The following is a 113,070-nucleotide window of genomic DNA, read 5'->3' on the forward strand; positions in this document are numbered from 1 at the left end:
CACAAACAAGGCATGAAACAAGTTGGGTCTATTGTTTTTAGGGATAGAGGAGATTTGGTGACTATGATCGGCACCATCAATACTCTTGAAATTGCTCGATTCGTTATTGCTGCACTTGATGCAACTCGTGCTGTCCTATGGTGGAAGTAGTAGTTCTACATGTTTCCAATGCAACAGTTGGGCACATTTGGCGTGCACCGACAACAGTGCTGTTTTTACATGTCCACTTGTGATTAATTTAGGGGTAGGGAACTTACGGCCGGCGGGCCAAATGTGGTTCGCAAAGCAATATAATGTGGCCTGTGGGAGCATGAAAAGTATTAGATTTCATGTCACTTTCGATAATACGTGTGAAATTTGGGTCTGGGCGATATGAAGACCTTTTTTTTAGAGAAATGGCATGAAGTCGGGCGAAATCGAGAGAAATTTGGGCCTGGTTGCTGTAAAAACTCTTTTTTATGAAAAGTTTGTGGAAACGGGCGAATTTGGAGGAGCCATGTGGCCCGCCTGGTATTTTTAATATTTCTTGTGGCCCATAGTACAAAGTATAGGTTATTCCCCACTTCTGAATACAATAAACATTCATTGATGGTTTAGATCAGAGGTGCCAGTCTGCCAGATGGGGACGGTGCCCAATAGCTCCAAAAAATTATGCATCTCATGAATGCCATTGCGCCTCAACTAACCCCACCCACTGACTCAACTAACCCTGCATGCGGGGTTGGTTGAGTCAAACGGTGCTCTGTGTTCAAGGTAATAAAAATGACAATTAAACGTGAGATAGCATTTTAATAAATGGGTAGTAGCAAGCATACTTCGTTACCTTTGTTTCACCTAGACTTTGATAGGTGTATCTACAATAGGTAAAAAATTATAAGGAAAAATCTGAAACATGACTCAACTAACCCCACCTTCCCCTACATGTTTGAAATATGCAATATACACAGTACAAAATTACACAAGTTCCCATACCGACAGGGAGACAACAAGACGACCATACGGTCTACTAGTCAATTGCCACCCTACGGAAATTACGATTTTGCCATTTAAAATAAGCTTACAAGAGAAAAATAATAATTGAAACGTTCCCGCGCTTCAACAACAGCATACGCACAAAAAAAAAAAAACATATTGATGATAACGTAGGCCAAAACACAAAATTCCATGAAGCAAGCAGAGAATAATAAAGTTTCCGAAGCAACTGACAAGTTGGTTTCCATAACATATCACTTACGATGCACTGTAGCTTTGTAAAATTAACGTTTTGATCTCTTTTTTGAAACAATGAAATGATAAGTTTTTTAGCCTGCTTGGAACCTCTGACCAGAGCATTGGTCCCAATACCTGCATGGACTTCTTGCCAAATTCTGTGTTTGATCTGTTTATAAAATAATTGTTGCCTGTTTGATATTAATTGATATTAGTTTGATATTATTGCAGAGGATTAAGCTCTGCAAGAAGCTTTCCCAGTCCGAGGATAAAAATTCAATCAATCAATCAATCATGTGGAACACTATGTGACATTGACAAACAATGCAATACAACCAATTGATACCAACTAGCACATAATCATGTAAATTGGCATAAAAAGGGAAAGGCTTACGCTCTGCAGTGGGCTCTCACAGGCTGAAAATGATGATGATGATGTGGTTCACAATAAGCATTTTGTCACAGGTTGTTCAGAAATTTTGTCTAAATTCTTAGATTTTGGCAATCGGCCTCGAAATGACTCATCGCTTCTACTATTGTATACACAGTGGCCGCAGACAACCGCGAGTCAAGTCACCAATCACACATCAAAACTAAGAATGAAACGCAATGGGACTCATAATACAATTTATCGTTTTATCTCAACCCATGCAGTTTTTGTTGCGTCATTGCACAATCTCGGCAAGTGAAGTTGACCAGTTTTTACGAAGATAAGACGTGTTCAAAACATGACAAGCAAACTTTGGCAATTAGGAATGATCCGTTACTTTAGTTTAGTATTAATTTTACACTTTGCTACTTCTGAAAAGAAAAACAGGGCTAATCACAACCGAATCATCAACCACAGCCATCCACAAAGCGTTGTGCCATGAGTGTAGACGACATCAGAGGAACGGGTTATTCCAAAAAAAATAATAATCTCGGCAAAGTTCCTCATCGTTGCTTCAAATGCAACATGCCTTTTTGCACAAAGCACATGTTGAAACTATGTATGTTATTGCCATTCATGACATGCACAGTTGAGAAGGAGCGATCTTTCTGGCGTCAGCACTACCTGACTGCTCACGACAGAACAGCGAGCATTGTGTTTTGTTAAATGCTTGTAAACTGAATTTTTCATAGCTCCACGATCATTCGATGTGTATTGATCCAGAATTGTGGTACATTTTATTTTGAATCTTGAAAAGTAAAATTAACTTTTCTTACATTGTCTCGACATTGCCAGACTCAAGACAACAACCCAGACAGAAAAACCCGTCATTTTTACATTGCTTCAACGTCTGAAAAATGATGGGTTTTGCTGTCTGGGAAATTTAGCAAAAAGCATCTCGAATTATTGAAGTCTTGTTGCCGGGGAATTATTCCACCTATTAACTGCCGTTGAATGGAGAGCAGCCCTTGGAATGCGTTGCTCAAGCGCACACCCCGAGAGTCCAAGTAGTGCCACTTGACCTTGAAGCTTCTTCGTCATATAGTCACGCGTTAACCAATTGAGCTACCGGGGCTAACATTGCTTACTCGAAGTAAAACCCACGAGGATTTTCAAACATAGAAGATAGTATATTCAGCTGAAGTGATGTTGTAGTGTCAGATAATGGAATGTTGTCAAACATCATGTTGCTTACATTAGCTCTGAACAAAGATGTGTCACGATCGCTAGTCGCTCATTGTTACCTGATTTAATAGAAAGCGCAAGCGTTTTTTTACGATTACTTTTTACTTCGACGAATTACTTCAAAGTGGTTCATTTCCAATCATTCAACAGTGAAAAAAACGTAATGTTACTGAGGGTCACTCGACCATCTTACAATTGGTTGGTTTGGTTTTGAATCTTTATCCTGGAACTGACAAAACCTTGATAGTTCCTGGTAATTTCGCATCTACTTGCAAAAAAGTGGTTTTCAACCGGGAGTCCGCGGACCTCAAGATGTTCGTGAAAGTTTTCGAGCTTTCAGCATAGTTTACAAAATTAAAAAATTGGTTGTGCTTTAATTGTGTATTGGCCTACAGTGATTCTCAAACTATATACATCCCAACGCACTGGTGCGTCGTTTGAAATTTCCAAGAACATCACACAAAGGTTTGGTTCCCCAACTAAAAAAATCATATAAATCTTTTAATAAGGCTATGTTGGCTATGCTCACTTTATTTTATTTTTTTGAGACAGCGAATTGTTGATCAATGCTTCTTAGAAATGCAAGCGTTAGTCAGCAGTCTATCAGCACTCACAGTTTTGCCATGACTGTGATTACACGAACTTTTGACTACAAATAAAAAAAACTGTAGAATTTTCTTCGCAAAAGTCGCAAAATTCTATTAATTTTTCGATGAAATTTGCAGAACAACATTAAATCAGCATAGGCTACTGTAGATTACTGATTTTTGATCATGTGTGCCAACATAGACTAGAGCTCATAACATGACTTCGTCAGTGTCATCAATCGTCATAAGTGCGTCGGGAGGTTAGCAAGTTCTTCTTAGTGTGTTACTTCGAAACTTAGATTATGAAACATTTGATTCCCTTAAGAGCCTCGACATACCAAAATTTCAGATAAACATTTTTAGGGGTGGTCGCTTCGAAAGCATCATAAGGCGTCGCCAAGACAAAAAGGTTGAGAACAACTGTTGTGGAGGCTCTTGACGCAGGACTGGTTTACCAAAATTAGCGGAGTGAAGATTTCCGATTGTTGCTACAAGAGAGTTATTCCATCCATTAGGTGTCACTGAATGGAGAGCAGGTTGAAATGCGTTGCTCAAGCGGACACCCCGAGAGCTGAATCAGCAGTGCCGCGTGATCTTGAGTCGGGCGCGTAACCACTAAGCTAAGCTAATTTAATGAAAGATTCTTGTGGTTAAAGACCATACCACAAAACTAAAGACTTCAAATTGGCAATGAAATTCAATTTTATTTATATTTATCTTGCTTAGAAATACGATAAAACCAGTTGAAAAGATCTGAACTTCAGTTAAAAACTTCCCAATAAGTTACTTAATTTTATTGTGGAAAATTTGCTGTGGAAAGCTATTTTTCTGTCATCTCACAACTCAAAAAAACAAGCTGCTGCAGTGTTTTTTCGCAAAAGTGTCGCATTCAGTTGAAGTTATTTTGTAGCATCATAATAGAATGACGTCGAGGAATTTCCTCCTCTTGAGAGGCGAGAAAGGCTTTCTGATTGATCAATTCTTCCTGATGGTGCCAATAACAGTAGGTTTTACAAATATGCGGATGGTTAACACTGGCCATTGTAGGCCTCAATGTACAAAAGGTTTGAGCTAATGCATATTGAACTTCTATTTGTTCTTTTCAAATAGCGGACAGGGGGCAGTTAACACGCTCATGTAATGTATATAGTAGGCTAACAATAATATTTGTTGGGCCTACAATACTGTATGTTTTTCATATAGCGCTTTCGTTTACCAATGTGAAAAGACATTTAAAAACTGGCTTAAAGATAGATAGATAGATGTTTATTGGCTGCTGCGAAAACGCTGCACAACAAATCAAAACACAATGTACATAGCAAAACTGTTGAAATGATTACAATTAAAAAAAAGAAAATGATGAAAACATCACAACAGCGGAGGCTGCGAAATGACCATTTGAGGTCTTCAAGTCAAGCAGCCACCCCTTAACTCATCAATGATAACTTAATTATAATTGGCTAATTGATAAAAAGAAATAATAATAAATAAATAACAGTGAAGCTGTCCAAAATGATAAGAAAATATAAAATTGCAAGTCTGATTAGTAATTTAGCATTTGCCTAAGATGTGTCAATAATTTTCTTTTTGTACATTTTTTTAAAAGTTGTGAAGGAGGATTCGCGAATTTCATCTGGTATATTATTCCAAATTTTTACGCCAGAGTATTCTATTGAGCGTTGTAGTTTTGTGGTTGTGTATCGATAATAATACTAAGCTAGGTTGGTCGAGTTTCGAGTGGTAAAGTTGTGAATTTTGTTGCATTTTTTAAAGTAGTTTTGAAAAGTGCCGGGTAATGAGTTAAAACTAAACTGGTACATAAATTTAGCAATATCAAAGTTGTATAGATCTTTTAACTTTAGGATATTGAGTTGTTTATAAAAGAGTGTGACATGGTCAGCCCATTCGCCTTTCGCAACAGCTTTGACTGCCTTATTTTGCAAAACACCAAGCTTTCCAATATGTGTTTTGTTTGACGACCCCCTAATTGTCAGTCCGTATATTAGGTAAGTTTGCACGAGAAAATAGTAAAGCTGAAGCATAGCTTTGGTTGATAAACAATGTTTCAATTTAGAGATGCCAACAGATTTGGAAAGTTTGGAAGATAAAGCTTCAATATGAGGAAGAAAATAAAGACAATAAGCTTCATCATAGTGTGAAAATGCCATAAGCCTCAGCCAGTGGCGTACGCAGGGGGGGCCATTGGGCCATGCCCCCCCCCCCTTAAAAATGTTTTACTAGTTAACGACGTAGATTAAGGCATTTAATATGTTTTGCATTGCTCTGTCAAAGCAATTACTGTAACAATGTTGTTTTATAGACTAAGCCAATACGAAATACATAGCCCAATCCACCTACCCCACCCCAGGTATGCCAATATAGCATAGTGTTCTGTAAGCCTATTATAGTGATTAGTGAGAGAGAAATGGATAAAGTCTAAACTAGGGATATCAATGGCCAGTGGCATAGCCAAGGGGGGTTTGGGCCTTGGGGGTTACAACCCCACTTTGGCACGCGTGTGACGTCACGATATTGAGAATGATGCTTTCAGTCTCTTTATGCTTGAGAATGATGGTTTCAGTCTACAAAAAACTTGCCTAATTTTAAACAAAACTGTATTAAAAGAGCGAGGTTTGCCAATACCAAACATCTCATCCAAGAATTAACAACAAGAAAACATAGAGACTTAGCTTTATTTCCGAAAAATGCCGAAGAAAACATGATCTTATCCTTTTGCTATGCCACCTGACAGCACCATTTTACAGGAATATTCATACCCACATTTTTGTTGAAAATGCTCTCAGAATGCACCAAATTCAAAGTAATTTTTCAAAATTTTCTGGGGGAGGCCCCCCAGACCCCCCTCCGCTGGGTGTCGTCTTAAGCGAAAAAGCCGTCGGGCTTCGCCCGCCGGTCGTCAAAACCCCCCCTTTCAAAATTCTTGGCTACGCTACTCTCAATAGCCCCCCCCCTTGAGAAAATCCTGCGTACGCCACTGGCCTCAGCGCAGCATTACAACGCGCAACTAACTACATTAAGGTAATGTCAGGAAATCTTTTACTTTCATATGCATACGACGAATTTAATTTAATCTTAGTAAACGAGTTCTCAACTATCCCACATTTTCTGGGAAGTTTCCATTGTGATAATATTTATTATAGATATAAGGATGGTTTTAGCGGTGGGAATGTTAGTTAGCTGTCTCATGAAATTCTGTCTGTCTAATTAACGGATATTCTAACTAATTTGTCTATCTGACTCCATTAACTATTTCCACACAATTATTACTCGAATTATAATTTTTACTTATCAGAATGTGTTCATATAATATTGTAGGTTTATAACAAAAATGAATCTAAACATTATAAATTAACGAAACAAAAGGTTACGAATTTTCACATTTCAACATTCGTCCAAATTGTTACTACACAATCTATTTTACGTTTTCTGAACTGAGCTCTCGTGTCGCTGTTCGTCTCGCTCTGCGTCAATGGGCGAATGTGAACAGTTTTATTTTCTATTTTCTTTTTTCTATTTAAAATAGCTTAGATGGAAAAAAACAAAATCTTTAAAAGATGACGTATGGGTTAAAATGGTTCACTTGTTAGGAAGGAAAACATATCTTACGCAATAATGGATCGCTACACTATCACCCGATGTTACGCCAATGACATAGCCTACTGCAGTGCCTACTGCAGTGCGAACTGTAGAAATGGAGAAACATCTTTGTTCTGCATGAATAAAGTATATGTGTAGTCATTATGTGGTGTGGAAATTTACCTTTTTTGAGAGTTTTTAACTGCCTCTCCAACAATTTGATTCTGTTACATTTGGATGAATAGGATTCCAAGTTTGGGAACCATTCCCATAAGTGAGGGCTTGACTTGGTTAATAAAATCATACAATGCCCATGTTTTTCTTTGGTGGGTGATTTATCTGTACTCCCTTGTCACCATAAAGACTGTTTTTATTTACAAAACATGCTGAATGACGAGACAAACTGCGTATAACCTGTATGTCATGACATCTGTAGTGTCTTTTTATTTATTTTCCTCTCTCGGTGAGCGCTTGTATGTGCGTTTGTACGCGTCAACAGAAACAAGATAGTATGTAGAAGGAAATAGGCATTCTGGAGTTGCGATTGGCTTGTAGTTGGCTAGTCCATGCACTTCTTCCATTCTCAAACGCGCTTTGGCAAAGTCTTTTGGATCTTTACATACTCGACTGTCCAACCTTGATTTCAGATCGTTCAATCCAGCTATAAAGCGATCTAGTGAAAAACTATCTTTAAGGTCATTTGCCAATGAGCTAGTAGATTGGTTTGGAGAACGTAGGAACATAGAAAACATTGTTGAAGCTGCTCCAGCACCATAAGAAAGCATCCCAATGCGTTTGCCAATTAATATATCTGTAGAAACGTTGACGAGTAAACTGGCTATACAACCATATAGTGTAGCTGTGTGCATTCCTCCTGTTCTTTCTAATAAAGTTACAGAAGGGTAGGTTTTCTTTTCATACAACTCCTGACAGAAACTTTCAAGTTATTTGTCTACTTTACCCAAAGTCACAGATTCACTCAAGGATGTATACTTGTAGCCTTCGATGTTGTGAAGCGGGTTGCTGACCTCATCGTCAATTGCTGGTTCACCACCGCTGAGCTCATTTTTCTGTTTTGTAAAGTCATTCATTGCCAAACAATCTATGGACTTTCGGCATAACTTGGTACATGAAGCGTGAAACAACATATAATCAAAGTTGTTTAGTGAAAAACTGATGTCTTGAGTATCCAATGTTTTTTCAGCTTTGGAACGATACAAGTTATAACAAAAATCCAGTACTGCAAAGTAATTGTTTAAGCCATGCTGTTTCTCCATTATAGGATAAGCAGATGACAAATTAGGTTTACAAAAGTCATGGAAATTATACATGCAACTTGCACGCAATCCTGGCTCGATGACGAGAGGAGCATTTGGTTCCACCAACATTGCTACAGAGCCAACTCCGTCAAGAGGAAAAAGATCAGTTTCATACAATGCAAAGTCACCACAAACAACTAGAGCATATCTTCCATCCCATGACCTACTTTCCACCCATGATACTGCATTGAATAAAGCATTTGTTCCACCGTAACAGGCATGGTGTGTGTCAACTCCTTCCACGTCATAATTCCCACTTTCATCAAATAAAGTCATTAAAACAGATTTTATGCTTTTGGACTTTTCGATAATAGTTTGTGTCCCGACTTCAAGTCTTCCGATGTCATTATAACTAATGCCATACCTTTCCATCAGTCGTGCAACCACTGTCAAACACAATGAATTGATATCTTCATTGTCATAACAAAATCCCATCTGTTGCTGACCATACCCTACAGTGCACTTTCCCTTGGGAATTTTATAATAGATTTCCAAGGCACTTTGATCAACATATGACTTTGGAAAATAAAGTTCAAGAGCTAATATTCCGACATTTGGAGGACGAGGTGTTTCCAAAAGTTTAATTTGCTTATACATCTTTATGCAGTTATAAAAATCTACATTTATTACAGAACTGAAAGTGGTTGAATATAAAAATTAATTAATTTGTGTACAACAAGTTTCATTTAACAGCTTGTCCTTGTTTAAAACATCAAACATCGTTTGCAATTGTAGCCTATGTCTATCACAATAATTAGACTCCATGAAGAACCTCTTATAAAGAATCTTTCACGGTGGCGCAATAGTTAGCCTACTAGTATCTCGTATGGGACTAAACGGCAATTGACCTGTCTCGTGGTTTTGCTACGTTTTAAAATTAACCTAGAGAGCTGTTTTTCAAAATTAGATTTGAAACGCTTAAGAAAGTAAGCTACCCGATCTAAAAAGACTCTTTTTTATATACGCGGCTTTCAATGTTTGTGAACAATGGTTAAAAATCAAGTAAAAATATATAATCTTCCAGCTCTTATTGGCAGTTTTTCAGATATTTTTTTACTAAGACAAACCTTTGATTTCGCATTCCCTTGTGGCCAGGCGCGGATTTATGGGGGGGGCCCAGGGGGCCTGGGCCCCCCCGAAATTTTGTGAAAAATTGTATGTTTACGCATCAAATAGTTTGATATGCTTCTAAACAGCTGATATTAGTCCCTCGGCATCACAATTGATGAAAATGGTTGTTTTAATGTCTATTTTTTAGCATATCGTATATGTCGTAGTATCATTGTTCATATCTGTTTAGCTTTTTCTTTCTTTTTAATTGATTTTCAAATTTTCTGCCCCCCTCCCCCCCCCCCCCCCCCGATTAAAACTCTTAGATTTGCGCCTGCTTGTGGTCCAAGGAGTCTATTTTTATCAAAAACAGCATTCAGATATCACAAAATCCTGATGTGATACAAAAAATCTGATGTGATTTTTTAATTCAGCACCCAAAACATACCCTAGAATGGCATTTACTATGCTGACACAAAATGTGTGTTGGTTTGTGTAATGCATCCTGATTTGATTGAGTTGTTGCCTCCCGTGACGCTTCCTTCATTTTGTCTGTAGATTTTTCTGATGTCGGGCGGTGATACTGGTGTAATTGACATAAACTTAGCTCCACGGCACTATTAGACCGAGAGCCTACGACAGAAGATTTCACCCCATAAGGTACAAAAGGTTTGACCCCTTGAAGTTACTGGGGTCAACCATGTCACTCACAGAAAGTATGGAAGATTGACCGCACCGGGTGGATCTGGACCCTAAAGCCCCCTAAAAAGCCCAAAAAGGGGGTTAATTTCACCCCATAAGGTACATGGACCAAACTTGGTGAAAACGAAGTTCTATGTCAGGACATCACAAAAATATCAAATCTAACAATATTTTCGGGTGGAAAGGTGATGTAAGACCCCCCCAAAGTGACCCCCCAGGGAGTTAATTTCACCCCATAAGGTACATGGACCAAAGTTGGTCAAAACGAAGTCTTATGTCAGGACATCACAAAAATATCAAATCTAACAATATTTTCGGGTGGAAAGATGATGTAAGATGACTTCAAAGTGACTTCCCTTAATGTGACCCCCTCGGAAGGTGTATTTCACCCCATAAAGTACATGAACCAAAGTTGGTCAAAACGAAGTCTTATGTCAGGACATCACAAAAATATCAAATCTAACAATATTTTCGGGTGGAAAGGTGATGTAAGATGTCATCAAAGTGACCCCCAGAGGGTTTATTTCACCATAGAGTACATGGACCAAACGTGGTCAAAACGAAGTCTTCTAGGGCATCACAAAATATCAAATCTAACAATACTCTCAGTTGGAAAGGTGATAAAAGACCTACCCAAAAGTGAATCTCCTCCTATAGTTTAATTTACTTCATCCCTTTCTCGAACCAACCTTGGTGTAACGGAAGTGCTATGCCAGGACAGTACGAATGGATTAAATCTAAAAATATTTTTATATAGATTTTGGTGAAATACATTCACAAGCTGTCCCATGATGCATGAAATGGAACTATAGCCTACTTTACAAAATATTTTTGTATAAATCATATTCAGTCAATCGAAAAAAGGCAACAGGACATGACAATACATGGCTTTGTAACACCAAAAACAGAAAGTTCATAAGAAGCATATAGGCTACAGTAACCAGAAAATTGATCCAAGATCTTGATACGACCACTAAATGTGGACTTAATCGAACAACTGACTATCCAAATCAAAACGTTTCGAAATGAATCATTTGGAACGTTAATTCAGGCAGTAATTAACATTTTCCAGCTGCTACAATAAATAACCCAATAAACCCAATGTAGTGAATTTTTGTTTAATGCCGTTTGCTTCATGTCTCCAATCAGTTATTGTAACTGTTCATTCATAAACAGAGATTGTTTGTGTAAATGTAAACGGTCGTTTCTTTATTCTTCATTGTCACTGCTGTCGCTTTCACTTTCTTCATCTTATTCTTCAGATTCATACATTTCTCCTGTTATATACAGAGAAATAAAGACTGTACGAAACATTTGCTATTATGCACTACAGATATGCGTAACATACAATAGTAATTTTATTATCTTTTACAGACGTCTATTTTTCTTCGAATAATGCAACATTGCAACTTACTATTAACTGGAAAAAGTTCAACATTTATTTGTTATTTAGTGCACCCAGGCATTTTTCTCAAGATTGCAGAAACTATTGGTTATAGGTTCCTAAAACAAAACTTTACAGCCAGTTATTGGCTAATGTTTAGAGTAAGAAAGTAAATGACGGATAGACCAGGAGAAAGTTTTATATTTATAAAGGGTAACCCAAGCGACATCCAATGCTGTTTATCTTCTTCTTGACTTTCCTGGATGAGATCAGATTCCACGCAGAGACATCTAAAGATGCTTTATACTTTTACCTTCAAACCACACCACTTTATAACAACCTCCTTCTTCATTCCAGCCATACTCTAGCAGCGACGTTGCTGCTTGTTCACTTCTAGTTGAAGATAACCACCATCTTGTGATGAGATGTGTGCGCCTTGTCTTCTGGAGAAGTAGCCTACTCGTAAACAAAGTGGTAGAGTACTACTATCTACAGTAGCTTCTGGTATGCATGATATCCTTTCATTTTCTTTTTTGGGTTTGTAGCCGTCTAAAAACATTTGTAAACGGACTTCGTTGACATAATTAATTTTCTTGTTTTTGTACATGTTACACACAAAGTTCTCTATTGCGATGATAGTGTCTTCACTAATTTCTTTGTCTTGTCCGAGTTGGCTAAAAGCTGCCTGCGCTTCGTGGTTTCCTTGGAGTAATTTCAGCGGCCGCACTTTCCCTTTCCTGCTAAATGACGAGGTGTAATCAGAATCTGTAAAGGCATGATATGCAGGTAAACACTTGCAAATCGTCACTCCAAGTGCGGTATGCAGCTGGTTGATGTTGATGTACCACTGCGTGTTATTGTTTTGCAAGCCAGCTTCTATCCACATCTTTAATGAAGGATCAAAAGTTTCATAGCAACCTAGGCCAATTACAAGACAGTCAGTGTCAGACGTGCGGATAACCACATTGCTTGGAGCTGGTACATCGCAGACAGCTTGCTTTATCTCTGTATATAACAGGAGAATTGTATGAATCTGAAGAATAAGATGAAGAAAGTGAAAGCGACAGCAGTGACAATGAAGAATAAAGAAACGACCGTTTACATTTACACAAACAATCTCTGTTTATGAATGAACAGTTACAATAACTGATTGGAGACATGAAGCAAATGGCATTAAACAAAAATTAATACATTGGGTTTATTGGGTTATTTATTGTAGCAGCTGGAAAATGTTCATTACTGCCTGAATTAACGTTCCAAATGATTTATTTCAAAACGTTTTGATTTGGATAGTCAGTTGTTCGATTAAGTCCACATTTAGTGGTCGTATCAAGATCTTGGATCAATTTTCTGGTTACTGTAGCCTACATGCTTCTTATGTACTTTCTGTTTTTGGTGTTACAAAGCCATGTATTGTCATGTCCTGTTGCCTTTTTTCGATTGACTGAATATGATTTATACAAAAAAATTTTGTAAAGTAGGCTATAGTTCCATTTCATGCATCATGGGACAGCTTGTGAATGTATTTCACCAAAACCTATATAAAAATATTTTTAGATTTAATCCATTCGTAGCCTACACTGTCCTGGCATAGCACTTCCGTTACACCAAGGTTGGTTCGAATAAGGGATGAAGTAAATTAAACTATAGGAGGAGATTCACTTTTGGGTAGGTCTTTTATCACCTTCCCAATTGAGAGTATTGTTAGATTTGATACTTTGTGATGTCCTATAAGACTTCGTTTTGACCACGTTTAGTCCATGTACTCTATGGTGAAATAAACCCTCTGGGGGTTACTTTGATGACATCTTACATCACCTTTCCACCCGAAAATATTGTTAGATTTGATATTTTTGTTATGCCGTGAAATAAGACTTCGATTTAATCTACTTTAGTCCATCTAGCCTACCTCATGGGGTGCAATTAATCCTCTGGGGGTCACTTTGGGGGAGTCTTACATCATCTTTCCAGCCAAAACTATTGTTAGATTTGATATTTTTGTGATGTCCTGACATAAGGCTTCGTTTTGACCAAGTTTGGTCCATGTACTTTATGGGGTGAAATACACCTTCCGAGGGGGTCACATTAAGGGAAGTCACTTTGAAGTCATCTTACATCACCTTTCCACCCGAAAATATTGTTAGATTTGATATTTTTGTGATGTCCTGACATAAGACTTCATTTTGACCAACTTTGGTCCATGTACTTTATGGGGTGAAATAAACCTTCCGAGGGGGTCACATTAAGGGAAGTCACTTTGAAGGCATCTTACATCACCTTTCCACCCGAAAATATTGTTAGATTTGATATTTTTGTGATGTCCTGACATAAGACTTCGTTTTGACCAACTTTGGTTCATGTACCTTATGGGGTGAAATTAACCCCCTGGAGGGCCACTTTGGGGGGGTCTTACATCACCTTTCCACCCGAAAATATTGTTAGATTTGATATTTTTGTGATGTCCTGACATAGAACTTCGTTTTCACCAAGTTTGGTCCATGTACCTTATGGGGTGAAATTAACCCCCTTTTTGGGCTTTTTAGGGGGCTCTAGGGTCCAGATCCACCCGGTGCGGTCAATCTTCCATACTTTTTGTGAGTGACATGGTTGACCCCAGTAACTTCAAGGGGTCAAACCTTTTGTACCTTATGGGGTGAAATCTTCTGTCGTAGGCTCCCAGACTATATAGTGTGTGTTTGATCGATTTGGGAAATTCAGAATGTTTTTCCATGGTGTAAACTAAAGCATTTTTTATTAGTTCTTTTTCACGGAGATAAAGAGCTTTAACATCAACAGTTGCCAGATCAAACAGGTCTTTTTTATGTCTTTCTTTAAGAAGTATCCTTTTATTTTTAAAATTGACAACTCACCTTTTAGTTACACATCTCAAAAGGCAAATCCAAAAACACTGTTTACAGCAAGACCTTTACGACAGCACCTTTCGACTAAAGTTTGTGATGAGCTAGGGCCTATGTGACTGATGTTCAATTGTTTATTGACCTCTTCTTGCTTAGCTTATATGCTTTTCGTCATAAACGCTTTGTTGCTCATCCATCAACTGCTTTGCAACCAGCTTTTAAGCCCGGAAAGGGTTGGTCAGGAGGCTTCAACAGAGTAATTTCCGCCATATGTTACTTGTCGAGATGATACTTTATCAACTTTACTACTATTCTGTACCTTTAATCTTGCATTATATTTTTGCTTGCACAGTGCTTGCACTGTTGCTGAACTTTTTATTATTATTATTTTATTAAAACAAATTCATTAATGAAATCGACGTCTCTTTTTTTTCATTTGAAGGTCAAGACAGAAACCAACTTGATTTGCAATTAAATCAGCACTTCAACAGAATAACCTGGAACCAAGATTTCGTAAAAAAAAAATCCAAACAAACCATAGAAATTAAATTTTCGAACATTAATTATGTCATCTCAAATCACTCCTCAGAAAAGTTACCACACTTAACTTCGTCAATTTACAAAAGTATTATGTTTGGAGAAGTAACAAGATTGCGTGGGCTAAATGAAAATAACACTTATATGACCTACTACCAGTGCAACAATACCTTTGTTCTATTCCTCCTATTAGATAAAGTATTCCTCTAGCCTACAGTTCTTTCTTTTCAAAACAGGGTGTAATGTAGAATATTACGTAGATCCGGCAATATAATCATCGTTAAAAGCCTCGACTTGTCATCATATCAAACCAAACTCAAGAGTAACCTGCGTAGTGCGTAGGCTATATTTAACCATCATAACGATAACAGATTTAATTCTGGATTTCCAACTACGTGATTTATAAGGTTTTAACATCCTCACATGTTGAAAAACAAAGAAAATTTAATTTCAAAGATTTTAGTCAGACTGTTAATTTTTCAATAACAGTCTGAATGAGCGTTTTTCGACTTATTTTTTCTCATTTGCTACTGCTTCCTCAAGCCAACATTTTTTTTTAATATTATTAAGAGACAGAAAAAAGTGAAAACATCTCAGAAAATGTCAGTCAAACACTAGCAAAAGCGGTAGCCTAATCAAAATCTGCAAAATGTGACAAATCAGGTCGCATCTCCAGGTGGCCATGTGTTAACTAAATTAGAATTTAATTGCTGCAGCATAAATGAAACCAGTCACTTCTCAACTTTAGCCGAGCTATTAGCCTAGTAGTAGTAGTTTCGTTTGGCGTTTTTACACTTGAAGCTCGTTGTCGTTTAGCCAGTTAGCCGAGCTATAGGCCTAGTAAACTAACTTCAATGTCATAAGTCCTTTTCTTTTGATCTAGATAGGCCTACAGTAGTGAAAGAGGATTAAAATAAAATCGACAATATGATCTGGCAAGATAACTTCAGACGATAAATTCCTGTCCATTCTACAAAATTAATTTATCAAATACGTTGAAAAGGGTGTCCTACAAATTGTTCGTAAGCAGTTGTTCGTAAAGCAATTGTTCGTAGCCTAAGCAATTGTTCGTAAAACAATTGTTCGTAAAATTAATTCTTTGTAAAACAATTCTTCTTAAAGCATTTTTTCGTGCACGCAGTTAAAATTTGATGGACGGTATAGGAAGAAATGCTTTACGAAGAATTGTTTTACGGATTTCATTTTACGAAAAACAGTTCACGAACAATTGTTTTACGAACAATTGCTTACGAACAATTACTTTACGAACAATTGCTTACGAACAATTTGTCTATAACCGTTGAAAAGTGATGTTTGATATAAAAATAAAATCAATTAACTTACAGTAGGCCTACTATTAGTTATACCATTCAATGAATAGGCTATTCCATTATTCTCATCACTAAACAAGATAAGGAAGCGCTTTTCGGTTCGACAAGCTTATTCTACTCAAACCTCTCAACACAACCCAAGTTATTTAACTGTTGCCATTTTAACCCTCTTTCCACGACAACCTCTAGTCACGAAGATTCTTTTCACGAGGACGAAGCTACTTAATAACTGTTGAAAAATGCTAAAATAGTAGCTTGTTTACTGCTTATCATTAGTTTTTCAAAAAAATAACGAAATTTACAGTTACATACTCAAAAGTAACTAGTTATGTAACTAAACTAGTTACTTTTTTAACTAGTCACTGCCCACCTTTAAATATATATTGTAAATATTGCCTTGAGGCTATATTCCCCTGTTTACTTAAGCATGACGATGACCTCAATTATGCACTCAGGCGTGTTGTTACGCAGGCTGCGTATCTTTTTGTGCGAAACCTAAAGTGCAACTGCACGATCGAATTAACATTGGCTAGAATCTATTGCCAAGACATCCGGTACCTGTTGAAAAACTCACTTCCTTACAATTGAGGCCCACAACCAAGAAACCGACCCTTTTCCCACGCTCTCTAGCGCTTCTCTCTCACGCTACCTGGAAGTGGAAAACTCATCAACGCCACCTAGTGATGTGACGTCAGTTGGAGTCGAACTTAGTGGAGACCAGTGGCGTATATTTAGGGTGTTCAAGGTGTTTGGTGTTTAAGGTGTTTGGGGAACTCCCATGACACAGCATAATACGCTTTTGTTCATTTCCTTTTGTGTCTATTGCTTTACCTTTTCATCGACTATTGCAGAGAAATCTTCGGCTGGACTATTGTTTTCTGGTGTAATCACATTACTCTCAAGTGATTATACCTTTCACAATTGCAGCACAATTGTGAAATTATTCAACTAGCTGTTTATTACGAAGAAAAAATAAATCAGTTCGCAGAACAGAATAATTTCTAAGCATTTATAGGACACTAAACAAAGTACACGTAAGTTTAGTTTGGAAATATTCAAACTGTATCATTTTCTGACGCTTGTTCTAACATTAGCTGCAACACAAACCCTATTGTTTTGTTGACCATATGTTACAAAACATGTTTTCGAACACAACAAAATATTTCTGAAACTGCTTGCAACATTACATTAAAATGACTTCACACTGACTGAACGCGCATGATGTGGTTCGAATTTTATACACCGGAAGGAAGCCATTTCAGAAAAAATATATTTAAGATGCAATCTCTTTATTCTTGCAATTGTGGTTATATTGTAGGTGAGTGCAGAAGCTACCTAATATTGTAATACAGTGATTAATGATTTCTATCAGGCTGCAATCGTTATTGTATTGTAAATAATGCATCTATGTTTCTTCACACGTCATAACTGCGCATTCCAGACAAAGCGACTACAGGAAAGCGAAATTAAAAGTGCCATGAATAGCTGCGATCACGAAAACGACGAAAACAGCAATGGTTTTAGTTCAGCCAGGCTATTCACTCGCTGATCTGAACACCTTGGCGCGTCATTGGGGGAATCCCATGCAATAGCAAGTTTTAGCTTGCTGGATTAGAGTTTGAGGTGATCAGAGTTGGAAACAAGATAAGATAAAATGTTTTTTATGCACCAAAAGCCAGTAAATCAGGACTAGCTTGTCTGAATCTGCAACAAAGCTTATGGCAACAGCTTTATTTTCTTGTTTATTATCGAGTTGCTTTGCTATTATTTTTTTGTTTTAACTTTCACCTGTTTGTTTTTAATTCGCTTGTACATTTTTCAAGGTGTTGCGACCGTGCCTAATGCTTGCATAAAGTAAATCATTTCCATCTCAAGCACGCTTTAACTTTCGCGTTTTTTCAGACTCCTGCTGTGTTATGGCACGTAATATTGTTCGTTTTGATGGTCGGAAATAAAAACGGAACTGAAGTATGTGACTTTAGAAATGCAACTTAATGTTTGATATTATTAAGTCTTTCATTCAATAGGCGCTGTCAAATAACTATCTATTTTGTATTCTTCTCCATTCCGACAACGTTATTTTTGTCAGTTCTGTTCATGTTCAGAATTTGTGTTGAAAATGCTCTCAGAACGCACTAAATTCAATGTTAATTTTTAAAAATTTCTGGGGGAGGCCCCCCAAACCCCCTGCTGTTGCTTTGCCGTCATTGAACACCCTGTCAAAGTGGTTACGGTACGCCACTGGTGAAGACCAAACTAGCTGACATAGGCTTGGTTACTAGTGAATGCGCAAATTTATAAGGCATCCATAATGAAGACGCATCTTTCAGCCAACATTATACAAATTTAGTTGTTCATGCATGACTGCATGTGTGCCCGGAGTGGTTTGCGAAGCCCATCGCCGAAAGCTAGTTTCGTAGATTGCAACAGCCAAAGTTGGTTAGGTCTATATCGAAAACATTTTGTATTGTATTGTAGGACATAGTAGGCTACAGTCGACTATCATGCGATAACGCTTTAGCATTCATTGGGACTGTGTTCGGCAGTGTTGACATCTAGGTTTTTTTTTAAATAATCTCGATGAAGCTAAAAAAAATACCAGAATAAACCAAATTGAAGCAGAAATAAACTAAAAAATAAACCAACATACAATACTAATGACAAATCGCATTACGACACACAGATAGAAAACAAACCAACCCAAAAAAACACACCAAATCGAAAAAAAATAAACCAAACGGTTGCAAAAAAAAACAGATTTGATTTTAAAAAGACTAAAATGGGAACACTGGTCTTCGGAACCCAGGATAATCTTCATCGTCGCTGGTGTACTTTCTGCGGATGAAACAGACAATGCAGGATGGCAGCACGACTCTGTTTGACTTGCCCAGAACTTCTCTTTGGTCAAATCTTGCGACCCAAGCAAATTGTCATAATATTTTAAAAGCTATACAAGATTGTGTTGCAAACAAACAGCACTACAAAAGCAGTAACTTTTTCCGAAAATAATATGTTTATCAAATCACTAATGAAATAGCTGTGCTGGCTTGCTGTCAGTGAGTTTTTGAAATCGAGGCGTTATTTTAGGCTACTTTAAGCATAGCCGCAAGTCGGCTTTAACTTCCAGTCGGTTTCGCTGTTCAGTTTTCAATACACACATGGCGCCAAATCCAATCTTACAAAGCCAAGTTGTTGCAAATGGAATCTGTTTTTGACTCCCTAATTGTGAAACTGTGAGATATACTTTGTACATGGAAGCCCAAAAGTGAATGTTTGCAGAATCTTTGGGGTATTTGTCTTTGAAGGACGCAAAAGAAATACAGTTTGCTACTTATTCTGTCGTTATGTCCATAAACTGTTCTGCAACATGGATGGAAAGTTGAGGCAGATCTTTTTCAACAAATGGATCAATTATCCTATCATTATGGTTATTAAGTGTTAGAGATTCTCCATAGTAGTGCGCAAACTTTTTGGCAAACTGTTCCAGGTGTCTAATTAGAATCGTTTGCTTAATATCAACTTCATTGCCACAGGTATATCGCGTTAGCTGAGGGAATATATCGTACTCATCTCTGGTGACATAACTTTTCCAGAATATGAGTTTTTTGTGTTAAGCAGAAACTTTTGCGGCGCGATTAATCACCGTAAAACCGTTGCCTTGCATATATAAATTTAGAGAATTTAGAGAGTCAAATATATCGGCAAGGTAAGCAACGTTTGCCTTAAAATCTTCTTGCAAACTTCTCGGCTAATCTCACACAGTTCTGTTGCCTCAGGAAGATATCAATCTCCTCTCGCAAATTACAAACTCGCTTCAGGATACGACCTCGTGACAACTATCACAATTCTGTGTGCAACAGCAATGCTTGATAATAATCAGAATCCACAAAGACGAAAACAAATGCCGATTTAGTGGACTTGTTTTGATGAAGTTTACACACTTCACATCATTCAACACTTTGTGCAGCTCTTGAGACAGCTTTTTTGCAGCAAAGACCTCTCTGTGGAGAAAGCAATAAGTCCATACAGGCTACAGCACTTGGGGCTTTGTCTTTGATGCGTTTTATCACACCAGACTATGAAATTTTTGTTGGGTTTACATTTGATAATAATAATAACAATGATAAAATGCAATAAATAATCATGCTACAAAGCTTTCCGATGTCTCGACATGAAACGCTTCATGACTTGTGTTTATATTTTCCAGTTTTGTGATCGATCTCTTCAGGTTTTAAATTTTTTTTATTGTTATTTTTTTCGCCCAAGATACAATATGCCTGAAAAACAAGCGACCCAAAAAAATTATCAGGCGACCCAACTTTGGGTCGCGACCCATGAGTTAGGAACCATTGCTATAAGCGACCAGCCTGAATTGCCTGGGAGCAGTAGCGTAGCCAGGAACTTTGAAAAAGGGGGTTTTGACGACCCAGCAGCGAGGGGTCTGGGGAGCCTCCCCCAGAAAATTTTGAAAAATTACTTTGAATTTGGTGCATTTTGAGAGCATTTTTAACAAGAATGTGGTTACGAATATTCCTGTAAAATGGTGGTGTCTGGTAGCATAGCAAAAGGATAAGATCATGTTTTCTTCGGCATTTTTCGGAAATAAAGCTAAGTCTCTATGTTTTCTTGTTGCTAATTCCTGGCTGAGATGTTTGGTATTGGCAAAACTTGCTCTTTTAATGCAATTTTGTTTAAAATTAGGCAAATTTTTTTAGACTGAAAGCATCATTCTCAATATCGTGGCGTCACACGCGTGCCAAAGGTGGGAGGGGGTTGTAACCCCCAAAACTTTTGATAGCCTAATATTTATTGAGATAAATATAGCCTTAAAATGTAAGGGCGAGGTTTTGTTTTGTTTTCATATCTTTATCCTGCATTGCGGGAAAGCGGACTTGAGCGCTATGCATCGGTGTAGCCTACGCCTTTCGACGTAGGCTACACCTTACCCACGCTGCAGCCGATGGCAATGTCTGTTTACGGAGGTCTACTCTACTTATGACTTAAATTTGGTAGGCTACTGTAGGCTACTACCGTACCCATTACTCGAAATCGATCACTGCGGGTAGAGGCAATTATCGTAAAGTTTCTTGCCCAGAGAAACAACACCAAGTGCGGGTGGATGGAGTCGAACATGCAGGCTCTCGACTGCGAGCCCAACGCGCTAACCACTCGGCCACTGCTGCTTGGTATTTACAGATTGAAATTGTTACATGCTCTTTCAAGATAAAGTGCGGTCAAAGCCATCGTGCAGTTGCACTCTAAAGTCGCGTCAGGGTTGTCAGACAGCTTTTGAGAAAAAGAGCCAAGTAATGTCTAAAAAAGGGCCAAACTGGATAAAAAAGAGCCAAATTGTACAATAAGGTTAATAACGTTGCTAATAAAACATAATAACGTTAACAACGTCAATAACGTTACAACATTACAACAACACAGTCTTCTACATTCTACAAGAACAATTCCAAATCTTCATCTTCTACAGTGTTTCCACTCGAATCTTTGGCATTGGCATAAACATTGTCAGCTAAACACTGTCTAAAAAATCGTAAACACTTTTCAGTCTCAATTTCCAAAAGACATTTATTTAAATAGCTAGTTTGATAGTATGTGCCAACTGCTTCTAAAAAGAGCCAAATATTGAAAACAAAGGGCCAAGGGGCCAAACAATTTTTTTTGCGCCAACTGCCTCTAAAAAGGGCCAATCTGGCAAGCCTGAGTCGCGTATGCTTTAATAAACATATGAAGGTGGCAGCATTAAGAAAATAGTGAAACTAAAAATCTAAAACCTTAAATGATAATTATAATATATAAAAACATAAAATCTCTTTTCTTTTCTTTAAATAAGTAGGCTATAGTATTGTTACTTATTGCAGCCATCAAACTTTCTCGTTGACAGTAAAAATAGAGTGCATAAAATCGGTCATTTTTGTATACTTGGCTGGCATAAAATATAAAAATATCAAGAGAACTATGAGTCAATGACCCAGAGCAAACAGTTGTGCAGTAAAGATCACCTGCAAGTTTGTTCGGCAAACGTGATCAACCTCTTTTGACAAACGAAAATTTACCTAGAAAATTTATCTAACTCGAGCAATATTAAAAAAATTCTAACAATTAAAGTTGATCAATGATCACTCATGCTGTTACAGGAGAAGCAGCAACAAAGCACTGAAGACTAAGGCATGCTTGAATAACCAGATGCATATAGCCTCTCAGTCCCCAGTCTTTTCGGAATAATTTTCCTTTTTTTGCATAAAAAAGTTATCTGTAAATAAATGCGAGACATAAAATGCGATCTGGCTTAATTTCGTAAATCTTTAATTTTCGATAATCTAATAATTTTCGAAATCGCATTTTATGCCTCGCATTTATTCGCGGATGACTTTTTTAGGCGGAAAAATGAAAAATTATTCTGCCAGAATGACGGTTGTCTGTGAGGCTGCATTCGTTCACATTATATGGTAGGAATTAATGATGCAAACCGCGCCGCCCTCGCGGCCGCTTTTGAGTTTTTCGCTGCGTGCAACGCCACGCCGCGTGGAAGGTTGAAATGGCAAAAGCCGCGCCACTTGCCGTAAACTAATGGTGAGAATTAGTGATGCAAACCGCGCCGCGCAAGCGGTTGCTTTTGAGTTTTTCGCTGCGTGCAGCGCCACGCCGCGTGGAAGGTTGAAATGGTAAAGCCGCGCCGCTTGCCTTAAACTTTCCAGAAATAGCACTTATGAAACTTCAAATTTAAATTGGAAACACGAATCACTTTTTTTTCCTTTAACGAAAACCCTAAGTTGGATCTGGAAAGTTATAGCAAATTGCAAATGGCCTGAAGTTGACAGGGTTTTGGGGCTGACTTGTGAGGAAAGCTTGGTCACAGCGGTAAACCATAATCTCTTCGTGGGAAAATTGTAGGCTAACATAAGATTCCCGAATCCGTTTGTCTGCATGTAATGACCGAAAAAGAAACACTCCTTTGAAACGTCTATTCAAAATTGTATTTCTGTAAAATTAGCCACCTGGCTGTCGAAAATGGAGTGCAACGCCGTACACCACTAAAACTTGTCACTACAGAACAGATTACTTGGATAAAAGACGGAAATTTTGTCCAGCTAGCAGCACTAAGCGAAACCGTTAAATTTGCGACTAACTTCAAGCAACAATTTTACGAATGATCAGAATACATGGCAATGTCTCAAACTCACGTACGCAGTTATGTGACGCAATAATCCATATGCATTGTGAAGTAATTCTCAACAGGTGTGATACAAGTCTTACGAACGATGGTGCAATCTCTGCTCATGTTTTAGGAATTTCCATGACGTAAGATTCAGTAGACCTGAACGGTTTTATATGACGTTTGATTTGTATAGAGATTGGCCGTAACAAAGCTGTACGAATGTTTTTGGTTAATAGCCTAGCTAATGCTCAGTTACCAGGCTATAGGCCTAGCGCAACTACCGCATTAGTTACTATTACAGTTAGCCCAGTGAGTTCAGGCTATAAGTTTTACTCTTGATGTCTTGTCTGTCTGTGTAGTGTGTAGTTCATACAACTACTACATTAAAATTGCATTATTGCTTACAAAAAGTGTATAAAAGTCCTGATGCTGGATCCAGAAACATTCTATTTGAAAAAGCATGATGTCTTAGAACTGAGATGCATTGCTGATAAGCAGGGCCGGATTAAGGTGGGGGCTGATGAAGCTGCAGCCCCAGGCCCACCAAACAAATAGGCCCACCGATAACAACTTACTAAGAGCAACTGACATGCGTATTGTCAGGATCAAAAGAATAAGGCAGTGGCTATTTGAATGAACTACGAATGAATTAACTACGAATGCTCTTTGACTTAACTATTTGAATATTTTGTTAAATACTATATTACATAGAATATTAAATACTATATGAACTAAATACTAACTGAACTAAATACTATATGAACTACTATACTATATGAAGAATATTAAATACTATTAGAACTATTTGAATTAACTACGAATGCTAACTGTGTAAACCAGTGGTTTTTAACCAGGGGGGTGCCTCCCCAGGGGGCGTCAGCTAATTTCCAATGGAGGTGCGAGCCCTAACCGTTAATTTAATTGAGTTATGGTCGTGCATAATGGAACGGTTTCATAAAACTAGTCGGGCACTGCAGGATGGCAAAACTACTTTGAATAAGGCAACAAATCTTCTTCATGATGTAGGCTACATGACTTTGTTCAAACATCAAAATCCCAATTTCAAGAATTCGAAGAAAAGGGTAGAGTATTAAGTGGCTGTCATCATTATATTGAAGAAATTTCAAGAAAGCAGAGAAGAAAAGTAATGCTTGGATAGCGGAGGTGGATCTGAAGACACATCACTTGATCCATCGAGCAGATTCATAGTTAACTCATATTTGCCAAACATTGCCCAAATTATTTTGTGTATGAAATCCCGAATTGCAGCATACGATCGTCTTCAAATAATATTGTCGTTTCTGGCGAAATTGAACACCATGTCTAACTGAAACATTGAAGAGAGTGCAAAAACATTGCTTCACAATTATCCAGATCAGTGATTCCCAACCGCAGCTACAAGCTAGCCTTCTTGCGGCTCTCGTTGACCCCTGAAAATCCCACAAAAAAATATAAAAAAATCTGGTGCTGGTTTAGCATCGGCCGCCTTGGTTAGTGACGTCATTAAAATGTGTGACGTCATGCAAAAAAACGCAACTACTTTTAAAAAGGGTGCAAAAACGCGGAACAGAAGTAAAAGCGGAAAGGCTATTGATTTTTTAATATTTGTAGTGAATAGTGCCTCCTAGCTTTCTCATTTCTGCTCGGATTTTAACAATTTTCCTATCGTTGGAAAGCATAATGCCTCATCTACCCGCATGGATTAATTGTCAGTCTAAAGTAGGCATTACATTTATGTAGCGCTAACTTAAACTTTACTATTTTGTACCAATTCTCCGCAATTCATTTTTTACAATAAAAATACCAAACCAACACAAATTAAAAGATTATGTCTTGGTTTATTCATATGTTAACTTTCACATTTATATCTAAGCCACAAAACGAGCAATCGTTGTTCAAACGTAACCGCTCGACGAAGCTTTTTTCCAATGCATTTTTCAAGGCGATTCGATCGTGGTTCAGTATGAGCCGCCCACAGTTTGCTGTGATCGATGAATAGGCCTACTGCCTCCACCAAATATGCTGTAGCTTTCTCATTTCTGCTCAGATTCTAACAATTTTACTATCGTTGGATGGCATGATGCTTCATCTACCCGAATGGATTAATTGCCAATCTAAAGTATGCATTATATTTATGTAGCATTAACTTAAACTTTACTATTTTGTACCAATTCTCCGCAATTTATTTTTTACAATAAAAATACCAAACCAACACAAATTAAAAGAGTATGTCTTGGTTTATTCATATGTTAACTTTCACATTTACATCTAATCCACAAAACGAGCAATCGTTGTTCAAACGTAACCGCTCGACGAAGCTTTTTTCCAATGCATTTTTCAAGGCGATTCGATCGTGGTTCAGTATGAGCCGCCCACAGTTTGCTGTGATCGATGAATACTGCCTCCACCAAATATGCTGTAGCTTTCTCATTTCTGCTCGGATTCTAACAATTTTACTATCGTTGGATGGTATTATGCTTCATCTACCCAAATGGATTAATTGCCAATCCAAAGTAGGCATTATATGTATGTAGCGTTAACTTAAACTTTACTATTTTGTACCAATTCTCCGCAATTCATTTTTTACAATAAAAATACCAAACCAACACAAATTAAAAGAGTATGTCTTGCTTTATTAACCTAACAACTTTCACGTTTATATGTTATCTACAAAACAAGAAATCATTGTTCAAACGTAACCGCTCGACGAAGCTTTTTTCCAATGCATTTTTCAAGGCGATTCGATCGTGGTTCAGTATGAGCCGCCCACAGTTTGCTGTGATCGATGAATACTGCCTCCACCAAATATGCTGTAGCTTTCTCATTTCTGCTCGGATTTTAACAATTTTACCATCGTTGAAAAGCACGATACTGCATCTATCCGAATCAATTGGTTGCATGTCCAAGGTATACAATACATTTATCTAACGCTAATGTAAACTTTACTATTATAACATCAATTACTCCAAAAGTGATATGACATTTGGACAACACCATAAACACCAAACAGACTTAAGCAATGATATCCATAAGCAGACAATAGGCAAAAAGTGTTTACTAATTCCCTTTAACTGTGTCTTGCTTGAACATTTTTAATTATTCCAGACATGTTGGATCAATGTGCTTGGCCTACGCAGTTTTTGAAGTCAAGATTCAGTTGGTCAAGCAAAAATAGTAGGATAGGCTACACATTTAGCCAAACACAGCAGCACCACTTTTCAAGATTAAACAATAGAAACCCTTTAATGATGCAAAAAGCAGTAGTCTTAACAGCATCAAATTTTACGTCTTGAAGCAGTTTAACATCGCCTATCTTAATAGGAGAAGTAGAATGGGTTGACTTTGGTCCAGTTATGAGACACCGCTTACTTTAATTTTGCAATGGTTCTGGGAGTCTTAGATATATTGGCAAAACTCGCTCTTTCAATGCAGTTTCGTTTAAAATAAGGCAAGCTTTGTTTTAGAGACATAGAAACTGAAAGCATTATTCTCAATCTCGTGACGTCACACGCGTGCCAAAGGGAGAGTTGTAACCCTCACCCCCCCCCCCCCCTTGGCTACGCCACTGTGTTGTACATTACAGGTAGATCATCTATGCCAGTGGTTCTCAGCCGGGAATCCGCGGACCCCAAGGGGTCTTAGAGCGATTTCAGAGAATGCGTGAAAGTTTCCGAGTTTGCAGCATGATTGATAAATTACGAAATTTAAAAGTAGGATGTGCTTCATTTGTGTATTACCGTGATTCTCAAACTGTAGCCTACCTCGCGACGTTCTGGTGCGTCGTTTGAAATTTCAAACGACATCGTAAGAAGGTTTGGTTTCCTGACTATTCAAAAGCTTTTTTTAGGGCTACCAAAACAGCCCTTTTTAGGGCTACTCAACAATACAAAGAGTAGTCCATGTTGTGCAAATTTTACACTTAAAAACGACAAAGCTTTCACAGCCATAACAGAGAAATTGTTTCGTTTGTTTGGATAGGTATGCTATAGGCTACTCTCTAAACAATTCTGAGGAGAGAGAGTTTAAACTTGAATTGTGTTGCGTGTACTTTGAAGTGAAGAAGTTACCAAAACGGCTAGCGTCTTGCTCTTGCTCTAGCTGTGAGAAACATCAGTTTGTCCCATTATGACATTTATACTGTAACACTTTTGTCTTGAACGCGTTGCGACAACATAGCCCACTGTACAGACAATGACACATCACAGATGCAATACAACAAAAGCCGAGACATATAATCAGTACATTGACAAGGAGGTACATTTTTTGGACTCGGACCCGAGATGATTTGAAGGTCCCGCAACCCTTCCGAGAGGTCCGGGAAATTGAAGAAACTAAGTCATATATTTATACAAAGTGCGTTTTTGTTAGAAGTGCCTTGATTAGGGGCCCGCGAATCTCATGGGTACCGAGCAGGTGCTCCGAGAGGGGGAGGGAAGTCGGGCAACTTTCTTCCCTAGCAAAGCACTGTAAAGGAAAAACGAGTAGTTTTTCGTTTATTTAAGTTTGAAGGGGTCCCTTTTTGGGGTCTGCTACTATTCGGTGAGTCCGATTCGGTGAGTCCGATTCGGTGAGTCTGATTCGGTGAGTTCCTAACCTCTAACCCCTAACCCTAACTCCTAACCCCTAACCCTAAAACGGCAATGATAATTAGGCCACGGTACCCGATAATTAAAAAAAAAATTGAAAAAATCCCCCGTTAAGGGATCGGACTCACCGAATCGGACTCACCGAATCGGGCCATTCCGCCCTTTTTGCCACAAAAACAATAGTGTACCAACTTAAAAAATTAACAAATTTTTGGATGAAATAGGCAGTTCCAAACATTTTTCGATCATGGATAGATGCTACTTCAGATGTTTCTTATCAAGAACAAATCATTCCGTAAAATGGGTTGACATTGGCCATCAGGGGTGACTTTGTACCAAACAAAAAAATGTTACTGGTTAACTTGAGCAACTTAAAATATTTCTGCAATATTTTGGTCATTTGCATAGGTTTGTAAATATCCTCTTTTGTGTGTTTTCAGAATTTTTTAAGAAAAATGTGAATTCAGTTGTTCACTCTGGAGGATCCAATATGGCCGCCAAATAACATCAAAAAATAACTTTGCAAACTTTTACCTGGCACGCCAGTGTCTGACCATACTGGGTATGCCAAGCATTGACAGAAAGTAGGTCTTAGCTCTAGGTTCAGTATTAATTATGTAATTTGGCTGCTGGCCATTTGCTTCTTTCACCTAGGTGGCTATATAGTCACCCCTTGACATGTAGAAAATATGGTGTGACTTTGGCCACTTTTGTATGATGTTAATCCACTTTTTATCGTTTATTGCAGAATATTAGCTGTGTTAGTGATCTATTTTCTTCAATTTTGGCTTGATGGAGTGCAGATTAATATTTCAAAAATTGACATACCTATAGGAAATACAAACGGAAACCAGGTGCCAGGCCATATATTAGTGGTACATTTTCGTTCGATTAACTTGATCCGTAATCACCAGTGCTGATTGTTGAAAGTATTTTAAAAACTCTGAAAGAGGCCAGTGACACCCCTTTTTGGGGTTGGCAATGAGCATGTCTTGAAAAAAGATTACTGCTTATAGTTTTTTTAAAACACTGGAGTGAAAACCACTTATAGTTTGTTTTTTTTTTTAAACTCTACGCATGGACCAAATGACTTCAAACTTAGTAACATGTAAGGGCTCTTGATAGCCCTCAATATGGGTAAACTAAAGTTTTCTCCCAGAACCATTGTAAAATTAAAGTAAGCGGTGTCTCATAACTGGACCAAAGTCACCCCATTCTACTTCTCCTATTAAGATAGGCGATGTTAAACTGCTTCAAGACGTAAAATTTGATGCTGTTAAGACTACTGATTTCTGCATCATTAAAGAGTTTCTATTGTTCAATCTTGAAAAGTGGTGCTGCTGTGTTTGGCTAAATGTGTAGCCTACTATTTTTGCTTGACCAACTGAATCTTGACTTCAAAAACTGCGTAGGCCAAGCACATTGATCCAAAATGTCTGGAATAATTAAAAATGTTCAAGCAAGGTTCAATTAAAGGGAATTAGTAAACACTTTTTGCCTATTGTCTGCTTATGGATATCATTGCTTAAGTCTGTTTGGAGTTCATGGTGTTGTCCAAATGTCAGAGGCCTATCACTTTTGGAGTAATTGATGTTTTAATAGTAAAGTTTACATTAGCGTTAGATAAATGTACTGTATACCTTGGACATGCAACCAATTGATTCGGGTAGATGCAGTATCGTGCTTTCGAACGATGGTAAAATTGTCAAAAAAGCTTCGTCGAGCGGCTACGTTTGAACAACGATTTCTCGTTATTTAGATAATATATAAACGTGAAAGTTGTTAGGTTAATAAAGCAAGACATACTCTTTTAATTTGTGTTGGTTTGGTATTTTTATTGCAAAAATTGAATTGCGAAGAATTGGTACAAAATAGTAAAGTTTAAGTTAGCGCTACATAAATATAATGCATACTTTAGACAGGCAACTAATCCATTCGGGTAGATGAAGCATCATGCCATCCAACGATAGTAAAATTGTTGGAATCCGAGCAGAAATGAGAAAGCTACAGCATATTTGGTGGAGGCAGTATTCATCGATCACAGCAAACTGTGGGCGGCTCATACTGAACCATGATCGAATCGCCTTGAAAAATGCATTGGAAAAAAGCTTCGTCGAGCGGTTACGTTTGAACAACGATTGCTCGTTTTGTGGATTAGATATAAATGTGAAAGTTAACATATGAATAAACCAAGACATACTCTTTTAATTTGTGTTGGTTTGGTATTTTTATTGTAAAAAATAAATTGCGGAGAATTGGTACAAAATAGTAAAGTTTAAGTTAATGCTACATAAATATAATGCATACTTTAGATTGGCAATTAATCCATTCGGGTAGATGAAGCATAATACCATCCAACGATAGTAAAATTGTTAGAATCCGAGCAGAAATGAGAAAGCTACAGCATATTTGGTGGAGGCAGTAGGCCTATTCATCGATCACAGCAAACTGTGGGCGGCTTATAGGCTACTGAACCACGATCGAATCGCCTTGAAAAATGCATTGGAAAAAAGCTTCGTCGAGCGGTTACGTTTGAACAACGATTGCTCGTTTTGTTGATTAGATATAAATGTGAAAGTTAACATATGATTAAACCAAGACATACTCTTTTAATTTGTGTTGGTTTGGTATTTTTATTGTAAAAAATGAATTGCGGAGAGTTGGTACAAAATAGTAAACTTTAAGTTAACGCTACATAAATATAATGCCAACTTTGGATTGGCAATTAATCCATTCGGGTAGATGAAGCATAATACCATCCAACGATAGTAAAATTGTTAGAATCCGAGCAGAAATGAGAAAGCTACAGCATATTTGGTGGAGGCAGTAGGCCTATTCATCGATCACAGCAAACTGTGGGCGGCTCATATTGAACCACGATCGAATCGCCTTGAAAAATGCATTGGAAAAAAGCTTCGTCGAGCGGTTACGTTTGAACAACGATTTTTCGTTTTGTAGATAACATATAAACGTGAAAGTTGTTAGGTTTATAAAGCAAGACACACTCTTTTAATTTGTGATGGTTTGGTATTTTTATTGTAAAAATTGAATTGCTGAGAATTGGTACAAAATAGTAAAGTTTAAGTTAGCGCTAGGTCAATATAATGCATACTTTAAACTTGCAACCAATTTAATCGGATAGATGCAGTATCGTGCTTTGCAACGATGGTAAAACTGTTAAAGTCCGAGCAGAAATGAGAAAGCTACAACACATTTGGTGGAGGCAGTATTCATCGATCACTGCAAACAGTGGGCGGCTTATAGGCTACTGAACCACGATCGAATCGCCTTGAAAAATGCATTGGAAGAAAGCTTCGTCGAGCGGTTACGTTTGAACAACGATTGCTCGTTTTGTGGATTAGATATAAATGTGAAAGTTAACATATGAATAAACCAAGACATAATCTTTTAATTTGTGTTGGTTTGGTATTTTTATTGTAAAAAATGAATTGCGGAGAATTGGTACAAAATAGTAAAGTTTAAGTTAGCGCTACATAAATGTAATGCCTAATTTAGACTGACAATTTATCCATTCGGGTAGATGAGGCATTATGCTTTCCAACGATAGGAAAATTGTTAAAATCCGAGCAGAAATGAGAAAGCTAGGAGGCACTATTCACTACAAATATTAAAAAATCAATAGCCTTTCCGCTTTTACTTCTGTTCCGCGTTTTTGCACCCTTTTTAAAAGTAGTTGCGTTTTTTTGCATGACGTCACACATTTTAATGACGTCACTAACCAAGGAGGCCGATGCTAAAGTTTACCAAAACCAGCACCAAAAATCTATTTATAATAACTAGGGCGATTATTTTATGACTTGTCAAAATTGTTTACGAAGTCAAAATTGTTTACAAACTGTATTGTTGTCGTGTCGTAGAGGTTACATTGTCAGTGAAATTTTCATTTTACATCTTACACAGTGATGTCAGGTTGTTTTTTTGAAAACAAGAAAGTGAATCTAAGAAACAAGCCCAAAACAGGCAAATCAACACAAAGACAAGCCCAATAATTTGCAACCAATACCAATTAGCACAAAGCACGCTTAAAGCACACATAGGCTATCCGCTAAAGCACACGTTAATTATTTGAGTGTTTTCATGCGGCTCCATACGTACTCTGAAGTTTGAAATTCGGCCCCAACACCAAAAAAGGTTGGGAACCACTGATCCAGATGATCTAGATTCTACAAGAATCACTGCCTGGAGAGATGATTCATTTTTCTTCACTGCTAAAACAAAACCATTTTAACAGCAAATGCAGGAAAGAAATTCAAATGTTTAGGTTTATCAATGAAAATGAGTTTATGTATGCATTTCCTAACGTATCTGTTGTAGCCTACTAAGAATGTATCTTTGTCTGATGATATCTAGTTGTTCAGGTGAGCGCTTATTTTCAGTGCTTAAAAGAGTAAAGAATCAACTGCGTGCATCCATTGGGCCAGAAAAGGTTGCATTCCTTAGCTCTACTCTGCATTGAAAACAAAATTTGGTGCTCTTCCACAAGACGCCCTGTTGGTCAACCAGACAAAATGATGACGTCATAATACGTCACACACATTGGAATGGACTATTATGAAGGAGGAAATGCGGGGTGGAAATGCAATGAAACACACCAGAAGGAAATTGTCTCCCATTTATTCATTTGTTGTTCAATTTCAACAAATTTGCTATCGTTGAAAAGCACAAGCATAGACCTAACCAACTAAATTAATACCAAGTCCCAAAATACTACTAGCTCCATCTAGTGGCCACCTAAACTTGATCACATGCAAACCATTGCATTTCAATGGCGAATCGATCGTCTTCCAGTTCACGCCCTGCATGTTCACGATAATTAATTGTCTCCCATTTATTCATTTCTTGCTCAATTTCAACAGATTTGCTATCGTTGAAAATCAAAAGCATAGATCTAACCAACTAAATTAATACCAAGTCCCAAAATACTACTAGCTCCATCTGGTGGCCACCTAAACTTGACCAAATTCAAACCATCACCAAAACTTCATTTTAAATGATAAACAATCTAAATCAAATCCAATTAAAAGAACATGTTACTGTTTATTGGAGGGATAACTTTCATTTTTGTATCTTATTTAATATGCGCGTAATCGTTGTTCGAAGACAGCCCCCCAACGAAGCTTTTGCCCAATGCATTTCAATGGCGAATCGATCGTCTTCCAGTTCACGCCCTGCATGTTCACGATAATTAATTGTCTCCCGTTTATTCATTTCTTGCTCAATTTCAACAGATTTGCTATCGTTGAAAAGCACAAGCATAGATCTAACCAACTAAATTAATATCAAGTCCCAAAATACTACTAGATCTATCTGGTGGCTACCTAAACTTGAGCAAATTCAAACCATTATCAAAACTTCATTTTAAATGATAAGAACATTAAACGACAGCCAAATAAAAGAACATGTTACTGTTTATTAAAGTGCTAACTTTCATTGTTATATATTATTCAATATGCGCGCAATCGTTGTTCGAAGACAGCCCCCCAACGAAGCTTTCGCCCAATGCATTTCAATAGCGAATCGATCGTCTTCCAGTTCACGCCCTGCATGTTCACGATAATTAATTGTCTCCCATTTATTCATTTCTTGCTCAATTTCAAGAGATTTGCTATCGTTGAAAAGCAAAAGCAAGGATCTAACCAACTAAAATAATACCAAGTCCCAAAATACTACTAGCTCCATCTGGTGGCCACCTAAACTTGAGAAAATTCAAACCATTATCAAAACTTCATTTTAAATGATAAGAACATTAAACGACAGCCAAATAAAAGAACATGTTACTGTTTATTGAAGTGCTAACTTTCATTGTTATATATTATTCAATATGCGCGCAATCGTTGTTCGAAGACAGCCCCCCAACGAAGCTTTTGCCCAATGCATTTCAATGGCGAATCGATCGTCTTCCAGTTCACGCCCTGCATGTTCACGATAATTAATTGTCTCCCGTTTATTCATTTCTTGCTCAATTTCAACAGATTTGCTATCGTTGAAAAGCACAAGCATAGATCTAACCAACTAAAATAATACCAAGTCCCAAAATACTACTAGCTCCATCTGGTGGCCACCTAAACTTGACCAAATTCAAACCATCACCAAAACTTCATTTTAAATGATAAACAATCTAAATTAAATCCAATTAAAAGAACATGTTACTGTTTATTGGAGGGCTAACTTTCATTTTTGTATCTTATTTAGTATGCGCGTAATCGTTGTTCGAAGACAGCCCCCCAACGAAGCTTTTGCCCAATGCATTTCAATGGCGAATCGATCGTCTTCCAGTTCACGCCCTGCATGTTCACGATAATTAATTGTCTCCCATTTATTCATTTCTTGCTCAATTTCAACAGATTTACTATCGTTGAAAAGCACAAGCAAGGATCTAACCAACTAAATTAATACCAAGTCCCAAAATACTACTAGCTCCATCTGGTGGCCACCTAAACTTGACCAAATTCAAACCATCACCAAAACTTCATTTTAAATGATAAACAATCTAAATTAAATCCAATTAAAAGAACATGTTACTGTTTATTGAAGGGTTAACTTTCATTTTTGTATCTTATTTAATATGCGCGTAATCGTTGTTCGAAGACAGCCCCCCAACGAAGCTTTTGCCCAATGCATTTCAATGGCGAATCGATCGTCTTCCAGTTCACGCCCTGCATGTTCACGATAATTAATTGTCTCCCGTTTATTCATTTCTTGCTCAATTTCAACAGATTTGCGATCGTTGAAAAGCACAAGCATAGATCTAACCAACTAAATTAATACCAAGTCCCAAAACACTACTAGCTCCATCTGGTGGCCACCTAAACTTGACCAAATTCAAACCATCACCAAAACTTTATTTTAAATGATAAACAATCTAAATTAAATCCAATTAAAAGAACATGTTACTGTTTATTGAAGGGTTAACTTTCATTTTTGTATCTTATTTAATATGCGCGTAATCGTTGTTCGAAGACAGCCCCCCAACGAAGCTTTTGCCCAATGCATTTCAATGGCGAATCGATCGTCTTCCAGTTCACGCCCTGCATGTTCACGATAATTAATTGTCTCCCGTTTATTCATTTCTTGCTCAATTTCAACAGATTTGCTATCGTTGAAAAGCAAAAGCATAGATCTAACCAACTAAATTAATACCAAGTCTTAAAATACTACTAGCTCCATCTGGTGGCCACCTAAACTTGACCAAATTCAAACCATCACCAAAACTTCATTTTAAATGATAAACAATCTAAATCAAATCCAATTAAAAGAACATGTTACTGTTTATTGGAGGGCTAACTTTCATTTTTGTATCTTATTTAATATGCGCGTAATCGTTGTTCGAAGACAGCCCCCCAACGAAGCTTTTGCCCAATGCATTTCAATGGCGAATCGATCGTCTTCCAGTTCACGCCCTGCATGTTCACGATAATTAATTGTCTCCCGTTTATTCATTTCTTGCTCAATTTTAACAGATTTGCTATCGTTGAAAAGCACAAGCATAGTTCTAACCAAATAAATTAATATCAAGTCCCAAAATACTACTACCTCCATCTGGTGGCTACCTAAACTTGAGCAAATTCAAACCATTATCAAAACTTCATTTTAAATGATAAGAACATTAAACGACAGCCAAATAAAAGAACATGTTACTGTTTATTGAAGTGCTAACTTTCATTGTTATATATTATTCAATATGCGCGCAATCGTTGTTCGAAGACAGCCCCCCAACGAAGCTTTCACCCAATGCATTTCAATGGCGAATCGATCGTCTTCCAGTTCACGCCCTGCATGTTCACGATAATTAATTGTCTCCCATTTATTCATTTCTTTCTCAATTTCAACAGATTTACTATCGTTAAAAAGCACAAGCATAGATCTAACCAACTAAATTAATACCAAGTCCCAAAATACTACTAGCTCCATCTGGTGGTCACCTAAACTTGACCAAATTTAAACCATCACCAAAACTTCATTTTAAATGATAAACAATCTAAATTAAATCCAATTAAAAGAACATGTTACTGTTTATTGGAGGGATAACTTTCATTTTTGTATCTTATTTAATATGCGCGTAATCGTTGTTCGAAGACAGCCCCCCAACGAAGCTTTTGCCCAATGCATTTCAATGGCGAATCGATCGTCTTCCAGTTCACGCCCTGCATGTTCACGATAATTAATTGTCTCCCATTTATTTATTTCTTGCTCAATTTCAACAGATTTGCTATCGTTGAAAAGCACAAGCATAGATCTAACCAACTAAATTAATACCAAGTCCCAAAATACTACTAGCTCCATCTGGTGGCCACCTAAACTTGAGCAAATTCAAACCATTATCAAAATTTCATTTTAAATGATAAGAACATTAAACGACAGCCAAATAAAAGAACATGTTACTGTTTATTGAAGTGCTAACTTTCATTTTTATATCTTATTCCATATGCGCGCAATCGTTGTTCGAAGACAGCCCCCCAACGAAGCTTTTGCCCAATGCATTTCAATGGCGAATCGATCGTCTTCCAGTTCACGCCCTGCATGTTCACGATAATTAATTGTCTCCCATTTATTCATTTCTTGCTCAATTTTAACAGATTTGCTATCGTTGAAAAGCACAAGCATAGATCTAACCAACTAAATTAATACCAAGTCCCAAAATACTACTAGCTCCATCTAGTGGCCACCTAAACTTGATCACATGCAAACCATTGCATTTCAATGGCGAATCGATCGTCTTCCAGTTCACGCCCTGCATGTTCACGATAATTAATTGTCTCCCGTTTATTCATTTCTTGCTCAATTTCAACAGATTTGCTATCGTTGAAAAGCACAAGCATAGATCTAACCAACTAAATTAATATCAAGTCCCAAAATACTACTAGCTCCATCTAGTGGCCACCTAAACTTGATCACATGCAAACCATCACCAAAACTTCATTTTAAATGATAAACAATCTAAATTAAATCCAATTAAAAGAACATGTTACTGTTTATTGAAGTGCTAACTTTCATTTTTATATCTTATTCCATATGCGCGCAATCGTTGTTCGAAGACAGCCCCCCAACGAAGCTTTTGCCCAATGCATTTCAATGGCGAATCGATCGTCTTCCAGTTCACGCCCTGCATGTTCACGATAATTAATTATCTCCCATTTATTCATTTCTTGATCAATTTCAACAGATTTGCTATCGTTGAAAAGCACAAGCATAGATCTAACCAACTAAATTAATATCAAGTCCCAAAATACTACTAGCTCCATCTGGTGGCCACCTAAACTTGACCACATGCAAACCATCACTTGTCGATTGTTGTAGAAAAATTAAATCTTCGTGTTTCTTAATAGTTGCACTGAGGTCTCCACAGGGCCTCTGAGAAAAATTTTCAGTAAGGGTACGAAGAGTCATTCCGGGCCCCCCTCTCACTCCGGGCCCTCTTTGTCTTTGGCAAAGCGCGTGATTTTACTTAGGCGTATTGCACACCATACAACATTTTACTGCAGAATTGGTCATCTGTGCGCAATAATAGCATCAGGCTGCAATAAAACTATTATTTAGTGTTTTGTGTTGTGTATAGCCTATCATGTGATCTGTCCCTCGCCAATTTGCGTAGGCTATCCTGCATTGGATTCGTGTGTCAGTTGTTGATGCCGGTGCTGTTGAGAGGTGTCGCTTGTAGCTTACAGCTTTAATGCAAAATTTTCAAATTCATTCATTTATTTCTCTTAGATGTAGCCTATAATTAGTCCTGATGAGGACACTATGATTTGGTGTCGAAAACGTTGGATTTAGTAGTGTTTCTTGTTTTTTGTGTGTTTAATAAAAAATGTTAAATCCACTAACGTTACTGAGTGTTATATGTATCTGGTACAACAAGTCAAGCTCTCTACCAAGGCTCAAACATAACATCTTGTCAAAACATCATCAAATTAATCGTCTGACCAATAAGCTTTCTTCATTAACTTTTGTATTCACAACATGCCTAGCAGAGGTGAACGAAGTTACTTTTTTTTGACTCGGTTCCGTTCCTGCTCCGAAAGTATTGACTCCGGCTCTTGCTCCAACTCCGAAATCCATTTTGAAGTGAAATAAGCGTGAAACTACCTTTTTCAAATAATTTTTAAAAAACACAAAAAAGCCCAAAATCACCAGAGCTTTTTAAAAAAGCCCGGGTTTTTCTCAACCCTGCTTTTGCTTCCCTATGTCCTCCCCCCCCCGAACAGGAGAAAAACCAACTTTTACGATTTAATTTTGGGTGCTTTAAAACGAAACATTTTTGCACGTAAAGCATTTTCCGGGCCCTTTTGCTACATTACGGGCCCCCAGGACTAGAGGATAACAACTTTTATGCTTGAATTTAGTCGTTTAGGGTGGTTTTAACCATCATTTTTTTGCGTAAAGTATAAAATTACAATTTCGGGCTTCCCAACAATCACAGGCCTGGGCCCTCAAGGGTATGCCGTACCCTCAGTACCCTCTTCTCATAGGCCCTGAGTCTCCAAGCAAAATATTCAAACACAAACGGTTTTGAAACAACAAATATTCGTGCTTCTACGAAAAGCATACTATGTGGCTTCAGGCCACATCATCACTATTGATGAACACGAATATTTGCCATTTGTTGATAACGTACAGATCTGTTCGGAGGATTTGTTGAGGAATCAGCATCAAATCGGTGGACCTGGCCAGTGGCCACATCGTCGCTATCGGTGAGTCCTTGGTGGCCAGACCAAAACGAGGAAATTCACAAGGGCGCCCAGTGCCACAGCAGTGGATCTTCGGCGGGATTGACACCACAACAAAGTAAGTTATATAATATGTGCATGTTTACGCACTACAACTAGGTCTACGCCTAGTCAACTACGTTCGAGCAGGTGAGCAATATCACTTGGGCTTGGGATTTGAAGGAATATTTGACACTTTTATTTAACCCACCCTACTTAGGGCACTTTCTTTTGCTTCTCAATGCCTGTAGATATCCCTAGTAAATTGTGCTATTAGAGAATGCTTCATCGTAATGGTACCGCGGCGGGACAGGGCTACACTGGAGGCAGAAATTCTACGCCACATCGCACAGGAACAGAGATCCATTCCGATGAATGGGGTACATACTCTAATTTGTCTAGTGAGTGTTTCTTGTAGTTCTATTTTAAAATGACATACACTAACATGTAAACACTTAACGTGGATTATGTTAAACATTAAATGGATTAGATGAAGTACATAAAATGCATGTAGATTAAACATTTGTGTATACTAGGTGTACTGAGAGTAAAAATGTGTAGGGGAGATGTGGCACCCATGGGACGAATATGACATTATTTCTAATAAAACGTTATTTTAAAGCAAATCATGAATTAAAGCAATTTTATTGCAAAGTTTAGTCATTGTTTCATAACATGAAATCAAAACAGCGATGACTGTAGGCTAATATTCTTTATTGTTTTTTTTTATCATTATTAAAAAGTGTCAGACAACTGTCCCATAGGTTGCTTACACACATGATCAATGGGACAAGGGGCTATGTCCCAGGGGACACTTTGCTAGATAGGCTACATCAATTGATTGTCAAGGGTATGATGGAATGAAAGAGACTCAAGAGAAAAGAAGCAGAACGTGGTTTCTTGGTTTTCATCAATAAATAGACCCGCTTTTCTTTTCAGACATGATAAAATAAGACACTTTAAAGGTTCAATGAATTGAAATCTAAAAAGGTATATACTTTTGCCATGATCTATAGCAAAGTGTAGTGTAATAAGGCTTTTTAAGATTGTACAAAATAAAGCAGTAGCTCTTATCTCATTCCTAGTGAAAAATACTTTTTAAGTGAAAAAAATTCCTTTCAGCCTTAAAATAACGTAGGATTATGTCCCAAAAGTGATTGCTTGCACAGTCCCATTGGTCATTCAAACACCAGTTTGTGTTTAGCTTGTCTGAAGACATATCACAGTACAACGTGTACTTTTCTGTTGTGATAGCATCAGACCCAACCATATGGCTTAAACTGTCATGCCAGGTCCCACTTGATACAACTTATTCATAGTGTAGAAATTGTTAACAAAAGTTAACCATTTAAAGTTACTTTGGGAGCAGAAAAAACAATCAACTGACCTCGCCACTTAACTGCACAGCTCCTTTTCAAAAAGCACGATGGCTCATGTCAAAAGAATTATGCATCCAATAAAAATATATTTACCAATTTAACATGTTTTTGTTATTTCTATTTGGAAACCGTTGCAGCAAGCATTTTACGCTGAAACTTATTTAAAGTTGCTTTCGTATTTTTTTAGATCTTGGATATCGCCACCAAACGGTCAACCATCACCATCATTATGGTTCGGCCACAGGGGTGTGGCACCACAAGGCACATGATACCTGGGTATCTTGATGAATTTATGTGGCGACATCAGTTTCCACGGGGACGACATTTTCCGGAAGTTCTCCGCGTCATAAGGGAGTCCTATCCCTTACTGTAGCCACCACATCGTCCATTTGCCAAAAAAAAACAGCCCTTTTCAGGGCTACCTAATGATAAAAAAGAGTTGCTGCCCACATACTTTGTGATATTTATTCTATAACAAACAAACTAGGCTAACAAAAGTGCAATGTCAGATGAAACAAAATAATTGTTTTAACTTACGGTACGTTTGTAACATGATTTTTGTGTGTCAACGTTTAAGGATTGGACCTATGAATCATTTTGTTTACACGCACGAATGCCTTTGGGAAAACGACTTCGTGTGGTAATGAAAGAACACGAGAATGCAAGCCCAAGTCATTTCATTACGGTTTCGTTACTTACCTTTGATCCATATTTAAGCCTAGGTTCATTAGGCTTAGCCTACGTGTTCTGAAAAAATTTCTTGGCTAAGCTTTGAACAAAACATAAGCTAAGTATCCGCATCCACTGTCTCGCTGGTTGTTGTTGCTTTTTATTATTTGCAGAGGTTTCTCCATCCAAATAGGAACAATTTTCTGGCTCCTGCACTTGGAGCTGACATCACTTGCTTCCTCAACCGAGCTTTTCCAGTTGATGTCGACTGAGGGCCGAGTGACAAGAATTCTTCCACCACCTCCGAAAGGATCAAAGTTCTACACCGCTCTAGAGCACACATCGCTTTCCTATTGATCAGTGTTTGTTACATCACTTGATTCGGACAAGCCATTACACCACCAATTAGGCTATTTGTGTGCCTGATCCTAATCCTTTCTATGACTTTAGCATTTTATCAATATAAATGGGAGACAATTAATTATCGTAATCACGCAATGTGAATCCAGAAAGACGATCGATTCGTCATTGAAATGCATTGTGCAAAAGCTTCGTTGGGAGGCTGTCTTCGAACAACGATTGCTCGTATATTCAATAAGGTATAACAATGAAAGTTAGCACTTCAATAAACAGTAACATGTTCTTTTAATTGGCTGTCGTTTAATGTCTTTATCATTGCAAATAAACTTTTGATAATGGTTTGAATTTGGTCAAGTTTAGGTGGCCACCAGATAGAGCTAGTAGTATTTTGGGACTTGGTATTAATTTAGTTGGTTAGATTTATGCTTGCGCTTTTCAACGATAGCAAATCTGTTGAAATTGAGCAAGAAATGAATAAATGGGAGACAATTAATTATTGTGATCACGCAGGGCGTGAACTGGAAGACGATCAATTCGCCATTGAAATGCATTGGGCAAAAGCTTCGTTGGGGGGCTGTCTTCGAACAACGATTGCGCGCATATTGAATAATATATAACAATGAAAGTTAGCACTTCAATAAACAGTAACATGTTCTTTTATTTGGGTGTCGTTTAATGTTATTATCATTTAAAATGAAGTTTTGATAATGGTTTGAATTTGCTCAAGTTTAGGTAGCCACCAGATGGAGCTAGTAGTATTTTGGGACTTGATATTAATTTAGTTGGTTAGATCTATGCTTGTGCTTTTCAACGATAGCAAATCTGTTGAAATTGAGCAAGAAATGAATAAACGGGAGACAATTAATTATCGTGAACATGCAGGGCGTGAACTGGAAGACGATCGATTCGCCATTGAAATGCATTGGGCAAAAGCTTCGTTGGGGGGCTGTCTTCGAACAACGATTACGCGCATATTAAATAAGATACAAAAATGAAAGTTAACCCTTCAATAAACAGTAACATGTTCTTTTAATTGAATTTAATTTAGATTGTTTATCATTTAAAATGAAGTTTTGGTGATGGTTTGAATTTGGTCAAGTTTAGGTGGCCACCAGATGGAGCTAGTAGTATTTTGGGACTTGGTATTAATTTAGTTGGTTAGATCTATGCTTGTGCTTTTCAACGATAGTAAATCTGTTGAAATTGAGCAAGAAATGAATAAATGGGAGACAATTAATTATCGTGAACATGCAGGGCGTGAACTGGAAGACGATCGATTCGCTATTGAAATGCATTGGGCGAAAGCTTCGTTGGGGGGCTGTCTTCGAACAACGATTGCGCGCATATTAAATAAGATACAAAAATGAAAGTTAGCACTTCAATAAACAGTAACATGTTCTTTTATTTGGCTGTCGTTTAATGTTCTTATCATTTAAAATGAAGTTTTGATAATGGTTTGAATTTGCTCAAGTTTAGGTGGCCACCAGATGGAGCTAGTAGTATTTTGGGACTTGGTATTATTTTAGTTGGTTAGATCCTTGCATTTGCTTTTCAACGATAGCAAATCTGTTGAAATTGAGCAAGAAATGAATAAACGGGAGACAATTAATTATCGTGAACATGCAGGGCGTGAACTGGAAGACGATCGATTCGCTATTGAAATGCATTGGGCGAAAGCTTCGTTGGGGGGCTGTCTTCGAACAACGATTGCGCGCATATTGAATAATATATAACAATGAAAGTTAGCACTTTAATAAACAGTAACATGTTCTTTTATTTGGCTGTCGTTTAATGTTCTTATCATTTAAAATGAAGTTTTGATAATGGTTTGAATTTGGTAAAGTTTAGGTAGCCACCAGATGGAGCTAGTAGTATTTTGGGACTTGGTATTAATTTAGTTGGTTAGATCCTTGCTTGTGCTTTTCAACGATAGTAAATCTGTTGAAATTGAGCAAGAAATGAATAAATGGGAGACAATTAATTATCGTGAACATGCAGGGCGTGAACTGGAAGACGATCGATTCGCCATTGAAATGCATTGGGCAAAAGCTTCGTTGGGGGGCTGTCTTCGAACAACGATTACGCGCATATTAAATAAGATACAAAAATGAAAGTTAGCCCTCCAATAAACAGTAACATGTTCTTTTAATTGGATTTGATTTAGATTGTTTATCATTTAAAATGAAGTTTTGGTGATGGTTTGAATTTGGTCAAGTTTAGGTGGCCACCAGATGGAGCTAGTAGTATTTTGGGACTTGGTATTATTTTAGTTGGTTAGATCCTTGCTTTTGCTTTTCAACGATAGCAAATCTGTTGAAATTGAGCAAGAAATGAATAAATGGGAGACAATTAATTATCGTGAACATGCAGGGCGTGAACTGGAAGACGATCGATTCGCTATTGAAATGCATTGGGCGAAAGCTTCGTTGGGGGGCTGTCTTCGAACAACGATTACGCGCATATTAAATAAGATACAAAAATGAAAGTTAGCACTTCAATAAACAGTAACATGTTCTTTTATTTGGCTGTCGTTTAATGTTCTTATCATTTAAAATGAAGTTTTGATAATGGTTTGAATTTGCTCAAGTTTAGGTGGCCACCAGATGGAGCTAGTAGTATTTTGGGACTTGGTATTATTTTAGTTGGTTAGATCCTTGCTTTTGCTTTTCAACGATAGCAAATCTCTTAAAATTGAGCAAGAAATGAATAAATGGGAGACAATTAATTATCGTGAACATGCAGGGCGTGAACTGGAAGACGATCGATTCGCCATTGAAATGCATTGGGCAAAAGCTTCGTTGGGGGGCTGTCTTCGAACAACGATTACGCGCATATTAAATAAGATACAAAAATGAAAGTTAGCCCTCCAATAAACAGTAACATGTTCTTTTAATTGGATTTGATTTAGATTGTTTATCATTTAAAATGAAGTTTTGGTGATGGTTTGAATTTGGTCAAGTTTAGGTGGCCACCAGATGGAGCTAGTAGTATTTTGGGACTTGGTATTAATTTAGTTGGTTAGATCTATGCTTTTGCTTTTCAACGATAGCAAATCTGTTGAATTTGAGCAAGAAATGAATAAACGGGAGACAATTAATTATCGTGAACATGCAGGGCGTGAACTGGAAGACGATCGATTCGCCATTGAAATGCATTGGGCAAAAGCTTCGTTGGGGGGCTGTCTTCGAACAACGATTGCGCGCATATTGAATAACATATAACAATGAAAGTTAGCACTTCAATAAACAGTAACATGTTCTTTTATTTGGCTGTCGTTTAATGTTCTTATCATTTAAAATGAAGTTTTGATAATGGTTTGAATTTGCTCAAGTTTAGGTGGCCACCAGATGGAGCTAGTAGTATTTTGGGACTTGGTATTATTTTAGTTGGTTAGATCCTTGCTTTTGCTTTTCAACGATAGCAAATCTGTTGAAATTGAGCAAGAAATGAATAAATGGGAGACAATTAATTATCGTGAACATGCAGGGCGTGAACTGGAAGACGATCGATTCGCTATTGAAATGCATTGGGCGAAAGCTTCGTTGGGGGGCTGTCTTCGAACAACGATTACGCGCATATTAAATAAGATACAAAAATGAAAGTTAGCACTTCAATAAACAGTAACATGTTCTTTTATTTGGCTGTCGTTTAATGTTCTTATCATTTAAAATGAAGTTTTGATAATGGTTTGAATTTGCTCAAGTTTAGGTGGCCACCAGATGGAGCTAGTAGTATTTTGGGACTTGGTATTATTTTAGTTGGTTAGATCCTTGCTTTTGCTTTTCAACGATAGCAAATCTGTTGAAATTGAGCAAGAAATGAATAAATGGGAGACAATTAATTATCGTGAACATGCAGGGCGTGAACTGGAAGACGATCGATTCGCTATTGAAATGCATTGGGCGAAAGCTTCGTTGGGGGGCTGTCTTCGAACAACGATTGCGCGCATATTGAATAATATATAACAATGAAAGTTAGCACTTTAATAAACAGTAACATGTTCTTTTATTTGGCTGTCGTTTAATGTTCTTATCATTTAAAATGAAGTTTTGATAATGGTTTGAATTTGCTCAAGTTTAGGTAGCCACCAGATAGAGCTAGTAGTATTTTGGGACTTGATATTAATTTAGTTGGTTAGATCTATGCTTGTGCTTTTCAACGATAGCAAATCTGTTGAAATTGAGCAAGAAATGAATAAATGGGAGAGAATTAATTATCGTGAACATGCAGGGCGTGAACTGGAAGACGATCGATTCGCCATTGAAATGCAATGGTTTGCATGTGATCAAGTTTAGGTGGCCACTAGATGGAGCTAGTAGTATTTTGGGACTTGGTATTAATTTAGTTGGTTAGGTCTATGCTTGTGCTTTTCAACGATAGCAAATCTGTTGAAATTGAACAACAAATGAATAAATGGGAGACAATTTCCTTCTGGTGTGTTTCATTGCATTTCCAACCCGCATTTCCTCCTTCATAATAGTCCATTCCAATGTGTGTGACGTATTATGACGTCATCATTTTGTCTGGTTGACCAACAGGGCGTCTTGTGGAAGAGCACCCAAAATTTTGGAAAAAAAATAGACACCCATGATGTTAATACCAGCTTTGTTTAAATCCAGAAAACATGTCATTTGAATGTGTTCAATAAGTAAATACTGTAGTTCGGGTATAATTTTGTTATTTCATTTTAATTGTGATTGGTACAATAAGGGGAATGAAATATAATATAGGCCTCAGATTACCATATAGCCCCAGGTCCATCAAAACCTTAATCTGGCCCTGCTGATAAGACAATATGATCTGGTTAGCCTAGTCAACTAGTGCACAACTGTACCCAGGGTTAGATCTTAGCACTGGTCCTCTGGCCAATGTCTAGTGCGAGTTCCCCGCGAACCAGTATGAATCGTTTCGCACTGGTCCGACTGTCCAGTGCGAAAATATCATCGTATTATGTCGTTTGGTCGTTTAGAGTGAGTGATTATCGTTTGCGCTTCTCTTCAACCAACAAAACACGTGATTCGTGGGTGTTAAACGGTAAGAAAAAGGCAATCGCAACATTATGTGTTAAATCGTAAAAAAAAAGCAATTGCAACATCACATGACAGTGGATCATTCTCTGTCAAGTGATCCAGGCCATTTAACCCAATCTCTCAGATGTTCCTGAAATTTTGTGTGCTTGTAGAGTAAACAACGCTGATTCCAACACAATTTTTTTTTTTGAAATTAGTCAATAAATGACAAAGTTACGGACTTTCAAAATTTAGTGGTTTTGTAACTACTGAAACGGAAATTTTTATGAACATTAACGCAAAATATGGAATATCTTTCTTGTATTAAGTGGTGTTGTCATGAAACTTGGCATAATAATGCTATAAGTTATGTTTAAGAGGTTTTTAGCTGTTTTGACACTTTTAATCTTCGAATGGGTTAATTACGGGGGTCTCAGTCCAGGGGTGAGGGTGTGTGCATTCATGCGTAACACTAACTTTGAAAGCATATAGCATCCAGTGCATAGCAGCTAGAAAGTTGAGTAATAGCTCAAATGAAAGGTCTTGTTGAGGAGTTGCTTTGTTTTAAATGTTGCCATAACTTATTTCTTTGTTTTCAAGCTATGATGAATTGAAATACAAAAAATATTGTTGCAGATTTTTCTTAAAAAGTGAATGTAACCTATTGATTGTAAGAGTACTCTAGCTGTAAAATAACTTAAACTACACACTGAAGATGGAGACTTGTAGTGTTGGTGCCCTACTAAACACAGAATGTCACAAGAAGTCATATGCTACACAAAAGCAGGGTGTATTAGCTATGGACGATTTGCCTATCGATGAGAGAGAGCTACTGAATATTCGTGTTGCAGCAGAAACAGGATCGGAATGTTTTCTGCGTTGTATTTCTATTTTCCACAAGTACAGCTATCTTGACCGCTATTCAGCTCTAAAAACAAAATGTTGTGATCCATTTCACATTCACAGAAAACATCAAGAATAAAAGTTTGCGTCCTATATCCTTGGAATTTTATTATACCATCAAATCTCGACTCAGTCATTTGAATGTTGCTCCAGGAAATAAAATATGCATCAATTGCAAAGCAAAGATTCTAGAAGCCATAGAGCAAACTGCCGAGAACACATTCAATGAAGTTTCCAGTTCCACTGATAGCGAAATCGATGAAATCAAATGCAGCGTAAATTCTAATGAATCATTTAACAATATCAATGAAACTTTGCAACAAATTGGAGAGTCACCTATCAAATTACACAGTATTCCTTCAGCTAGTAAAGTAAAATATGGCAAGAGAAAACTAGACCTAATTAATCATTCATTTCGTGCAAAAATATCTAATGCGCTAAGTTTTGATGATGCAAAACTGCAGGAGGAATGTGACAGCACCAAGAACAACGATAATGAAAACAAAAATAAATCATTTGAAGATATGATTTTTAAAATGAAACAAAAAATTAACAGTGATTGCACTAGAGCTCAAAAAATTCAAGTTCTAACAATGGCACCTAGTAACTGGTCTAGAAAAAAGATTGCAGAAGAGTTTTTTGTTAGCGAACGAATGGTTAGGATAGCTTGTTTGGTTGAAAAATCCAGCGGTATTTGTTCATTGCCATTGCCTCGCAAAGGAAAATCTTTTTCAGAAGATGTTGTTGAAAAAGTAAAGCAGTTTTATCAGAATAATGAAAATACCAGAGTGATGCCTGGGATGAAGGATCGCATTAGCATAAGAAAGAACCAATACGAACAAAAGAGGTTACTACTGTGCACGTTAAAAGAGCTTTATGTAGCATTTAAAGACCAAAACCCAGAAACGAATATTGGATTTTCAACATTTTGTACTCTGAGGCCAAAATGGTGTGTCGGTGCTGGAGCATCAGGGACACATTCTGTCTGTGTATGTACTATACACCAGAACGTTGCCCTTTTGTTGCATTCTGCTCAAATCGAAGAAACATACAAAGAGCTAATTGGACTTGCAGTTTGTAACGTGAACAATAAAGAATGTATGCTACAACGATGTGACCAATGCCCTGGTGTGGAAGTAATTCGACAACTTGTCAGCAACAAATTTGAAGACACAAATGAAGAAATTTCTTTTAAACAATGGACTACTGTCGATCGAACTGAACTAACATCACAACAGTTACCAGTTACAGAATTTATTGAATTACTTATTTCTAAAATTTTGAAACTAATACCACACCACTTCATTTCTCATGCACAGTCTTCCTATTTAAAACAGAAAAAGAATCACTTGATAGAAGCACAGCTATTGTTTTAATGGACTTTGCTGAAAACTATGCATTTCATGTCCAAGATGAAGCCCAGGGTTTCCACTGGACTCACCAAACATGCACCCTGTCGTGTGTTACTACAAAACTGATGATAATGAATTGAAACATACGAGTATCTGCTTTCTTTCTGAAGAATTACAACATGATGTTGTGATGGTCTACCTAACTTAGAAGAAAACGATTGAATTTCTGAGACTAAAGATCCAAAATCTCCAAAGTGTAGAATACTTTACTGATGGGTGTGCAGCACAATATAAAAACAAAAAATCTTTTTGTAACCTCTGCCAACATGAAAATGATTTTGGTGTTAAAGCAGTTTGGTCTTTTTTTGCCACCAGCCATGGTAAATCACCTTGTGATGGCATTGGTGGCACCGTTAAACGTAGTACTGCAATGGAGAGTCTTAGAAGACCATTAAGCAATCAGATCACTAATATTACTGCTATGATCACACATTGCACAGAAAAATTGCCAAATATCTCATTTTTTCAACTTTCTAAACAAGAAGTGGATAATTTTAGAATACAACTTAATGATCGATTTATTCACGCTACGACCATCAAAGGAACTCGTGGATTCCACTACTTCAAGCCACTCAACTCTGGGAGATTAGGGATGAAAAGAGTAAGCAGTGATGCACAATTTGCTTTGGTGACAACATCACAATCAGATTCAACTATATCTTCACCACTGCAAATAGCGGAAGGTCAATTTGTTTGCATTGTGTATGACCAAAAATGGTACATTGGTGTTGTGAAAAAAGTTGATGGAATAAACGATGACGCCTTAGTTGAGTGCATGCACCCAAATGGTCCTTCTCGATCATTTCATTGGCCACAACATGAAGATGTTTGCTGGGTTCCCTTCTAGCATGTTCTGTGCATGATTGATGTTCCCACGCTTGCTACCACTCGAGGGCAATATCACCTTTCAGCTGGATCCAAAGAAAAATTACACACAAAATGGTTGTCTTTCCAAAATAAATCATGATGTCAAGGCTTAATTAACATTACTTTTCTGTAAGTACAAATGACAATGTAGCTGTGTAGTTCATATAAAGCACAATTTGAAACAGTGCTGAGTGTGAGCAGAAAGTCTTTTTCCTTTGATGAAAGTGTACAATTTTGTGTGCTTGCTGTATTTACGCTGACCGTTTAGTGCTGGGTAGGATATACGGATGCATGTTGAATTATTAGATAACATTCTTTCTTTTTAGAGATCTTAGGGGATGATGCTATCACATCAAATGTACAGAAATATGAATTTTTTGCACGGTTGATAAAAGGAGTGAGATATTGAGTCCTGTAAAACACTTTTGTTATGTAATGGACATTTCGGAGCTGGTATACAAGTCCCCCCCCCCCCCCCTTGGCAACTCATGACAAAGAGGAATTGACCAAAATATGTGGGTTGAAGTGTGTGAACAGTAAAGCAAAGGTAAAGTAGTTTTACCCTATATGTTTGGTTACGTCCTGTCTTTGTCATGAGTTGCCAAGGGGGGGGGGGGGGACTTGTACACCAGCTCCGACATTTCACCCATTTTTTTGAATAAGGAAAAATAAGTCATGGAGATATTTTAACATTGTATTCTTCTCATCAAGGCGAATCAAATGAGGTATCATGTGACAAGATAGCTGCTATGCACCGGAATATACAGGGGTTTGAATTTTGCGTTACGCATGACTGATTACAAAACTTGGTTTTAACTAACCCCTTTGAAATTGTGAAAAGCAAAAAGTAAGATCAGTTTTGTATGATAATATTATGACACAACACTATACTAAATCACTTTTAGAAAGAAAAATGCTTCTATAACTACTATAATGGTAATATATTTTTCAAAGTTATATTCATAATGATTTTTATGTGTTTTTCGTTGCCAATTACCTGCAAAAAGTGGGAAAGTTCAATGACCCGTAACTTCGTACTCCATAGACCAATTTTCAAAAAAATTACATTTTTGGAATCAGCATAAAAAGTTCTACAACTGTACCAAATTTCAGGAAAATCTGAGAGGTTGGGTTAACTTTTGCCATTTTCCTGGTACGGTACACTAAGAATGCCCCCAGTGTTAAACCGTAAGAAAAACGAAGCTGAGGTCAAGGCTCCGGGCTGACCACGTAACAGATCTTCTGACCATCCAGCTGCAGTCGGCAGAAATAAAAGATTTCGACCCCAAACCTGCCATGGCAAACGATTCATCTGTGAGGTCAAAAAGGCCCGACACTGGCTATGTGTTTACAAGGCCAGACAAACACACATCGGATTCCGATTATGACCCCGTCATCGGATTCTGATAATGACCCATCATTGAATTCAGAAATTGAAGAAGAGCCCCAAGTAGATTGAAGACTCAACATAGATTGAATGTCTTGCCTAGATAAACTGTTGTTACTGTTATTGCCATTGTATATTTCCATGTCATTTCCACCATTCATTATTGTCGTTTTAAGGTAGTTTTCCCTGGGTTGGCCTCATGCTTCCCACGACAATCTTGTTTTTATCAGTAAACAGGACGAACCAGTGCGATCTCGTGCGGACCAGTGCAAATGGTGAGCCACTGGTCCGGTTGGCCAGTGCGAAAAAAAGTTAAAGTTGAACCCTGTGTACCGGTAGGTTACCAGTTATATGCCATGGGTGTTTTTTTGCTACAATTGACTTTCTAAAAAGTACCGTAATGCCTTAAAATATTTTTTGTAATTTGTGGTGTGCAGTGCGGTTCAGTGTCAAAGTTCCAGATAAATTGCGGTGTGCAGATAGGTGATTCAGTTGCGGTGCGGTGTGCAGATAAAAATTTTGGGTTTGCTGCATCTCTAGTAAGAATAGCTACTGTGTTTGAAAAGAGCATGTATACCATACCAACTGCCTCCCTTCTATTTAGTGTCGGGAGAATAAGGCAATCGCTTCGGCCTTCGTCTCTCCCTTTTTGGATATGCCTGTGTGAATTCTTTGTGTTAATTGTGTTTTATATATTTTTGTTTATTTGCCAACAGAACAAAATGACCTGAACTTAATTCAAGTACATGTTTAATTTGTTATTTTTCTCCAGAGTAACATTGTGAATAAGCTAGGCTTGAAATGTCAAGTTTAAATCCTTTTTTGGAAGATGATTTTGCTAACTCAAGTAATGCAACTGCTGATCAAGAAGCAGTTAGTGTTGAAAGATCAATCACCCCAGTTGCGCAGATAGTGGCTTTGTCTTTGGATGATATTGCTGAAGATTTACTAAAAAATAAATATGTTTTGACTGCGTTGGAGCTGTATACTGAAATTCAAGAAAGAGGAAAAGAATCAAACCGTCTTCAAAATTTCTTTTCAAATCCCACAAACTTTGAACAACAAGTTACTGTAAAAGATGGTTCTGGATCTGAATTGTTATGTAAGGGTTTGTGTTGGTACTTTGTACATGTGTAACCTCATTTCTAACATACTTGCCACTTGATTTAGTTTATGTTTAGCTACTACTACTTGGGTGGTAGAGGTTGGTTTTGTTTGAATTACAATTCATTACCATATTTCAGATCTATTTTGTATCATATATATAAAGATGGAATTTTTTTGTTGTAATGTTCTTGCCAGACCGCTTTTTACTAGCTTACTTCTTGTCAATGAATTTTTTAGTTTTTTTAACTTGTAGACTTAAGTAAGGTGTTATTTTAAAAAGCATTTTGTTTATAAAACTATCGTAATATTACTGTTGCTTTGAAATTTCAGATAGAACTGCAAGTTCCAGTACATTTGACTCCCTTGACATGGCACGTTATTCTGATGATGGCATTCAAATTGATGAAAAAATTGCAGGTGCCTTGTTTTGACATATAATCATTGATGATTTTGTTGTGTTATATGATTATGGCTTATGCTGGACTAATTATTACGGAATGGCCCGTTTCGGTGAGTTCACTATTCGGTGAGAGCCTTTTTTGGTGAGAGCCCTATTCGGTGATATTTTTTTTAAATTATTGGGTACCGTAGCCTAATTATCATTGCCGTTATAGGGTTAGGGGTTGGGGTCTTATTTCAACGTTTAGCGACGTTAAAACGATGTAAAAGCGGCAATGATAATTAGGCTACGGTACCCAATAATTTTCAAAAAAAAAATTCAAAAAAATTACCGAATAGGACTCTCACCGAAAAAGGCTCTCACCGAATCGGACTTACCGAATAGTAGCAGACCCAATTATTATGCATAAGTTTAATACTGGAATTATTTGTGTTAATTGTGTTATGGCCCCCCATTCTTATCATAACTACAGTGTATAGCATTTTTTTATTTTGTCAATGTATATTGTATTATGATAAAGCTTTGGTAGAGAGTTTTCTTTCTTGAACCATAAACAGACAAAACAATGTAACCTTAACAGGTTTAACATGTTGTATTACACACAAAAATATATCTATAACATAATAACTCAAACGTTTTCGACACATATGTACACGTGTCCTCATCAGGAATTACTTAAATCTGCAATATACGAAAATTGTAAGATAAATTTGACTTTGCACTATTACTGTAATGACACTCCGGACTGAAAAGCACAAACTGAACAAGTGCTACATGAATGATTACGAGTAAATTATACGGCGGGAAACAGATCACATGAGGTATCAAACACAGGCATGTACATTATGTTAAACCCGCTAAGGTTATATACTTTGTTATGTTTATATCTGTTGTATTTCAATTTCTGATTCTATGGACGCTTGGCTATAAAAACAAACCTTGATGCTGGTAATATTACTATATCATATTCTTGTACTTTCATGTGTTGTTTAAAGTGTAATAAATTGTTTTTCTCAACATCTTTTGTTGCATTTTGTGCATATTTATTTGCGCGTGTTGATGTTTCCTAATCAAAAGTGACATGGTTTGGTAAATTCAGTAGTAAAACAGTTTATTGGTATAATTGGAGAAGTATATCATCATCATCATCATAATCCATCGTCGGTTTGTTCCCCACTAGTGGGGGTGGCCGATTGTTTCCTCGCAGCAATTGTTTTAATCCCTTTTCTCCATTTCACTCTGTCCCTTGCATCTTCCTCCTTCAGTCCGACTTTTTTAAATTCATCCTTCACTTGTTGTTTCCACGTTCTTCTTGGACGACCGCGTTTCCTCTTCCAATCCACCTTTAGATCTAGTGCCTTTCTAAGAAAACTTCCTTCCGGTTTTGTAGTGTACTGGTTTATTTAATTCAGTTTTCCCCTAATTTTGTTTGATATATATATACGTAATTGTTTTAAAGCTAAATGCACCATAGACCACAAGGTACTGATTTTATACCCATCAGGCCATCACCCACGTTTTTGCTTTAAAATTGCATATACTTTCATGCAAATTCTGAAACAAACAGTAGCTTCAACATAAAATATGTGAAGTGGAGATTAATGGTTTTTGCCAAGCTGTCATATTGTGCCAATTTCAAATCATTGTGATGAATCCAAGTAATCTAGTCAGTTAAAACCACATAGTTATATAATAATTAATAGGAAAGCTTTCAGGTATGCATCTAGCCCTGGTCATTGGTCAAGCATATGAAAAAGTAATTTATGATTAATCATGATAACTGCCATGCTTGGTTTGATATTGGTTGGTTTATATTTAACAATGTATTATATATATTCTTTCTATCGAAATTGTATAAAATTATAGGTTTATTAATTTTCTTTGCAGTTTTAGAGTTTGAGTTAAGAAAAGCAAAAGACACCATCAAGTCACTCAGATCAAATCTTACTAAGACTGCAGGTACAAAACTTTTATTCACATTGAAATAGCATATATATATAATGTATTGTACAATATGAGGGAGACCAGGGCAATATGTATCAGAAAAATTTGAAAGTCTATCTCTTTTAAGTTAATATGGGTGTAAAACTTTCAAGTTGCATAGTATCACCTCACATGGTATCTTACACATTCACAAGTACAATCGATAGACATCAGAAGTTTTGTTATTCTTGCATTATTTTTATAAAAATATTCATCCGGGTATCATGAACCATGCTGGGGTATCATGAACCATGCTTGGGTATCATGAACCATGCTGAGGTATCATGAACCATGCTGGGGTATTATGTACCAATATTAAATTTAGCTCTATTTAGCTAGCTCTCCCAAATTTCATTCAAAACTCACGAAACACTTATTGTATCACAAACCTGTTGTTCAATGAAAGAAAGTTTTGAACAAGAAATAAGAATTGGATACAAAAACAACTGATTAGTGGTTAACCCCGATGATTCAAAACAAGGTCCAACCAAGCCTATTAAGCAAATGAAGGATGAAAGCGAGTTAGTAGAATGCGGTTTAAGAATAACATTTCACTTGTGCACACAATTAAGTATTCAGATTGTTTACTCAGTTGAATTCATGCTGAGTGGTAAGATTGCAATCAAATCTAATTGAGCCTAAGAATCTCACTGTCTGTCCGAGTCGTCATATGACCAAAACATGCTTTTGATGTGAGCTTCCAGTTTCCAGAAACTAGGCTGATTCACAATGCCTCGAGGTTTAAATTGTCCCTGTCTCCCCTACATACTTGTGCAATATACGTCTGTAGTCAGCACGACCACAAAACCGATTCCATTATTATTGGAGTAATATTTTCATTGCAGCTTAATGTGCATACTTGATGTAATGTAAGTGTAATCATCTCACAACAAAATGATTCAAGATATATATTTTTTATTGCAAGTCGACCATTTTTTGAAAAAAAAAAACTATTTTTTTTTTCAGAGCAACAGTCTCCATGCTTGCATGATAAATATAATAAGAGCAACGGAAAAAACAGATTGATTGCTTTCAATCCACAATCTGAAGAAATCAAGCCACTTGAAATGCGAGCCTTAAACTTTCTCATCAACGAATATTTACTCAAGCATAGATACAAATTATCATCAATTACCTTTGCAGACGAAAATGAAGAACAAGTTGGTAGCAGTTCAACTCTAAATTTTCTATTTGCTGTTTTCTCTCTTTTTTGCTACTTTGCAGTAAGAAAATGTTGTGCACCACATTCTGATTTTTTTTTTATAAAACTGACATCATTGGTATTTCTAGGTAACTAGCAAGCTCTAGCCTGGATGCGTGAAACTCCAGAGTTTGTGAGCTGTTCAATAATTGATCTTGATATCTGTGGAATGACATCTTCAAAGAATTATTGTGTGGTATATTCTGTTTTCAAGCAGACAAAAAAGTGATTTAGTATCGTATCCAGGCTAGTTGAAGATTCAAGTGCAAGATAGCCAATCTTTATGTTCAATTGTTCACCTTAAGCATGTCATCTTTTTACTACTTAAGGCAAAAATACTCATACGTTAAATCAATGTGTAAATGACGCATTTTGCTGTGTGGGAAGCGCTTGTAAAATGATTGGAGAATGTAGAATGATGGAAAATAAGCAAAATCCGTCAATTTCATATTGATTTAACGGCAACAGATGTTGAATCAATGTGAATTAAGACAGAGTTTGCCCTCTGACTTTTACCATGCAGCTGACTTGCCCAACAGCAATCATTCACTTTGAACCAAGATAAATTCTCTAAAAGCGAAACTTTTGTTTTACAACGGAATTTGGATGCATCTTCAGGACTTTGAAGATTGGGATGATGTTGGGCTTAACACTCCGAAGCCGCCCGACTTGCTTGCGTTGTACCGAGACTTCAGCAAACATGCCACTCCGAAAGTTCCAACTTGTGAAGCATCAACCGCTACTGATGATGACGTCACAGTTGAGTTATTAGCAAAAATAATCAGCAATTCCAACGGTACATTCAACTCAATTTGGGATGTTGAATGCAAATTAATTTTGCGTGCAACAGACTCAGTTAAAATGCGTCTCAGAATTGAGTTGCTTTGCGTGATTCAGAAATAGCCGCAACTTAGAAAGATTTTGTACTGATTTTTGATCATGTTGCCATGTCAATTGCAAAAGAAATGCTGTGTTGTCATTAGTCATCATCAATGTATGAGGCAAATTTAACTCAAAGCTGATGCACAATGCAGAATTTTTAGTTGCTTAGATTATGAGCTGACCTTGCTTTGAACAATAAAACTACACCAAACGAATGCTGATGAGAGCTCGAAAAATTACGCAAAATTTGTTTTCTCAAGTTTAATTTTTTTAGTGGGCGCTGGTCATTGCTGAGCTGTTTGGTGTTATTTTTCAGGGTAAAATGTCATTATTAGTTGAAGAATTTCAGTCGAAAATTGAAGATTTAACAAAAGCAAATGAAGAATTGCAACTTGATATTCAAACATTACGAGAGTAAGTGCCTTAGTCGTAGAGCGTCATTTGCATCATAATCTTTGCAACAAAGCTTCGTTTTTGCAATGAACACTAAAAATCGTGCCTCTTATCAACAACTCGGAGAGTATATCAGTCGATTTTTATATTGATTCAACGTCTGCAGATGTTGAATCAATGTAAAAAGTGACTGATTTGCTCTCTGGGAAAGTCTCAAAAACGATGCTATTCATCATCATTATCTAATTTCAGTTGGTTTGTAGCGACGTTTTCTTATGTGTGCAGTTGCAATTTATTTTGAAAGGTGAAAAAGTGCTGATGTGCTTGAAACACTGTTATAATTATGTAACTCTTATTTTGTCAGATCACTTTTTCAGATAAATTTTCTCCCGAGTTGACTTCTTAGTGTTTACTTTATGGTGCTCACTGTGACAGTGTTATTAAAACAAAATAGTGTTGTTGTATTTACAATACAATGTTCATTGAATCACATTTCCTGTTTCAGAGAGGCGCTTGCTATGAAAGTGATCGATCATCCATCACCGGCAGCAAAGGAAGAGAAATCGTTTCCTCTACCTGAAGAAACCAATCCCACCCCCCCTGCTGAAACTAACCCAACTCTACCGGTGGAAAACCTACATGATGACCGCGATAACGAGGAAACAGATGTTGCTTCCTTCCAGCCTGATGCCGGGTGGGTTTCCATGGTGTGCTAACCAGACAGCAAACCTGAACCGTTTTACATTGTTTCAACGTTGCTACTTTTCATACGTTTAAACAACGTAAAAACATCAACTTTTGCCGAGTGTGAATAGCCATGGAACAAGCTACTTTTATTTTTGTTAACCCTATGACGAATAGTTCAGAGTTGAACGTCGAGTTGTTACAGGTTCGATAACTTGGTGTCATCAGAAACTTTCTACGGCGACGCGTTGATTCAATGGATAAAAGTAATTCAATAGAGACACAATTTGTCTTATTTGTCCATTTATTAGCTTACATAAAATTAGGTTTTTTTTGTACTTTTACTTAGTAAGAACATGAACATCGGTAGTGATCGCTCCACATTTCTTCGTTGAACAGCCAATGCAGTGCACCTCAGTACTTTTTTTTTACAAGTTTTACATCCTTGCTTTATTTTAGTCGCATGTCGGCAAAACTGTGGAACGCTTTGCTTTTAGAAAGTCAACTCACTGTGGAGGATTCTTGGCTGAAAGATGAGGTGGGGACTTAGTTCTTTGGTTTGTTTGTCTCTTCGATTTGGGGATTGTTATTAAATCTTAATTCTACTCAGTAACGCAGACAATCAAAACGTTTCTGAGTTAATTGTGGAATGAAACGATATTGATCTAATACAAGCAAGTTTACGGTACGCTTAGGTCGGTTGTCACTCTGTGTGATTGTTAATTTCTGTACAAGCGTGTGTCACTACAAGTAGCTTAATGTGTTTATTTATCCAAATGTTGCAGATGCATAAATTATATCTTATAGATCAGGGTGACCAACTTATCATCGCTTGCGATCGACTGGAAAATTTCTTAATTACTAGCAATCGACCGGTCGGTGATGAAGTCACTAAGCAACTTTTTTGTTGTAACACTTTTACTGTAAATGGATTTACATTTATCACACATTTACCATTGTCAGCACTGATCAGTACATTCAAGTTTCTGTTAATTTACCTTCCTTCATCTGAAACCAAGATACCCCATCCTGCCAGCCGCTCAACGTCTGCTGAAAGAAGCTGTCAAACAAAACATCTCATTGGCTAATTGGGCGGACCTTAAATAAAAATCTGAATGGAAGTCAAGTACAGTCAGATTCCATTCGTTCATCTCCGAAGCCGACCCGTCCCATCGGCCTGACGCTACCGAGATTGGCGTGGTTAGGCCAAAAAAATCTTCGCATGGGCGTCGAGCTTATCCGCTCAATCATGCACCAATGGGACATGGCCTCTTCTTGTGAATATGGTGCTGAGGAACAGACCACATAATCAACGATTGTACCATCTTCAAACCACCTAATGGAGGGAAAGGTGTGCGTGTCTTGGATGATAAAATCAAAGACTGGCTGCTTTTAGTAGCCTTCCAGTGTAGTCCGAAAACACCGTGAAACGTTGGAGATAAAAGGATAAATTCTCGGTCCTAGAAGTTTATACGAAAAAGAAGAAGAATAAGTTAGTTTAGTAGTATACTGTAGATTAGACTAGAATTAGACTGCAATAAACATAACCGAGGTAGGCTAAATAACTAGACTCTTCTAACGCAAGCAACAATCAAACTGGAAAGTTACTGCTATTTTTTCGCCTAGACACCTATTTTTCAGACTACTTCGATTTTTAACCTTGGATGTTCGTACTTGTTACACAACAATAAAATTATGGTTCCATAGGCGTGAAAGATAGGTAGGCTATTCTGTATTTATACATAGTGTAACCAAGTGTATTGTCTGAGCTGAGTTGATCTACAAATTTTCTCTCAACATATTCATTAAAAAATGCGCTTTTTAGGAATTTTGTCAAAACAAAATCTGGTGCGATCTACCAGTTGAAACTTTGCGATCGACCGTTCGATCGCGATCGACGTGTTGGCCACCCCTGTTATAGATGGTTAAATTAACAGCTTCTTTTCTTTGCGCTTTTTGGAGGGTATGATTTATCCTGTTTCATTACGTCAAAATTGATAAAGGAAGTCAACTTTTTTATTTATTTTTTTCACAAACGCATGATTTCAGGTACTCAGTGTCACACAAACATCCGATGAATTGATCTTCCTCCTGTCACGATGTCTTCCCCACATTGTGCCAACCGTCCTCCTGGCCAAACGAGATCAACTTGTTCCTCTGCTTCTCAGCTCTGCTGCTCTTCATCCTAATCTTTCCATTCGTAACGATCTTCTTCATATCTTGTTCAATCTCATAAAGAAGCCCGATGACGCGCAGAGGTGACGCAAGTTTATTTGATCAATATTTTGCATACGCGGCTGCTCTACTACGCAGTAGCGCCGATTTCATGCAATTTGATTTTTATTTTGTTAGCAACGATCAAAAGCTAACAGTGCGACTTAACTTTGTGTCATTGTGCTTAAAATGTGGATGAAACATTAATAGAATTTCTGTGAAACACTACGGTTAAGACATCCATCGCCTGTTTCTACGCAGTGTGGTATATATAGTACCAGTGTGGTCATTATTTTTGTCACCTCATACCTTCATGTATATTGTTAGTTTTTTGCACGTCGTCATACGTTGCTCTACAAGAGAAAATAGCAGTGCTGTATGCAAACGCATAGTTTTCAACTGATATCTCCTTTTTGTTTATCATTGCTTTGTAGGCAGACTATACTACATGGGTGCACAGCGTTTGCGAGGCATGTAGGTAGCCATCGAACGGAAGAGGAGTTGCTCCCCCAATGCTGGGAACAGATTGGCCACAAATACGCGGAGAGAAGACAACTGGTGGCTGAAGCTTGTGGCGCTATCGCACCTTACTTGCGGGTAATTAGCTAAAAACCTTTCTATTGATTTAATATGTGTTGACGTTGAACGATGTAGAAAACGGCCTGATTTACAGACTTATTCAGTTTTGCTATCATTGGGTATTTCGTCGGGCATTGTAAGTAGTTTGCACAGTGTATGAATTGCGATACTAGAACAAAGTTAAGTCACGATCATTGGGTTTTTGTTTTCAGAGTGAAATGCGTGGATCGCTCCTCGTCTCCATTCTCCATCAGATGCAGCAGGAGGAGAAAGTTGATTCCATACGGTGTTCTGTGGCAAGATCACTTGCGATCATCTATGGACTCTTGGAGGACGACGATAAATATGATCAGGTTAGTTGACTAAAACCGTACATAATCTGATTCGCTTGACCTAATGTAATTATTTTAGTACAAGTAGACAGTTTTATCTTCGAAAATTCATCAAACACTATGAGTTTAAAAGCATTGTAAAGCATTTTTCTACTGTGAAATAAATGAACTACTCACAGCCTACAAGATGTTACAACTGCATTTGTTTTAACGCCTTACCACTCACGCACACCTAACTTGGATGGTGGATGACAGTCTCATGCGAGAATGTTTATTTGTTTTTATTTCCATTTCAGGCTTTTGAGCTTTTGCGTTCATTTCTTAACGACAAGAGCCCCTCGGTACGACAAGCCACATATCTTTCCTTGCTTCCTTCATTCGCCATGTGGTCCGTGCACCGACGCACTTTACATTCATATCTTTTTGACGCTTTGCTTAGGCGGTTGGAACGTGCGGTGGAAGAGCAAGTAAGAAGTTAATTTAAAGTTGTTTACTTTAGTTTTGATGATAGATTCGTTTGCATAATGGAGATTTTGAAAAGAAATGAGATTTTTACTAATAGAACAATTTTTTTTAAAGTTTAAAGTAGTTCAAAAGTTGCCCGCTGTAAAAATCATCCTGACGTGATGAAAGTTATATAATATATTTGTTATATCTGTAGTTTAGATATGTTGTTATATCATGTTATTTGAAGAAGTTCCACCTTCAAAAAACCTTCACTGCTGATGAATGGCAAGTGATTGTAAATATGGAGAAGATTTAAGACAAGAAGATTTATAACAAGAATTATGCTTCCCCGATATTCTATCAGATGGAGGATGCTTCTCTGAGTGAAATCATTCCGATCACCTATCTACTCCCTTATCTTTTTACGGCAGTTTTATTGGAAATTAAAGATGAAGTTTGCTCTGAGGAGAAAGTTCTTGCAGGTAACATTAAATTACATTGTTTTTACTATCCATGCTGTTCATTCAAATTTTGTTGAAATTGTATTTTTTTACAAGCTTACGTTGTGATGCTGTAGTGTCCACGTTATACAGTTTTCATGCCATCTTTGCACAAAATGAAAAGTACCGATACGTACAACTCTTGATAGTGTTTCACAAATGTCTTGTCAGAAATGTATTAAACTGAATACCCAGCCGTTTCAACCCTGGATGTCTTACATTGAATTTCATTATATGCAGACGTCGAAACAATGGTACCACCATCATTGTTACCGCATGCAGATTTTGATCTGCCGTGTTTTTTCATGGATATGTTGCTAATAACTGACGTATAACTTAAAACAGAATCGAGGTTTTTGGAGTTCAAGCGTGATCTTGAAAACCCGTGCGTCATCGTCGGAGACGACGACAAGTTTGCCAGATTGGTCAGCACGTTCGATAGCCACGTGTCGTGTGCAAAAATCGACAGTGACGCACAAGTGCTTTTGTGGGTCACGCATCAACAGTAAGTCCATCTAACTATTTTACACTTTAAGCTAGCAAAATTCTCTTTTTACATTGATTCAACGCCCGCAGACGCTGGAAGAAAGATCAAATTTGTCAGCTGGGATACAAAACAATTTTGGATCAAATTTTTTAAACTGATGTTTGGTGAAATAAATTTTAGCTAAAATTGATTGCCAATAGTGTCCAAAACCTTATTTACGCTATATTGACTATGTTTTACATTGTCCCACTGTTTGACTATGACATTTCTTGTTGAGTTTCTCATAGTTTTAAAAAATCTTGTGTTAAACTAAAACTTTCACAACAGTCCTTGTAGTTGCACCAAGTGACTACACAGAAAAGTTTCGTAGGGGTAGATTGAAACAAAAAAATTTCATGAAGCTGCACAAAACCATGACCAACGTACTTTAACATGACAGAAATGAAAATAGACCTATGATAGTCACAACTTGTAGATCTGTACTATAACCACCAGGACTTTTGTTAAGTTTCTTTTTTCAGCAATATTATCGCATTGTTTTGGACAACGGCGAACATTATTTTTGTTCATTTAGAATACCGAGGCTATTGAAGATCTTCGAGATTGCAAACCCGGTCTTTGAAGAAACGGTGTCTTCCTTATGCGAGATGATGGAATTGTTCTGCAATTTATTCGGAAAGAATTACATCAAGGAAAAGGTGAGTTGACGCATGAATGCTTCCCCGATTAGCCAACTTCGCTTCAAGGTTACTCATTTTTCATTTCTTTCACTCCCAACCTTCGATTCATTGAGGCACTGTGATCTGATATTTTTGACATTTTATTTTGAACAGGAATCTTGTCCGTGAACTGTTTTACCAATTTTTGAAGTTCTCATCACTTGTTGCCAACAGGTTGACCTTCAGTTTACGAACGCACTTGAAGCATCGGTGGAGAGATATTCAACTTCTCTGGTGCCTGTTTACGTGACGTCATTGTTACCTGCTTCTGAGGTATCCGATATGATTTTTTAACTGTGGCATCTTCAGTTCTCACAATTTTGCGAATTTTTGCAGTGCGTAGAATTTTTGTTGTTGCGCTAATTTGTTAATAAATGTGTCACCGAAAAAGGTGATTTTAACAGTCATCCTCTTGATGATGCACTGGTGCAAAATGTTTGTTGGCTTTGAGAGATGTTCAAATATCTTGTTGTTTTTTGGTTCTCATCCTACCTTAAGTGACTCTAATTATGAAAACTATATCACCAAACTTGCCACCGCAATATGTTGACTTCGACAATTCCTCCCCGTGATAATATAGCAGCCTTTTTTGTGAGTTGCTGTGTGGTTGACATCATTCAGGAAGAAAGCCCCAAAAGCCCGTTTTGAAATGCGATCATTTTTTTTTTCAAAGCGTTGATCTCTTTCTTTTTTTTAATGTGATTGTTCTTTTAAAATTTTCCTTGATTTTCATAAAATTTCGTGTTCAGGACGACCGGGTGGATCTCCACGAGTTTCTGTTCACGACGATTGTCAGATTGGCTCAATCAAACCTGTCAGATGAAAGCATGAAAGTCACACTGGCTTTGTTGAGGTAAGTCACAGTTATCTTTATGGTATTCTGCCGTCCTGCAATGTTCTTATTTGATAAATTGAGTGACCTAAAGGTAGAGTGGCCCAAGTCAACTTGGACCGAAAATGAGTTTTTGCTTCCATAGGAACAACAAAAGATGCGAAATTTTTTTGGGAAAATTGGGAAGTTCTATCGTTAGAAAAAAATATGACCCAAGTAAACTTGGTTCATCACTGAAAAAAATTACAAATCCAACAGCGGCCCAAGTCTACTTGGTTTGTATTTGTTATCAAAATTAACCAATAGTATAGTGGACCACATTTACTTGGTTTGCAATACGTGAAGAAAATTCTTCTTCTTCAACAGATTGATCATGTTTGATCAGCTGTGATCTCCCTTATGAACTGCCTCCATTTTGTTCTGTCTTTTGTTTTTATTAGTGCTTCCGGCATGCTTTTTATTCCTGTAATTTGCTTGATATTGTCAAAATATTTCATTTTTTGTCGTCCTTTTGTTCGTTTGCCTTGCACCATCCCAGTTAACATTGAATTTTCCAACGAGTTGCTTCTTGCAATGTGTTCGAAATATCTCAATTTTCTAAGGTTAATGTTGTTTATCCGACTCCATTTATCGTTTATTTGTTGGGAAACAAATTCATTTGTTTTTCTTTCCATCCAGCTGATACGTAATAGCCTCCTGTGACACCACATTTCAAAACTTTTTAACTTTTTAATATCACGTTTTTTGCATGTCCAAAATTACAAAATTACAAAAGCAATAACAGCTGAACATCTGTAATAACAGTATACTCTTCCACAACTTAGTAAATTGAGTTGGCATGGTAATAATGACACTTGTCGGAAACCCAGCATTGCAGTACTGTTCCACAATAAGTTAATGGGTATTTGTCTCTGCATTGTTGTGTCATAATGCATACGAACGAGCAAGTGTGTTCGCGACGCTGAAATTCCACGTGCAACTGCAAAGAACAAACGCTAGGAATACTAAGGGTCATTGCGCACCAAGATTATACTGTTATATTACAGGCATACTGTTTTGTTTGTCGTATCCAGGCTTTCACCCGGTGGTTGAAGATTTAGATTAAGTGGACGGGAAGGCTAGGAAGCCAATCTTCGTGTCCACCTTCAGGCATGCCTTTTAAGTGTCCTGCCACAGACACAGCTGCATGCTCTTGAGCGGTGTCGAACCGGCGCCCTCTCGATTGCCGTTCCAGTGTTCTTACCACTCGGCTATGCAGCCGACACGAAGACCTACACGTGCAGCCTACAGGCATACTGTAGACACTAGACAGTGTCTACTGATTAGAACCTAAGCATAGTTGTACTGTATATGGCGGAAAGGGAAAGATCTCAACTGCTCAGTGTTATTAAAGACCACGTACTATTGAAGATGATACAGTCATTGATGATGTGGTCTGCGGTCTGTTCCTCGGCACCACATTCACAGCAGGGGGAAGAGGCCATTCCCCATTAGTGCATGGTTAAGCGGAAAATCCCGACGCCCGTACGAAGACGGTTGAGGCGCACCCATGCCTGTCTTTGTAGTGTCAGGCCAATGGGGCGTGTGTCGGCGTCGGAAATGAACGAATGGATTCTGGTAGTACTCGACTTCCTTTAAGAGTTCCATTTATGGTCCGCCCAAGTAGCCGCAGAGATGTCTTGTTCATCAGCTTCGTTGATGAGAAGTTGAGCGGCTGGCACGAATGGGTGTCTTGATTTCAGTCGACGGGGTGCTCGTTTGGGAGAGCAGAGATCTTGTGGTGGAGAAGGTGGTTAGGCTCCAGTGCCCTTTGACAGAGATACAGATTACAGAGTGGCTTCTTCACGACGAAGCTCAGCAGGTTGGATGCCAGCGACAATGGGGAGATTTTCCAATAGTGTGGGACGCAGTCATCCGGTCACTGTGCGCAGGGCGCTGTTTATGGCAATGAGCACTGTGCACCAGACAGGTGCATGATCTGCTGAAGAGTAGACAAGGGCTAAGGCTGCTATACGCAAAGTGTCAGCCCTCGACCCCCAGCTGGAGCCTGCCAGGCGCTTAAGTAGCGCAGCGCGGGAATGTCAGTTTCTTACGCAGTGACACCAAATGGTGGCAGTACGTGAGCGATCTGTCTGGTGTCACCCCAAGATATTTTGGTTCGTGACAGAAGGACAGGGATTTTCCGTTGTTCTGAACATGTAGCTCACGATAAGCTTCCCGATTGTGCAGGTGGAAAGCTGCTGCCACAGTTTTGGTTTTGCTGAGTTTCAGTCGCCAGTTTTGGAGATAAGCTAAAAAGGTTTGCATGTCCTGGCTCAAGGTGTCTTCTAGATTTCCCACGACTTTGTGAAGTAGAGAATTGCCAGGTCGTCCGCATAAGCGCATTTTGCGGAGACTGTGGTTGGCAGGTCTTGGGTATGGATGTTGAAAAGAATTGAAGCCAGGACCGATCCCTGTGGGACGCCGTTTTTCAGACGTCTCAGTCTGCTTCTCCGTGAGTTGCCGGTGGTGAGGGTGAAGCTTCGATTCCTGACAAGTTCCATAATCATATGAACCATATGATTATGCCGAAATCCAGCTTGCTCTTTTGGAAGGAGCGGGTTGATGATTGAGTTGACGCGGGCATTGATCAGCCAGACTTTTTGAAAGGAACACAGAGTAGGGATATCGGACGATAATTCCTTGGGTCCTCTAGTGACTTGTGAGGCTTAGGGATCGCAACTACTGTACTAAAGCTTTTCTCCAGATTTTTGGGATTGTGAGGTGGTGTGCTAAGAAAGCTTTCACACAATGATAATCTGGAACAAGTAATTGGAAGGTGATTCGGGAATGTAACTAGAGACTTATCTATAGTGAAAGTTTTCCAATTTAGCGCAGGATTCGTGTTGAAATTTCAACAAGCTAAGGCAGTGCATGTTGTAGCATACATACATAAAGCAATATGATTGACAAAATATCATTACCAGTCAACATGCATAACATAAAATGTTATGAGTGTATAAATTCCACAACATCAACAAAATAAAACTTAATTGTCATCTCTCTGTTGGTTCTTTATTTGCATTATACAATAGCTGATACCAACAGCCCATACTGAAATTTAATGTGATTATTGTATGGTTACAGGGCAAGGACAGTTTTTATAGGGTTTATCCTTGAACCGCTGGAATATTGCTTTCCATTTTCACTCCATGCTACCGGGTTTTAAATATTGTCATTTACACTTGCATTGAAAACTTTACCGATGCTGATGGTGCATTCTGTTGAAACATTTTTCGATATAAGCGACATGCAGAAGAATCATCCGGCAACCACTGCAGAGTTCCGATTCCGTGTGACTTCAAGTCTTAAACTATAATGAACGTGGGCACTTAAAATAAAATCATTTACTGCAGTAAAAGCTACTGATTTGCGTGTGGTTAATACAAGCTGTGTCCTCTGCTACTGAACGTCAACTGATATTTTTTAATCCGAATGCTCTTAGCTAGGGGTGCACGCACCACTAAGGGGTGCGAGACCTGTGCCTAGGCGGTGCGGGGATGCTGAATTATCAAGGTTTGTTATAATATGACGTAAGAAACAAAGTTGTTTTACCAGGTTTCAACAAAAATTTCGAACTGTAGGTGACTACGTATTACTTTTCAGCCAATCCTAGGAGGGGGTGCGAGAACTGGTTGGTAATTTTAAGGTGGTGCTGACAAGGCAAAAAGTTAACTGCTGCTCTAGACGCTGCGTAGGCGCATCAGCAGTTTACAGAACATATTGTGACTGACAGTCATTACATTTTAAGACTTGAAGTCACACAGAATCAGAACTTCGCAGTGGTTGCCAGATGATTCTGCTGCCTGTTGCTTAGGCTATATCGAAAAATGTTTCAACAGAATGCACCATCAGCATCGGTATTGCGACTGACAAGTTTCGATAACGGGAAAGGAGCGCTCAGAACTGACGTCAACCACTTTTTGGCCATTCCTCTTGGGAAGTCTTCGTTTAGCTCTTTTCTTATGGGTTTCTCTTAAGCTTCACGATAAACCGTGACGCCGCAAAGCAACTAGATAAATTATATAGGTCACCACCGTTTTAAACGGCTAAACTTTCGCTACCGTCGCCCACATGGTTCGTTGCCCAAGAGGGTTTCGCCCAGATGTCGTGTACCATTTTATTTATGGTTGCTTATCATTAAGTTTTGATGATGTCATGAGTTAGATCAGCATACTGAACTTTGAAGTAAAAACGTTTTTACGGAAATTTTTGGTACCAGTTGCTTGCCAAACGATTCATTATATTAAGCGTAAGTCAAATTTATCCTGCCCCAATCCAAAAATATGCGTTGCAATTATCCACTGGATAAAATTTCATTAAAACATGCATTTATTATTTTTTTTTTATTCAAATTTTTTTAGATGGGCCAGTTTACTGTTGGAAAATTATGAATTTTTGCAAAACCAAGTAAACTTGGGTCACTTTTTTCGCTAAAGAAAGCAAACAGTAGAGTGACCCAAGTATAAAAAAAGCTAATAAAAAAAAAACGTGACGTCATATGACCACACAATTTTCCGAAAAAATTTTTGTAGTCATATGAATTATTCCCTGTACTTCACTGGATAGATTCAACTTCACCTTCATAGTAAAAAAAAGTGCCTAACTTTGAAGTCGATTTACTCAAAATGAAGATTTTCGACTTGGGCCACTCTACCTTTAGGTCACTCAATTCGTCAATGAAGTTTTGAAACCGAAAAGTAATTTCTGCTTTTAGAATCATCTGAAACACGTAAAAGTTCAAGCACTGAAATACGACGTATGATCAAACATAAACTCTAGACGGCAGCTAAGACTTTGTTGATGACAAATTCTATTTTTGATTTGTTAGGAATCCACATGCTTTTGTCGAATCCCGGCTTATGCCTCGAGCAAACAAGAAAGCCATTGCTTGTTACCACTTGTATTGAAGTGTTTTGCCAATGCGGCCGCATGCTCTCTATAATAAGTGTCGCGCCTAGATTTCTTTCAAACACCTCGGGCCACCCAGTGGATGATCGCTGCAATCAAAACCACGCTATTGTTACTTTGACACTGAATGACTAAATATTCAAAGTCGTTTTGGGTGCTTTGTATTTTAAACGTTCAAAACAGGAATTGTACAATGGTGTCTCGTAAGGTGTGAAACACACAATTTAATCATCATACTTTTTCATATGCCACTGATAGTTATACGAAACGAAGCTTATTTTTGTGATTTCGTGAAGGGGACACAAGGCGGGTTTTCAAATTTTACGCCAGATTCGTTCATTTACAAAATCTTGCTTGTTTCTTGATCAACCGTTTAGTTGTTTTGCGTGTGCAAGATATTTCTATCTTGTGATGACGTTGCCTTGTTTGAAGAAGTTGCATTGTAAATCCATTCCAGGAACAACACAAAATATCATGACCCGATCGCCCAAGTCCTCTGGTCGGCCGTGATGCACGATGCTCCTTCTGTGCGCTGCTCTGCTGCGTCACTACTTGTTACCATGACGACGGCGCGTGTAGATGATCGTCTGCTGACAACCAGGATACTACCTGCCATCATCACTTTATCTACAGATGCAGACGTGTAAGTTGGAATCGGTGACCTTCAGAGACATACGTTTAGTTTGGAATCTGAAATGTTATTATTTCTAGCACGTCAGTTTTAATTTTAGAAAAAGATGGAAATTCTTAGTGTACTAATTTATTAGATAAAATTTCGGTCTCTGAGTCACCAACTTTAGACATTTTATCCCACTCGGTCATACAACAAATCTTGTTAATGGCATAAACCCTCGTCAAAACAGCTATTGTTGCATTGAGTTAGCCAAGCCTGAAGCACTTTTCTATAAAAGACCCTAGATGTATTTGGTTGTGGTGCCGTTACTTTTTATCAGTCTCAGGTGACAAGTAAATTCTAGTTTTTAACTGAACATATTGGTACATTTCAGAAGCGTGAGGATTGCATCAATCTCGACCTTCTGTCACGTCATGATGAACCCGTCAATCAATCTGGACTCAGTCGAGCGTGTCATCACGCAGTTAGCTGAAACAGTGGCATCTAGTGTCCAAGGCTTTCGTGATGAGCAATCGCAAGATGGCACAATACTTGGTCTCCATACAGTTCGCTTGATGCTTTTAAACATCACCACGAAGTTGGGCGCCGTTGTTTATCCGAAATTTCGAGACGAGTGTAAGATACTTTATAAAAATAAATATATTTAATTTTTAAAACATGTTAGATAGCTTCCGATCGAATGCATTTTTCTCTGTCGGATTACATGTCAAAAACACAGGCAAACTGGCAAAGCCCAAGTTTTTGCGAGCCACTGAAGTGAAATGCCGACGTCCGGGGTGCTCTCAAAAGTCAGCACATACCGGTATGGAGGGAAGAAGGCATTGTGACGTTGCAGATTCTCTCGTATATTTGCGGCATCGTGTTGTTCAGTCGGCACGTAATGTTGTGTTATCGCGGACTAATGCTAATGGACAGTATCGTTTTGTAATAAACTTTGCCTCAAACCAAATGAAAACAAAAAATACGGAAACAGGCTTAGAATTTTCGAATTCCGGTCGTTTGGTATACGAGAGCAGGAGCTGTTCAGTACGATACTCGTACTTTGAAATGTACATTCAATTTCTATCTTTTGATATATGTGTTGCATTGCTGTTTCTGGCAATGCAAAAGGTTAATTAATGCCCTAATATCTGGTGAAATTTATCGAAAAAGTAGTTTTCGTATTTTTGCAACGAGTCTTTTGCAAAGCGGCTGGTTATCTCCAGTGTGGGTACGTCCAGTAATCTTAATTATTGTACTTTCTATGTGATTGTGAGGAATATTAACAACAAACCGAAGTCGATGAAACGACGCTAATTATTCCGATGTACCTTTTTTTCAGTCATTCTACCCCACCTAGTGGCAATAGCAGCAAGTAATAATCAAACAAGTGACGCAACAAAGCGATCCTTGGTGGCGCTTGCTATGTTGGAAGCTTACTCCTGCCTCTCGTGTTGCTGTATCCTATAGTCAGTTTTAGGCTTTTCAAACTTATTTGGTATCAACAGTCAACACGTGTAATGACTTGGCTTTCGTAAATGCAGTAAAACCTATTTTGCGTAAATTTTCAATCGATTTTCCTTCAACTGGATTTTTGAATATGATATCAGTTAAAATATAATACAATTTGGACTTTCTGTTTATATGGAAAACTATAATCTAGCTAGAGAATTGTTTTGTTATTGTTATTTGCTTTTATGAAATATGTATGTAATTTATGTATCCTTAACCGACTTCAATCAGTCATATCAACAAGCTTGCTCCAAGGCTCAGTGCTGCCAGCGTTGAAGTGTTTGCAGGTTGACATGGATGATCTGCATCCCGAGCACGCGGTGAGTTTGGTTTTATAAGCAAAATTTGTTTCTAAGCCTCATGATTTATCAAACGTTGCGAAAACTTACTGAATTCATGTTCAGTGCTAAAAAGATAATTTGTGTGAGGTTGTTGTACACTAACGGCACTTTCTAATGTGAGTTTGGATGTAAAATTAATTTGTTTTGTAGTAGCGTGATGTGCTTTTCTCGTACTTACGAACAACCTAGTTGACAAATGTTGTACTGTAGCCTACATTGCTGGGTCGTGTACATTGCTTCGTCGTGTACATTTGCTTTTACTTTTCAACATGCTGTTGTTCAAATCAATTTAATTTGCTCAGGATGACGTGGCTGCATTGATCACTGAAGTGGAACGAAAGCTAGAACAGGGAAGTGTGACGTCAGATGAAACGTGAGTGTGTTTGATGACATCACGGAGCACAATGTTTCAATGTGTGGCTTTCGAATAATCTCGTTTCGATTAATCATTCTTAAAGCTGATTAAAGAAACGGTTTATTTGTTGGCTAGACCTGGTTGTTTTCATTATTTCCACTGACACGTAAACACTTCAATCGTTGTGTAATGAAGTTTTTATCATAACGATAACTCATGACATGCATGCTAGTGCTTCATTAAAACATCGCTTCCAACTAAGCGGTAACCTTCGAGAAGACCTGAAGTGATAAATTGATTATCAGCTGAAGCATTTTATACTCTTGAGCTATTTCATGTTGTTCTCTCAATACTATCTTCACAAAGTTATCAACTTATCACGCTTTTAATGTCAATTATTAACTTGACCATTATCTGCTAAAGAATTGTTCACAAGCCAACTTGGTCGCATCACTTTTAGTTCTTCCTGAAGGTTAACGTGATAGTGGAGCATGCTTTGCTTGTTGTTAGATTGGAGTGTAGGCTAATCTTGATTTCTTTATCCGTTATCGCATCGAATCTAAAAAGTTTTTTTTCTCAGCACAAAAAATTCACCAACAGTGTTAAAGACAAAAACGTTGACATTGTCAATCTTTAAATTAACACTATCACGTTGCGTTGACGTCAATATACGGATCGAAAGTCACCTTTTTGTATCAAGCAGGATCCTGCATGGTGGGCCGCCCACCTTTATCGGGTCTGCTACTATTTGGCTAGTCCGATTCGGCTAGTTCCCGATTCGGCTACAGTTTTAAATTGTATTTTGTATTTTATTCCACAATATCGTTTCTTTTGCATTCCGACAAAGAAAAATAAATTGAAATAAAATCTAGCGCAAAATGTTTGAATTTTTAAATTGAAATGTTTGCTCACATAAAATCGACATGTATCCTATTCCTACGTCACCGTCTGTATGCAAACTTAGAATAAATTAGAATCCTCAACTATTACAAAACTCCAAATCCAACGACGCCTTCTGTTTATTTAGAGAATGTTGTATTTTATTCTACAATATCGTTTTTTTTACAGTTGAACGAAGCTTTAGATGAGTGGGGTTTAGGCCTAACCACTGAGATCTTAAATCATATTTATGACACCGGAAACATCCCTATAGTGATATGGTACGTTCCATATTCGTAACTTTACCAAAGAAAACCGGAGCAACAGAATGCTCACTCCACAGAACAATTAGCCTTGTGAATCATCTAACAAAGATCTTACTCCGAATCATGATGATGAGATTGAGACCAAAACTAAAGTTCCAGGTCATGTAACGCCGAAACCTAGGTTTATTCTAAACTGCCACTTAGGTTTTAACTTCATCTTGTATGTCCAACGCTATTTAGCAACTGTCTTTTTTTCCGTTGACACGTTTTCGCTGAGACTTTATCTCATTAACCTCTATTGTTAATCATGAAAAATGTTGTTTTGATGTAAAACACTTATTTTGAACGAACCTAGACAACAAAATTTGTCATTTTTACATTGATTCAACGTCTGCACACTGTGCAGACGTTGAATCAATGTAAAAATGACGGATTTTGCCGTCTGGGATGGCAATCAAAGGTAAAAACACTGGATAAAATGCAAGAAGGCAAAAGAAACGATATTGTGGAATAAAATACAAAATTCTCTAAATAAACAGAAGAATCGGACATACATCTCTCTGTTATCATTTTTAATGTAAAAATTCAAACTGTGTTGTTGAAATTTCCGATTTTAGTTTTGATCTCAATCCCACCTCATGATTCGCGCAGTAAGATCTTTGTTAGATGATTCACAAGGCTAATTGTTCTGTGGAGTGAGCATTCTGTTGCTCCGGTTTTCTTTGGTAAAGTTACGAATATGGAACGTACCATATCACTAGGGATCTTTCCGGTGTCATAAATATGATTTAAGATCTCAGTGGTTAGGTCTAGACCCCCACTCATCTAAAGCTTCGATAATTTCAACTGTAAAAGAAACGATATTGTGGAATAAAATACAAAATTCTCTAAATAAACAGAAGGCGTCATTGGATTTAGAATTTTGTAATAGTTGAGGATTCTAATATACTCTAAGTTTGCATACAGACGGTAACGTAGGATACATGTCGATTTTATGTGAGCAAACATTTCAATTTAATAGTTCAAACATTTTGCCCTAGATTTTATTTCAATTTATTTTTCTTTATCGAATGAAAGAAACAATATTGTGGAATAAAATACAAAATACAATTCAAAACTGTAGCCTAATCGGTAACTAGCCGAATCGGACTGTAGCCGAATAGGAAACTAGCCGAAACTTGCCATTCCGACCTTTATCTGCTCAGATCGCAAATCAATCGTTTTTTACATTGATTTAACATCTCGTTTTGTAATTTTTTTATAACACACAAGTATGCTGCATTTGCATGGTGACCTAATTCACTAATTCACTTGATCAGTGTTGTGACGTCATATTGTTGCTGTGTCATTAGTGCGGAATCATTGAAGCGTGTCAACAAACAAAGGTTCTTGCAACGCTTGTTTTGAAATAATCCAAAAACAGGTAATCAAGTTTTCACTGAGTTACAAGTTTCCATTGTGGTTTTGTTGTCTTTTTGCATTCCTCAATATCTTAACGTGTGAACCGTTTTTAGCACTTAGTTGGCTTTGATGAAGTGATGCAGTGGTTCACCCGAGTGATGTTCATGAAATATTTTATATATCGTTAATTCGGTCTTGTGAATGGGCACGCAAACTACCAAACCTTTGGTCATGTCAGATCATCCATTAATATCAACCTGCTTTTGGTGACATGGTGCTAACCTTCATCGCCCATGCATGAATTATCGCCTTAGCCTGTGGTGCAAACGTGAGCATCATGTCGTCGGCCATTCGTTTGTACAATCGAAGCATCATTTCAAAATGCAATGTTGCTTTGGAAATTTCATGGCTTGCTATTGGGTAGTTATGACATGGCCCTCCGTAGCAGATGTATTGGTGGTACGGCTTGGCATTTTTTAACATCAGCAATGCTATGTTTATTTAAATGGTGAGTTGTTTGTGTTTGGTGGCATCAGTTTACTCAAGATGACAACCCAACTATTGAAGTCTTCCATCTTATTACTGTAATAGCTGATGTGATTTCAAGATTGATAGTCTAAATTTTGAAGGAACATTCCGGGCATTTATGTCACTGTGGCTATCTTCACAGGCCTCATTCCATCCACCTTCCTGTCGTCAACACAGCGGGATCTCTTTTTAGTGGGTCTCATTTGGGACAAGCAGTGTCCACGGGTGCTGATGACGCAAAGAGGAAGATATTGAATACTTGGGATCAACTCAAGGCTAAAGCGCCATCTAGTCCCCCAATGTTTCCGTGGAAAAAAGAATCTTAATTTCTAAAACTAACCGATTCTACTGCAAATATCATACGTGTTACAAGTTTGTTGCTCAACCACTTTTCATGTTGTAACTTACTAATGCGGTTCACGTTTGTTTTTAAATCATATCTATTTAATTACGTATTTATCCGTGTATTCTGTGCAGATTTAAGTTTGTTTCAAGAATGGTTCGTGACGTAGTTGACTTAAATATATTTCGAAACTGCAAGCAAATTTTTTTAACTGAAGGACTAAAGCCCATGGTCACCGATAAAGTTGACTGCTAGTAATTTATTTGAGGTTTTGCCCTTAAATATAATGACATGAGCATATAATTTCTTGGCGCTACCTGCAAATCAAAACTATGTATCTGGCAACTCTGTTTTGAAGTATCCTTTATAAAAAGTTCGAGGCTCTTCGTTTATTTTGCCATGAACATGGAACATGCCTCATTCTTAGGGAATGAAACGTAGCCAACTCCTAGAACGAATTGTAAAGTCATGATTCCCTCCACCGAATGCATCGGTTGACAGTTCGACCTTTGAGATTCGTAAGAACGCCACAAATTGTGAAAATTTCACGCTCATTTATCTAAGGATTGTAGATCATAGGGATGCGAAACTTCATCCGCTTTTGGCTTATCCGCAACACTAGAAGGGTTACGTTTTTTTTTTGTAATTTACAAAATATTTTACTTTTTATGGGTTATATAAGAAGAGTGAAGTTGGTTTTAAAGTAATTTAAGGTTTTTAGTTGAAAGCAAACCAGCATTTAGGCGTAAAAAAAATGTCAAATTAGCAATTGACCCTTTTAATGTTAAAGGAACAACGGAGTTGCGCGTCCCGTAATGTACCGTCCCTAGTATTTATCAAACGTTCTGTATGGATTCCGTTGGATTAACAATGAGACGATTTTAGTTTAATTGTTTTTGCTGATACACGTTTAAATATTTTTATCATTGAGCTATAAAGATTTGTGTATCTGCAGTAAGTTATTTTTATCGATTTGTAAGGCATTAACTAGCAATGGCGACGCAAACGTTCCAGCGTTCTTCGCTCAAATTTCTTCACTTCAAGTCATGTCGCAAGAGTTATTGCGCGTGTGAATGTGCTTATTCTCTCTTGTTTCGACTTCAACTTTTAAGTCAAACTGAAGTGGTAGACATTTGTGTTATCGAATATTAGAAACAAAAACAACTTTTTGCACGGAAAACCATTTAGAAGAGCGTTTTTAAAAAATTTCCAATGACTGAAACTTCAGGCCTGAGCATTTGTATTACGTTTGACAATTCTACTACGTGGAAAATGCAAGGGAAGTTGTGTTTTTCTTGAACCTTGTTGCATTTCTGCTTTGAAGAGCAATATATACAAACTTCACTGTAATTTACGCAAAAGTTTGAAAAGATTCAATTACAGTAAAATTTTAATTATGTTAAGCTTGACATATTCCTGTACTAGTGATACAATTCTTGATCATGTAAGATGTGCAAGTGTGTCATGTTTCCAGTTGAGTTTGCTTTTATTTTAACTCACTTGGAGTATTCTTTGCATGCCCTTGGAGCAAGGGCGTCCGCACATAGGGCCAAATGGGGTCAGCTGACCCCCCCTGGAAAATTGTTGGATGAAAAAGCGAGAACATGCAAAAATAGGCAATTTTCTGAAAGGGGGGGGAGAGGGGTGAAGGTGATACGAGTGATGACTGGCTAGTCAAACTCTCTGATTGTGATCATCACCCTTCTTCGTGAGTATCCCACTTCCTCTATTAATTTACGAAGACACCTATACGAGCTACCCGTAATCGCAAAATTCGACAACTTGAGCTCCTGTACTCTTAGAACCACATTACTAGTGCGGGCACTGGCTTTATCTCACATATATCTGAAGAAGGATAATTCACAGTTTCAAATAAAATCATCTCGTATTTTGTGAATTCAATGAAGCTGCACGTAACATTGAATCATACAGAAAAGAACAATCAGCCGCCAGTTTAGTTAATCAGTTCTTGAATAAAAAGTGAAATCGACGTGGGTCTTTGCCGAATTTTTCGATGACTTTTTGGATGAACAAATTTTGTCCGAGTTTATTCGGCTTCTGTGGACACTCATCATACACAGCCCGGATAGCCTGTCGTCAGACATAGTTGATCTGAGCCATGTTTTGACCCCCCCCCCTCATTGTGCTGAATGATCTTTCTACCGTACAAGTAGTGGCGGGGAGGGTCAGTAATGTTATCATCGCTTGACGTACAGCTGGAAAAAGTTTCATAGTTTTCACCAAGTCCACAAATTCCAATTCTTCCTGGTTTTCGGACTGAGAAAATTTTCATTTTATGGTTATGTCATACCACGACGCTAAAAATTGTCAAAGTTGTAGAATTGGTGTATGGTTTTGACCAGGGCTTTGTAGTCTGAACGGTCAATTTTCTCCATCTGCGCTGGATCTGGATGCAGTCGGTATAACATGAATGCCGGCATGTTCGTCTCTGAGAAGCGGCTTTTCAGAGACTGGATTAAAGAGTCCATGTAAGGAACGTAAATGGAGCGGCGATAGTATTCCTCACTGGTGCCACCAGTAGGCTATTTGCTCTGAATACTTAACGCTAATTTTCAAATTTGCTGTTGATATAATCACAACTCATAACTTTTTTCTGTGTATGGTTTTAAAGATTATATAGACTCCTAAATACCATCGCGTAATTGAAATGCTTTTTTTTTCTCTGTTCTTACCTTCCTTTACTATCTCTTGGAACTATATTAGCCTTACTAGCAGTCGGTCGCTGCGGAAACCACACAGTTATGACAAAACAAAGTGCATTTTTACCCCAAATGTATATATTACACATTACGCAAGGTTCACTTGAGCACGATAATACTACGCAATAAAACGATTATATAACTCTGATAATTTTTGCTCTGACCAATTTTGATAAAAATCAGTAGAAATGTAAACACTGATAAATTGTCTGGATGGTGTAATAGTCAAATTTTCAAAAATATTTGCATTCGGCCGAAAGGGCAGAGTGAACCCACCTTGACCCCCCCTAACCGAAAACCTGCGGACGCCCTTGCCTTGGAGTACTTAACTTGAAGTATTCCGCGAAGAATAACTCACTTGGAGTATTCTTCGCGGAATTAATTATCACTTTTCTGAAATGCGTACTGTTTCCACAACTACTAACTGAGAAGACACTGCAGTCTACACTGATAGGTGTGATATGAACACTAACTAAAGCGTATCGCTACTGAGTGCTGAACCTGTTAACAATTTGTTATGCAAATGTCAAATGTATTGTGTTCCTTGCGAGTAACGAACGTCAACATTCTCGTCACCAAATTCACTGATTTTTGTGATCATAGGTGTGTGAGCATTTTGAGTCATTTCACTGAGTGTTTCCTCATGCAAATATTTTAAGAACCGATTACTTTCTTGTTGTTCACTGTGTTAGTGGTTGCACTTTAACTTCATATAATCATACGACCGTGTACTGTAGCATTCTCATCGTGCAGTCTCGTGATATTTAGGCTGTGTGCATTTATCCTCACTTAAAATACACTTCGTGCATTGTGATGCTGAATTGTAGCTTTTATTGCTTGGCTGCGTTGGTAGCCTACGGACACGCGCAACGCATGGAAGAAGTCGCGTGACCGAAGACCCAGCCAGCAAGCCTATATGGGCCCCACATGGGGACCCATATGGGCTGATGTACGGGCCCCATGTGAGATGCCCATATGGGGTCCATACACATTGTGTCCGCGGGCATCACATTGCCCCCATATAGGCTGCCCATATTCATTTATGGGTTTCATGTGGGTTGCTCACACTCAACCCACAAATCTAATATGGGCTGCCCATATGTAACCCATAAATCTAATACAGGCTGCCCATATGTATATCAGGTATATAACTGCAGACAGATGCCAAAGTGCTGCAAGCAGTGAACTTTGCGCAATGCATAGCAAGGTGCCCCCAGTAAAGTGCTCAATCGGCGTAAGCCAAGAGCGTCAACTGCAGACAGTGCACACGATGATTTTATTTTGATCAACAACGCACGAGTAGGTATATAGCTCCATGTGACATTTTCCTATTTGTGGTACGTAAGCACAAAAAATAGTACTACTGCTAACCTTGCCAAAGTGCTCCAACTGCAAGCAGTGAGCTTTGCGCAATGCATAGCAAGGTGCCTCCAGTAATTTTGCTTGTTCAATTTCATTTTGTGTTTGTTTAAAAGATCAACAAAAGTCGTTTGAGACAACTAAAAAATCTCAAAGTCTAGACAAATGCTGATCGAGGTGTATATCATATTAGTATGGGTTGCCCACAAACCTTTGAATCACTGTGTGGGTAGCCCATGGTCTGCCCATAAAAAATGTGGGCAGTCCATGGTCTGCGCATAAAAAATGTGGGCAGCCCATGGCCTGCCCATGAAAAATGTGGGTAGCCCATGGTCTGCCCATAAAAAATGTGGGCAGCCCATGGTCTGCCCATAAAAAATGTGGGCAGCCCATGGCCTGCCCATGAAAAATGTGGGTAGCCCATGATCTGCCCATAAAAAATGTGGGCTGCCCATGTTCTGCCCATAAAAAATGTGGGCAGCCCATGGTCTGCCCATAAACAAAGTGGGCAGCCCATGGTCTGCCCATAAACAAAGTGGGAAGCCCATCAATATTTCATGCTTAGCCCATGATCAATTTTTATGTGGCTAAATTTCTTAAAATGCATTTATATGATCACGCATTTGAAGATTGGAAGTTTTATATTCCACCTTGTCATTTAGCAACACATTCTGCAAGAAAGCCCATATTGGGCGCATATGTTTTTTTTTTTTTTTTTTTTTTGCTTCTCTTCGCGCATATGGCAAAAACAAAAAAAACCACATAAAACCCACATGCCCACAAGCCCATTAAAATAGTATATGGGGCCCATATGGGCTTGCTGGCTGGGGAAGTTCCAGTCCTTTGACGCCCATGAGAATAACTGTAGGCTAGAGGACGTCAGAAGCGTTGGCTCGACAACATTCGAGAAGATCTGCGGCTGGAAGATTCTGTTACGGTCTACCATTGACCGGGTGGCATGAAGAAATGCCACTAAACAAAGTGGACATTCGTTGGCATGTAATCCTCGCAATACGGGAAACAAGACACTTTAACTCGTATAGATAGGTAAAAAGATGAGTCCCATACTTGATCCAAGCATCGGGGGATGAGAAGATAAGGTTCTCATTATAGCCTACTAAGCCTTCGGCACTAACGAGAGTGTAGGGTGGCCAGTTCCTTTTGCTCGGCCGCCTTTACTTCAGCAACTACGCCCACCCAATTTATTACACCCTGGGTTGAGATGAGCGGTGTTTGTCAACAACCAGCATGAGCCGGGAGTCGAACCAGGATTGGAAAGAGAGCGCATTTTCGTATAAAGAGAACTGAAATTTCGTATAGATAAAAAGAACTGAAATAAGCCCAACTGCGTGTGTTGTAGGCCTACTTTCCTGAAGAAAAACGGACCAGTAACCTAACACAGGGGTCACCAAACTACGGCCCGCGAACTGATTTCATCCGGCCCGCCACGTGCTGCGGAGATAACAGCTGCACTACAACTGTTAAGGAAAAAAGTTACCAAACTTTTTGTAAAGGACTGACGTTGCTGTTTATCATTAGGCCACCACAAATGGGGACGGCCTAGGCTAAAATTGGAAAGGTGTAATGTTTTTTCAAGAGCACGATGCCCTGTAGTGTATTACAGCAGGGGATAACTTTTCCAGCAACCTTTCAAATTTCATCACAACTTTGCTATTCCACTGCTGACCTTGTTATTTATTGTGCTTAATTCAAGTCAATGGGGATTCTAAATAGTTGTATATCTTTTTGCAATTTGCATCCGGCCCGCAGCTGTTAATCTCGCAGCAATTTGGCCCTCAGAGAAAAAGTTTGGTGACCCCTGACCTAACAGAAGCTTTCGCCCTCCTTGCAGGCCCTAGGTTTCTTGCAGAAAGTACCTACGCTACTTTGTGAAACTTCTCTTTGATTTGATGTTTACCTATCTCCGTCGGCTGCATAGCCGAGTGGTGAAAGCCCTGGTACTGCACTTGAAAGGGGACCAGTTCGACACCGCTCAAGAGCATGCGGCTGTGTCTTTGGCTACGAAGATTGGCTTCCTAGCCTTCCCATTTACTTAATCTAAATCTTCAACCACCGGGCGAAAGCCTGGATACGACACACACACCTATCTCCAAGTAAGTTAGCTGCTTCTCATAAACGTATCCGTATATTTTCAGCATAACCTACAGTACATTGCATAGTAAAGAATAATTTTTTTTTTTTATTATCTTTATCCTGCATTGCGGGAAAGCGGACTTGAGCGCTATGTATCGGTGTACGCCTTACGACGTACACCTCACCCACGCTGCAGCCGACTGCAATGTCTGTTTCCGGTTGTCTACTCTACTTATGACTTAAACAGAGGTGGGCAGTAACTAGTTACAAAAGTAACTAGTTACTGTAACTAGTTACTTTTTGAGTAACTGTAACGGTAACTTCGTTACTATTTTCCAAAAGTAACGAAACGCGGTAACTAGTTCCTATTTTAGCAGTTTTTCAACAGTTACAGTTACAAGTTACTTTTGTATTGAAATTTAAGTTTTTAATTGCCGTTTATTTCTCTGCACGTGTTTGTGTCTTGCTTAGTGCGTGTTTGCTGCGTTTTGTGCAATAATGCATTTTTCTTGCAGATGTATCGGCGCAGCACTGCGCATGCGCGGTTCTACTTTTGTTTTGTGGTCTGGTGGAGAAGGGTTGCCATATTGGCGAATTTATCGCCAAAGTCCAGAAATCTGGCGATATTTTAAGACGTTTAGCTTCATATTTATGATTTGGCTCTTTTTTGGCGATTTTTGATAACTGATTTGGCTAAATTAATTGTTTTTGGCGATTAATCAATATGTACCAAAGACAGGCAAGACACAACAATACAACAGGGTTGGGCATCATAATAATATATTTTACATATTTACAAATAAGTTTAACAGTCAAACGTTTTCGATTTAACTTAAGCCCTCATCAGGAACCTGAAAACATTTATAAAAATGCAGTAAATTTCAACTTGTTGAAGGTAACTAACTAACTGACTATAAGCATCAAGAAACACGCAGCGATTAAAAGCAATTTGTTGATGCTTATAGTCAGTTAGTTATTTACCTTCAAGAAGTTGAAATTTATTGCATTTAGTGTAACGCTTGCAATGCCTCTAAAAAGATTGTCTGACATTAAAACCAGCAACAGCATTGCTGTTTGCTTGCCGTTGTTGGACGTTCTTGTGGAAGCAATACAAACCAGATTTGGTCATTGGTTCGAGGACAGCGACTTTCAGCTTGCGACTGCATTCCACCCACAATTTAGACTTATCTGTGTTTAATGCCTGATCATTAAGCGACACTGCTGAATTGAAGACCAAAATAAAACAGAACATGCTTCAAGCAATTGAAAAAGCAAACTGCTCTCCTGAAGAGGGAAGTAGCAGCAACACTGAAGTGGATGGTGGTAGGTAGAGCCATGGAGGACTTTTTGCACCACTTTACGCAAAAACCAAGAAAAGAAAGCAATGGGGGTTGAATCTGTTACAGGAGTATTTGGAAGCGGACCCTGAGGACAAGTTAAGCGGATCCAGATTCACAATTGGACCGATGAAAAAAACTGTTTTAAAAACATAACACTCCCATTCCGTCAAGTGATGCAGTAGAAATATTGTTTTCATTGCAGCACTTGTTCATCACCAGACTTTATTCGTTCATTCCCGACGCCGACACACGCTCCATCGGCCTGACACTACCAAGACAGGCATGGATGCGCCTCAACCGTCTCCATGCAGGCGTCGGGCTTTTCCGCTCAACCATGCATCAATGGGAAATGGCCTCTTCCTCCTCCTGTGAATGTGGTGCCGAGGATCAGACCGCAGACCACATCATTGATTGATTGATTGATTTAATCTTTATCCTCGGACTGGGAAAGCTTCTTGCAGAACTTAATCCTGGCAGTTTCGTATACTTGTAGACTAAAGGCTTTAAGTCACTGGCGCAAGCCCGGTCACCGAGATTGACAGAGTGAAGTTTCCGATTGTTGAAGTCTCGTTGCCGGGAAATTATTCCACCTATTAGATGCCGCTAAATGGAGAGCAGTCCTTAACGTGCGTTGCTCAAGTGCATGCCCTGAGAGTCGAACCAGTGCCGCTTGATCTTGAAGCTGCTTCGTTCCAGAAGTGACGCGCCAACCAATTGAACTATTGGGGCGGACATCATCAATGACTGTAACATCTTCAAGCCACCTAACGGAGTGGAAGGTCTGCGTGTCATGAATGATGAAACCAAAGACTGGCTGCTCTCTAGTAGCCTTCCAGTGTAGTCCGGGAACATCGTGAATCTGGGGCGGTAAAAGAATAGACTCTCGGCCCCAGAGGCTCACACGACGACGACGATTGGGCAAGGACATTTTAAAGCCCAAAAGGGCAGGCCTGAGTGACTAGCACTTTGAAATGCTCGTATTTCTCAAAGGAAATAAACATATAAGCCACTGAGTATTTTTTTTAAATAAAACCTTGTTGGTTTTGTGTTAGCATGGATGGCTCTAACACTATATATCAAACATTGCGGTTAAACTGGACGTGCATGCAGAGCTGGCCAGGTGCAGAATTTTATGTTCAGGTTTGTGAGTAGGCTGACTGAAAGTAACTAGTAACTGTAACTAGTAACGATAATTAGTTACTTTTTAAAATCGGTAACTGTAACGGTAACTCAGTTACTATTTTGGCCAAGTAACTGTAACTGTAACTCAGTTACTTTTGAAAGTAACTTTGCCCACCTATTACTCGAAATCAATCACTGGGTAAAGGCAATTATCGTAAAGTTTCTTGCCCAGAGAAACAACAGCTAGTGCGGGTGGCTGGAGTCGAACATGCAGGCTCTCGACTGCGAGCCCAACGCGCTAACCACTTTACAAAGTTGATATAGGGCTTGTCTTTTGTAAAGCAGAGTAGCCTAATGGCCAAAACCGTTTACAAACGGATAGGTCTCGCAATGGATAAGTGCCTAAACGAGCAAACAGCGCTGGTTCAACTCTCAGGGTTGTGTGGAGCAACTCACTCCAAGAACACCTTTTGTTCAGCGACACCAAGTAACAATAATTCACAGCCAGTAAACAAGATATTTGACTTAGTAGCCGCAGCAGAGTTGTGGTAGTCTATACAGCCTTTGTTAACGAAGCTGATACCAGAATAATAGCCAATTTTAACGACTGGTGGCTTTGATAAATAAAGCTTTGTTTGGTTCTTAATAAGATAATAGGCTATAACCCACGCAGTGAAAAAGATTTGGCACGGTTGCTCTTTACTTTAACAAGAGAAAAAACTTTTTTTAATATGGTTAAACAACGCAAAATTTCGCCATCAAATTAAACCAATTTTGCCCCAAATTAGAGGACCTGTTCAGCAGTGATTCCCCCAGCTGCTTTGCCACTTCTCAAGTGTTTAAAGGCTACTTGGAGGTCTACTGCTAAGAAAAGTTGACCGTTGATTTTATTATGTAGTGAAGTTGTAACAGAAGTGATGAAAGCAGATGTCATTGTGACGGAAGTGGTTAAGCTAACATTCTGTATACATAAATCAAGCACTACAGTTGCTTCTCAAAGGTCTTCTTTATTGATTGCCCAGCATACAAGTCGATGTCATCAGATAGCCGAGACAAAAACAGGTCACGCCAAGTTGTGTCAATTTGAAAAGGGAATAATATTGCCATGCTAGTGTCTTTTATCACGAAAGTATTCATACGCCGGTGCTGCCAGGCGCATAGGAAATGAATTAATAAAACATGAACGTTGGCTAAACAGTAGAATTATGGAATTATGAGAACGTTGGACTGCACTGCAGAATAATGGCTGGTGACGAATATAAGACAGCAGTCGGTACAGAGTGTCATTTTGTTGCATGTTGAGCTCGTGGTAGGCCTATCGGTGTTTAGGTTTTGTTTTTCCGTTAAGAATGAATGAATGAATGATCCGTTAAATTGAGATTCTGCCGTTTATGAGTCCGCCAAATGATTCTTGTTTTTGCTGAAGCTGTCGCATTGAAGTTGTTTTCTCAGTAGTCTATCGTTGAACTAGTTTGGGAAAAATATTGATGAAGCCATAATAAATTTGTTAACTAACGTATTTAACAGTTGTTTGAATGACCTTGAAATTTTTTATCACCTTGGGCTAAATTACAGTGCCAGACACTTTACCTTTAATTCAACGCTTTAAAATATTAAAATAGCCTATATCTGCATAGCCGCGTTACAATTTTTCGGTAGACAAAAAAATGTCGCCGTTTCGATGAGTTACAGTACAAATAGCGTATTTTTATAACAATGATACTTTTTAAAATTTGGGCTTAGGTTTTCAATTAGTCTACATTCTGCGCGTTTAAAAAAAAAAACAGTAGGCTATGTCTTATCAACTTAATCATTTGAGTATGCAGATTAGTGTCGTAGTTCCCCAGGCTTTAAGGTACCGCTACTGTAAAAGTAGGCTATATGGAAATTCTATTTGTAAGACTTTTGAGGATAGCCTAATATCAAATATAAATTCGGCTATTTTTTGTCAAGGGAGCCTATGTCTGAATGCTAGCCTCATTGAGTGAGCCAGTTTTTCCTGGCCGTTTTGTAGGCAAAGTTTCCATTTAGCCTGGTTAAGTTGAACTGTCATACAAAATGACAAATTTGCTCGGAAAATTTTTGACTTGCTTGATGATTTCTCAACTTTCTGCAACAGAAGGGAACATACCTGGTGTTAATATCAAAATACATCCAAGAGGGTTAGAAAAACGTAAGTAAACTAGCCCAACTAAGTTTCAACAACAGAATAGTTTATTCTTGATTTCTCATGAATTTTAGATTTCCTTCGAGCGTAATTCATTTAGAAAAACGTAAGTAAACTAGCCCAACTATAAGTTTCAACAACAGAATAGTTTATTCTTGATTTCTCATGAATTTTAGATTTCCTTCGAGCGTAATTCATAACAAAATCGAGTTGCTACGATTTCGAAAGGAATGAAAACAAAAGATTTTTTGCCGAAATGAAACAACTTTTGTTTTGAAAGTTTTTCAACTAAAACTAATTACTTTGTCTTGCTAAAAGTTAAAAAAGCTATCCCAACAAACTGTGGACATAGGCGTTGTAGCCCATGAAAAATTAGACAGACTGTTTATTTAAGCAGATGATTTTCTCTGGTAGTCCATAACTTATGGTGTTGCTTATTCCAACTCTTCAACCACCTAGTCCTAGGCTATCTGTTTTCTGATCAAAGCTTAGCTTTTCGTAGGCTTGTTTAGCCTACACTTCACAGCAACAGAATGCAGATATCACAACGAAAACGAAATAAAATTAATAAATGGTGATTGGTTGTTATTTGCGACACAATTTATATTTTTCTGAATTTGGTTTGATGTTCCGCAAGGTTTTGTCAACAACAAAAAATTTTTCATGGCACAGAAAGTTCAAAAACGAATACAAAGACTTTAAACAGTAGGATTACCGGGCTACTGGGTTAAATTCTATAATCGGTTTGACGACTTTTAATTGAAGATTACTTTATACAGAACATTATAGAAAGCTAAAAACAGTCTCGTGAATATTGCAATCATACGTCTTAAACCTCTTAAGTAGGCTAAGGGTTAATTGTGGCATGATTAAATAAATACATTTTAGACCAACATTTTGTATGCTAAATCGTTTGTAGAAAACATATTCCTCTTAGAAACCAAATACTTTGATTTAATGAAAAAAATGTAGACTCACAGCAACGTGAACACCAAACGTGTATCGCCGACTACAACTGTAGCCAGGTAATCAAATTTGTGAAGGATTATTGTAAGGAAAAATAACTAGCCAACTTGACCACTTGCACTTAAGCTGCATTTCTTTTTTTGCAGTGACAAAGGATATTTTCGTTTACATTGAATCAAAATTTTTTTCCACAAGCTTGCAAGAAATCTTTGGCAATGGATACAGAGTCAGAAAGTGAGATCAAAATTTATTTTTGCCAGTCTGGTTAAGTAATTTTAAAAGTGTTAGCTACTGTAGCCTAACCGTGTTTTATTTACAATGCTAACATTGCTTATGTGTCATACATGAAGTCACACAAACAATGTTTGTAGTTTTTTTCCATTCATAAAAGCAATTTTCTTAATGATTGTGCTAGGTGTGCAAGGAAAACCATTGAAATTAAGATTCGAAGTGAGCGCGTACATTGGCTGATGAGCAATTTAGCCTTTAATTTGTGTTCTCGCTGCTTTATCAATATAGTGGATGCACTATGAAATACCTGTTTGAGATTGTTGCAAGATTATCTCTTTGAAATCTCAAAATGTTAGAAGGCTTGTACAGGAATGTTTTATTACTAAATCAAAGATTTAAAAGTTGTGATAATCAAAAAAGTACCGTGTGAAAAGTCTGCAACGCTATATAATGAATAAAAGTTAAGGACCTGCTCCTCAAACAAATAGCCCGCAAGCAAACGTAGTTTTATTTAAATATTCATCATCTCACTTGATTTGTTTACCAAAGTTTAAATCAAATATTTAAACCAAAAGTTAGTAAAAATGTTTGATTAATTAATTGTTTTTAGAGCCATCATCAGCATTTGTATTGTAGTAGCGTAATGCACACCTATAGACGACCTAGGCCTAGCCTACTTGTTTTTGCTTTGTATTGACATCATACCTTTCATAATCCTGACCGGCTTGAATTAATTTGAACATTAAATGAAGCCGCACAATGCAGACAGACAACCTTTTTGATAAATAAATGTTTTGAGAAGCTTAATTTTGTACGACTTCAGAAGAAGCTATCACGAGTGTAGCGGTAATGTAATCTTCAGGCTAAACTGCGTCTGCATCGGCAAAACACAGTTACAGCAAACTTGATTCAAACAAACTTGTGAGATATTAGTCTTATCCCATCTAAACAATTGGTGTACCCAGCAGCCAAGTGTAGCAAGAAACAAGAATAGACAGCGGCAGGTTGTTGTCTTTCGACGTTCTGAAATCCTAATTCATCTCTGGAACGCAGAAGCCTACGCCAAAACGCTAAAATAAATTTAACAGTAGGCTGAAGTTGGTGTCTTATTGTATAAGATATCTTCTAACAGTTTTGAACACAAATTGCAACTACATTCCTATATTCCTTATGATTGACACATGCTTATTGCTTAGCCCAGGGGTCACCAAACTACGGCCCGCGGGCCGGAACCGGCTATACATCCGAATCCGGCCCGACAAGTGCTGCGGAAAAAACAGCTGCACTACTGTACAGTGTACATCTGTTACATCTGTTACACATCTGTAAAGAAAAAAAAGTTACCAAACTTGACCACTTGAAGGCTATTCTTATGGTTGGCTGCTGCACCTCTAAGCCAAATGTTGATGATATTATAAAAGAAAAATGACAATTTCATAAATCTCACTAATTCTGGCCAATAGCAATATTAGTTGCCTATGCCTATCACAAATTATTTGAAGTTCTACTAATTATTATAGATTCTAAAACTAAAATAAGAATTGTTTTTACAATAATACTTTTTCTATAATACCGGTATAAGAAAAACTGCCAGACACGAGACACTGTTATAAATTCTGTACATGTGCTTCCCTTGGCATTAGCAATCGTCTTTGGCTTTGCCTATTTGTGTAATAGAGACTTCTTTGCTAAAATTATTCGTTCTTATGGTTCGTTGTTGCATGTTGAATTTGTACATTTTTTAACCACAAACGGGGACAGCCTAGGCCAAAATTGGAAAGGTGTAATGTAATTTCAAGAGCACGATGCCCTGTAGTGTATCATAGCAAGGGATTACTTTTCAGCAACCTTTCGATTTTCATCACAACTTTGCTATTCCATCGCTGACTTTGTTATTTATTGTGCTCAATTCAAGTCAATGGAAATTCTAAATATTTGTATATCTTTTCGCAATTTGCATCCGGCCCGCAGCTGTTAATCTCGCAGCAATTTGGCCCTCAGAGAAAAAGTTTGGTGATTGATTGATTGATTGATTGATTGATTGACATTTTATTTGTTGCGAGTATAAACACACATATTCAACAAAATCGGATAAAACAAACGATACCGTAAATTGTATTATGTGTGGATACTGCAACAGGTGGCTGCGAAGTGACCTGGAAGGTTTTCTAGTCGAGCAGCCACCCTCAACAAAAGAAAAAGTAACAAATTAAACATCAATGAAGCGAGGCAAAAGAATCTAAAACATAAATTTACGGTATAATTGCTTGAATGAACACAAAATACATCATGTAATATAAGTTCTACATAGTCCTGAAGCCATCATCATTGGTAAAATGATAGTAGTAAATTTTTGTAAATTTTTTTAAATGAATTAGGTGATTTTTTTCTTATTTCCAATGGGATTGAATTCCAAATTTCCACTCCTGTATACTTGAAACTACGTTGAAGTTTTGAAGATGAATATTGAGGAACATAAAAACCCTGGCTTAGCCTATAGTTTAATCAGTAATACGCGGGAATGCATAAGGTTTGATGGAAGTTAAATTTCATTTTCTGAAGCACACCTGTGAATCTGTGATGTGCTTTTGTAGAATAGGCTAGTTGGTCACAGCAGCGTTCATGAAACGCTTACGAGCCCAATATAAGGTCACCAGTAAACTTTTTGTTGAAAGATTTGTTATTGCTTTTACCAGCCAAACAACCATAAACAAATACACTGGCTTTTACAAGACGCTAATGTTCTGAAGAAACAAGGGTGAGGAAAAAGGCAGCAAGATTTTGATCTTCGAATGATGTTCTGCAGTATAGCCTATGGCGCTTGCTAATTGTTTTATGTCCAAACAATACGATCAGTGAAGAAAAAAAACAAGGATTTTAGCAGTGATGTACGCGCATACAAAAAATATTGACGCCGTCAGCGTAAACACAAACGTTTGAAAAGCCATACGCTGTATGCGTCAACGTAACTTGTAAAAAAAGTTGTCGGCGTCAGCGTCAGCGCATACACTAGCGTAAACTCATTTTGTTTGCTAGGTGCCAAACATTCACACGGTATAAATCACTCGAAACAAACAAGTTTTATTTTGAATTTTCACGAAGAAACACAAGCATCTGGAAGTGTTTATCTGACATTTTGCTGTGTTTTGGTTCCAATATGTCTTTGCCCATTGAAAACATTCTTTCAACTGCAGCGCTGGAAGGTATTGGCGTGTTGTAGCGAAAAAAAACACAATAAAAAGTAATGCGTTGACGCTATGCGCTAAAAAACCGCAAAAACTTTACGGCGTAGCCTCAAGCGCAAACTATCCAAAAAACGTGGCGTAAGCGTTAGCGTAAACAAAAAGTCTACGCCGCAAGTGTGCGGCGTAGAATTTGCGGCGTATACTGTACGTTCATCTCTGGATTTTAGTATTCTGTAACATTCATATGCGCTAACCATTTACAACAAAATGTTTGATACGCTATCTTTTTTATTATTTAAAAAATAATTTTGACTTTCTTGAACGTAGCACATGCTATTATGCTAAGCTTCATTGTAGCCTAAATACGTTTCTACTGCTAGACATCTGTAGGCCTATGCCTTTTCTTTCAAATAAATATTTTTAAAAGTAGACACCCCTAGATAAACGTTGAAAAAGCACTTTATCATTACAAAAATTGATTCTGGTAGCACATTGTTACAATTTTTTTAGCATTAAACTGGACCCAATCACGTTTGGAAAAATCGACATCGAAAATATGGATGACCTTTACACACTGATTGGAAATAAAATATCCATCGTTGTGAAAGCCGATTGGAAAGTATGGAAAGAGGTAAAAGCTTTCTCGTCAAGGTGAGTCGTCGATTTGAGACTAAGTTGCGTCGCTATTTGGCAAGTCAACAGAAATTAACATCATCTTGCACCAAAGTGGTTTTGTTGCGTAAAATTGTGCCTTCTGGTCTTGTTCGGCAATGAAAGAAATTATTCTCGTTAAATTGTGAGCATTGCCATGGTTGCTACAACTTTAGCCTATCATAGTACAAAACGAAAAACAAGTGAAATAAACATTATATTTTCAAAGTGCCATTTCTTTGGCTGATTGGAAAACGACTGGTAAACATACAAATCGCGTGTGAAAAGATTTCAGACCTTTTATTATGCTAAAAAAGGCTTGATTAAATATCAGGCCTCCACCTTTATTGATTTCACTTCATTGAGCTCTCGAGTATAAGCAGCAACAACTCCCATGTTTCAAATATAAGGGCTCAATGTTCAGTTTCTTCACTGCACCTCTTACTGTTTGTTTATGAAGTTAACAAATTTTAAGTATATGACGCAGAGTGTTTGGTGTAAAACCTTTTTTTATTCTTATTTTACAATTAATGAAAGAATTAACATTCATCATGGCATCAAAATAAAGTTTTTCCCAATTGAAGGCGGTGAAAAACTACTTCAGTCGCAAAACAGAGTAAAGTTTTACGAGCAAATGGTTAAAGTTTTGTAAAACGACAAGAAACCCACATATATTGGACGATATTTTATGGGTTGATGTGACAAAATCACCTAATTCCCCAACAAGCTGGCTTTCGACCTGGAAAGTCAACAACAGGTCAATTGCTGTGTCTAACGCAACATATTGAAGACGGATTCCAGAAAGGTATGATTACTGGTGCTGCATTTGTTGACCTATCTTCGGCTTATGACACAGTTAACCATCGTCTCCTGCTGAAAAAGATCTTGCAGATGTCCAAAGATGCTGCAGTAACAAAGCTTATAGCAACGTTACTCCACAACAGACGATTCCAAGTTATCCTGAATTCAAAAACAAGCCGCTGGCATCATCAACGGAACGGACTTCCTCAAGGAAGTGTTCTAGCACCGTTACTGTATAACATATACACCAACGATCAGCCGATAGATCAACACACTAAGCGGTTTATATACGCCGATGATCTATGCATAACATCACAAGAAAAGACCTTTGTTGCTATAGAACAAAACCTTACAAAGTCGCTCGAGGAGTTAACACAATATCACACCAACAATCACCTCAAAGCTAACCCTTCAAAGACACAAGTATGTTCTTTCCACCTAAAAAACAGAGAAGCTACAAGGACCCTCAAAATCTCCTGGTCGGGAACAGAGCTGGAACATTGCCCTAACCCCGTCTACCTTGGAGTGACACTGGACCGTACTCTCAGCTACAAAAAGCACATTGAAAACACAAAGGCTAAGGTTAACACCAGAAACAATATCCTGAGAAAGCTTACCAACTCTGGGTGGGGCACTAATCCACAAACCCTCAGAATGACCGCATTGGCTTTGTGCTACTCCACAGCAGAATATGCATGCCCTGTTTGGAACAGGTCCTGTCACTCATCGAAGCTTAACTCTGTACTCAATCATTCTTGTCGTCTTATTACTGGGTGTCTGAAGCCCACAAATACCAACAAACTTTATCTGCTTGCTGGTATTGCACCACCATACATAAGAAGAGACGTTAGCAGTCAAGCTGAAAGGCTAAAACAAATATGTGATGAAAAACATCCTCTATATGGAAAAACTGCTGCACAAACCCGGTTGAAATCAAGAAAAAGCTTCCTAACAGACGTTCAGCCACTAACCTCAACAAAAGAAGAAACAAGACTTAAGCAATGGAAACAACAATTCGAAAACGACCCATCATACACTGAAATGAAGATCCCACCATCAGAGTCCCTCCCCCCAGGAGCAAACGCTCCTTGGGCAAAGTGGAAAACATTAAATCGACTCCGAACCGGTGTTGGACGTACTAAGTCTGCAATGGTGGAGTGGGGCTACGACACGGGCCCTGCTGTATGTATCTGTGGCACCGAGCCCCAAACAGCGGACCACCTTCTTGTTTGCCCTCGGCTTGCCACCCGGTGCAGTAGGTGGGACCTGTCAGTGTACAACTCCGTTGCGGAAGAATGTGTCAATCTGTGGTGTATCAACAAACTTTAGAAGACTCGATAGAAGAAGATCAAAATAAAGTTTTTCCCAATTGAAGGCGGTGAAAAACTACTTCAGTCGCAAAACAGAGTAAAGTTTTACGAGCAAATGGTTAAAGTTTTGTAAAACGACAAGAAACCCACATATATTGGACGATATTTTATGGGTTGATGTGACAAAATCAATTCATTTACTAAATAAACCTTTGCCAAGAAACATGCTTTCATCATTGCCGCTAACTATATAGCCTACCATTAAATGTCCGCCCCGATAACACAGTCGGTTAGCGCGTGACATCGTGAACGAAGAAGCTTCAAGATCAATAGCGGCGCTGGTTCGACTCTCGGAATGTGCGCTTGAGCAATGCACGTTAAGGACTGCTATCTATTTAACGCCATCTAATGGATGGAATAATTCCCCGGCAGCAAGACTTCAACAATCGGAAACTTCATTCTGGCAATCTCGGTGACCGGGCGTGCGTCAGTGATTCAAAGCCTCTACAAGTATGTGAAACTGCCAGGAGTTCTGCAAGAAGCTTTCCCCGTCGAGAATAAAGATTCAATCAATCAATTAGCCTACACACCGTCTCCGGTAGCATAAAAATTCAAACTGGTGCTTCAAGTAGCCCTAGTTGCAGGGGCACCGGAAGAATTTTTGACTGGGGGGCAGGATTATGAAAAAAGGGCACTTTTATTGCTAAAAGGACATTTTTTTAAGTTTTAAGATAAGGTATAGCGATTATGCTCATCTATCAGCTCATTATCGAGTAATGATACAAGTGTCCGGTATACAAAAAGCAATGGTACGGAAGGGAATTATACTATGTTATAATGATGCAAACTACTTTGATACAGAATTTTGTGTCGTGAATATTATTGTGAGGCAAAAATGACAGCTTATAATTAGGCTAAAAGCGAATAGCAGAAATTGTTATACTGCAAATGTGCAGTAGCTTACATGACCTTAAAAGGGCGCCATTGCCCCCCTGCTCCACCATCCATAGAAAAATTGAGGGCAGGGGTGCATTTGCCCCGTGTCCGCCCCCCGCTTCCGGCGCCCCTGCCTAGTTGTTGAACTCAAATTACTTTTTTCTAAAATTTTCTCTAATATTAAAGATCGTTCACTTTCTAATTTTTTTTCTTTTTAGATATATGCTGAAATATGAAGGTAAACTCAGTGGCAGTGTAAGCAACGCCGGGATTTTGCAGCAAGTGTCCATCAAGCAAACTCGTCAAGGCGAGCCAATAGTGAGTCTGATGTGCAAGTTTGAAATTCAAAAACAATGCAAAACTGTTCTGCAGATTTACGAAATTGTATCTTTTTAGTTTGTCCATATATCAAAATACTAAAAAAACTTGCAAGGCTTTTATGAAACGTCCCATATAGCATTTAGTCTAACGGTTGATATGACCACAAATAGAGAACGTGACAGTGCAAGGGGAACAACTTCCCACCAAAAATTTAGGCACAGAGTTTTTAAGTTGTGTTTTAGTTCTGAATTAAGTATTGGTTAATAATAAAGTGCTGTCTCAGGAGAGTTAAGTTGAACATACAGTATACATAGCCTTATAGCCTAAGCTAATATGCAATTTCAAACGATGCGCCAGGGCGGGTGTCGCCACGCACAGTTTCAGAATCTCTGTAATACTAATACACAAACAAACCACAACATACTTTTAGATGTGGTAATTTATCAATCAAACTGTAAATTAGAAAATTTCACGGATCCCCTGAAAACGCTTTGAGAACCTCTTGGGGGTCCGCGGACCTGGTTGAAAAACCCTGCTCTAAAGCATGATAGTTTATTGTCAGCTATAAGAGTGTAAAAGTAGAAAAAATATGGAATGATGATAGATAAGCAAACAAGGTGATGGCTTGATGTTTGTCACACGTTGCAACATTGACAAGACCGAACAGTTCGGAAAACTTTAGATGACACATAGGTTGTTGCTGGATGACTTTCTGGCAATGATAAAAGACCAGATAAGAATACCTCACACTTAAATTTTACAACTTTTCATAGTTCGGAATTGAAGAATGTAGAACAAATATAGGAAAAGTGGACGTGCAAGTTCACAATACTGGTCGGGATTGGATAATTCAAACAGTTCGGAGAAATGCGGAAAAATCATTATTGAATCTTCTTCGAGGAACGGTAAGACAGCTGATTGAAAAAGTTTGTGGATTTGTTGGTATATGTTCTCTTGTAAAACATAACTTCTTCGCAAAAGTACGATTTGTTCTTTACTGTCCATTACTCTTTTCTAGTATTTACGCCAACTGCAACGTCGAAAAGTAGTTTATGACATAATGACATTAGCAGCTTTATTCTTTAAAACTATTGCACAAAAGTTAAGAGTTATGTGGTATACAACATTACTAAACCAAAAATTTAGTTGAAATTGTGTCTTGCTTGCTTTCTATGCTTTCTACTCAGGTGTGTCCTGTGATTACTCAAGCTTTGAAAGATAGAAGTGAACAATATTCCAAAAGTCTAAACGGTAAATAAACTATTTGACATGACCAGTAGCCGGATGAGAGGCACTTGGTTACGTATAAAAACGTAAACTTTTGTGTTCGGATATTGCAAGCTTTTTTTGCTTTAAGTTAAAAATCAAACCAACCTAATCCAGGGGCTAATCAAAAAATAATCCTTATGCCTTGATAAAACAAATTGTTTAAATTAACTTTGTAGCTAAGAAATTTATAAAATAATTATAGGAGATACAAAGTAGCCTATGGCCATAGTATAGATCTAAAACATGAATATAAGAGATCCAAAACGTATGCAAAAGAGAACAAACACATGGGCATAGAAAATTCAAAACATGGGCATAAGAATGGCCCAATGGCCCCCCCCCCCTGCGTACGCCACTGACTATAGATATAGGAGGTCCAAAATATGGGCATATAGGCTAAGATCCAAAACATTGGCATATGTGATCTAAAATTTGGGCATAAGAAGTCCAAAACATGAGGATATGAGATCTAAACAATGGTAAAAAAAGATCAAAAGAATGAGCATAAGAAATCTAAAACATGGGCATAGGGGATCGAAAACATGTGTGTAAGAGATATTAAACATGGATAAGCTATATAATAGATCCAAAACATGAGCTTAGAAAATCTAAAAAGTAATAATAGGAGATACAAAGAGTGGGCATAAGAGATCTTAAACATGGGCATAAGATTTTCAAAACTTTTAACTCCAGCTTCTACCAATATCTACCTTTGATGGTGATGATCAATTTCAAATTGTGCATCTTATACAAAAATTATAATTGGGCTAGAAATTTAGTAAAACAAAAATATAAGTTATAACCTGGTACACATTATCAAAGTTGTGCGGGTCAAGGTGCCGGATACCTAACTAAAGTTTTTGTTTCTCTGAAATTTTATTTGCATTGCTCTGTCTTTCTAAGAACTTTTTGCTTTACTGCTCCCCCGATTTTTTTCTAAATCTGCTACTGCCTGTAACTTATTAATTTCAGGTTTGTTTGTTTGTTGTTGTAAACAAGCAATCTCCTTTCCGTTTAGTTTTTTCTTTATTTTTTGACAACCAAAGCGAAAAATACTACTTGCCATAATATATACAGTATGAAGGACTAAGAAATAGGTAGAAGTGAGAAAATGCAAACATAATAGTGCTATCATAATTTATCACAGACCTTACGGTACAGTACGTTCTGTATAGACTTATCAATCGGAAGATACTATCGCCAATTAAAAGTTAAAAATCAAACAAAAAGTATGGTAATTAAGAATCTCAATCTCATTAAGAAGCTCCCCTCTTCAAATTCCTCCAAATTAAATTATTCTTATTCTTTTTCAGTGAATTTTCCACTTTACGATGACATCTCAGTTGAACTCGGACTTTTAGCAAGCCCATTAATGACATCTAGCGGTGTAGATATTGAACTCAAAGGAAGGTGTTATCCACAACGATATCGCAACATACGGTAATGGATGAAAGACAAAAATATGTGATGTTCTTGGATATCAATTTTCAGGCAGTTATTTGTTCAAAGGATTATTTAAGCTGCCGCTGGTTCATTACTAAGTTGCAGCAAAGTAATAGACAATCCAAGGTATTCTTACAGCCTACAAACAGTTTAATTTGCCACAGTTAATCCGAAAATTATAAATAAAATAGTTGGAGCCGATATCACAATACATACAGAGGCTATGCAACAAAACAGCGAAAAATCGAGTAATCGTGACCATTCGGCCATATCAATTGCTGTAGTAGACCTTTATGCATGGATCTAGTGTTTTTACTGCACTTAAACTTTTTATATGTTTCTTTTACCAATTCCATAATTAACATTTCCCATCAATCAATCATCTACAATTTTAGTTTTCCATTCTCTTCTCGCGCGACCCCATTGTTGAAGCCTTCTGAAAGAATGATCAGCCTGTCTGTCAGTGGCTACGTCTTGAATTCTCTTCTTCATGTTCTGCATAAAAATGATTATTTTCAAACAACTTTTGCTCCTGATCAGGTAAAATTATTGTGAAAAAATGCAAAGTTTACATTGTTTGAGACAGGTTTGATTTCAATTTTTTGCACAATGTTTTATTGAGTTGCAACCTATACTACTGTAATTGTTATCAAAAAGCTTAATGCTAAAAAAGTAACTTACTATTAAATGCATTTAATTTATTATGTTTTCAATAGGCAATCTTATGGTTCAGGGATAAGTGCTCTCACTATGCTTAATGATAGAATATTTTGTTCAAGCATACCGGTACATCAAAAAATAAATTTACAAGTGTAACTTACTTTAAGTTATAAAATTATATGTTTGGATTATTTAATTTTTTAATCATCACTTTTTTGAGTTTTGATGCGATTTAGATCATGGCGTTACTGAAATTAAACGACACACTGACAGTGAATGGGCTCCAACACCACTTTCGAGCATCACTGAATGGATACGAAAACAGGTGGGCTGACTGTAATGAAATGGTTGGCTTAAAAATACAAAACGGTAGGCTATGGGCCACCATAATGGTTAACAATTTTTGGGATCTTAGTTTACCAAGATGAATTTTAATAAGGTTTGAAAGACCTACATCGAGTTTTCTGATTTGTTCTGTGTCGAGTTTCTGCTTTTGTTATCGGCAATATCCCCTTTCTTTACGCTGTACTTAGACTAATACGTTGTCGGTTTAAGCCGAATTTTGGCACTTGGTGAATTTTAATTTTACGCATACATAAGGCTACTTCATTCCAATAAATCTCTTGTTTCAAAGCTTATGTAGCCTGTATTTTCATTGGTATCGATTTTCTCTTTTTTTTGTCAGTCCTATTTATATTCATCTGAGATCATCAACATCACCTTTTGCACAAATAACTCCTGAGGCAGTGGAGATATCTGCTAATGTCAGCACTGAATTTAGTATCAGAAACGAGAAAGATGGCTCAAGCAAACTGGCTACTTTCACAACTGTGAGTGTTCTCTGCATTTATCTGTAGCATAACTTTAAAAATCCCATCTAGTAGATGACAATTTTCAAACATACAGTTTAAGTTGTGAACAATTCGTTTCACCGGTAAGCTCAGTTCAAAATACCATCAGGCGATTGAAACTGCATGTAACCTATTTAGTAACTATACCCAGTTATAATTGACTTGTTATCAAATCAGCAACAATTAACAATATGTTGTCTCATCTAAGAAATACAACCTTTGATAAGCCTAAAGTGAATGAATTGTTTATCCTTTATGAGCTACGTGCAAACAAATTTTATTGTCTTTGAAAACTTAACAATAGATAATCTGAAATTTTCAATACAGTAGTAACTTACACTAACATAATAACCTACACAATTTGTTCTCAACAATTATGTCAACTTTTTGCTTACAATTATATTATACTTATTGTAGTACGGTTGGCTTTGAGTTTATAAAAAAAAATCTTTTGCAGTCCGTAAATATGACTGCTCTTTACACGGTTCACTTGAATGAGATTGTTGGAGTAATCTCTTCGCTAAACGTCTCATCTCTTGGTCAGTGGATAGATAGAATCAACAATGACTTATATCCAACGTTTTTGAAGAACAAAGTACAGCTTGCATTAAACAGTAAGTTGGTGAAGAATTGAATCCAATATTTATCTTGCTCTACAAAATAGAATACGCTTCCAGAACATAAAATTGATTAGAATTACCGTAAAACGGGGGGAATAGGAACATGGGGGTGAATAGGAACAAATTTTAGACTTAGAATATTTTGCATATTTCCTTATATCTGTTTATATATTTTTGCAGGCTCGCATGTTATTTTGGTTAGGCATTATATAGAGTGTAGAATAGCATAAGCGTTTGATCTGTACTTCGACAGACTTACTGCTGAGCAGAGATTTTTTCTTGAAACTTTTTGGAGTGTTTTTTGCAACCGTGAAAAACTTCTATTCCCTGACGACGTTGAGCAGAGGTGGAGAACTTTCATATTGCCAAAGACCTCGGCCATAGTAAGTAGTTTACGCTTCATGGTAATTTTCAATTAAAATCCTAACAAAATTTTGTGCTCATGGATTTCATTTTTTTCAGACAAATTTTCGAAATTTTCGGGGAGAATAGGAACACGCCAAAAGAACATGCCACGAACATATAAATCGGATCCTCGAGGAAAAACATACAAGAAACATACTCCAGAAGCAATCAATCAAGCTCTGGCAGATCACCGTCGTGGAATGTCCTTTCGCTCATGCTCAAAAAAATATGGGATTCCGATTGCAGTCCTTTGCAGAAGAGCCAACAATCCCAAAATGAAGACTCAAGGGGGGCAAACTGCCTTAGATCAAGAGTTGGAGACATATATGGCACAAAGAGTAGCTACGTGTGCTACATGGGGCTTTCCTTTGGACAACTTCGACATCAGATTCATGGTAAAAGGACATCTAGACAGACGTGGTGTTTCTATTCCACGTTTCAAAAACAATTTGCCAAGCAAAGATTGGGCCGATTCATTTGTTAAAAGAAATCGTGAGATTGTGTCTTATCGGATTTGTCAAAACATAAAGCCTTCAAGAGCATCGTTGTCGCCTGCCATTGTCAAGACATATTTTTCTAATCTTGCAGTGTCGATTGCTGGCATTCCACCAGCCAACATCGTGAATTACGATGAGACCAACTTAAGCAATGACCCAGGGAGAAAAAAGGTCATCACTAAGCGAGGCATCAAATATCCAGAAAGAATCATGGATCATAGCAAATCATCAATATCGATAATGTACGCTGGCTGTGCAGACGGCACTTTGCTTCCGCCATACGTTTGCTACAAAGCAGTTCATTTGTATGAATCGTGGACAGTTGGAGGGCCATCCGGTGCTCGATATAATCGCTCTAGTTCAGGATGGTTCGAAATGCAAACCTTTGAGGACTGGTTTGTGAGCATTGCGCTTCCGTATCTGAAAAATCTGGAAGGGAAAAAAATAATGATCGGAGACAACTTAAGTTCTCACTTGTCTGCTGAAGTCATAAAACAGTGCGAAGAAAACTACATTGCGTTTGCATTCTTGCCACCAAATTCCACCCACATCCTCCAACCTCTTGATGTTTCCTTTTTTCGACCTCTTAAACGTTCCTGGAGGAAAATACTGGAGAAAGAAAAGCGCAACTGCAAAGGTTCGGCTGGCCTTTCTAAAGATTCATTCCCTTCCCTCCTAAATACGTTGCACAACGATGTGTATAACAATGCTGCGTCAAATCTGAAGTCTGGTTTTGAAAAGTGTGGAATTTATCCTTTAAATGAAGACAGGGCTCTTTCCTCACTTCCACATCGCAGTACCGGTACCGAACCAAATGATGGAGATTCGTTTTCTGCAGTGGATGATACCTTAATTTCAGTATTGGAAGGAATGCGTTACAAAGCTAATGCGCAACACAAAGCTCAAAAACGGAAACGGCTAACTGTGGAACCCGGAAGAAGTGTAGGAACGGCCGATGTTCCTTCATGTTCTGATCAAGGTGTGTCACCGGCACAAACTTGTATTAACACCGAATCAACAGAAGTGGACGATTTTGAGGAGGATGATATTGTTGAGATAAATGCGGCAGGAGATTATGTAATTTTTAATTATGAAGGGGAGGTTTTTCCTGGCCAGATCATAGCTGTGGAAAGCGAAGGCTGCTTAATTAAATCTATGGTAAAAAGCGGCTTCCATTGGAAGTGGCCGAAAGACGAAGACATCCTCGTTTATCCTTTTTCAGATGTCAAAAGGAAAATTGCACCTCCACTGGTCAGGAAAAGGGGCATATTTGCTGTACCAGAACTCGATTCCGTTTGGGGATTTTGAACTCTGATATTGATTGATTGACTGCATGGACTTATTTCTTGAGTAACAATAAAACTTCGTTTAAATGCAATTATGTGTGCATTAGTTGCTCCACAACTCCCACATGCGGTTGTCATATTGTAGATTATAAGCCACAAGTCGAAGCATGTTTCTTTTAGCAACATCAGTTGGGTTTTATAGGAACAAATACTTAAAAAGCAAAAGCGTTCCTTTTCACCCCGAAGTGTGGGGTGAATAGGAACATCACTTATTTGTCTCTGCTTTCTAAACGTAGTTACTTTCCAACTAATCTGGTTGTTACACGTATACCTAGTGTTGATGTACACATTTTGGAACTATTGTGGTATTGGTTAAGTCGGTACTTTCAAAACAGCATTACAAAATACCTCCAAATTGTTCCTATCCACCCCATCTTACGGTACGTAATTCAACACAAAAATGTGTCACGTAGGCTACAGAAGCTTAAATAGCCATTGGCTTTCCTCAAAAGAGAAAGTGTTGATTTGCTTATAGGCTAGTAGGCTACCAATATAAAAATTTAACAACAAAACTCTCATCCTAAATGAACACTGGGAAAGCTGTTTAGATGGGAGTGGGTTGTAAGCAGGGTCGTTGAAACGATAATTTACGCCCGGTACCAATAAGATCTTCAGGTCCCAAAATTGTTAAGAAAAACGCAAGGTGGTTTCTTTAAGTTCTCGGGGTCTTTGTAAAAGATACGGGTCCTTGAAGTAATACCGGGCCCGGGTTCAAAAGTACACCCTGAACCCCTTGTCAACGCTGCTGGTTTCAAGTTGTTGCCGTGTGCTGTAGCCTAACATTAACGCGTTTACTAAAAGAATGGCCGAGAGAAAATGTTCCGCAAGCGTTTTGATTCAGAGTTTCGAGTAGACAATTAAAAAAGAACTTCGAACATTTTTTGGGTGACCAAGTTTTTGTAGATTATTATTTTTTTTTGTAATCGAAACTGATTTTATATCTAGGCGTAGGCTGTGTGTCCGGTAGCCATTTAAACATGACAAATTCACTGTAAGAACCGATGACACCGCCCAGGGATTCATAGTGACACCGCCAAGCAATCAGACCATGTTATATGATTAATTTGTCTTACAAAACTTTTTTATTTTGTCTACAATAACAAAACTGCCTACAATGTGTCACCTACATCAAACTTACAAACATACCACTACCAGTATGTTTTTCGTATAGACGCTGTAAAGGCTGGTTTTATGTTTCCGGAATTTTATGGCTACAAGTTACATTCACCACAACTGGCTTTACGAAAGGTGAGCGACTTATTAGGGCTTCCGTAACTTAAAACAGTGGAGCTCTTAGAGATTTGTCTGAGCAGGAGTAGAACCTAGTTAAAAAGCCCGCTGGCTACAAAATTACCGTACAGATGCCATTTATTCGATGAATGTGAAACTTGATTGGCCCAAGTTTGTTTGTTATGACATTCTGTCGAATTCTAGTAAACTTATTTTAACATAATAAGCTGTTATATAACTTATTTTTTCATTGAATCAACGTTTGTCGGCATAATAGACTACAGTACTGAAAAAAGAATTATAGCTTAATTAATTATCTGTCAACTACTTAAGTCTTAGTGGACATCGTTAGGCTATCCGTTTATTATTGCCTCCAACATACAAATCAAATCGAAAGGTTTGTCGTTATTGAACTTATGATTATGAACCATCTGATCGACTTGACCTGGTTTGTTTGCTGTCCAGGTCAAGTCAATTTTGTAAAAAAAAAGTTGAATTTGTATGATTTTTGTGTGTCCACGAGCCAAAAATGACATATAGTGCAACAAAAGGCGCAGACCATACAAAAAACGTCTTGCAGATCGGACACCTCTGCGTGACGTCTGCCCCAGAACAAACCACGTCCAGTGTTTTTTCCCTAATCACTAGCTATTAGCAAACGTAGCTATAAATAGCCACTGATTTATGGGCTATGGTGATGTTTTTGTCATGGATCCACATGTTTAGCCGTTTTTATTTAAAGTGATAAGTTCACGGCTCCAGGGTTGTTTTGTCAACGTTGCTGCGTCTTATTCTCGATGTTTGTTCAAAAATTAACGAAAACATTATTTCAACAGAATTCGATAGAATTGGAAACCGACCTCACCTAGCAACAGAAATCACGAGCGACACTCAACTTTCGCCCCCTTTGACAATGCAAAGATGTAGCCTATCCCAGTGTTTCTCAGACCTACTTTTTGCCGTCGCTCAAAATTCATTACTTTTTTGCTAAAACAAACAGCAATTTCTTTGCAGTCAGTTTGGCGGCTCAAATCCGGTAAGAGAAGCACTGATGTAGACAGCGTAGCCTATTGCTCGATTCATCTTTCCATTTTATTAGGACACCTTGAAATTTCTGAACAGTTTGTTTTTAAAGATACCAAGACTTTCTGGATACTGTATCAAAATGATGGACTTGGCCAGTAGAGCAAGAAAATCTCTTTTTTCACAAACCTAATTTTTAGAAAAATTAACACTAACTTACATGTGGAGCAATTAACAAATGTTTTACACCACTGGAAGATTCCCTAGTAGTTTTTTTGCAGGGGTGTTCTACCTTGAGTACATCGACAAACATATCTTCACCTAATAAACACAATCTAGACTACAATATGCTGCATTGCTGCACTCTGGGCTGTGTTTCGTTGCGGCTGCACTCGACTTTGAAGCAAATTTGACATAATTTGTACACGGTTAGGCTACATGTCATGAGAGAGCATGGAATAAGAAAAAAGTAAATGCCAGGTCACAAGCGATGCGTCTATCACAGCTATGCGTCGGCGCAGCGTAGGCTAAGTAGGACAGAGGCGTATTCCCAGTGTTGTGCCATTTTTATTACGTCTTTCATGGGCCATGACTTTTCGGAACACCAAACCTATGTCTAGTGACCAAACGGCAGCGCGTTCTATGTAAAGTTGCACAAGGCCACCGAACCGGTAACATCATAGGCAACAGCGGCAGAATAAAGCACGTTCGAACCGGTTTGAACTAGTTGGTAAACTGTGGTGTGTCGTAGCCAATGAACCGATGAGTGACAAAGTATGAGGAGCCGTTTATAAAACTTCACTAGCCAACAAGGTTCACTGTGATTGGCTGTGTGCTTTACATACAAATGCCACAGAAAGCAAACAAAAGTGAAGGTGGTGAAATCAGATAAACTTTATTGCTTCATAAATCTGTAAATGCCACGTAAGTTCAAATATAAGGTCCACGAGTAAATATTTGTTACAAATGCGTCTACCATACACAGAACAAACGTTTAAAGGACATTTTTCAAATCACCGATGAAATAAAAAAGAGAAGGCTACCGTATTAAGTTCACTTGAACAAAATCTAACATGAATATCAAATTATGAATATCCTTCATGAAATCTTTTGTTTTCTTCGCACCTAATGGCAAACAAACCATAACAATCTACAAATCTGAATTTTCTAAAGATATTTTAAACATCGATGATATCGTAAAGACGTGTCGTCACTGGCTTGTCCAAGCAGCGCCCACGCTTCGGCCGATGAAGCCGTACATGTCCGACGACTCTTCGATCTATGCAAAGAGAAAGAAACGAATAACTTCTATGAAAGGGTGTCTGGTAATTTCATCGCAGTAACTTCATCGTGGTAATATCATCGTGGTAATTTCATCGCATGGTAATTACATCGCAGTATATCACATCGTCAGGTAATTACATCGTAGTATGAGAGCTGCGTAAGCTACCAGCTGCGGGGCGACGGGAGCACCGCCGGCGGGGCCGCGCCCTGAAAGGGCCGGCTCCGGCAAGAGCACGGTCGTCGGGACCCGAAAGATGATGAACTACGCCTGGGCAAGCCGAAGCCGGAGGAAACTCTGGTGGAGGGCCGTAGCGATTCTAACGTGCAAATCGATCGTCCGACCTGGGCGTAGGGGCGAAAGACTAATCAAACCGTCTAGTAGCTGGTACCCTCCGAAGTTAGGGTTAGGGTGGGTGGACGTTAGGGTTAGGGTGGACGTTGACGAAGACGATTAAATTACTGACGATGTGGTGTCTTGCAATGTAATTACAATGCGATGACAATGTATGCGATGTAATTACCATGTGACGAAATTACTGCGATGAAATTACCACGATGAAATTACCGCGATGAGATTACAGTGAACCCTATGAAAGAGCTAAAAGCGCAAGATACATCTTCACAAGTTAAATCGTCAACAGGTCACAACGAGAATAAGGCGCTTACCACTTTCGAAGTAGGTTTCCCGCTGCCATGACCCGATTTCGTGTCAACCCTGATCAGGAGAGGATTCTTTTGTTGCTTAGAGGCACCCACGATGTCTTGAACAGTGGCGATGTATTTCAAGGAATGGTGTGGCACGACTCGGTCATCGTGGTCTCCAGTTAACAACAGCAGGGCAGGATACTGGCAGCCTGGCTTCAACTCACGAACATTATGGAGCGGGGAATATCTATGTAGTGACATTTCTATTTATTATACACCAACAATAGGTAAAAAATGAAATATTTTTGAAAACATTTTTCATTCGCTGCAGCACCAATAGCTGTTGCATATTTGACACCAATAGCATATATGGCTATAGCCAAATATGAGAGTGGATTCAGTGAAAGATAACGAAACCTTTACGACCTACACAGATTAGTTCAACATTTGCAGACAATATGAATACAGGAGGTGTCATAACCTTGCGCTTACTTGTGAAGATACTTAAATTGTTCTTCTTTGTCCGAACAACCGAAGTCAGTCGTCCATGCGTGACCAATAGTGTACTTGTGAAACTTCAACATGTCCATAACTCTGAAGCAAAGCATGTTACGTAAGCTTCGGTGTTTAACGTGAAGCTACCAAAACGTCACAGTTTTTTTCATCAGCAAATTACTAGGTTTTACTAATTACAGTGACATATACAGCTGGTGAAAAGCATCTCTCATCGGTGTAAAGTCCCTTTTTACGACAAAAAAATCTCGTACTGCTTTGTGATGAAACAAACCACGCACGACTTAAAATAAACTCCACAGCTCACGTTTCAATAAGATCGACGTTAAAATGAAATAAAAAAAAACTACGACATCAACATGAGCACACTGACGGTGACTAACAAAGCAACAGAAAACCTATTGAGTATTAGCTGAACTAACAGCTTCTCACCCGACTTGAGCGACTGCGCATCCAAACAAATCAGGGCGTTGATTGATACAAGCTGCCACTAGTAAGCCCCCGTTTGACCCTCCATTGATTGTTATCCTGAAAGATGCATGCTTTTTTAAATTCGTGACGTCGGTTTGCTAATTTCTCAGCTGTTTGGTTTTCGGTGGGATAGAACTAAGGGACCTGTTGAACGAACGTGTCAAATTTTGATGATCAAAGACAGATGTATGTATTTGATAAAACAGAATTACTTTTGTGCGCATGTGTACTTCTTTTCTATGAGATACTTGGCGGCGTATTGAAAATCATCGAAGCAGTTTTGTTTGTTGGCAAGCATTCCTCCCTTGTGCCATGTCTCGCCGTATTCCCTGCAAGACAAAGAACACGGATTCGTCGTCGCTGCTTAGGATAACAAGTCAACAAGATTGTGCCATCAGTGACACGAAAAAATCAATTCAACCGTGAGGTTAGAATAAAAAATAAATGAAAAGCGAAAACCAGTGATAAGGCTAACTAACGTCGTTACTGCGAGATGTGCGATCAAACTAGGGACTTGGTTGGTTGGTTTTGAATCTTTGTCCTCCTTGATAGGTTATTCCTGGTAGTTTCGCGTACTTGTAGAGGCTTTTGACGCAGGACCGGTTACCGAGATTGACACAGTGAAGTTTCCCGACTGTTGAAGTCTTGTTGCCGAGGAATTACTCCATTCCATTAGGTGCCGCTGAATGAAGAGCAGTTCTTAGAATGCGTTGCTTAAGCGCACACCCCGAGAGTCGAACCAGCGCGGCTTGATCTTGAAGCTTCTTCTTTCACGAGGTCACGCGCTAACCAAATGAGCTATTTGGGTGGATAACAACTTACCAACAGCAAAAATATACAAAAAGCATCTCAACTTCTCAAGTGGGGGGTGAACGCTTTGAAAGAATTGTATGATGCGTTACAAAAACATTCACACCTACACCAGCAAAACTTTCCATTTTCACATCACTTCCCCGCCGATAGACGTGACAAGTTTAAGTCAGATATAAAGAGCACCTACCCTCCTCCTCTTATGTTAGCGATGACGTAAACCCCTCCCATGTTCTGCATAAATATGACGCGGGATACGCTGAAGGAAGGAGTGATTGATATGTTGAAGCCACCATAGCCATACAAGAGCGTGGGATGATTCCCACTCAGTGGCAAGTTCTGAAAGAATGAACGACTATCTCAACTTGGCTAGAACTAGCTAGAACTGTAGATTCGCTACTTTTGTTCATAAAATGCGCAGCAAAGAATGTATTTTTTATTCTGATTGGCAAATATGTAAATAGAAGCAAATATTAAGAAGCCTAGCCTCACAGTAAACATAGCGATATATAATCACAATTTCGTGGCAGTTCTTGTTACCTTCTTATGAACAATGAACATCGGAATTTTCGTTCCGTCTTTGCTTGAATAGAAAATCTGAGACGTTTCGAATAACGAAGGATCAAAGCCTTTCACTACAATTTCACGAAAAACCTAAGAGAAAAAATTGGAAGTGATCAGTTATTGTCGCCCGTTGAAGGGTATTTGTACAAAAATATGTCTCTACAATAGAAAATTGGTCTAGTCACGTTCTCGTCAAATCTCACCTCTGGATGAGGATCGTCAAGAGTAAAATCGTAACGATAGATGATGCCCGGCGACAGAAAAGAGACAAATTGGTAAAACATCTCATTTTGCTCTTTGCGACCCGAATACCCCACAACAGAGCCAACATCCAGTGGTAACTTGCGAATCAGTTGCCCATCTTGGAGACGACGCAACTCCAATACACTCTGGAAATACAAAGATTGCTTTCTCAGGAAAACAGTTTTTTTTTAAATGAACAACCACGCTGATATGAAGCAATGGGTTAGCAGAAAAAAAATCTTGGATTCATCTCATTAGTCCATTCAGCAGGTAAAAGCTAGCCAGACCAAGAGAGCAAGCTGAAGATGGTGTGCTTGTCCTAACGACTCCTAACTCCAACATCACCGACACGCAGTAGAGGTCTTCCGCGTTTGAGTGTAGTGTTTGGCATTCACCATCATCCACTTCGGCATACCTGACAGCCGACATCATTACCATAGTCCTTCTGAACAACCCTGTCAATTATCAACTTTAACAGCTCACGTTTCTGCACTCCAGTGTCCTGTTGTAAGTGACGAAGAAGTTTTTGTTTGTCATTGGAAAGATATTTGACAACAAACCAAAACAACAGCCACAGTAAACACGTTTAATCCAGATATGGTAAAAAACTTAACACAATATAGCATTAAAGGATGTTTTGCGCACCTTAACATCGCGCAGGTAAGCCACAACAAGCTTATCCTGATTGACGCATCCCACCCATTCCAATACATCCTTGTCGTGTTCTTCTATCAACGTGGTCCAGTTGCTCTGCAAGACATTTATGAACTAAGCAACAACTGTTTTTGAAGACCTTTTTAAATTCACCACGTGGAAAGTAAGTTTCGCCTTGTATCAAAACCAAAATACAAAAGTTGCGTCTGTGAATTAAAATATAGCAAGTATATAACCCATAGTTGGGTTCCAAAAGTACGCAAACAAAATACCTTCACAACCTCTCACCATCGACAGTTTGAGACTGTAAAGCGCTTTTGTTAAGGTTTGTAGACAATCAAACAAATAGAGTGGCATTGTATAGCTTGACACTGAGCCACCAGGCGTTAAAGCAATGTAACAACACGCAAGTTTTTTTGTGTGGGTAGCTTGCGAACTTGACAAGATAAAAAAGCTTTGAAAAACTTTCGCTTACAAAGTTCTCTCTGTACACGTTAAGTGAATACGAGTCCTTCAACAATTACAGTAAAAACTACTTACATAACATTTTTACATAACAATTTTAACATTTTCATTTAAACGAGGCCACGAGACCAGCTAGCATGAAATTGGCAAAACTTTACCTTATCGGGTTTGTTGATGTCAATGTTGATCAACTTGTATCGAGGAGATTCGAGATTGGTCTTAAAAGTAAATATGCTGCTTTCGTTGGTGATGTACTGAAATACAAAAATGATGAAATTAATTATATTTATACGTAAATAAACCATTGCCTGGATACCACCAGTTGCAATAACCAAAAATCCATTTAGAGAAATCCTAATTACAAGGTTGAAGGAAACTCTTGCGGCGCTAAGTGTAATGTTCACCTAAAAATCTTCCGAACAAATGACATGCTATACCTCATATTCTGCATCAAAGTTATCCACCAGTTTAATCCAATCCGGTATTCCCACAATTCCTCGATCCAAGGTCCTCATGTCAACATACCACAAACGATTGACTGGATCGCAGCCTTCAGATATGGTCAATAACAGGTAATTGTCATCGTCTGAAATTTCCGCTCCACTTCAACGAAAAAATAAATACTCAACAGCTAGTATGTCTTGCATGTCAGATTGTCAATGGAATCGAGGACCAATAAGCTTATTTGTAAACTAAAAGCTAACTTAGAAAAAACTGTTTCCTTTCATAACAATTTACAAATCTTATGAATGACACTTTTTCTGTCATTAAGTTCTTACTAAATTGTTGTCATCAGTGAAGTGCTAATTGCTGTTTCCCTGTTGCAGCTGCTGTAAAGGCAAAACAACCTTTTCTAATGCGAAAAAAGTCTCTGAGAACTCCGACGTTAATCAAAACTACTATACGTTGGCAATTGGCATAAAGTGGACAGAACTACACTACTTAGAACAGTGCCTTCCCCGCACAAAATGGAAGAGCCAACAATTATCTTACCTCATCCACTTTGGATGGTCAGGAAACTCTCCACATAAAACGTCATCACTTTGTTTCGTGCCCAGGCGATGGTAAAAAAGCTGAAAGAAAATATATTTGTGAACTTAACGAACAGCAGCTCAGCACTATCATATTAAATAAAAGAGGGTTAGTTAATGATTACAACAAGTGTCTACCTTCTGGTGAACGTTAGAAGTTGTCTCTGTTCCGTCAGCTTTTCCTTCTTGTTCCAGATAAGACTGCAGCAAAAACAAGCAACATAAAGTACAAAAAGCAACACATTACAAAGAGAATTCGTCACAGCAGACTACTTGACCATGGCGGTTGGGATGAATATCCAACAATAGGCTGCAGACCTGCCAGTTAGAACAGCAACACATGATTATTTTACAGGGATGGCTGTCAGCTATCAGATTGACATGCACGTGAGTTTATGTTTACATAAAACCACACACCAAACAAAGCTTCTATCACACACTTGAAGGAGCGTTATATATATAGTTCATGGTTAAAACAATGAATATTTTCAAAATGTGACATCCACGAGTTACTGACGTTGAAAAATAGTCCTTTGTTGTCTCTTGTCCAAGTCATGCAGCTGAACTTAACTCGATGTAAAACATCGGGAAGATCGTCTCCAGTTTCAACATCTTTAAACTGAAAAGTACAACATTGCATTTAACCATGTACCACAAGCTTAATCAAGATAGTGAAAAGATGTTGATATTTGTTGCTTAGAGCTACAAGGGCAACCTCAATTCACATACTTTGATTGTGGTCCAGTCTGATCCACTGTTGCTTAGACCATAAGCAAACATGGTGCCATCTTTGGTAAAGGAACTGCCTCGAAGTGACACGGTTCCATCTTCAGAAAGTTTATTGGGGTCTAGAAACACCTTCGGCTCGCTGTCAAGGGTTTCTTGAACGTACATCACACTAAAGTATAGAAATAATAAAACAAATGTAGTGGTAGTTCAGTGTTAATCCTACACCTCATCTGGTTTTCTATCGACCGAACACTCAAATATCACCAGCAGCATGTTCTTCTATGTCACTGTATTTCTGTGCACCCAATTTAACAAGCCACAATGGTGCCGTGCAAATACAATTTCCTCAAGATCAAGTTGTCAATAGTATATAATGTCAATAGTATATAACGTCACAGAAAAACATACCTTTGATTTTGTAGCCCAGTATTCATGAAATAAAAGTATCTGGAACCCTTCTTGAAAGGACATGAGTATTTAGGAAAATTGTACAGATCTGTCAACCTATTGCAAATAGAAATACAGTAACTAAAAAATGTACAATGCCACATCACAAACAATGATTCCGCATGTGCCACTGTGTGTAGAATAAAACAGAACAACAATATCAAATCATATTGAAAAGTTATTTAACACAACAACTGCACAGTAAACGGTAAAAAAACTAGTAGTGGTACATATAATAAATCATAATCTGAAGCAAATATATATCTTAAAAACAACCAACCCAACAAAAATATTTTCACAGTATAAGAAGCACACAAGTTTCTTTAGCAACTGAACATCTAAAACAGGTTTTCCTCACCTATCAAAGAACTTATTTCTTAGTGGACATTCTTTCAAATGAGGCAAAGATATTGAGTTTTGTGCTTCAACAAATGCTTTTGTTTCTTCACCATCTGGATTTTCCATCCATGCATAACAGTCAGAAACCTGCAGACATAAACACTTTGTTGGTAACCGAATGTATCTTGTGCCATTCCATTGTATTACCAACACTTGCAAAACGTGAAATGGGTGACACTTAAATCGTATCCCTAAGAGATGTAAGTCCAGGTGAAGAATTTTATTGCAAAGCAAAATGATTTAAGCTGGACAAATGGTTTCGTTTTGCAACCAACATACAATTATGGTATATACTTTTTTAAATTAAACCAAGACAAAAAAATTGCAAATATTTTTGTTTCAAAAAATTCTTAATATCTATTTATGTATGCAAAAAAAGTGCTCAAAAGTTGACAACTTACAACAAAAAATTGGATGATAAAGCTCTACAGTAGGCTACTGTACGCACAAGCACACCTCTTAATATGAAATATTTTTGGAAACTGTGAATTTTCAAAGATGCATATGTAGGCTACCGTAGGTATGATATATTCAGTACAACATAACTAAGAGACAACATTGATCACACCTTTGATTGACTCAATCTTTACCCTGGGACTGGGAAAGCTTCTTGCAGAGCTCCTGGCAGTTTCACATACTTGTAGAGGCTTTGAATCACTGACGCAGGCCTGGTCACCGAGATTGACAGAGTGAAGTTTCCGATTGTTGAAGTCTTGTTGCCAGGGAATTATTCCATCCATTAGATGCCGCTGAATGGAGAGCAAACCTTAAGGTGCGTTGCTCAAGCACACACCCTGAGAGTCGAACCAGAGCAGCTTGATCTTGAAGCTCCTTCGTTCCAAAAATGACACGCTGACCAATTGAGCTATCGGGGCGGACAAAAATTGAAAGTAGTATATTATGTCATGAAATTAAGAAACTAAAACCATCACTAATGGCTGTACAATTAAAAACTCACCATAGTGCCATGATAATCATCAAACATGGTTTCATCTTTGCGAGCTGTTGGATAATTTAATCCTGACATGTTAGCAGCAAATTATAGGCTAAAATGCACGTAAGTCTGCAAGTAGAGCATAGTTAATAGCTTAGAAAGTGGACACTGTAAGTGATATTTAGAAAAATAACTATTGGAGAAAACAAAATTGAACAATATTCTACTGTATATGTACATGATATTTAATTTACATATTCTAAAATACCAGCAAAGAAAATGATGTTTGTCCTTAAAGCCTACAACCTGCATCACACTTGGTGGGTCAAAAGATCCTTATTCAAATAAAATATAGCCTGTAGTATATATAAATAAAAAGAATAGATGTATTGAAATAAAACGTATTGTTCAACTAACCACAAATAGTGCTAGCCACATCAATATGGTGAATGTATTAGATTTGGAATGTCGCAATTTGGTTCTCCCCCAATAGAACCCTCAACCATCCTCAATTATGATCTCAAAGATCATTTTTATTTTAATAATCTTGATCGAAAATCCTTTCTTCAATGTAACCTTGAAAATCAAGAACACTTTAGATTTGATACGCATTTTTTAGAACTACTAACAAGTACCGGTAACATTCATTTTTTAGTGGTTTTGGTGAAAAATTGCAAATTGCAATAGGTCTTTATTAGTCTACCCCTTCTTTTTACTTTGTGTAGTTTGTTTG

General features: G+C 37.9%; 3 protein-coding genes and 2 pseudogenes across 3 annotated transcripts; 3 read left to right on the top strand and 2 right to left on the bottom strand.

Annotated features, from left to right (window-relative positions):
- Positions 1 to 7,800: 7,800 nt before the first annotated feature.
- Positions 7,801 to 8,817, bottom strand: LOC145780655 (hydroxymethylglutaryl-CoA synthase, cytoplasmic pseudogene; annotated as a pseudogene).
- A 37,156-nt stretch (positions 8,818 to 45,973) lies between these two features.
- LOC145766233 (uncharacterized) lies at positions 45,974 to 49,366 on the top strand (annotated as a pseudogene).
- A 2,083-nt stretch (positions 49,367 to 51,449) lies between these two features.
- LOC145766242 (RAB11-binding protein RELCH-like) lies at positions 51,450 to 78,129 on the top strand. The gene is made up of 23 exons (XM_082577916.1): positions 51,450 to 51,755; positions 52,091 to 52,177; positions 54,048 to 54,119; positions 55,110 to 55,303; positions 55,963 to 56,103; positions 56,501 to 56,640; positions 57,125 to 57,313; positions 57,763 to 57,841; positions 59,353 to 59,561; positions 59,952 to 60,114; positions 60,309 to 60,449; positions 60,725 to 60,895; positions 61,240 to 61,357; positions 61,721 to 61,880; positions 62,437 to 62,560; positions 62,756 to 62,854; positions 63,331 to 63,434; positions 68,821 to 69,006; positions 69,371 to 69,612; positions 70,319 to 70,435; positions 70,720 to 70,808; positions 71,132 to 71,202; positions 74,401 to 78,129. The coding sequence occupies exons 1-23, from the start codon at positions 51,455 to 51,457 to the stop codon at positions 74,582 to 74,584; spliced, it is 3,381 nt and encodes a 1,126-aa protein (XP_082434042.1). The 5' UTR covers positions 51,450 to 51,454; the 3' UTR covers positions 74,585 to 78,129.
- A 7,160-nt stretch (positions 78,130 to 85,289) lies between these two features.
- Positions 85,290 to 103,472, top strand: LOC145781935 (lipopolysaccharide-binding protein-like). The gene is made up of 13 exons (XM_082593636.1): positions 85,290 to 85,409; positions 86,516 to 86,603; positions 90,296 to 90,436; positions 93,702 to 93,801; positions 94,578 to 94,709; positions 94,992 to 95,055; positions 96,387 to 96,513; positions 96,912 to 97,056; positions 97,413 to 97,501; positions 97,862 to 98,006; positions 98,485 to 98,641; positions 102,067 to 102,143; positions 102,962 to 103,472. Exons 1-13 carry the CDS (start codon positions 85,295 to 85,297, stop codon positions 102,992 to 102,994), a joined length of 1,413 nt encoding a protein of 470 aa, XP_082449762.1. The 5' UTR covers positions 85,290 to 85,294; the 3' UTR covers positions 102,995 to 103,472.
- A 546-nt stretch (positions 103,473 to 104,018) lies between these two features.
- On the bottom strand, positions 104,019 to 112,468 carry LOC145770193 (prolyl endopeptidase-like). The gene is made up of 18 exons (XM_082581784.1): positions 112,362 to 112,468; positions 111,363 to 111,490; positions 110,966 to 111,061; positions 110,558 to 110,726; positions 110,346 to 110,447; positions 109,967 to 110,029; positions 109,791 to 109,870; positions 109,235 to 109,400; positions 108,956 to 109,051; positions 108,324 to 108,428; positions 107,639 to 107,824; positions 107,412 to 107,525; positions 107,062 to 107,210; positions 106,274 to 106,390; positions 106,023 to 106,118; positions 105,570 to 105,671; positions 105,099 to 105,324; positions 104,019 to 104,427 (listed from the first exon to the last, which is right to left on the bottom strand). Exons 1-18 carry the CDS (start codon positions 112,428 to 112,430, stop codon positions 104,359 to 104,361), a joined length of 2,133 nt encoding a protein of 710 aa, XP_082437910.1. The 5' UTR covers positions 112,431 to 112,468; the 3' UTR covers positions 104,019 to 104,358.
- Between the last annotated feature and the right edge of the window lie 602 nt (positions 112,469 to 113,070).

The sequence above is a fragment of the Aplidium turbinatum genome, chromosome 1, assembly GCF_918807975.1.
Source record: "Aplidium turbinatum chromosome 1, kaAplTurb1.1, whole genome shotgun sequence".
NCBI classification, from domain to species: domain Eukaryota; kingdom Metazoa; phylum Chordata; class Ascidiacea; order Aplousobranchia; family Polyclinidae; genus Aplidium; species Aplidium turbinatum.

What these genes read in the sequence shown, in the direction of transcription:
- LOC145766242 (XM_082577916.1), top strand. Translation starts at nt 51,455, where the DNA reads ATGTCAAGTTTAAATCCTTTTTTGGAAGATGATTTTGCTAACTCAAGT. An exon ending in ACGACGATAAATATGATCAG is followed by an intron (nt 60,450 to 60,724) that starts GTTAGTTGACTA and finishes TTTCCATTTCAG; the next exon opens with GCTTTTGAGCTTTTGCGTTC. An exon ending in CATTGTTACCTGCTTCTGAG is followed by an intron (nt 62,855 to 63,330) that starts GTATCCGATATG and finishes TTTCGTGTTCAG; the next exon opens with GACGACCGGGTGGATCTCCA.
- LOC145781935 (XM_082593636.1), top strand. Translation starts at nt 85,295, where the DNA reads ATGACAAATTTGCTCGGAAAATTTTTGACTTGCTTGATGATTTCTCAA. An exon ending in AATGGATACAGAGTCAGAAA is followed by an intron (nt 86,604 to 90,295) that starts GTGAGATCAAAA and finishes CAATTTTTTTAG; the next exon opens with CATTAAACTGGACCCAATCA. An exon ending in GTAAAAGCTTTCTCGTCAAG is followed by an intron (nt 90,437 to 93,701) that starts GTGAGTCGTCGA and finishes TTTTCTTTTTAG; the next exon opens with ATATATGCTGAAATATGAAG.
- LOC145770193 (XM_082581784.1), bottom strand. Translation starts at nt 112,430, where the DNA reads ATGTCAGGATTAAATTATCCAACAGCTCGCAAAGATGAAACCATGTTT. An exon ending in CTTACCTGCGCGATGTTAAG is followed by an intron (nt 107,825 to 108,323) that starts GTGCGCAAAACA and finishes TTGTATTTCCAG; the next exon opens with AGTGTATTGGAGTTGCGTCG. An exon ending in AAGTACACATGCGCACAAAA is followed by an intron (nt 106,119 to 106,273) that starts GTAATTCTGTTT and finishes TGCATCTTTCAG; the next exon opens with GATAACAATCAATGGAGGGT.